Genomic DNA, 144,179 nt, shown 5'->3' on the forward strand with positions numbered 1-144,179 from the left:
TGATCGCTGCTGCGTGTCAAACTGAACGATATCGCTATCCAGGACGCTGCAACGTCACGGATCGCTAGCGATATCGTTCAGTGTGATGGTACCTTTAGACAGATGTGTGCACTTACAAATCAAGTCCTATCAGTTTAATTAAACACAGCTAGACTCCAATGAAGTAGAACCATCTCAAGGAGGATCACAAGGAAATGGACAGCATGTGACTTAAATATGAGTTTCTGAGCAATGGGTCTGAATACTTATGACCATGTGATATTTCAGTTTTTCTTTTTTTTAAATTAGCAAAAATTCTACATTTCTGTTTTTTCAGTCAAGATGGGGTGCAGAGTGTACATTAATGTAAGAAAAATAACTTTTTTGAATCTACCAGATGGCTGCAAAGAAACAAAAAGGTAAACATTTAAAGGGGTATGAATAATTTCCGTACCCACTGTAATGTATGCATATTTCCCCCCCAGTACAGTCACTGCCAGCTCCACAATAACAAACGGTAACCATTAGCTGACACTACGAGCGCTTTATACAGATCAATTGGTCACCCGTTACAGGTAGCATATGGCTTTGGGGGGGGGGGGGGGGGGTTGGGGTGTTTACAGAGCAAGAGGAACAGAGCTATTCAATTTTATATATTTAGTCCAAAAAGGTAGGCAGTGTTTATAGAAAATGTATCAAGATTCTACAAAATGGGAACAAAATAATACAGTATATACAATCATACTATAAAAGTATAAAAGGAATAACAACCTGATGTCATGGAAATGGCTCAGAGCTTAGCAGAGTGAGGTACTCCTTAGGAAACAGACAAACCACAGCAAGCTGTAACTTCCAGTACTAACAAATGACCAAATCCAAATTCTGCTTTTTAGAAAATCAAGGTTAGCATGGTGGCTCAGTGGATAGCACTGCAGCCTTGCAGCGCTGGGGTTTGGGGTTCAAATCCCACCAAGGACAACATCTGCAAGGAGTTTGTATGTTCGTTCCGTGGGGGTTCTCCGGTTTCTTCCCACATTCCAAAAACATTCTGTTAGAAAATCTAGATTGTGAGCCCCATTGGGAACAGTGATGATAATTAGTGCTGAGCGAATATACTAGTTGCTCGGGGGTTCCCGAGCATGCTCAGGTGACCTCCGAGTATTTATGACTGCTCTGAGATTTAGTTTTCATATCTGTTGTGAATTCCGCTCTTGGGCTCTCTCCGGTGGTTGTAAATGGCACTTTTGTGAGTTCTGCTCTTGGGCTCCCTCCTGTGGTTTCAAGTGGTATGGCTGCTCCTTGGAGTTAGCTGTCATCAGCTGCCTCCACTTATCGTCTCTTCTGCTCGGCTATTTAGGCCTGACTGTTCCTTCAGCCAGTGCCACTTGTAAATGGTTCCTGGTTGGATTCACATCTCTTTGGATTTCCCTGTTATCCTGACCAGTTCAGCAAAGCTACGTTTTTGCTTGCGCTTTTCTGTTCACAGATTGTGGACTTATCCATTCAGTGCTTTCTATGTTTGTCCAGCGTTATCAGTATGAATTAATTCTGTCTTGCTGGAAGCTCTGGGAAGCAGATTTACCCTCCACACCTTTAGTCAGGTGTGGAGATTTTTTTGTAAACTCTGCGTGGATTTTTGTAGTGTTTTATACTGACCGCACAGCATTCCATCCTGTCCTATCTATCAAGCTAGACTGGCCTCCTGTGCTCATCCTGGTTTAATTCTGTGTATGTCTTTTTCCTCTCCACTCACAGTCATTATTTGTGGGGGGCTAATCTATCCTTTGGGGATTTTCTCTGAGGCAAGATAGTTTTCCTGCTTCTGTCTTTAGGGGTAGTTAGCTCTTAGGCTGTGACGAGATGCCTAGGGAGAGTTAGGAGCATTCCACGGCTGCTTCTAGTGTTGTGTTGAGCTTAGGGACTGCGGTCAGTACAGTTACCACTTCCTTCAGAGCTCATTCCATGTTGCTCCTAGACCACCGCATCATAACAGTACAAGTGGCCAAAAATGAATTAAATGCATCTCAAAAGAAGGAAAAGAAAGTTCTGAACCATTTTTTTTCTGTGCTCTGGTTTGTCTTTTTTTTCCTCTTGATATTTGGGTGGTTCAGGATATATGCTTTGGCATGGATGTTCAGGGTTTGTTTTCTCGTGTGGATCAACTTGCTGCAAGAGTACAGAGTATCCAGGACTATGTTGTCCAGACTCCGGCTTTAGAACCTAGAATTCCTACTCCTGATTTGTTTTTTGGGGACAGATCCAAGCTTTTGAACTTTAAAAATAACTGCAAATTGTTTTTTGCTTTGAAACCCCGTTCTTCTGGTGATCCTATTCAGCAAGTAAAAATCATCATATCCTTGCTGCGTGGTGACCCTCAAGACTGGGCTTTTTCTCTTGAAACAGGGGATCCGGCATTATTGAATGTTGATGCATTTTTTCAAGCGCTCGGATTATTGTATGACGAACCTAATTCTGTGGATCATGCAGAAAAAACCCTGTTGGCCTTGTGTCAAGGTCAGGAAGCGGCAGAGTTATACTGCCAGAAATTTAGAAAATGGTCTGTGCTCACTAAATGGAATGAAGAGGCTCTGGCTGCTATTTTCAGAAAAGGTCTTTCTGAAGCCCTTAAAGATGTTATGGTGGGCTTCCTACGCCTGCCGGTTTGAGCGAATCTATGTCTCTAGCCATTCAGATCGATCGGCGTCTGCGCGAGCGCAAAGCTGTGCACCATATGGCAGTATCCTCTGAGCAGAGTCAAGAACCTATGCAATGTGATAGGATTTTGACTAGAACAGAACGGCAGGAATTCAGACGTCAGAATAGGCTGTGTTTTTACTGTGGTGATTCTGCTCATGTTATCTCTGATTGCCCTAAGCGTACTAAGAGAGTCGCTAGGTCTGTTACCATTAGTACTATACAGCCTAAATTTCTCTTATCTGTGACCCTGATTTGCTCATTGTCGTCCTTTTCTGTCATGGCATTTGTGGATTTAGGCGCTGCCCTGAACTTAATGGACTTGGAATTCGCCAGGCGCTGTGGTTTTTCCTTGCAGCCTTTGCAGAGCCCTATTCCTTTGAGGGGTATTGATGCTACACCCTTGGCCAAGGATAAACCTCAGTACTGGACACAGATGACTATGTACATGGCTCCAGCACATCAGGAAGATTGCCGTTTTCTGGTGTTGCATAACCTGCATGATGTTGTTGTACTGGGTTTTCCATGGATACAGGAACATAATCCGGTGCTGGATTGGAAAACTATGTCGGTGACTAGTTGGGGTTGTCAAGGGGTACATAGTGACGTTCCTTTGATGTCAATTTCCTCTTCCCCCTCTTCTGAGGTCCCTGAGTTTTTGTCGGATTTCCAGGATGTATTTGATGAGCCCAAGTCCAGTTCCCTTCCTCCGCACAGGGACTGTGATTGTGCTATTAACTTGATTCCTGGTTGCAAGTTCCCTAAGGGCCGACTTTTCAATCTGTCTGTGCCAGAGCATGCCGCCATGCGGAGCTATGTTAAGGAATCTTTGAAGAAGGGGCATATTCGGCCCTCTTCGTCACCATTGGGAGCGGGTTTCTTTTTTGATGCTAAGAAGGATGGCTCCTTGAGACCCTGTATTGATTATCGTCTTCTTAATAAGATCACGGTCAAATTCCAATACCCCTTGCCTTTGCTTACTGATTTGTTTGCTCAGATTAAGGGGGCTAGTTGGTTTACTAAGATTGACCTCCGAGGGGCATATAATCTTGTTCGTATTAAACAGGGTGATGAATGGAAAACTGCATTTAATACGCCCGAAGGCCATTTTGAATATCTTGTGATGCCATTTGGGCTCTCTAATGCTCCATCTGTGTTCCAGTCTTTCATGCATGATATTTTCCACAATTATCTTGATAAATTCATGGTCGTATATTTGGATGATATTTTGATTTTTCCGATGATTGGGAGTCTCATGTGAAGCAGGTCAGGATGGTGTTCCAGATCCTTCGTGATAATGCTATGTTTGTGAAGGGGTCTAAGTGCCTATTCGGAGTTCAGAAGGTCTCTTTTTTGGGTTTTATTTTTTCTCCCTCGTCTATAGAAATGGATCCTGTTAATGTCCAAGCTATTCATGACTGGATCCAACCCACATCTGTGAAGGGCCTTCAAAAATTTTTGGGCTTTGCTAATTTCTATCGCCGTTTCATTGCCAACTTTTCCAGTGTGGTTAAGCCCCTTACTGATTTGACGAAGAAAGGCGCTGATGTGACAAATTGGTCCTCTGAGGCTGTTGAGGCATTTCAGGAGCTTAAACGCCGATTTACTTCTGCCCCTGTGTTGCGTCAGCCGGTTGTTTCTCTTCCTTTTCAAGTTGAGGTCGACGCTTCTGAGATTGGGGCAGGGGCCGTTTTTTCTCAGAGGGAGTCTGATGGTTCTTTGATGAAACCGTGTGCTTTTTTTTCCAGAAAGTTTTCGCCTGCGGAACGCAATTATGATGTCGGCAATCGTGAGTTGTTGGCTATGAAGTGGGCGTTTGAGGAGTGGCGACATTGGCTTGAGGGAGCTAAACACCGCGTTGTGGTCCTGACCGATCATAAGAATCTGATTTACCTCGAGTCGGCCAAGGGGCTGAATCCTAGACAGGCTCGATGGTCCCTGTTTTTCTCCCGTTTTGATTTTGTGGTCTCGTATCTTCCGGGATCTAAGAATGTTAAGGCTGATGCCTTCTCTAGGAGTTTTTTGCCTGATTCTCCTGGAGTCCTTGAGCCGGTTGGCATTCTTAAGGAGGGGGTGATTCTTTCCGCTATCTCCCCTGATTTGCGGCGGGTGCTTCAGGAATTTCAGGCTGATAGGCCTGACCGCTGTCCAGTGGGGAAGCTGTTTGTTCCTGATAGATGGACAAGTAAGGTTATTTCTGAGGTTCATTGTTCAGTGTTGGCTGGTCATCCTGGGATTTTTCGTACCAGAGATTTGGTTGCTAGGTCCTTTTGGTGGCCTTCCTTGTCGCGCGATGTGCGTGCTTTTGTGCAGTCCAGTGGGACTTGCGCCCGGGCCAAGCCTTGCTGTTCCCACGCTAGTGGGTTGCTTTTGCCTTTGCCGGTCCCTGAGAGGCCCTGGACGCATATTTCCATGGATTTTATTTCGGATCTTCCTGTTTCCCAGAAGATGTCTGTTATCTGGGTTGTTTGTGACCGGTTCTCTAAAATGGTCCATCTGGTACCTTTGCCTAAGTTGCCTTCCTCCTCAGATCTGGTTCCATTATTTTTTCAGCATGTGGTTCGTTTGCATGGCATTCCGGAGAATATTGTCTCTGACAGAGGTTCTCAGTTTGTCTCTAGATTTTGGCGGGCCTTTTGTGCTAGGATGGGCATTGATTTGTCTTTTTCTTCGGCGTTTCATCCTCAGACAAATGGCCAAACTGAGCGAACTAATCAGACCTTGGAGACCTATTTGAGATGCTTTGTGTCTGCTGATCAGGATGATTGGGTGTCTTTCTTGCCGTTGGCCGAGTTTGCCCTTAATAATCGGGCTAGTTCGGCTACTTTGGTTTCACCTTTCTTTTGTAATTTTGGTTTTCATCCTCGTTTTTCTTCTGGGCAGGTTGAGCCTTCTGATTGTCCTGGTGTTGATTGTGGTGGACAGGCTGCAGCAGATTTGAACTCATGTGGTGGACAATTTGACGTTGTCTCAGGAAAGGGCTCAACGTTTTGCTAACCGCCATCGGTGTGTTGGTCCCCGGCTTCGTGTGGAGGATTTGGTTGTCTTCTCGTCATGTTCCTATGAAGGTTTCTTCCCCTAAGTTTAAGCCTCGGTTTATTGGTCCTTATAAAATTTCTGAAATTATTAATCCGGTGTCTTTTCATTTGGCTCTTCCAGCCTCTTTTGCCATTCATAATGTTTTCCATAGATCTTTGTTGCGGAGATATGTGGTGCCCGTTGTTCCCTCGGTTGACCCTCCTGCCCCGGTGTTGGTTGAGGGAGAGTTGGAATATGAGGGTGAGAAGATTTTGGATTCTTGTTTTTCGAGGCGGAGGCTTCAGTATCTTGTCAAGTGGAAGGGTTATGGCCAGGAGGATAATTCTTGGGTTGTTGCCTCCGATGTCCATGCCACCGATTTGGTTCGTGCTTTTCATTTGGCTCGTCCTGATCGGCCTGGGGGCTCTGGTGAGGGTTCGGTGACCCCTCCTCAAGGGGGGGGGTACTGTTGTGAATTCCGCTCTTGGGCTCCCTCCAGTGGTTGTAAGTGGCACTTTTGTGAGTTCTGCTCTTGGGCTCCCTCTTGTGGTTTCAAGTGGTATGGCTGCTCCTTGGAGTTAGCTGTCATCAGCTGCCTCCACTTATCGTCTCTTCTGCTCGGCTATTTAGGCCTGGCTGTTCCTTCAGCCAGTGCCACTTGTAAATGGTTCCTGGTTGGATTCACATCTCTTTGGATTTCCCTGTTATCCTGACCAGTTCAGCAAAGCTACGTTTTTGCTTGCGCTTTTCTGTTCACAGATTGTGGACTTATCCGTTCAGTGCTTTCTATGTTTGTCCAGCGTTATCAGTATGAATTAATTCTGTCTTGCTGGAAGCTCTGGGAAGCAGATTTACCCTCCACACCTTTAGTCAGGTGTGGAGATTTTTTTGTAAACTCTGCGTGGATTTTTGTAGTGTTTTATACTGACCGCACAGCATTCCATCCTGTCCTATCAAGCTAGACTGGCCTCCTGTGCTCATCCTGGTTTCATTCTGTGTATGTCTTTTTCCTCTCCACTCACAGTCATTATTTGTGGGGGGCTAATCTATCCTTTGGGGATTTTCTCTGAGGCAAGATAGTTTTCCTGCTTCTGTCTTTAGGGGTAGTTAGCTCTTAGGCTGTGACGAGATGCCTAGGGAGAGTTAGGAGCATTCCACGGCTACTTCTAGTGTTGTGTTGAGCTTAGGGACTGCGGTCAGTACAGTTACCACTTCCTTCAGAGCTCGTTCCATGTTGCTCCTAGACCACCGCATCATAACACATAGCGGCAGCTGAATGATTTACAGCTACGGCCCAACTTGAATACATGTGGGGATTCCCTAGCAACCAGGTAACCCCCATATGTACTCAGGCTGGCTTGTAGCTGTAAATCATTCAGCTGTGTCAACAAAAACTAAATCTCCGAACACTAAAATTCTCGGAGACCACCCGAGCATGCTCAGGAAAACCCGAGCAACGAGTACACTCGCTCATCACTAATGATAATGTGTACAAACTGTAAAGCGCTGCGGAATATGTTAGCTCTATATAAAAATAAAGATTATTATGCCCACATACCTCCCCTTGGTGAGCTCATGACACGCCTGTGTTAACAGATACGGAAAAGTTGTTAATGACCCAAGGACTGGACACCAGTGTTTATCCCTATTCTGAAGAAGCGTGATGCTATCGACTGTGGAAACTATCGGATGATTGTGTTCATACCTTATGACAGCATAATACTTCTGAAGATCCTACAAAGAAGGTTACAGCCTTACTTTGACAAAGAGCTTCAAGAGGAACAAGCAGGATTCAGAAAGGGCAGGGGAACAAGGGATGTAATTGTTAACGTCAGATGGATAATGGAAAAGCCAAAAAATACAAGATCTATTTTTGCTTCATCAAGTACAGCAAAGCCTTTGACTGTTGATCGCCAGAAACTTTGGAATACCATGAAGGATATGGGTGTGCGGATTCATCTGACCAGCCTCATTAGGAACCTTTACATTGACCAAGTAGCAAAAGTCTGAACAGAACACAGCAACATGGCATGGATCAAACTAGAGCTAGACGAGGCTGCATCCTTAAAGGCACTTAGAGATGCTTCAAATGTGATTTAATGTCATTACTTCATATGCATTGGTTACATTGCGGTAAGTACAGTATTAAGTTAACATTTCGGGTGAAGATCCTTCATCAGACGTTAACATAATACTGTACTTACCACGGTGTAACTAATTAATGTGAAATACTGACAATACATCCTATTTGAAGTATTTCCAAGTGCCTTTAGGTGTGCAGTTCCTTCGCTCCGTCTACTATTGGTCTACAGGAGTGGAGTGGTTGGCTCCAGAGGAATTAGCACCCTTCCCAACCTTACTCTAGGTCACAGGATGTGTCATCTACTTGTTTGATTTAGGCTGCATCCTGTCACCACTTCTTTTCAATTTATACGCGTAAGCTATTTTTAGGAAGGCTGGACTTGCCGAAAAGAAGGAGCCAAAATTGCTGAACAAATCATCAATCTTAAATACACAGACAATACAACATTGATAGCAACAAGCTTCGATGGAATGAAGGACTTAATATGGAGTGTCAAGATGGAAAATTTGAACATGGGACTGTTACGCAACACAAGACTAACAGAAGACAAAGGTTTTGACTACTGCCAAGTACCACCGGGACACATTTAAGATGGATAGAGACTATTCGGATTGATGATCACTCAAGATGCAGCAACGACACTGCAAGTAAATAGAAGAATAGCTATGGGCAAATGAACAATGAAATCAGGTCTTCAAATTGAGGAACAGTTCACTGTCAATGAAAACAGCTCATACATAGTTTGGTCTTTTCTGTGGTAACATAAAGATGTGAAACCTGGACAATAAAAAACAAGACAGAACAATCGACGCCTTTGAAATGTGGTGCTGGAGAAGGATGGTATTAATACCATGGATTGCAAGAAGGACAAACAAATCAATTTTGGAACAAATCAAGCTAAACAAGTCACTCAAAGCAAGGATCACTAAGCTATGACTTGACTACTTTGTATACATCATACAAAGAAATCACTAGAGAAGGACATTATGGTCAGAAGAATAGAAGGAACAAGGTAAAGAGGAAGACCAGCTACCTGATGGCTTGATACTATCAAGCCAACGGCAGAGAAGACGCTGGTGAACCTAGCTAGGTTTGCACAAGATCGATTTTCCTATAGATATTTCATACATCAAGTAGCAATGGCTTGAGATCGAGCCAAAGGTCATTAAAAACAAACTCTAATTTTCAGATATCTCTGATATAGTGGAGACTAGATGCTATGATGTCTCCTGTACACAAACATGAGAAATTCCTACTATTTTGTCACTATGTAGCAGATGCTCAGAAGCAGCAAGGAGGACATTATACATAAGTATGAAGCAGCATAGTTGCAAATCCAACACTACTATACCAAGTTGAATAATTTCTAAAGATCAACACTCTCCGTGTATGTGTGTGTGCGCACAACTCTTTCCTCCTTCCTTCATCAGCTTCAAGAGGTAGCTGCAATCTCATATCTTAGCGAGCCTGCAGTCCAAGTGTTTGACCAAGATGGATTGTATCTGTTTGTGAGTGTGAATGCTTAGTTCAAGATTATAGGGACAGAGAATGGTGGAGAAAATAAAGTGTTATTGCAGCGGTGTATGTTTTACTCTTAAAACAATGCAGCATTTTAGGGAAAACCTATTTTGAAAATCCATTCAAGGGAACTATGGATCTCAGATGACTAGACTAAGAAGTTGGTCCCCAACGGCTTGTACCACACCTATTTCCCTACACTGACAGTTCTCTGTGTATATTGGGGTATCTGTAAATTTCGGGGGGGGAGGGGGTAGGGGGTGTTACAAGAAGAATCTGCCAGAGACAGCCTCTTGAACTAGTCATCCAAAAAGCATAGTCCTGGAAAGCCGCTCACAGTATGCCTGCTCTGAAGTACTTTTAGCAAAAAAAAAAACATACACTGCTGCATTAAAGTAACCATTGTATGACTTATGTCGTCATGGTTTTTGCAGCATGAATCTACTGCCAGGCTCCCTTCAAGATTCTAGTGTCCACTGTTAACAGTAGGTGTCAATATTAACTAAGGACTTGGAACATGAGTATGGCGGACCAAATGGCTGGCTGAAGTGCCCTGTACTGAGGGGTTCAGATAAGAGCACTTCCGCTCGGAGGTAGGGGTCAGGTCCTATAATAGAGGCTGAGGGTCCTAAGAGTAGTTGGAGACCTGTTTAAGTGTCAGGCATGTGGAAGCTTCCGAGTAAGCTAAATAGGGCCTAAGCTGCGTGAATGGGGAATTTGCCTTGCAGCATGGGTGCTGTGGAGCCCTTAGGTTGCTCTCCCTGCTGGTGCGGTACACCTAACAAGTTTTGGACCCACTAGGAGGTTTTCTGTGACCTGCAATAGTCTTTATATATTCTGATCACAATGTGTTCAGTTTTACAAATTTGCTCAGTAGGTCCATGTATAAGATTTGGATGTGGGGTCCATGTCTTTTTTTCAACAGCTATAGCAATGTCTTTGAGTTACCACTAGAGATTCTTTGTATCATAGATGAGTAACACAGTTCTGATCTCACGGGGGTGTCCTTATTCCTTGTGTTGCAAGAAAAGCCGGATTACGTACCGGTAATGCTCTTTTAATGAGTCCACGACAGCACCCCACATGAGAGAGAGGGATCCGCCCATAGGAACAGGAAACCTACAGAATAAAAGGAGGCGGTCCCCTCTCCTCCTCAGTTTAGTTACAGAGTATAAAAAGGGGAACCGCAAAAGTGTTAGTATTCATTCTTATTCAGTCACATAAATTTCTTAACTCTATACAACCATTATTTGTGACCTTAAAGGAAAGAGCTGTGCATAATTTAGGGAGGGTAATACATGGGTGCTGTCGTGGACTCATTAAAAGAGCATTACCGGTACGTAATCCGGCTTTTTACCCTTCGCCACGACAGCACCCCACATGAGAGATTTTCAGAGAGTCATTATTTGGGTGGGATTACTGTATTAAGAACAGCTCTACCAAAGGTCAGATCAGAAGACGTGGACAGATCAAGTCTATAATGGTTGTAGAAGGTAGAAGGTGTAGACCAAGTTGCAGCCTTACATATTAAATGGATCGGTACATCTGCTTGTTCCGCCCAGGAGGAAGCCATGGCTCGTGTTGAGTGCGCTTTTATACCCACTGGAGGAATCTCGCCTTTTGACGTATAGGCCAAGCAGATAGCCTCTCTGATCCACCGAGATATGGTAGCTCTCGTGACCCCATGTCCTTTCTTGTGGCCCTGAAAGGAGATAAACAGAGCCCTACTCTCCCTCCATGTCTGACACCTTTCTATATAAGTCAGGATGGCTCTTCTGACATCTAAGGTGTGGAACTTATGATGTTCTGGAGTTACAGGTGAATCAAAAAAGGAAGGGAGAAATATTTCTTGTGACCTGTGGTAGGTGGACGCTACCTTAGGGAGGTATGAGGGGTCTGGTTTCAGGACTATCCGATCATGAAATATCAGTAAGAAAGGTGGGTCTACTGATAGGGCCTGGATGTCACTAACCCGTCTAGCTGAGGTTAGGGCTACTAGTAAGGCTACTTTATATGTTAGGATTTTTAAAGGTATTGAATCTAATGGTTCAAATGGAGAGCTTGTTAAGGCCTCTAATACTAGATTTAAATCCCACGGAGGTAGACGGGGAATATGGACCGGTTTACTACGTTCACAAGATTTTATGAATCTGGAGATCCACCTATTAGCTGCTATATTGCATCCATATAGGGCTCCTAATGCCGAGACCTGAACTCTTAAGGTATTTACAGATAGTCCTAACTCTCGGCCTTTTTGCAAGAACTCTAGGATAGGTGTGAGTGGAACTTGCTTAGTGAACGGTACCGTGTAAAAGTCTAAAAATTTATTCCATACCCTACTATATATTAGGGTGGTAGATCTTTTCCTGCTCAATAAGAGGGTGTTTACTAGTTCTGTTGAGAACCCTCTGGAACTTAATAGTTGCCTCTCAAATTCCACGCCGTCAAGTGAAGACCTTTCACTTGCGGGTGGAAAAAGGGGCCTTGGTACAGCAGCTCCTTGTCTGATGGGAGGATCCAAGGATCGCATAGGCACATGGTCTGGAGACAAGAGAACCATGGTCTTTTCGGCCAGAATGGTGCAATGAGGATTACTCTTGCCTGTTCCCTCCTGATCTTTCTGATCACTAGAGGAATCAGAGACATTGGAGGAAAGGCATATGCCAGTCTGAACCGCCAAGGATGGTGGAGAGAGTCCAACATATCTGGGTGATCCCTGGTGTTCAGGGAAGCGAACCTTTGTACTTGCCGGTTGTCTCTTGTGGCAAATAGGTCGATTTGTGGTATCCCCCATGCTTCTGTTATCCTTCTGAATATGGATTTGTTTAAGGTCCATTCTCCTTGACGCAACTCGTTTCTGCTGAGGTAGTCTGCCCTGATGTTCTCTACACCTTTGATGTGCAGGGCTGTTAAGGATGTTAGATGAGCCTCTGCCAGCTGAAAGATGTTTGCAGCTATGGTCATCAGACTTCCTGACTTTGTACCACCCTGACGGTTCAAGTATGCCACTGCGGTGGAATTGTCTGAGTAAATTCTTACATTTGTTCCATGAATCTGCGGAAGAAAATGATATAAGGCACATTCTATTGCTTTTAACTCCTTCCAGTTGGAGGAACATATTAATTCTGTCTGATCCCAAGTATTTTGGGCCAGATTGTCTTCCATATGTGCTCCCCACCCAATAGGGCTGGCGTCGGTGGTAATTATTTTAGACGGGTCTATTATCCATGGCACACCCCGTGATAGGTGGTCCATGTCTAGCCACCAGGATAGCGATTCTAAGACATTACTGGAAAGAGTTATTCTACTTTCTAAATAACCGTCTTTCCCCTGAGCCGACAATACTTCGTACTGCAATTGACGGGTATGGAATTGTGCCCAAGGTACAGCAGGGATACATGATGATAATGACCCCAGTAAGGACATGGCCTTTCTTAGTGTCATGTAGGGTTTGCGTATTGCGTCTGATACCTTTGATTGTATAGTCAACCTCTTTGACTGAGGAAGAAAGCATTTCTGACTTACGGAGTCTAGCTGGATTCCTAGAAATGTCTGAACGGTTTCTGGATTCAGCCGAGATTTTTCGAAGTTGACGATCCAACCTAACTCCTGTAGGGACGAGATCGTATTAGATAAACGAGTTTTACATTGAAGTGCAGAGCTTCCTACCACTAGAAAGTCATCTAGGTAGGGTATTATCAAGGTATCTCGTTGGCGTAGATGAGCCATCACTTCTAGTATCACCTTAGTGAAGACGCGGGGAGCCATAGAAAGCCCAAATGGCATTGCAACATATTGAAAGTGACGAACCTTTCCCTCCAGGGTGACTGCTACCCTTAGGTACTGCTGATGTTCGGCATGTATGGGAAGATGGTAATAGGCGTCCTTTAAGTCTATTCCGGCCATGACACACCTAGGGAATAAGAGTTTTATGGTAGAACTAATGGATTCCATTTTGAAGGTATGATTACGCAGGAAAGAATTTAATTTTTTAAGATTTATGATGGTTCTAAATGAACCATCTGGTTTATTAATCAGGAATAAAGGGGAGTAGAACCCTTTCCCTTTTTGATCCTGGGGAACTTCAATCAGGACTTTCTTAGATAGAAGAGATAGGATCTCTATTTCTAGAGCCCTCTGTTGGTCCTGACCTTTTGGAGATGTTATTATGAAGGAATCCCAAGGGATTCGATCAAATTCTAATTTAAGGCCGTATTGCACAATGTCCAGAATCCACTGGCTGGATGTTATCTGTCCCCATTGGGGAAGAAAAAATTTTAATCTGCCGCCTACTTCCTGGTTAGCGGTATTTACGTCTCGGATTATGGGACCCGCTAAAAAAGGCACCTTTTTGCTTTGGGTCCTTCGACTCCCATCGCTCTCTTTGTTCAAGCGGCTTGTTCCTAGTAAAGGGGCGTCTCCTGAAGGCTCTCCTGTAGGATGGAAGATACTGGTTAGGGAAGCCTTTCTTCCTTTCACCTGCTTTATTCAGGAGTTCATCCAGCGTCTTCCCAAAAAGGAACTCACCCTGACAGGGAATCGCACAAAGTTTCGCTTTAGCTTGTGCGTCCCCCTTCCAATTCTTTAGCCAGAGTGCACGCCGGGCTGTGTTGACTAGGCCGGCTGACCTGGCTGCAAGACGTAGCGAGTCCACTGAGGCATCAGCTAGGAATGCTACTGCTTCTTTAATTTGAGGCAATTTCAGCAGGATAGATTCCCTCGAAGTTTTGCCTCTAATCTGTTCCTCCAATTGCTCCGTCCATACTAGTAGAGATCTTGCAGTACAGGTACTAGATATGGCGGGCCTGAACGCCCCCGTATTGACTTCCCATGACCTCTTTAGTAAAGCTTCTGCTTTACGGTCCAGCGGGTCTGTTAGGACCCCTGAATCCTCCACTGGTAGGACCGACTGTTTGGTTGTGGAGGCTACCGCAGCATCAACTTTTGGCACCTTTGACCAGGTGTTTAGGTCTTCATCGCTGAAGGGATAGCGCCTTTTAGAGGATGATGGTAAAAACCCTCTATTCTGCTTGTCCCACTCCTTTTTGACAATATCTTTGATGGTTTGTATGACGGGGAAGGACCTACGTTTCTTCTGTCCTAACCCCGCAAACATTATGTCCTGTGCTGATTTCTTTTCTTTCCCATCTGGGCACCCCATCGTGCTCCTGACAGATTTTATTAAATTGTCCACATTACTGTTGGGAAGACAAAGTCCCCCTTCAGTCTCGGATGAGCTCGGCTGAGATCCCTCTTCGTCTGAAGAAATACATACACCCTCTGACTCCGAACTAACCGGAGACCGGGACCTGCTAGGCTGACGGGTACTGGCGCTACTTGTCTGCGCCAAACCCTGCATCTCTTCTCGGATAATAGCTCTGACATCTGAGGGAGTCATGATATTTTCCTGCCGTAGAGTTTGCATGATACACTCTGCACACAGTTTTTTGGCATAATCATCCGGGAGGGGCTGCGTACATAAAGCACACTCTTTATGCTTAGATTTGTGTGTCCTTTTCTTAGTCTAGAGGAAGGATACAGGAGGAACATATATCAGCATATAGGAAGAGACTCTTTCAAAAACTCACCCAGTGAAGCTGACAGGTACCGGTTCTGGAGGCGGAATTCGTTTGGTGGTAGAACTCTTCTCTGGAGGTCGGCCACCACTCTTTGTGCTGCTCCTCGTGCTTCTCTCCCTGCTGGGAGAGCGCTGTTGCACTGCGGGCAGGTGCGCTTCGTCGGCCGGTGAAGCCATTTCACACACACCGGCCCGACGCTAGCGCTGCATTTTTAAACTTGCCGCCCATTCTCCTGCCTCCCCGGACCAACCCGGAAGTGCTCCCGCGACTTCCGGGTTAGACGCGCCGCTCTCACCACCATGCGGCCGCCAGAGGCTATTAAGCCGGCCGCTGCAGCGCGCGCGTCCTCACAGTGCCGGCCGGACCTACGGTGACCGGACCCGGACCGTGGATGTTTGGCCAGACGAGGGGGGAGGCTGCAAGCAGGGGCTCCCCCGCCGCTGCTTCTGGTACCGCAGCCCCTGCCGTTCCCACAGAAACCGGCGCAGGCGGGTGCATGGCCCAGGGATCCTCTTCATCTGTAGGTAAGCCGGGTCCCTGTAGGAACAGGAAACCTAAACTGAGGAGGAGAGGGGACCGCCTCCTTTTATTCTGTAGGTTTCCTGTTCCTATGGGCGGATCCCTCTCTCTCATGTGGGGTGCTGTCGTGGCGAAGGGTAAAATAAAGCTCAACCTGAGCCTTCACTGTTTCTTTAAGCTCCATTTTGTAAACTTTAAACCATTTTGTCAGCCTTAAAATGCTTTACCACCAAGGTTTGTGACCCTTATTGGTGAAAAATTTGATTGGCGTTTGGATGCACCAGGACTTAGTGTGAGTTTTTGTGCCACTCTTTTGTTGGATACTATTGGTACCCTGAAGCCTTAATTCTGACCTTCAAACAAGTTGTTACATTCATAATTAAAGTTTGTATGTTATAGTATGTTCCATCAGCAGCAGATGTACATTAATTGTAATGTGAACACTTATTCAATTTGTGTACCAACTTCTCAAACCATAAAAAATGGGCTTTCACAAACTAATTGTACAAAAGTATACAAATCAGGAAATTTGTTACATTTCAAATTGGATGTAAACCCCCCCCCCAAAAAAAAAAAGGTAATACTGGGGACAACACTACTTATGCTGTGAAATAACAGACCAAGCAGTACTTGGCTACTTGAGTCTCTGCCACTCCAGTGCCGCCTCTCTGCTAATCCAAGTTGTCAGACAGCGTTGCATTTGTCATGTCAAGTCTACACTAAATGACTGCTACAGCCAATCAGTTGGACCAGTAGGTGAATTCTACTTTAAAAAAAAAAAAAAAAAATGCATAATTCATTTTTAAGGAAACCGTGCAACCGCTTTAACGCAAGTTCTGAAAAACAATTTTCACCAATAAATTTACAGGCGTGTTTAAAAAAAAAAAAAAAAAATACATGACTCCAGAAAAGGCAATTTTTCTTGCTGTTGAGGATTTTATTTGTTTCTACTTGTACAGCTATTGTTACATTGCAGTAATGCAGTTTTAGAAACAGCCCAAAACCCTGTCTCCCGGCAGTTTATTATTAACACAAGCAGGACAAAGCATCATGAAATCAACATAAGGAAAACAAAAAAATATATATATAATAAAATAATGACTGACCTTTCCTAAAGATTAGTGACTAGCTTTAGGATGTACCTTTAAAAAGGGATTAGGTTCGAAACATTCATTAACCCCTTTAATGCCAGTGGGACTGGCAACATGTTGCCGTTCCCCCTGGCGCCAATGAGGTTAAAAGGCACCAAAGACAAAATATACATATTTACAAACATACAATAAGAACAAAAGTTACATAATCCTTCGACAGGGTGTCTAAGTTTTTAAACTTACTGTAAACCTTCACTTCCAAAGAAAGAAAAAAACTTAAGAAATAAAAATACAAACAGACTGTTGCGTTTAGACAAAATAACTTTTCACGTACACTGGTGCAATACATTAAAATATCTTGTAAGTGCTCTATCACAATAAAACATCTCAGATTGGTTTCTGCCCGCAGATACAATCTACATTTTTGCTTTTTTTTACATAATTTCTTTATAGAGCGTTTTTTAAACCTTTATTTTTTTACTCTTCATAATATAGGTATATTTATATATATATTTAGATATATATATACATTTACAACTCTTCCATAAATTCCTTTTCCTTTGGTTAAAACTATAACAAAAGTTAAAGCCCTCTTAAAAAGCATACACAATTCTTTGTTCTATTTTCCCCTTATGAGTGCACAATTTGCATACCATAAATTAAATACTTTGTAAATGTTTCAAGGGTGCAAGAAAGTTAGCGACTAGAAAAATAGCTGATTTAGGTGCCTCCAAATGCTGGTATAATATTGCAGCTTTAGCAAAAAGGTACCTTCTGGGGTCATATTAGCCTAATCTAAAAGGCAAGGTTATCACTGGCCAAATGACTCAAGAATGCCTTATTGCTTTATAAAGAAGGGGAACTAAGGCGGGTGAAGTGCTAAACTCTGCCAAGGCAGAAAGGAGCAGTATATCATTTCGCATTCAAACAAAGATAGTCAGTTACCTCTGCCATGACAGTCTTGTGTTGGACCACCACATGGTGCATTGCTAGGTCCTGTAGCAGCCAACAGATTTACATAGACTTAAGTGTCCCTCACATTAGTATGTCAAACATCTAGACCTGACAAATCATCAAGTCCAACTTATTTACATGGCTAAACACTGCTCCCTTTGAACCAAACACCCTCCATGTGTGCATATGTTATATATATGCAACTATACATTAATGTGATTTATTTAAAAGTAAAAGGGTTTTGCCAACTTTGATACTGATGACCTTTCCTTAGCGTAGGTTATCCGTATCAGATCGGTGAGAAGAGTCAGAAACCACTACTGAACACCAGCTGTTTTCAGAACCAGCAGAGGCCAGAAAACGGTGCATGGAGCAGAATGCCACCGCTCCGCCACACTGAGGATACTACGGATTAGTTCCTATTCAAATAGGAACTGATCTGCAATATCCAGCAGCAACCACTAACAATTGATAGAGTTGTGTAGATCAGTTTGTCAACTGTTTGCATACATCCACCACTGAATCTGAGAACAACTGATCGGTATGGGTTCCATGTGTCCGACCCTTCAAATCTGACATTAATAACCGATCTTAAGGTTAGGTCATCAATATTATAGTAGCGAAACACCCCTTTAACTGTAATTAGAGGTGGAAGGTGCTTCTTTTAAGTGCTTGTGTTCCGTTGCATCCATAGAATGCCAGATGGCACCTAAGTCGGAGATAATTCAACTTCGCAACAGATTGCGGTTCCCCACTTTGTACTTGGCTTCTTTACAGTCACTAAAACATGGCTGTTGATATTATTCTACTAAGCTAGACACTGTTAGCCCCTGAAGAAAAAATAAACTCTTATAAGGTGCTTTCTTGTATGTCATCTTGGCAAATATTAACGAAAGGAGAATTGGATTATCACAATAATGCCTAAAAGCAGGCATAAGAACCAGGAAATCTTAGACATATGGATCTTTTGGGTGATGAACTACCTACCAAAGAATGGTGGTGCAAAAACTGGATTCATAAAAAGAAGCTAACTCTGGCTATTATTACTAAGAGGCAACGTGAAGTCACTCCCCCCCCCAAAAAAAAAAACATACTAGCATAACCACCGTTTCTTATATAGCTGGTGCTTTAAAAGCTATACTTCACTCCTCATGGGAGTGCCAGTGCATTGTTGGCTGGATCCACACAGCAAGGTGCAACAGGCTTTGCATGCCCAATTAAACTCTTCAATCAGTCTTTTCCTCAACATTCTGATTCTCTCAGGCTGAGAATTACAACGCTGAAATGATAAAGAGCGCATGGTCACTATGCCACACAGATTTAGATATATATCTGTGTGGCATAGTGACCATGCACTCTATATAATTTTATTATTTACAATTAAGGGCGCACATTTCACATGACCAGGACAAATAAAAAAAAACAACAACAAAAAAAGACCCGTTTTGTTTTGCCCATATGCGCTTAAAGGTCAAAGAGAGGCACTCCAGTATCACTGGGCAGGACTCAGCAAGATTTTGGGAGATCAGCAGGGAGCTCTGCTTGAGACACACGGTACTGGACTTTTGTGTTGGTGATTGCACCATGTTTTTGACGCAGATGAAGTCTTAGTTGGCTCTTGTGACGGAAATGGAGATTGCATTTTTCGCACTAGAAAAGAAATAAGATAAAAGAAATTAATATTACATTTAACATGAAACGGTGATTGCAGACTATGTAAATGTTCCCAAAAATCAATACATAAATTGTGACTGAAGCTTGAACATTTACATGCATCACATATCTGTCCATGTAGGGTGCTGAGGCACTTTTACACGGATTCTGAATCTGTGCCACTAAACAAGATTTTGCTGCATAAGAAATTGTAGAAATCACTATGTAAAAGGGCATGTTGACAAAGAAACAGATGGTTGCAGAAATTTGTGCAACCTAAGACAAATCTATTTTGTACATTGGATTCTGTACCATGACTATAAACCTCCAACATAGTTAGAGACATATCTGCAGCAAACATACCATGTGTGAATACAGTCAATCAGGTGTATATCACCTGTTCTGTATGTGCAGAGCTTGTGAAAAATTCAGCTATGCTTTTGAACTAATGCATAAATACAAATGATTGGTGACAGAAAATGATGCGGTCTTCCACAAGAAACCAACTAGTATAACGTTCATATGACACATTTTAGATGATGGACCTACATGATAAGGTTTTTCTCCAGTGTGGATACGTAGATGGCTCTTCAATGTTTGCAAGTGTCTAAACCTGGTCCCACAGATCTCACATGGATATGGTTTTTCTCCGGTGTGTATGAGTACATGAGCCCGGAGATGAGCAACCTAAAGATTAAAAAAACAGAAATTAATTAAGAGCATGAAGTCTCAAATAAAGCTGTAAACTCTAAACAAGTGAATATTATTTCAATCCTATTTGCAAGATTGTAATACTGGTTATTGCAAATGCGTTGGACCCGACCAACAGTGCATATAAGATGTACGTATTTTACGGACTACAAGACGCACTTTTTCCCCCCCAAAAAAGGGGGGAAAATGGGGGGTGCGTCTAATAGTCGCAATGCAGGCTTACCGTGGCGGCAGAGGTGCGGTGGCAGAGGTGCAGCGGCAGAGGAGGCGCAGTAAGCGAGGTCCCTTTCTCCGGTGAGGTGATGCAGCAGCCCGGTATGCAGCAGAGCCGGGTGAATCCTGTTGTTATCGGTGGTGGCGGCCATTTTCTTGAGGCCGCGCATGCACAGATGGAGCGCTCTGCTTCCCGGGGCTTCAGGAAAATGGCCGCCGCGATCTCCATCTGCGCACGCGCGGCCTCCCGCGGCCATTTTCCTGAAGTCCCGGGAAGCAGAGCGCTTCATCTGCACACGCGCGGCCTCAGGAAGATGGCCGCGCCCACCGTTAACAGGATTCACCCGGCTCTGCTGCTTACCGGGCTGCTGCATCACCATACCGGGGAAAGGGACCCCGCTTACTGCGCCTCCTCTGCCGCCGCACCTCTGCCACCACGGTAAGCCTGCATTGCCTGCACGGTAAGCCTGGGACCCCTCTCACTGCACCTCCTCATCCCAGCACCTCCTCATCCCAGCATCACCCCACCTCTGCCGACACCTTGCCTCCTGTGACCCTGCTCTGCCACCGCCAGCCCTTAGGTAAGATACTGTAAATTCGGACAATAAGACGGACCCCCATCTTATAAAAAAAAAATCTTTTTTTCTGCAATTTTCACCCCAAATTTGGGGTGCGTCTTATGGTCCGGTGCGTCTTATAGTCCGAAAAATACGTTTGTGTGGTCAAAAAATGCCTTTTTCAACACCAACAACATTATCCTTTGCCTAGTGAAATATGTAAGGCAACATTGTCGTTGAGAGGACAATGACACTGACTGGTAAAACTAATACAAGACTTTATTTTGACATTTACCTGTACGAAGCGGGCACCACATGTCTCACACTTATACGGCTTTTCTCCGGAGTGAATTCTGGTGTGTGTCTTTAGATTTGCAGGCCGATTGAACTGTGCACCACAAATACTACAGCGATATGGTTTCTCCCCTAATGATAAAATAAAAAGATTAAATGCAATAATTGCATTAACTTTTCTGAACAGTAACCAAGTAGGAAAAAAGGGAAATGAAGGATATTAGGAATATAAAAATTAGAGCAGCTGTGACACAGAGGTTACAATTCTACCGATACAAAGTGAGTGCCAAATTCTACGTTTAGATGGACTAAAGCTGTAGCGCTCATTTAAAGTTTTACATGTCGGAAATTCCACTAGTATTAAAATAGGACCCAATTCATCACTCTAACAAAATGTCAATAAAGTTTGCAACCCTTGAGTATTTTAACAACTCACCGGTGTGTACGGTCTTGTGGCTAGCAAGGTTTCCTTTGTAGCGGAATGAAGCTTGGCAGCGATCGCACTTATAGGGCTTATCACTGTGCATCTGCAGAGTGTGTCTTTTTAAAGAGCCCTCTTCGGAGAAACGAGAGTCGCATTCATTGCAAAAGAAAGTGCCATTTTCTGTGAAGAAAACAAAGATCTGTAAGAGATTATAGAAACTAAATTCTATTTTTAATAATGTCACCTTATAAAATGGAGCCACAGATTAATGTCCCAACAGAATAAGATCTGCATGGAGTCAACATGGATTGTTTCATTTGGACACTTCATTTTCCACTAACACTCAAAAATCTTGATTAGGTTATTTGGCTTCCGAACAAATAGTCTCAACTGTATACCCATGACCGTGAAACATAGGAAAAAAGTTTGCTGTATTTAAACATCTGTTCCTTTTGTTCTCAGGGGCAGTAAATCACCTCCAGACGTATCAGGTAGAGCTTGCACCCTTCTCCCCATTGAAAACACATGTAGGCTTGGACAAACTGACCATTGGGGGAAAAGTTGTTTGCCAAAGAACTATTTGCACCCCAGCTAACTGTAATGGGCATTGTGGGGGAATACGTAAAACTCAATACGGCTCTTCATATTATGTAAAACCTACAAAAATAACTGCTTTGAATGGTCCTTTGTGGAAAAGAACTGAAATGGAAATATTGCAGCAGTTATCGATGGACCAAGACATAGAATTGATACAATTTATTGTCAAACTTCCCAAGTAGAGGGCTATAGAAAAAAAAAGTAAACCATATAATGATGCTAAAAAAGATTATATAAAAATGTCTAGCAAAGTTTACATAATGGAAACTTACCACAGCTTGAGTCTGAAAACTCTGATTGTGTCTCAGCTATCTCTTCTCCAAAGTTAGAACCAGGGGTGTGAGGACACATTTCTGGAGGGGATTGTGAAGAAAACATGCTGAATTTGGTTGTGTGGATGTAAAGAGGCGAATGTCCTTCACTACTCATAGGAGACCCCTCCATACTCCTGTGAAAGCAAAAAGAAACAAATCAGTCTGTTCCAATATGATCACAAGGATGGATTAAAAAAAAAAAAAAAAAAAAAAAAATTATATATATATATATATATATATATATATATATATATATATATATATATATATATATATACACATATATATATATATACACACACAAATAAAAGCCAACCAAATAAAACATTTGGGATTCCATTCAACTATACATGACTAGTGGCAAAAGCATTGTGTTACACAGTTTCAGGGCTTACCTATTTACAATGCTGTTCAGTTTGCTAGCCTGGGGCACGGCAGAGTCTTCAGGGCTCCCATTAAGTTTAGCTAAAGTCTGAATGTCCATATTCTCTGACTTGACTGGCTGCTGACACGATGCCTGAGAAGTGTAAAATGGCGGGGACAGGTTGACGATTTCACTTTGGTTGGCGCACACTTCTTTGTCACTCTGGTTCAGGGAATTCAGCAATTTATACTTTTTCCAGTTACAAGCCTTTGGGTCTGTAGATTTCGACATAGGAGAACTAGATCCTTGTGAAATTCGAGCATTTTTACTGCTGCTGGACTCTGTTGGAGAGTTTGGTTGGCAGTCTGACTTTTGTGGACTTTGAGGGCTAACAAGACCTTTGCGGTTGACAGGAGAGTTTGAAGGTTTAAAGTGTATTATTTCATCTTCCGAAGAGGTTCTTTCCTCTTTCCCTTTGTCACAATTATAAAAAGGGCTGCTTCTCACTGATGGACCAGCAGACCGGGAGCCTGCAAGCACATTGTATTGAGAGTCACAAAGGGGGTCTTCAAATGCAGCTTCCTTAGGAGAGAAGACGTTGCTGTGGCATACATTGACAGACAAGTCAGTAACCGCTTTCCTGTAATCTCCTAGCACAGTCCTTGAATTTTCTCCAGGTAACACATTTTCCTTAGGATATCTATTGGATCTTTGGATGTCAGCCATCTGCACATCTCTTACTTCATCCTCGGGAAACAGAAACCCGTGGATTGGAATGTGACTGTACAGAGGGTATGAAGATGGAGAGCCATTGTACAAGTTGGGTATGTAAGACCTTCCATCGCAGATGGCTGTATTACGCAGAGGTACAGTATTTTCTGATAGTTCACAGTTTCTGTAGGCCATAACATCAGGAGGCAACATTAACCTGCCTTGTAGAAAATCATCACCTCTAGATGTTTTCACAGAACTCACAATATCTTCACTAAAAAACAAACAAAACAAAAAAAACAAATAAAATATTATACTCACAACATAAACTAAGCTATTAAATTGTCTAAATCACTGTAAAAGCATGGGAAATAGGCAGGGTACATTATGATATGCTACCTGGACTTGAGAAACCTCTGGCAGGTGTCCACAACATGCTCCATCTGTAAGTAAAGTGCAGTGCTCATGACCGCCATAATGCTGCTCTCTCTTAAGCTTAGCCGAGATGTGTACATGAAATCCAAAAGAACCCGAAAGCCCTCTGCGCTGATTTCTGGATCCAGATTGATGATGTTCATGTTGCATTTCATTTGGTCAGTGAAGATGGTATAGAATAATCCACTACAAAAACAAACATATATAAAATCATGTAAGAGGTTCTTATGCAACAAACATAAAGTTCTCACTTACGAAAAATACAAATAACGAGAACACTAGACAATCAGTAAAGTCATTATAGCCCCGCCACAAAGTATACAAAACGACACCGAAATGCCAATATGTACCAATACGAAATAAGTACAGAATGCATTATGTTCAACTGCACTCACCTGCAAGCCATAAGGACTGTCTTGTGAGCACGGAAGTGTTCCCTGTTCACAACGATGATCACATCTGTGAGGATGTCTCGACTTCGAAGACGATTGAGGTTCAGGAGGACATCGCTGGCATGCCGCGTGAACTGGATGCAGCTGTCAGTTGCAGATGTCATTGTGGCCCCTATCCTAAAGGACAGAAGACAGAACTTTACTACATGTAGAGAACCTAACCTTAGCTGTTCGAGACAATAGCTGCCCTGAATTACATTACAAACAAGTTTCAACTTCTACTTTTGGTGGTTTGTGTTATTTATGGATCAGCGAATCTTCAACAGTTATGAAAGTGGAGTGACATGCAGGTGCGTAACCAAAATGTGAATGTACACACAATTGAAATTAAAAAACACGCAAGAGCCAAATAATAGCATGATAGTGAACGGAAAACACGATAAAAGTGAAAATCACACAAGTACTTACCCAAAGTTTCTATTTAAAATCCAAACTGCTCTTTGAATACTGTAAAATAAATAAAAAAAATAGCAGAAGTGAATATGCATGTTGGATGAGAAGGGTTTATTTTACAAACTATAGGAATGTACGGTCAGATATTAGAGGACATTTATATTGACGGTAGCTACTAAGGAACAACATTTGGAATGTGCCTGGACATGGCAGAACTTCCTGCCGCATATCAAAGACTAGATCGCTTTCCTTTACATAGATTTGATTAACAACTCAAGATACAAATGTAATACAATATTGCAGCAACATTTGAGGTCCTGCAGTACGTATCACAACCACTGGGTGGCCTCACAGATGTACAAATATACCATAGACATCTAACAGAGTATTGCAAAATCATTAAAAATAAAAATGTGGATGTCTTACACTGTAGATCTTGGGATATGTAAAGTCACCACCATACTTGGTCCTATACTAGAATCCCGCATGGGCCATGTCTTAATGGAGCATTTATGTTCATTCCATCCTTACTAGGTTTTTAATTCTAATTCAACACAACACTTCTCATGAAAATGACTTGTGCTAATATAGGAAGATGATACTGTGAGCCACTATGGAGACAGTAAATGTATACCCTACAATGTGGATGTCAGAGAATTGAAGTATTGTTTATTTCCATACACTAAAGTGCAACTGGCTCATATATTAGTCTAAGCACCTTTCACATCCCCGCAAGTAAAAAGCAGAAGTTTTAGGATTAGACAGTTGGTCCAACAGATAACCCAACAGGTACTGAATGGTTAGAGCTAAAAACACAGTGCTTGATTCCTCTTCCTTTTTCAAGGAACCTTGAAACTAGGCATTTCCCGCACTCGGTAGTTTCTCTACCCTTTTTGTACGTTCCCATCCAAACAGAAAGAGTAGCTTCCAGAAACGACTAAAGAAAACCACTGATTGTTGGATTACATCAAAAGAAAACAAAGTCTCAGTAACTCACAAGAAGCTCAAGTGTAATAAATCCGTAAAATGCTGCATCACACTAAAGTGTCCAAGATACACTGAAATAGTAGAAGCCATTACCTTACACTCCGAGCCCAGAAGAGCCGTATGCATACATAGCTTTGGAAGTGGAATATTAACAGATACCCATCCTGTGTCATCATCACCTGCTGTACGTTGTTTTCCTTTACACAGAGGCATAGGGGTGGACACTGCAGCCATATCATACTGGAACGTATTGGACTCAGACTGGGATTACTCCACCAAATGAACTCTACTACAATTTGCTTTCCTGGAAAGCCGTCCCAGGACATAGCCTAACAGCGTGCTTTCCCTTCTAGGCTTCCCTAACACGAGACACATTTTGGTTGTCAAAATTATAAAAAAAAAAAAAAATCATGCATCAGAGTATACAAGAAACAATAAAAGCACAATTACTGTTAATCTCATTGTAGTAACTGTAAAATAGACATGTGCACAGAACAGAGACATTTTGCTCTGGGGTACTGGAACGGTAAAATTCATGAACATTCGGAAGCAGACATAGACAGACAGCGATCTTCCTAATCTAATGCTAACTGCGGCCTGTTTGCTGTCATTACATTACACCGTCTGCCACCAGGTGGCGATAAATAACAGGGTTCTGTCCTTTTGTCTGCTTTTGGCTGCAGGTAGGGAGCAGTTTAGATTAATAAGTGACCAAGATGTGACAAATTGTCATTGGCTACAGTCCTTTTTAGTAAATCAGCCAGCAGCTATACAAAGTACTCCGGATGCTTGGCACCATGATGCAGCCAGGCAATCAAATGAGTAGCAAGATAAAACTATACAAATACATCAGTACTGTGACTGCAACAAGTGGAAATGCTTATATTTTGGGTTCTATTCACTCAAAAGGGACAGACAGGCTCTATCTTGGCTTTTGCGAAATGTCCTTAGTCTTTAATACCTTCCCACTGATACTATGATGACTACATAGAAGCCTAAAATGTCGTTCTGTATGACCAGGAGGATGAATGATCAATTGAAAGTCACAATGCATAGTCCCCTCCATGACAAACAGACCCAGAAAAGGTGAAGTCTCAGTGCCTTGATATAGCCTCATCTGGGAAAGCAAGGGTCATGGCAGCAGTGGTATTGTGCCCGGCCATGGCATAGCCGCCCTACATTTCACATGTTTGCAGACAGTCGTGGCATGACAAATTATGTCACATGCCATGAACTAAATCTGCTGTAAGAAATATACATTATTTGACCATTTAATTGCAGCCAATGTACTCATAACTAAAAAAATCAAGTTGTGCGGCCCTATACTATGGGAGAAAGGAGAAATTCGGCTGTAATGCTCTAATGCCACTCATACGACTCCGCAAATGTGTCAAGGGAGGGCAACGGTTGGCTTAATCCAAGTCTGCCCAATTAAAAAGAGATGCACTTTTATTCTATTCCTCATAGGAAAAAGGATATGAGGGGCAATGCTCCCAGTTTTGCTTTCCAGCAGAGAATCACTTTCAAGTTCATTGGATTAATTATTTAAAAATACACAAGTCGCCTGGGATTTGTGACTGGCAGCGAGCTCTCCCTGCAATGTTACTCATTCCTTATTTAACCAACAGCTTGTAACGGTATCAGAGAAGAGCAGCTTCCAAGAGGCAGCGCGAGGGAACACTGGCCAGGGCACAATGGGTTAACACTACGAGCTGAGCAGTCGTCCTGTATATTGGCAAATGGAAAAAAAAAAAAATCAAGGAAGCCAAAAAGGTATGTACCAAACAGTAAGTGCACAGGGAAGAGTGGCAGCTCTGGCATTGTAGGACAAATCATCTAGGGTAACATATGCCAAAGCAGGAAAAGTAATGGAAATGGAATGCCCCCAATGCCGTCACTACAAGGTACAGAGGGGCATCTCAGATCCACAGCACTAATAATGAACTAAAGCTCGTCCAATCTTTTTGGTTGCTGTTCGTACCTGCCACAAAAACTTATCCTATTGTATCAAAAAAAGTTCAAGCAATAATAAAAAAAAAAAAAATTTATGAAGTATGGGATTATACATAAATTCCTATATTGCAATTTGGATCTATAATTTTATATAGCAAATAGCTTATCTGCGGCATATTGAATATTAATCATGCCCTTTAAATGATAAATCTTCTGCCTAACAAATACAGAGGTCGGCAGTGTGATCGGTGCACCACTAGATGGCACCACTGCCCCTCTTTTCACATCTTGGCAGGCAGATTCCATTATGTCCCCAAGAAAAGTTGTTTTTGGATAAACACACACACGTTTGTTCTGATGTTTTGCCCTTTTCTCGCTTAAAAAAAGAAACATTTTATGGAGTTTTGAATCCTGACTCGACATGTGATTTTTCTTTCCACCAAGTCACCCAGGCTCCAGAAGCCTGGCCATGAAATAACAGTGTTGAAGTCTATGGCTTTGGAGAGCTGGCTTGGAATGCGCTGGTTAGCAGCGGTGCACAGAGGCACCTCCTTTGTAAAATAACCTGAGCAGTATTAGTGACAGGGCCAGCGACATTCCTGCCCTCCCAAACCTGACACCAGCACATAGCTTCTATTATGGAGCCTATACTTTGGCGCTTTTCTGTGGCCGATGCCACCCAACCTGCTGACGCGTGCCAACTCTATGGATCAGGGCTGAATAAGGCCCATGGTAGTCTAGTGTTACTAAGTAGCAGGTGCGTTGTACCAGGGCTACATATAGACAGCACTGGCATTACAGTGCCAGCTCATGCCACAGTGCCAACAATGCAGGAACGCTAAGGGCGGGCACAGAGTTCACAAACTAGCACAAATAACAACCGTAAGACCCCCCATGGCAAAGCATAGTCTCAAAACAATAAAACTACGACACTTTTGTCATGAAAAATTGTGCTAAATTTGTCCATTCAGAGAAATAAGTTATATTTAGTTCATTTCCTATGGAAAAATCAGAAATAAGCCTCGCCAAGTGACAAGCTCAGCTCTGCCACACACACAGTCAGAATGCCACCATCTTCCCACAGTCAGGAGAGCTGCCCTAGAGGGGCCTCAGCAGTGACGGGTGCAGGGCTGCCTGGCAGCCAGGGCAGAGGAATGCCAGACCTCTAGATACCCTCTGGAGCATGCACCATTTAACCCCTTGTCTAGGCCTCCAAGTATCGGTAGAAAACACCATTTGGGCGGTGAGGTGACTGCAGCTCCCCTCAGAGTGAGCGCGGAGCCCCAGCGGCTGCAGCACCTCTCTAAATTTAGCGCGTCGCTGGGGAATTTTATCAAAGAGCCATTCGGAGTGTGAGCGGCAGGGGGCGCTGCAGCCCCAGACACGGCGCAGACATATGTTATTTACCACTTGTGTGGACGGCGCTGGCGGCTCCAACGTAGACTGTCATTATCTATCGCCGTGTAGTGCACAGCAACCGGCGGGACATACTTATACACCGTGCATATTACAGTATGTGCAGCGGGCACCCGCGCCGTCACCCGCGACACCCGCGCCGTGCCCCGCGACACCCGCGCCGTCACCCGCGACACCCGCGCCGTCAACCGCGCCGTCACCCGCGACACAGGGTGCTCCTCTCCTATGGAGTCATGCACAACAAATACACGGGCGTCCGCCAAAACCTGAGGTACAGCCCGCGACCCCCCCTTCTGCCAGACACAAACATGAAGTCCGCTACCTGCAAGAGGAAGGGAGCCCCCATACTTAAGTGTGGTGGTCTTTATCGGTAACTGGCAGGTGAGCGGAGGAGACCCCATATTTCTGGCGGTCACCTGTCAGAGAGTAGGAGACGCCACATTTGTACATAGTGTACCCCTAGAAGAGGGGATCCCCATACTTGTACGTGTGGGGGTCCCTGGGCGCTACCGCCAGGAACAGCGTGTGGAGCCGCGCCAGCCCCACTTCACTGGGCGAAGCTGATGGCGCCCTGCTGTGCCAAGAGGCTGCATAGTAAACAGCGAGCAGACAGGCTGCAAATGGAGGAGCACATCCTGCACAGAGCCCCCTATATACAGAGCCCCCTATATACAGCGCCCCCCTATATACAGTGCCCCTATATACAGAATGCATCACTATATACAGAATGCAACCCTATATACAGTGCCCCCTATATACAGTGCACCTATATACAGAATGCATCACTATATACAGACTGCATCACTATAAACAGTGCCCCCCTATATATAGAGCCCCCTATATACAGAGCGCATCACAGCATGCAGTGCACCTATATACAGTGCCCATCACTATATGCAAATTCTGTATACCATGCACCTCTATATATGTCTAAGTGTCTATATATACAGTTCCTCTAAATATCACCTCTATAGAGAGCTCCATCTATATGCCAAGTGCCCCTCTACATTCCAACTATCCCCCTGTATACAGTGCCCCTCTATATGCCAGGCATCCCCCTATATACAGTGCCCCTCTATATGCCAGGCATCCCCCTATATACAGTGCCCCTCTATATGCCAGGCATCCCCCTATATACAGTGCCCCTCTATATGCCAGGCATCCCCCTATATACAGTCCCCCTCTATATGCCAAGTGCCCCTCTATATGCCAGGCATCCCCCTATATACAGTCCCCCTCTATATGCCAACCATCCCCCTATATGCTGTGCCCCTCTATATGCCAACCATCCCCTATATACAGTGCCCTTCTATATGCCAAGCATCCCCCTATATACAGTGCCCCTCTATATGCCAGTCATCCCCCTATATACAGTGCCCCTCTATATGCCAGGCATCCCCCTATATACAGTGCCCCTCTATATGCCAGGCATCCCCCTATATACAGTGCCCCTCTATATGCCAACCATCCCCCTATATGCTGTGCCCCTCTATATGCCAACCATCCCCTATACAGTCCCCCTCTATATGCCAACCATCCCCCTATATGCTGTGCCCCTCTATATGCCAGGCATCCCCTATATACAGTGCCCCTCTAAATAAAGTGCCCTTCCATATACTGTGCCCCTCTCTATGCCAGGCATCCCCTCAGCACACAGGGCGGGCACGGCTCCCATCCTCCCGGAGTTGTGCCCGCAGCGGTCGGCCAGCAGTAAGGTGCGGGCACAGGTGCACAGGAGCAGACAGGCGCTGGCACACGGAGGGCACTGCACGGAGGGCACGGAGCACAGCACTGTCAGCACTGGGGAAAGTCAGCAGAAACACCGGGGGAGCGGAGAGAAGGAGGAGAGGAGCTGCAGCCCCAGCAACTGGCAAGTAATGAAAAAAGAATGAAAGAGAAGCAATCACCTGGTTGGGCTTTCCTAGAAAATCCTTGCATCACCACTTCTAAGAACCCCCAGTTCTAAGAATCAACAGGGCTCAATTCTCGGAATTTGAGCTTCTGATCCTACCATTATATGAAGGCAGGGGAGGCCTGCGAGTCTCCCAGCCTGCCCCTTTCATCGCCCTCCTGCCTATCGTCGCCGGCTGCGGGCACTCAGCGTCTTTCCAGGCACTTTGCCCGACCAGAAAAAAATGCCTTTTACACAGGTTCATCTTTGTTGAGGGTCTTAATCCGGTATCTGGCATATAGGGTTACCGTCCCCCCCCGGGTGACTTGGTTTCGCCCGGCTGGAGGCGTCACGTGGTATGTCTTTGGCCGTGACGTAGGCTTTCAACTTGGAAGGCCAGCCCTGAAATTCTGAGAACTCATTTGCTATTCTGTGACATAAGAGAGGGGTCCGGCCGCCGCCTGCGCCGTCTGCACACTCTCCGCCGTACACTGCGCACCGGGCACACTAATAAAGCTTCACCGCGTCCCGGGCAGGGCAGGGCGGCCCGGTGTCGGGACTAGGAGCCCCCAGTGTCGGGACTAGGAGCCCCCAGTGTCGGGACTAGGAGCCCGCGTCCTGCAGCGCGGACAGTCACCTGTGGTGGTCAGAAGGGGTATGGTATGCTGGCATCTGCTGCCCATTCTTCTGCCGTCATGTCGTGCCTGTGTGTTGTGGGCACGCTGGTGCCAGGCTGCGGTGTGATGGTCTGAGGAGAGGGTTAATCCGCTGCGCACGGTGAGAGTGGCACATTGGGCACGGGTGTATGGGGCAGCCTGTGGCAGCTTTAATGGGCCAGTGACCCTTCTGGAGATGGAGCAGGGCTGAAGGTGTCTGCGGCTCCCCTGTAACCCTGTGTGTGCCGTATACACTGTGACCAGCTCTGCTCTGCTACATGTGCAGGCGTCTGGGGCTGTCATGGATTCTGCTGCTGTGTTTTTGGTTTGCCATCCTCCTGGTCCCCAGATGTAAGATGTCTCCTCACCCCAGGTGACAGTAGTGAGGATGTAGAAGGTCCTAGTCCTCCCCCTGTCAGTGGTTGGGTCTCCTGCTATCTGTAGTTCTCCATGGACGGTGCAGTCTGTAGCTAGGCCCCTGTGCACACTCACATAGGTGCAGCTGTTGTGTTGATGTTGTGATGTTTTTGGCCCACCACCACCTCTTCCTTTTTTTGGACCACCACCACCACCTCTTCCTTTTTTTTTTTCCAGTGACCTACTTTTTAACAAGCGGGCACGATGGGCTCAAGTTGTTAATGGACTGAAATCCAGTGGGTGTTTGGGCATCCTGCACATTGGGATATTTCTTCTTCAGCTGAAAAACAAGACTAGCTAAGTGTCAGAATATTTAACCTTGTCTGCGCCAGGTGACCTAATTTCTCTAAACCTTGAGGAAGATATGTAAACTATGAAGTCAGAGGGAAGATCCACCCTGTTCTCACTGTTGAGCACATTAACACTAACCTGTCAGTTCTGGGCAGAGTTATGCAATTCTGCATGTCTCTTGGGATGTGCACTGTGATTATTATGCAACGCTGCCTGGAACCCTCTGGCATGGGTAGACTCAATGTAAGGTCCTATCTGCCTTTTCTGAATTAAAGGGGCTGCACTGGAGGGGTATATGGGAGGGCTGCAGTGTAACTTCTTTCCGAAGCCTCCGTGCTGTCAATACTAGTGCAGCAGATCTGAGCGGTTTCTCATCCTGTCCCCAAGTACAATATAATAGACAAGCACTGGTACTTTTCCATTGAGAAGATCTGCTGCCTGGTCCATGCATGAAGACACTTTTGCATTACACTCCAGTCATGGCTGCATTCCCCTGGGTCCTGAGCCATAATAAAGTCTCCAGCCAAAATCTGCCTTTACTGCGTTCAGTCCGCTCCATTACGAAATAGCAGATTGTTAGTCCTGGTTAATCAATAACTGAGGTCCCTTACACACAAGTCACCTTACAAGGGGCAAAGTCTGGACGGTAGACCATTTATTTAGCTGTCAAACTATAGGCCCTATTCATTCACAAAGTTCTGCAGTTTCTTTGCGAAGCATTGTATTGTTACCAGAAAAGGGAAAGTGGGTATCACAATGTGAACTATTAGAATACCACTTTCAGCTTCACATTATGTGGTCTGTTTACTATGACGGCAAAACCAGCTGCCTAGACAGACCATGTAAGTTGAGGCTACAATGCCAAATCATGGCTTAGATTACTACCCCACATTAAACTTCAGCATTTGCCTTTGTTTTGCTCCAAAATATTACTAGTATTTATTTAATTGTTTATTTATTTATTTGATTGTTTATTTATTTTCAAAGTACAGTCAACCTGTTCAGGAAAATCTGATGAGTTCGAAAACTGCCAGCATCATCGTATTACATCACTTCTGTCCTAGAAGTGATGTCATATGAAAGCCATTCATCTCTGTTATGTGTAGCATGACGCACTTTCCCTACAATAATAATAACAAATTATATTCTTGTTTGCGATACACTCTCGTCACTTCTCAGTATAAGAGTTGATGTTTCCTTAAAAGATAGCAGCCGAATACACAATATTGCGAACTGCAGCATAAAATAGCATAGCTGAGTTTTTTTCCCTTAACTACTTGGGGCTGCGATTATTTGCCCTTCGTGATAACTGTTAACTCTTCCTGTAATCTTGCCCTAACTATAGCAGTGATGTCACAATGTGCGATGACAAATTTCATTAAGGACGTGGATTTCTAAGAACCGAGTATAAATAAAACAATTTCAAAGGCTAATTTGCTATAGTACATTTTACTATTGGAAGAAATAGACTAGAGCTAAGTGCAATTGTAATGAGGATCCAATCAATATAAACATAATAAATAGATTTATAGCATTACACACCTAACTGAATCCCCTGATTTACAAGTGAAATTTACATTCGGCCGTAGACTTATTGTTAGTGAAAATAGATGCTATAAATGAACACAAACATAATCTCATTCCACAACAAATACGGATTAACATGCTTTTTATGTGAACTATGTAGTGTAATAAAATTATGTTTCCAAGCTTGAAGATTGCTGGAAACTGTTGCTTAGAGGAAAACATGTGGAATGGCTTATTTCTTGCCTTAGAGAGCTGAAGCAACTAAAGAGTTAGAGGACAAGTACCGTTAACCCCTAACATCGTTCTTTATATTTGTACATTCTGTGACTTTACAGAGAACTTTAGACTAAAATAAATAATAGGCATCATGTATGATTTACTTGCAATTAAATTGTAATAAGGACGATATCAACGGAAGCCACAATCAGCATCCAAGCTGCTACGATTACCCTTTATGGCCACTTTATATGAACAATGTTAGCACCAGTATCTGGTACAGTTTCATGTTGTAGAAAAAAGCAGAATCAATTTAAGTGTGCTATATAAAAGCAGTAGTGTCCTGGTGGATCAGTGGTTAAGACTCCTGCTCTACAGCATTTTTGAGCTCGCTCTGTCTGCGTTTGTGTATTTCCTCCCGCAGTACGAAACGTACTGATAATAATCATCAGGCTTCCTAGGAAATGATGTGTGCACGTGTCTGGCTCTGTGCAGACTGTGAATAAATACCTTCTCTGATCAGAGCTACAGTATATGTTGCAGCCATATAAGTCACCTGTACAACTAGACTCACTGAACATATGTCTGGTCCACATTGAAGAAAACGTGAACTATGCTAAGTGTTATTTAATTGATCATTAGTACAGATAGTAAATGAGTAACCGGTTACATTGTTACATCAATTCTATGACCATTTGTGTTTAATGAGATGAGTTGGAAAAAAATACCCTTTCTTCTAAACATATGTCCTGTACACTGAGTAAAATTTCAACACTTATTTTTAATTATATTTTAAGAAGTAAATACCACATAGTTACATAAGACCGGGACCAATTGGTTTATTGAATGTTTTTTTACAGTATTTTTATTTTTTAAATTTGTTATTTTGTTGTTTGATTTGTTTTTAGAATTGGAAATTAAAATCTTTGATAATAAATAGATCCTCCTCTCTTATTTCATGTCAACTGAAATCCACTTGCTCCTTATTTATCCATCATATCAGCTGGCAAGCATTCCTGGCATGTAGTACACTTTCAGTAAGAGAATACCTTCCAATGTTATTCCTGCTGTCCGCACACTCCAGCTTCTCCCTGGCACTTGGTTCAGGTTCTACATCCTGGAGAGTACAGTTCATTATATTTTGTAATGTTTTACTATTTCCATAATTGACCTCCTTTCCTTCTTTCTCAAGGTCACATATTAAATGCTATTTATTAGGGTAAGTTATCAATATTAGACAGGTTAAGGGTCCAGCACCTGGCATTACCACTGATCAGCTATTTGCTGCGCTAAGACGGCCCGATGGACAACGTGTTGTAACAGACAGGACAGCACAGCTCCGTACACTGTGTAGTAGCCATTCTCTAGTTCTGCAGCTAAGCTCCTATTCACATGAACCGAGCAGCAGCCATATATTGTTTACATCCAGCCATCTCAGGAACAACAAACAGCTGATTGCTTAGGTGTCAGACCCCAACCATTCTCGTACTGATGACCCTCATTGAACATAGGTCATTAATATCGTACGCCTGGAAAAGCACCTTAACCTTCTTCAGGCTACATAATTTTACCTTAGGCTGCAGAGGTACAATTGTACCTTCATATATACCTCCACTGTGGTATTTGGCCAATATATTCTGGACCAAAACTGCAGAGATGTCACGAAATTTCAGCCCTCTACGGCTTTTCGAAAAAAAGTTATTGCAATTTTAAAAAACGGAAAAGTTACAATTGTACCTAGTCAGCCGGACAAGGGTTAAGCTTCCCAAGTCATTCCTGCCATGTCAGTCATTTTTATCAGCTGTGTTTGGGCCTTGATGTATTACCAATACATTCCTGTATAGTAAGTCTATAGAATTAGGCAAAGTATTCCAATTACAGTCTAATTACAGTTCTACATGTTAGAAACACAACATTTCTTTAATATTACTGTTGCAGTGTTTCATCACAATCATCTAAATGTTCCGGTAAAATCTGTATCGTGGTGTCAGTGGTGACAGTTACCAATGGTGTAAATGGACCCCTTTAAAGGGAACCTGTCACCCCGTTTTTTGAGATTGAGCTATAAATACTGTTAAATAGGGCCTGCGCTGTGTGTTACTATAGTGTATGTAGTGTACCCTGATTCCCCATGTATGCTGAGAAATACATTACCAAAGTCGCCGTTTTCGCCTGTCAATCAGGCTGGTCTGGTCAGGTGGGCGTGTTCACAGCGCTCTTTTCTTCCCCAGCTTTCCGTTGGTGGCGTAGTGGTGTGCGCATGTCCAGAGTTCCGACTTCCCTGCGCCCACGTGAAGACACAGCGCGCGATCTGCACTGTAATCCCTTGCATCGGTGGGGGCGGCCATCTTCCTGGGGCCGCGCGTGCGCAGATGGAGTGCTCTGCTGCACGGGGCTTCAGGAAAATGGCCGCGGGATGCCGTACGTGCGCATTAGAGATCGCGGCGGCCATTTTCCCAAAGCCGAGTTTGCATCTCGGCTTTGGGAAAATGGCCGCCGCGATCTCTAATGCGCACGCGCGGCATCCCACGGCCATTTTCCTGAAGCCCCGTGCAGCAGAGCACTCCATCTGCGCACGCGCGGCCCCAGGAAGATGGCCGCCCCCACCGATGCAAGGGATTACAGCGCAGATCGCGCGCTGTGTCTTCACGTGGGCGCAGGGAAGTCGGAACTCTGGACATGCGCACACCACTACGCCACCAACGGAAAGCTGGGGAAGAAAAGAGCGCTGTGAACACGCCCACCTGACCAGACCAGCCTGATTGACAGGCGAAAAAGGCGACTTTGGTAATGTATTTCTCAGCATACATGGGGAATTAGGGTACACTACATACACTATAGTAACGCACAGCGCAGGCCCTATTTAACAGTATTTATAGCTCAATCTCAAAAAACGGGGTGACAGGTTCCCTTTAACTTTTCGCTGCAGTGTTTAAGTAGTGCAATTTTTCCTGTAAAATGTGATGAAATCTGCGTTGAAGACTACTCTGATGTCTTCAGTAATCGCCTGTGATAAATTAACATTCTAATGATAAGAAATATATGATTGATAAAGAAGCATAGTGAATGCACAATGGCCTCGATTTTATAGTATACTCCAATGCTGGGTTGCTGACTTTCCATAAATTATTGAACATCCCTTAAAGGGAATTTGTTACCTGCCAATGTGGGGTGAATCTGCAGGTAAGTAGGGTTACAATGCTCCCTCCCTGGCTCACTAAAAGTGGGGCTTGTGGGTGAAAATACATTTATTTCCTTCTGGGCCCTGCCAGCTTTCAGTCATGGGTGTGTGCATGGAGCGGCTTCAGTCACGGCACTCGTCACTTTACTGTGAGCGGTGACTGTACATAGTGTCCGGCACTTTGTTAGTTTAGTCTGCACAGATACACTGCTTACAGCCACTAGTAACAGTGTTGTGAGGGCGTGAAGTCACTCTGTGCATGCTCCTATGACTGAAAGTCGGCAGCTCTCGAGAACAAATATGTTAATTTTTAAATGATTATAGGGCTTCAGGCAATGAAATGTAACGCGAGTTACTCTAAAGGGGTCTCATTTTATGCATCATAATAACGTGAATTCAACAGTAGGGCTATACAGCCTGCATGTTACTGAACAATATGAGCCAGGTTGTTTTTGTAGCTAATCATTAAGGACTTTCATAGCATTAGTAGGCAAAAAGATAAAGTTTAGTTGCTTGCAAAAATGGTATAGTCACATTGCCTGCGTGACTCCAAGGATTCGTGCAGCCCAAGACAATGTAGTCATTGTTAAAAGTGATAGCTTTGTGAGATACTGTTCTTCTATTTTTTGCTGTTTTCCATTTCATTGTTGAATATGTGAAATTTTCAGTAAGCCGCTGCTGATCGAGCTCTCAGGCTAAATACCTACAATGAGTATTTGGTGCATTTTTGAGGCTTCATATTTTAATTGCAAAAAAGCGTAGTGAATTACAGTTCCAGCAAATCGCAGTGAAACGAATGAGATTTGTAAAAAACCTCATACCCACTGTGCTTTTTTTTTAGTGCAGCATAAACTGAACTTCAGTGCATTTTTTTAAATCCCCAATATATCAATTACTATTTCAGTAAATATGCATTGTGGATTTTTCCCATTGACTTGAATAAGTTGAGTAACATAAAAAATTTTTGAATGTGCACACACGCGATAAAGAAATCAAGCAACAGCTAACAAACTTGTTGGTTTCTGTGATGAAACAGAGTGAAACTGAAAAAAAATATAATATAACAAAAATGGAATGAAGATATATGCAAATATCATTATCCTGACATAACATCCTGCACTAGCACAGTGAATACTGTAGATATCCCAAGCTTATGTGATATATTCCCATATTATACAGTGTTTTTTGTCCGCATTGCTGACTTGAAGCAACCATGAGTTTATTGGATGAGTTCTACTCTTCCCAAAACATTAGACAAGTGAGATCCATCAGATGCATCATAATAAAAGAAAACTAGTCATTGGACACAGACAATTCCACTTATAATGGCACAAAGCATCTCCAAAACATGTAATACTGCAAAAAGGAGAACACAGGAGCTATAAGATTAAATGTAACAATTTAGAGATACATATAATATAGAATACAAAAAATACATAACACTCAAAAAGATGGAAAGACAATAAATAACCTCGCAGCCGTGTTGTCATCCATGTGTAATGCGTTTGCAATGCGATTTTCTCGCACCTATGTATCCATATGATATCCGTATGGCTTTACATTTCTCACTGTTTTTCAAAATTGAATTTAATGCTCAATGGGCTGAAATGAGGAAAATGGTTGCGTATTTCTCGCAAGCTAGACGAATGGTCCGTGTGGTGTCCGATTTTTTTCTTGCACCCGTAGACTTGCATTGGCGAGACTCGAGCGATATACACATACAATTGCAGCATGCTGCGATTTCACTCGCATGCTGAATACACCCGAGAAAAAAATGGTTATGTGAGCTGCACCATAGATTACCAGTGGTCCGAGTGCTATGCGATGTTTTCTCGCATAGCACTCGTCCATATTCTACGCTAGTGTAACCCCGACCTAATAGACATAATGGTCGGGAGTAAGTATGAAAACATATACCGTAAGTGTCATAATAAGCATATACAGTCATGGTCAAAAGTATTGACACCCCTGCAATTCTGTCAGATAATACTCAGTTTCTTCCTGAAAATGATTGCAAACACAAATTCTTTGGTATTATTATCTTCATTTAATTTGTCTTAAATGAAAAAACACATATCCAATTTGTCTTTAGGACAATTCTTTTTAATTCCACACCAAACATAAAAAAGGGGTGGACAAAAGTATTGGCACTGTTTGAAAAATCATGTGATGCTTCTCTAATTTGTGTAATTAACAGCATCTGTAACTTACCCGCGGCACCTAACAGGTGTTGGCAATAACAAAATCACACTTGCAGCCAGTTGACATGGATTAAAGTTGACTCAACCTCTGCCCTGTGTCCTTGTGTGTACCACATTGAGCATGGAGAAAAGAAAGAAGACCAAAGAACTGTCTGAGGACTTGAGAAACCAAACTGTGAGGAAGCATGAGCAATCTCAAGGCTACAAGTCCATCTCCAAAGACCTGAATGTTCCTGTGTCTACCGTGCGCAGTGTCATCACGAAGTTTAAAGCCCATGGCACTGTGGCTAACCTCCCTAGATGTGGACGGAAAAGAAAAATTGACAAGAGATTTCAACGCAAGATTGTGCGGATGTTGGATAAAGAACCTCGACTAACATCGAAACAAGTTCAAGCTGCCCTGCAGTCCGAGGGTACAACAGTGTCAACCCATACTATCCGTCAGCATCTGAATGAAAAGGGACTGTATGGTAGGAGACCCAGGAAGACCCCACTTCTTACCCGAGACATAAAAAAGCCAGGCTGGAGTTTGCCAACACTTACCTGAAAAAGCTTAAAACGTTTTGGAAGAATGTTCTCTGGTCAAATGAGACAAAAGTAGAGCTTTTTGGGCAAAGGCACAAACATAGAGTTTACAGGAGAAAAAAAGCGGCATTCAAAGAAAAGAACACGTCCCTACAGTCAAACATGGCGGAGGTTCCCTGATGTTTTGGGGTTGCTTTGCTGCCTCTGGCACTGGACTGCTTGACCGTGTGCATGGTATTATGAAGTCTGAAGACTACCAACAAATTTTTCAGCATAATGTAGGGCCCAGTGTAAGAAAGCTGGGTCTCCCTCAGAGGTCATGGGTCTTCCAGCAGGACAATGACCCAAAACACACTTCAAAAAGCACTAGAAAATGGTTTGAGAGAAAGCACTGGAGACTTCTAAGGTGGCCAGCAATGAGTCCAGACCTGAATCCCATAGAACACCTGTGGAGAAATCTAAAAATGGCAGATTGGAGAAGGCAACCTTCAAATATCAGGGACCTGGAGCAGTTTGCCAAAGAAAAATGGTCTAAAATTCCAGCAGAGCATTGTAAGAAACTCATTGATGGTTACCGGATGTGGTAGGTCGCAGTTATTTTGGCTAAAGGTTGGTCAACCAAGTATTAGGCTGAGGGTGCCAATACGCTTGTCTGGCCCATTTTTGGAGTTTTGTGAAAAATGATCAATGTTTTGCTTTTTGCTTCATTCTCTTTTTGTGTTTTTTCATTTAAGACAAATTAAATAATAATACCAAAGAATTTGTGATTGCAATAATTTTCAGCAAGAAACTGAGTATTATCTGACAGAATTGCAGGGGTGTCAATACTTTTGACCACAACTGTATATACAGCATTCTGTAATGCTGTAGATAAGCCACCAATCTGACCTGCAAGAGAAGAAAAATAAGTTTTGTTATACTCACCTGCAGGGCGGTCCAGTCCGAGGGGTGTCACTGGTCTTGTTCCGGCGCCTCCCATCTTCTTTTTATGCCGCCCTCCTGCTTGCTTCATGGCTCCCCATCGCTCTCCGGCGCAGGCGTACTTACCTGCCCTGTTGAGGACAGAACAAAGCGCTGCGGTGCGCAGGTGCTGGGAAAGGTCAGAGAGGCCCTGCGCAATGCAGGAATTTGATCTGCCCTCAACAGGACAGATAAATATGCCTGCGCAGGACAGCGATGTCGGGAAGCCATGAAGCAAGCAGGAGGGCAGCATCGCAAGAAGATAGGAGGCACCAGACCATGACCTGCGACACCCCTCAGACCTGACCACCCTTCAGGTGAGTATATTAAATGTTATTTTTGTTCTTTTACAGGTCGAATCATGGGCTTATCTACAGCATTTTAGAATGCTGTAGGTAAGCCCTGATAGGCAGTGTCCGTAATTCGTATCAACCAAACCTGGTGACAGGTTCCCTTTAAGCGTCACCTTATTCACCTTTTATCAATGCCACCTGTGGCCACAACTTCTGACCGACCTAAAGTCAGAAGTAACAGTCACAAGCTTTCAATGTAAGCCTATGAAAGCCATAATGAGGATGTTATAGACTTGTATAGAAAAGTGACCTCTGGCTCGTTCCAGCAAACGAGAGCAATCCAGCAGCTCACATCCTGCTGCAGACTGACCGAAGTGGCACTGATAGAAGTTATTTTTATATAGCGCTAGCATATTCCGCAGTGCTTTACAGACATTATCATCGCTGTCCCCAATGGGGCTCACAATCTAAATTTCCTATCAGTATGTCTTTGGAGAGTGGGAGGAAACCCACGCAAACACGGAGAGAACATACAAACTCTTTGCAGTGCTAACCACTAAGCCACTGTGCTCCCCAAGTTGAAGTTGAAGATGATGGAGGGTAAGTATAAGACTAGGTGCATGGCCCTTAGGTGAGAAGCACCAAGCAGTAAGTTTAGAGTGACTGTCCTGCTGCAGAATAAATTTGTATGCAATAAGATAACTCCCAAGGGTATTGCTTTATGGCTAAGTATCTTAACATGGAGGACACCACTAATTTTGACGAAATCCCCAGCTCCATTTGCTGAAATGCAGCCCCAATTTTGTCAAAGTGTACTTTCAGATCTTGAAAAAGTTTTCATACCCCATGAACTTTTCCACAGTTTGTCACATTACACCCACAAAAATTTATTTTATTGGGATTTTATGTGCTATACCAGAATAAAATAGAAAATATAATTGTAAATTAAAATATACGTTTTTCTAATTATTTAAAAAATATAAATCTGAAAATTGTGATGTGCACTTGTATCCAGCCCCCTGTAATCAGATACTCATAAATAAAATTCTGAATGACCAAATGCTTCTTGACATTACGTACAGTAATTAGTAAATTTAATCCACCTGTGTGTAACTAATTCTCATTATAACTACAGCTGTTCTTTGAAGGCCTCAGAGGTTTGTTTGAGAACATTAGGTATCAAACATCATCATGAAAACCAAGGAACACACCAGACAGGTCAGGTATAAAATGTAGAGAAGAGTTAAGCTGGGTTAAGTCATTTAAAAAAGTAGCCCAAGCTCTGAACATCTCACAAAGCAGTGTTATGTCCATCATCCAAAATAGAAGTATGGCACAACAGCAAACCTACCAAGTCCACTTAAACTTAAATCGCAAGAAAGGAGAGCATTAATTAGAATAGCAGCCAAGAGGCACATGGTCACTCTGAAGGAACTGCAGAGATCCACAGCTCAGGTCATAAAATCTGTCCACTGGACAAATAAAAGTCATATGCTCTACAAAGCTGACCTTTATGGAACAGTGGACAGAAGAAAGCAATTTTTAAAAGCAAGCCATAAGAAGTCTTGTTTGTTTGCGAATAGCCATGCAGGGTATACAGCTAGCATGTCGAAGATGATGCTCTGGACAGATAAGACTAAAGTAGAACTTTTTGGGCTGAATGCAAATTGCTATGTGTGGCGGAAAACTAACACTGCACATCACTCTGAAAACACCATCCCCGTCAAACATGGAGGTGGCAGCATCATGCTTTAGGGATGCTTTTCTTTAGCAGGGACTGGGAAGCTGGTTAAAGTTGATGGGAAGATGGGTGGAGTTAAATGCAAGGTAATCCTGGAAAAAACCTACTTCCAAAGACTTCTAGCAGGTCAACAACCCTAAACATGCTGCCAAAGATACAATGGATGATTTAGATCCAAGCAAATTCATGTGTTTGAATGGCTCAGTAAAAGCCCAGAGTTAGATCCCATTGAAAATCTGTAACAAGACATGAAAATTGCTATTCAAAGACATTCACCATCCAATATAACTGAGCTAAAACTACTTTGTAAAGAAGACACTGCAAAAATTACAGCCTCTAGGTGTTCAAAGCTTTCAGAGACCTACCTTAGTGAAAGGAAGTTCACCTCTGTGCAATCTAAGTGTCACATGGTCTGTCAGTATACACACCTTTTCTGAAAGGCCACAGAGGCTGCAACACCATTAAGCTAGGGGCATCATTAACCAAGCAACACTATGAAGACCAAGGAGGTCTCCAAACAAGTCAGGGACAAAGTTGTTGAAAAGTACAAGTTAGGGTTGGTTATGTAAAAATATCCCAATCTCTGATGATCCCCTGAGTCCCATCAAATCCATTATCAAATTTTAAGAACATGGTACCACAACAATTCTGCCAAGAGAGGGTCACCAAAACTCTCAGCCCGACAAGGGAGGGCATTAATCAGAGAGGCAGCACAAAGGCAAAAGGTAACTCAGAAGGAGCTGGGTACCCAAGCAGAGACTTGAGTATACATCCATATGACCACAATAAGCCGTACACTCCATGGAGGTTGCCTTTATGGAAGAGTGAGCAGAATAAAGCATTTACTTACAGTGGGGAAAAAAAGTATTTAGTCAGCGATCAATTGTGCAAGTTCTCCCACTTAAAAAGATGAGAGAGGCCTGTAATTGACATCATAGGTAGACCACAACTATGAGGGTCAAAATGAGAAAACAAATCCAGAAAATCACCTTGTCTGATTCGGCAAGGTTTATTTTGCAAATTATGGTGGAAAAGAAGTATTTGGACATTTAAAAAAGTTCATCTCAATATTTTGTTATATATCCTTTGTTGGCAATGACAGTGTTCAAACATTTTCTGTAAGTCTTCACAAGGTTGGCACACACTGTTGGTGGTCTGTTGGCCCATTCCTCCATGCAGATCTCATCTAGAGCACTGATGTTTTGGGCCTGTCTGAGCAACACCTACTTTCAACTCCCTCCAAAGGTTTTCTATAGGGTTGAGATCTGGAGACCGGCTAGGCCACTCCAGGACCTTCATATGCTTCTTACGAAGCCACTCCTTCATTGCCCTGATGGTGTGCTTGGAATCATTATCTGAAAGACCCATCCATGTTTCATCTTCAATGCCCTTGCTGATAGAAGGAGGTTTGCTCTCAAAATCTCACAATACATGGCTCCATTCATTCATTCATGTACACGGATCAGTCGTCCTGGTCCTTTTGCAGAGAAACAGCCCAAAAGCATGATGTTGCCACCCCCATGCTTCACAGTAGGTATGGTGTTCTTTGGATGCAACTCAGCATTCTGTCTCCTCCAAACACGACGAGTTTTGTTTCTACCAAACAGTTTTACGTAGGATTTATCAGGCCATATAACTTTCTCCCAATACTCTTCTGGATAATCCAAATGCTCTCTAGCAAACTTCAGATAGGCCTGGACATGTACTGGCTTAAGCAGGGGGATACGGCTGGCACTGCAGGATCTGAGTCCCTGGCGGTGTAGTGTGTTACTGATAGTAGCTTTTTTTTAGAAATACCCTGGTTTAGGGAAAGAGGGGGAAAAAAAAAAAAAAAGAGACAAGTGCGGCGCTTCCTCTGAGCGTAATACGTTTTTACCAACAAGTTAAAAACATTTCTTTTATTTGTAGTTATGCTCACCTTCTATCGGTAAGAAATGCACGTTGAGATTCTCAAGGAATCAATTCTTTAGGCAACTCTTCTTCGTATGTTGTATAATCCAATAAGGTGTGCAGCTCACTTTGGAGAACTATGTGTTGATCCTGCTTCAGATCCACATAGGTGGCAATTTCAAAGAGAAAAAAAAAAAAACTCCAAGTAAATGTGGCGCTATAAAGTGCTTATTGTATTGTTTGTTCTTTTTGTTTTTTTACTACCTGATGAAGGCTGCACTGTAAAAATAGCAGCCGAAACGCGTTGTACTGTTTTTTAAAAAAATTTACAAATATATTTTATTTTGAGAAAATAAATGAATTTTTTAACATTTTTCACTTGAAGTGGATGAATTCAAAAAATCCGTAGGTGCTTAGCGCCACATTTACTTGGAGTTTTTTTTTTTTTTTTTCTCTTTGATAGTAGCTTTTGTTATGGTGGTCCCAGCTCAATGCACATCATTCACTAGGTCCCCCCGTGTGGTTCTGGGATTTTTGCTCACCGTTCTTGTGATCATTTTGACCCCACGGGGTGAGATCTTGGGTGGAGCCCCAGATCGAGGGAGATTATTGGTGGTCTTGTATGTTTTCTATTTTCTTATTATTGCTCCCACAGTTGATTTAGCCACACCAAGCCGCTTGCCTTTTGCAGATTTAGTCTTCCCAGCCTCATGCAGGGCTGCAATTTTGTTTCTGGTGTCCTTCGACAACCCTTTGGTCTTCACCATAGTGGAATTTGGAGTGTGACTGTTTGAGATTGTGAACAGGTGTGTTTTATTATGATAACAAGTTCAAACAGGCGCCATTACTAGAGGTTACGAGTGGAGGATAGAGGAGCTTCTTAAAGAAGAAGTTACAGGTCTGGGAGAGCCAGAAATCTTGCATGTTTTTAGTTGACCAAATACTTATTTTCCACCATATTTTGCAAAATAAATCTTGCCAAATGAGACAAGGTAATTTACTGAATTTGTTTTCTCATTTTGACTCTCATAGTTGTGGTCTACTTATGATGTCAATTACAGGCTTCTCTCATCGTTTTAAGTGGGAGAACTTGCACAATTGGTCGCTGGCTAAATAATTTTTCCCCACTGTGCACACAAAAATTGTAAGGTTCATTTTGAGTTTGCCAAAAGACATGTGGCAGAATCCCCAGATATAAGGAGGAAGGTGCTGTGGTCAGATGAGACCAAAATTGAACTTTTTGGCCACCAAGGTAAACGCTATATCTGGCATCAAACCAACACAATTAATCTTCCCAAGAACACCATCCCCACAGGGAAACATGGTGGTGGCAGCATTATGCTGTGGGGATGTTTTTTTATAACAGGGACAGGAAAAATGGTCTAAGTCAAGGGGAAGATGCATGGTGCGAAATATAAAGATATGCTTGAGCAAAACAAGTTTCAGTCTGTCAGTGATTTTAGACTGGGATGGAGATTTACCTTCCAACAAGACAGTGACCCAAAGCATACTGCTAAAGCAATACTAGAGTGGTTTAAGGTTAAACATGCAAATGTTTTAGAGTAGCCGAGTAGCCTAGTTAAAACCCAGACCTTAATCCAATTGATAATCTGTGATCAGACTTGGAAATTGCTGTTCAGCAGAGGAAACCATCTAACTCGAGAGAGCTGCAGAAGCTTTGCCTTGAGGGATGGGCAAAAATCCCAGTGCCAAGATGTGGAAAGCTCATAGAGTTTTATCCAAAGCGACTTGCTGCTGCAAATGCTGCAAAAGGAGGCTCTACAAAATGCTGACTTTAGGGGGGTGAATAGCTATGCACACTGAAGTTTTCAGTTATTTTGTCCTATTTGTTGTTTGCTTCACAATTAGTGTTGAGCATTCCGATACCGCAAGTATCGGCCAATACTTGCGGTATCGGAATTCCGATACCGAGTTCCGATACTTTTGTGGTATCGGGAATCTGTATCGGATCCATAGTGATGTGTAAAATAAAGAATTTAAATAAAAAATATTGATATATTCACCTCTCCGGCGGCCCCTGGACATCACCGCTGGTAAACGGCAGGCTTCTTTGTTTAAAATGAGCGCGTTTAGGACCTGAGAATGACGTCGCGGCTTCTGATTGGTCGCGTGCCGCTCATGTGACCTCCACGCGACCAAACACAAGCCACGACGTCATTCTCAGGCACTAAACTCCTCATTCTAGGAATTTAGGACCTGCGAATGACGTCGCGGCTTCTGATTGGTCGCGTGGCGGTCACATGAGCGGCACGCGACCAATCAGAAGCCGCGACATCATTCTCAGGTCCTAAACGCGCTCATTTTAAACAAAGAAGCCTACCGGTTACCCGCGGTGATGTCCAGGGGCCGCCGGAGAGGTGAATATATCAATATTTTTTATTTTAATTCTTTATTTTACACATTAATATGGATCCCAGGGCCTGAAGGAGAGTTTCCTCTCCTTCAGACCCTGGGAACCATCAGGATACCTTCCGATACTTGGTGTCCCATTGACTTGTATTGGTATCGGATATCGGTATCGGCGATATCCGATACTTTTCGGGTATCGGCCGATACTATCCGATACCGATACTTTCAAGTATCGGACGGTATCGCTCAACACTATTCACAATAAAAAGAAAACCAAATGTTCACAGTTGTAGGCATGTTCTTTACATGAACTGATGCAAACCCTCAAAAAAACAGACAAGTTCCAGGTTGTGTGGTGGCAAACATGAAAAATGCCAAGGGGTGTAAATCCTTTCGCAAGCCTCAGTATCCCGAAAAACCTGTAGCAGTGGTTGCAACTAATGGTTTAGATTTCTGTTTTCTTCATTCACTTTGTATTTAGTTGATCGATAAAAATAAACTATTAGCATAGCTAAAAATGACACAACGTGCACAATAGGGCATCACCTTGGCAATAATCGTTATAGATAGCATGGTATTGCCCACCTGGCTGAGTTGTGTCAGGCACAACTCCTATGCAGGTATAGATACCACCCGCTGTGACTCTGTTGTTCCGTGTGCTGGAATAAAGCCAGCAGTAAATGCAGTAGTAGAAGGGGATATATAGATAATTCTGCTGCACTGCTGGTCAAGAAGATATCAATTGTGTTTTTTATCCTGATGAAGAGGTTTGTTTAACTCTAAATAAACTGCTCTTTGCTCAACAACATCATCTCTATTGAACACTTTCCTGACCAGCAGCGCAACATAATTATCCATATATCCCGTGTAAGCTATTAACACTTCTATTTTTTTAACGCATTCTTACTTTGTAGCATTTTTTTCTACACCTTTTTAAAACCTTTGCACAGTACTATATATAGTAAAGCAGGATCCACCATTCACAACAATTCATTGTTACAACTCACCTCTTCCCCTTTTCAATACAATTACCTATGCACAGATCACAAAGCATACCTAAATATCTATCCTATAGAGTCAGATCATCTTTCGCTGCATAGGGTGGCTGCTGTAAGGCATTTCTCTAAATGGAATTAGCATCTCAGATAAGAAAAATATTATTTTTCTATCTACTGGCTAACACGGTACCAAGATATATATCTTTCCTGCATCTCAGATAAGACACTCTCTCCCCATCACCCTCATAATCATGTATAGAAAATAGAATTTAAAAAAAAATCTGCCATCAAAACATAAGAGCAGATTAGAAAAAATATGTACCGCTATCTGGTTTTAATGGAAAAAAATAATAAAACAATTAAAGTGTTGCAGCTATATATAAGCAATAATTGTCAGAAGTAGATATTGAAGTTCCAATACAACAGGCTCCTTTAGAACGCTACTTTTAATCACTTGTCGGGTAAATCAAGGTTTTTTTGGTTGCCTCAATTAAGGCACAGGGAAAGGTAATGTAAAAAAATAATGACATAAATTTAAAAATCATGCTTTTCCAAATATACAGTCAAAGCGAGAAACATTAACAGCGTAAAAAATGATTGAAAATTTGCAAAACATATTTCAAGATGGACTGGGACGTAGAACAATAACAATGAGTGCATGATGCTTATGAGAAACATCACTACTATCAAAGCCACAAGGACAAATTCTGCCATCCAATGAACAGACTACAGAAACACATGCCAAGGTTACCATGTTGCATATTTCAGTGTCTGTACTAATCCCATCTGATCTGCGCTGCTGATCCATATCAGATTGGCTAATCCTTCTGGCCTCACTAACATAGGGTTGTAATTCCCTCTGTAAATCAGCTAATATGTGATACGTTAATTAAACTTTTCAGTTTTATTCAAAATAATCAGAACCTGAGAAGATGGTCCAGATAAGATAACTAAGTGTAACAATTCATTCACTTCTGGGCCGGTGAAGATAGTAGTATTATTGGGAGAACATGACGTTTGGATGTATTATCTGCATTACGTAGCTTTATGGGTCACGCTGTTTATCCAATGAGTTCCTCGTGTTGTGTTTCACTTCCTAAAGTACAAAGAGGTGTTCGTATACGTTCTGTATCAATAATGACTAAATAAATTAGTAACTATGAACTCCAGTCCAATATAGGCAGTTGATCAGTTCCCTAAGGACTAAATAAGGGACATCATTATTGGACTGAAGCGTATTTGAAAATGTCCACATGCCATTGGTCACTTTAAAAGCTAGCACCGTAATTCCTAGTTCTACTTTTTTCATTGACATAAACATATTTTTCTGGAAAAAAGTTGTAGATTTGAATAACTCTATTCATTCTACCATTTATTATACTGAAAAATGAGGATGGGGTGGATGAAATGTTGAAAAAAAGCGCAATTCTAAAATTTTACTGCGTTTACCGTACAGTATTATTACCTGGGAAAGTTAACCTTCAGGTTATTGCAAATACAGCGATGGCCCACTTTTAGTTTTTTTCTTCATATTTTAGTGATTAAGATGTTCAGAATTTGTTTTTCGATTTTACGAGTCCCATAACTTCATTATTGTTCCGACATTTATGTATTTTACCTTTTTAAAATATTTTGGAATCTTTTTATTTTTTGTTCAATTTATGTATTTTTTAGTACTCTTAGGGGACTTAAATCTGTGATCATTTGATTGCTTATACTATATATTCCAATACTCTGTATTGCAGTAGGCTAAAGAAATTACTATCTCCTATTGAAGTACAAATATGGTGACAACAAGGTCTTCAGTAAGACCCTGGGTGCCATGATAATACATCAGCACCAATATTAAAAGCAAGATCTCAAAAAGAGGAATTAATATTCCCCCAAAGTTTTGCTGTGTTAATACATCTGCACCCAAAAATTGGATAACAACTATCGTAATGTTAAATAGCAGAGATCATATCTGGCTCCTGTCACCGCAGTTAGAGATTAGTGCCAATTGTATAACACTGCCAGAACCTGCTCCATAAACCATCATCTGACATAGGACGATTATGTCCTACATAGAGTTAGAATAATCCGAAGTATATCACCTTTGTATTTCTAATAGTATTAAATAGGTTGTCCACTACTTTTTCACTGATGACCTCATCAGCTGGGGTCCGACACCCAGCACCCCCACCAATCAGCTGTTATCGGTGTTGGCAGCCCCACCGCTGGCTGAGAGTACTCACTTGCTGCAGTATTGATATTAATAGGAGGCAGATGTGTAGTACTCTGCCTTGGCCACTACCAGAAGATGGCCATGTCTTCAAATAAGTTTTTTCGGGTGTCGCCAACATCGATAACAGCCGATCGAAGCATTTCCGGCGGTCGCCAACATCGATAACAGCCGATCGGCAGGGGTGCAGAGTGCTGGAAGTGGAAAACCTCTTTAATTAATATTTTATGAAATTTGTCACCTGCAGGATCTGAATGTGTCAAGCAATGTACAGATGCTCAATTTGTGTTGTGTGAGTTTTATTATCTGTATAGCTTTAACATTATGGATAACTAGTTCAGGTATTGGAGTTGCCCATTTTCCTTATAACTTAGCGAATAAGTTGGGTGCATGATTTTATAAATGCTAATATATAAGTATTCTGGGTTTTCCCACACTTATTAGTGCAGCCTTCCTTCTCATTCTTTTTGTGTTGGAGAACTTGCACAATTGGTTGTTGACTAAATACTTTTTTCCCACTGCATATCACTCTCCCTATACTTCATTTACTTCATTCCCACTGATGGGCATGCCAGAGGCAAAGGAGGGCAATGGTTATCTTTATGCTACTACTACTACTATTGCTAGTGTCAGCAGTGCCACTGTTGTTTCTATTGTTAGCGACTCCGATTATTTTAGCTGTAGTTTGTGTTCTTTCCTGCTAACATTGCCATGTCTATTGCCAAGACTTATTTTTTGTGTACCATTGGACACAATTATAAATTTTACAAAAAAGTTTAAAAACCTTGCGAAGTGAGTCAGAAATGCTTGGAAAGATGCTCATGACAGCTAAAAAGCCTAATACAGCAGCTCATCCAAAGTAAAGGTGTGTATGGTGTCTACTTGTCTCCAATTGGCAAATGTAACCAGTTGTGCTAAAACAGACCTGCACAGTGTAGTGTCTAGATTTGCTGTATTAATGTGTCTTTTGAGTTTTTGATAAGCTAATCTAATCCTACATGCCAAAGAGGACAGTGTACCAACACATTGCAGAGACTAATATTCATAATTTGTATGTTCTTTAGAACTGCAGTAGTACACTATGCTTTCATTTAGGCTATTCTGACCTTTTATCCATAACCCTTCAAAGCCAATAAAGGTCCACTGATTTCCCTTGACTCATCTTTTAGTGCATGTGCACACAATGGGCCTGATACATCAAAGCTGTAAAATTTAGAAGTTGAGAAGCTGCACTTAAATTTTGTAACTTTTGCTGTCTTCAGGCCAGTTACTCACAGCTCCAACAAATATGACCAGACCTTTCTGTTAGCATCCTTCAACTGAAAAATAAGGGGCAAGATGTTTTTCAATTGGAGGAGGCTGATTGACACGTCTAATCACATGCTCCTCCATCAGCAGCCATTTTGAGAACGAGAGCTGCGCAGTCAACCCGGAATACTTAGGCAGCCCGTTCAGCACATATGCTAATGGGCTGCTGTTAACGCAAGTGCCGACGTTTACATCGCGCTAGCTCGATCTGCGCTAGCAGTGACGGACCCGGAAACGCTGCAGCCCGCGTCTCAGGGTCCGTCACTCAGTGACGGCACATCCCTAGCGCACGCCCATTGTGGGCGTGCGCTAGCGATGCATCCGACATTGCAGTCAATGGTGGCCTTAACGGACTACGTTACACCGCGTTTATGCTGCGGTGTAACGTAGTCCGTCTAATGGACTGCCAGGACGCAATGTGAACCCAGCCTTATATATTAGTAAATGCCACAAATTCATGCACACAACATATTTTTTAATGTAAAGATAAAGTTGACAATATCTTTCAACTATAACAGGAAGAAAAGTATTAGTGTCTTAAATGATGCTATTAATAAAGACACAGCAAGAAATCCCCATGGTAAATATTACATGTATTAAAACTCAAGTGCTAGCCAACATTATTATTCTCACCCTCAATACTCTCTATGAAATACACAATTTTCAATTTGATGACATTGTTAATCATTAGTGCATGATATAACTTTAAGTGTTCGCTATCACAACCATGTGTGTCATTAATTTTATTTAGAAACCTCCGTTTTGGATTTTTGCCTATCCTTATGTACTGACTTATGTCTCTATGGTAAAAGACGACAAGCAAATTCTGTGTAGTCAAATCTTGCGGTAATACTCCCTTCCATCTTGTGTCCTCCTTTATGTGTAATAGTTAAAAATCAAGCAATAAGAAAGAGATAGAAGGGATTATGAATATTGCTTTCATTTTTCACTTTTGATGCATTGGAACAATTAAAAAATAAAGGTCGCCAAAATGATCCATTAATTTTGGTGGTTAACGGAAACCTAGCCAAAAGATTTTGCGAGAAAATGAACTTTATTCCCCCTGCAGCATTCCGGTTTCAGTCACGAGGTGGCACTGCTGTGGGTTCAGTCACCACTCTAAGTATACCGAGTGGCAGCTGTAACGGCACCCCTGGCACTGACTGACCCTGGCTCTGCATTGGGGCCGGCTGTCAGTCAGGGCCGGGGCGCTGTTATAGCTGCCGCTCTGTATTATCAGAGCCCATATCAGCAGGTTAATAGCGTTTTTTCTGGTGACAGGTTTCATTTAAAATCATGGAAAATTAAGTAAGAGTGATGTTCTGTACATCGTATATTTATTATTTTTGAGCTCTAATTATCAAAATAACTTGTATTATATGAATAATAACTTTCTAAGAAGTTTTCTTTATTTGCAACAGGTAAAAACTTTCTGTATATCAAATTCCAGTCAAGAAATATATATAAAAAAACAATTGCAGACAGTGTTCTACCGCACGGCAAACTTTTGCTTCCTTTCTATTCTGTATTAATAAAACTCTTATTTGTGGCCAGCAGTTCTACACTTACCTAGCTTCCAGCCATTGTGGTAACAACTGTCCAGAAGAAGAGCAGTGTAGCAAGTCTATATTGTCAGTCTATGAAAGCCATCAACTCTTCATTGCTGAACCCCTGCAAGTTGCATCTGTCTGTGACAAAATGTCTTCTATTTATGAACATCTGAGGGATGTTCTTTGAGGGTTATGGCAGTGGACGGTGCGTGCATAATCCAATAACATCCCTACGAACCACAATTTGGATACAGCATCCTACCACCTCGATTCAGCAATACCGAGAGGGCTGAGATGGTAAATTTGTGAGAGCAGGCTACAGCCAATTCCCCTGACAGTGCCCCACCCAGCTAACCTATTCAGTATGTTTCCAGAAATTGTGCAACTCCTTCCAGGGTGGCCCAGGGACATGTATCAGCCACATCTTAACACTTTATGGATAGTTTTCAAATGTCCCTAGTTTAGTTAATGTCATTTTTTTCATTGCTATATTACTTTCATTTTATCATATTTTTGCACAAAAAAGAACCGTGCAAAAATCCGGTTATCAACATAGTTTTGCTTCTTGGCTACACAAATTGAGATTCATTTAGTGGTCAGTACGTTGGATAATCTGTGAATAGGGTTAAATGGGTTAAATGACCGCTGGTCACAAAATACAAGTTGGTTTACCAAACCTCCGGATGAAATTTACTGGTACGTCTGTAAAAGTTTTAAGACGCCTCTCAGAATATTTCGGGTACAAGTAGATAGTGTTAATTTAATAGAAATGTTAATAAAATAATGGGGAAAAATAGGAAATAACTAATTCTCTACATAGGTGTGAGATATATATGTATATATACTATATCTATATATATTTATGCATATATGTATATTTTTATATATATATATATATATATATATATGTACTGAATTATGATGAAGTCAATGTGTACTTTGTATCTCAGAGTTTGTTGTGATAACTATAATTAATAGCAAATAAAACTATGCTAGAAATGGCCTTTGTCATTTGCCATGGAATAAATGGCAAATAATAATAATAATTTGTAATTCCAGATTTCCATGCTGCAGTTAATAACAAGTCTACAGATGAGGAAAGTTTATTATAGATTTTTCACATTAGTATTCATTTATTTATATTTTTGCTTACAAAGAATGCATTCCCGGAAAAAAAGGAAAAAGTAAACAGCTAAAATTAGCAATCCTAGTAAGCAAAAGGTTAACACAGTGAAACTGGGATTGCTAAATGTGTGCATTTGTCAATCTGACACCAGTCTTTGTATTGCATATTAAAAGTTTAGTTGTCTAGTCTCCTGCATTGTAAAGCTAAGATTATATTCTGCTATAAGGCTAATCTACATCTGCGCTCGTTCATACAGTTTCTTGTAGAACTTTGAAAGCAGCATTGGTCTCCTGGAACCATTCCACTTACATGCTCTGTGTCCAACTATGCATAAAAGATTTTGACATTGGTTATTATTGTGTCCCTTTTGCTGGAAAATAGTTGCTTACTTTAGAAATTCTCATCTGCTTGTCATAAAAGCTTATGTAGAATTCATGTGTTCCTTTCACATACAATGCTCTTAGCCTATCTATAGTTGCAGTAGTGACACAACCACTGGCACACTCATAGCAGTATCTCCAGTGTTTTATAATAACCCCCCGATCAGACATGCAGTGTTAGTAAACAGGATTTCATGTATAATGCTACTATTCACATTTTTGCACTAGTGAGTGCTACTACTTTGTGGTGGTGTTAAGCCAGCCATACACACTAGATGGCTGTCAGCGAACTGTGCTTTAGCCAATTGGTCGGCCGACGACTATCTTGGCTTGCTCTCCCATACACAGAAGTACTTGTTCAGCCAAGTGCTCCTGGGTTCTCTATGAGAGAGCTATCACCAGAGATGTCTGGCAGTAGCTAATCTTCAGTTGTCCAGGGTTCCCGCACACAGACTGTTGGCCGAACCCATTGACATTGGTGGGATCGGCCAACATAAGTCTTCAACCGTTTGTAAGAAAAAATGTTTTGCTTTGTTTTTGTTTAAATTCCTATTAGTTGTTTGCACCCTACTGTATTTAATTCTATTGCATGGTAAAAAATGACAACATTGGACCTTGAACCCATAGAAACAAAGTATTTAATACCACATTACTGACCCTTGATATCTTAAAGGGAACCTGTTACTTCCAAAATAATCTGCACATAAATAGCTCTTTAACCATCTGTTGCTGTGTTACTGGAAGTGCTGCTACAGGTGGAAAGAAAAATGTATATTCTCCCTGCAGCCAGTCGCTTCCAGTCATCAGCGCAGTGCAGGGAGTGTAACGCTCTGTTATCGTTCTCACTTCACCTTGACTGACAGCCTGCACACTCATGCTGCACAAATACTGCAGAGCAGGCTGTCAGTCAAGGTGCAGGAGGAGTAATAACAGCAGGCTGATGAGCGGTGACTTTCCCTGGAAGGGAGCAGCTGCAGGGTGAATATAAAGTCATTTTCTTCTTGTAGCTGTGCTTCCAGTATTACAGCAAAACATGGTTCAAATGTCGTTTCTCTGCAGATTGCCACTATATCTCCAGGCAAATTAATATTTTGAAGGTGTCAGGTTCCCTTTTAAGGGGCTTCCCAGTTTTTTAAAATTGATAACTTGTCTTCAGAATTGGCCATCAATATTTGATCAATGGAGGTTTGAATCTCAGTCGGCACAGCACCTACTAAGAGGGATGTAAATGATGGGGACACCGCTAGTAGGAGTGGAGTGGACCCTCACCAACCTAACAGTAGGACATAAGTTCAAAACAACTGGAGCCCCCTACCACTCAAGTCCCAGATGCATATATTCTCCCTCTCTGTATGATTTTTTTTTCTTTTATTCAATCTACGGGTAAGTCCCTGTATTTGAGAACATCAAAGAAAAATTCTTTATTGATTTTTACTTTGTAGTTAGGCTTGAATTTAGTTTATGCCTTTTGTGTCATGTGAAATATAAATATATGTCTAAAAATATTTTCTTAAATGTGACAAGCAAGATTTTTTTGGGAGGTCAATTATATATATACGGTATATATATATATATATACATATATATATATATATATATACCGTATATATATATATATAAACATACATATGCATACATATGTTTATCTGTGACAGTGTGGCAAGTAAGATTTTTTATTAGGTTGATTTTAGTTTTTTGGGAAAACAGTACAGAATTTATCATCCCAAGTTACTAATAAATTCCATTAACTGAAGTTTTCTTCTTTAAACACAAATCACATACCATGCCGGCATATAATATTCATGTAACGGTCAGGATTAACTGGCTTTTTTTTAACTGTTTTGATTTTTTTTATGTCTGCAAAAATTAGTGACTTTATAAACTATCAGTATGATTCAGATTTAATGAATTCTGAAGTCCAGAATAGAAAATTATTCATTTTCCAAAAACATGAATAGTTAATTTGTTAAGGTTTTCATGTAATTCAAAATATAGTTATTGCAAGTGAAAAGCACATTTTATGTGTTTAAGAAAGCTGAATGTTGAATTATCTTTTTTAATATAAGTATTTTCAGCAACTTATATTACTGAACAGTTTCTCTTCTCTTTTTTTTTCTATTTTCTTATAAATGTTTATGTAGCCAAAATTAAAAAAAAAAATTAACACAATCTTTCTACATTCATTTGTAATAGAGATTATTTGCTTTTGGATTCCAATACTCTTTTAGTGGTGGTTAACAATTAATGAATCAAACTAAATAGTACAAATTGTAATAGATACTGGCCATACTAGTTATTTAAGGATCGGCCTTGATGTAACTCAGCAAGTATTACAGCATAATCACCACAGAATAACCAGATATATTTTTACATAACTAATCTGATGCATTTTCATTTATTGGCAGAGTAATTTGGAATACCGTAATCTTCAGAAACTGTCCTTGTTGCAAAACAGATTATTTTTAAAGAATACTTCAGATGTGTTTCTGTTACCGTATTTTAGTCGATCTCTTATATTTAACAGCCCGTCACTAGTTACTTTTAGAAAAATAGTCTTTTATTACTGACTGCACAAATGTCAAATACATTTCTGTTAATAGTTATAACATGGGTTAACTAAGTATGATTTTTTAATGGGTGGGCCTACCACGTTGCTCCTGTTTTTGAAGTTCTCCAAGTGCTTATGTGAGTTTCTCTGGATGCAGGGTTTTTTTTTTTTTTTAGACATTGCGAAAATAATCTAGTAGGTTCCGAAATAGAAAAGGTTATCTTGATTCAGATAACACAGCACTGAGATATCATAGCACAAAAAAGTGCAATTCGATGGTTGGTGCAATGTTATCTTAATCCTCTTATTTGACAACTTATCAGAATGGTTTGCCAGCAGTCATGGTAACTTTTGCTACATCTGTAAATTGAAATTGAGCCTAATCTGCATATGTATAATGGGAAAAACAGATTATAATCCCATTTGGCACGGGGAACGATGTTGAATATGTTATGCATACAATACTGCTAATTATGTTGGTGCTATAAAAGTAGCAAGAATAGATAACTGTAAAGGAGTTTTCCCATGCAGGAAAACAATACAAATGTTATGCCTTTTTTAAATCTGACATTATTGGGCATATATGAATAAGGTTTGTTTTCCTTCACTACGTCTATTTGTGGGGAATATCTGTTGCTTCAAGGTCATTCTGAAACTACAGATCCTGAAATTCAGTAGTATCTGTGCAGTCCTGCAGTTATGCATCTGTCCTCTACCCCTAATGCAGGAAAGCATGCATGCTTGTGTCAAGGAGTGAATCTAGGCACCCAATCGGGAATCATTAATTATGTGTTGTATTATCAATGCGATCTTTATGGCACTGTGATTTTTCTGGCACTATAATGCAACACTTCCTCTATATGCAACACTTCCTCTACAGTCAACACTTCCTCTACGAGCAACACTTCCTCTACATGTAACACTTCCTCTACAAGCAACACTTCCTCTACAAGCAGCACTTCCTCTACAAACAGCACTTCCTCTACAAGCAACACTTCCTCTACATGTAACATTTCCTCTACAAGCAACACTTCCTCTACAATCAACACTTCCTCTACATGTAACACTTCCTCTACAAGCAACACTTCCTCTACATGCAACACTTTCTCTACATGTAACACTTCCTCTACAAGCAACACTTCCTCTACATGTAACACTTCCTCTATATGTAACACTTCCTCTACAATCAACACTTCCTCTACGAGCAACACTTCCTCTACATGTAATACTTCCTCTACAATCAACACTTCCTCTACATGCAACACTTTCTCTACATGTAACACTTCCTCTACAAGCAACACTTCCTCTACATGTAACACTTCCTCTATATGTAACACTTCCTCTACAATCAACACTTCCTCTACGAGCAATACTTCCTCTACATGTAATACTTCCTCTACAATCAACACTTCCTCTACAAGCAACACTTCCTCTACATGTAACACTTCCTCTATATGTAACACTTCCTCTACAAGCAACACTTTCTCTACGAGCAACACTTCCTCTACATGTAATACTTCCTCTACAATCAACACTTCCTCTACAAGCAACACTTCCTCTACATGTAACACTTCCTCTATATGTAACACTTCCTCTACAAGCAACACTTTCTCTACATGTAATACTTCCTCTACATGTAACACTTCCTCTAAAAACACAGTGCCGAAGAGAAGCAGATGATTTCTCACAAAATGTAGATTGCTATATTGATGTCCATGCTGCAGAATGTATTTCTGTCCTAACATTATATAGTATACCTCTTAATGTTCTTTATAGCAATTATTCTCAAACTGTGAGATTAGCCTCAACTGTGATGCCCCTCCTTTTCTAATCATTGGTGAGGTGCTTCGAGGTAAATTGGAAACATTTTTAATTTTACCATAAACGTACATTAGAGATGATGAGGTCCAGGCCCATCTGATGAGGCTTCAGAACAGTTTTATAATCCCTGCATATAGTAACATGAATGTATCTATTTATCGTATTGGTATTTTATAATGCATTGTATGCAGTATTGGTATTATAAAAGGCATTGTTTGCCGTAGTGGTGTTATATAATACAGTTATATTTAATAAATGACAGACATTTAACATTATTATCTGGGCAAAAAGTAGTTAAGAAAGAACGAAACTAAAGTTGTTTGCAACCTGAATTTCTTTTTGGGAGCTGAACGGAAAACCATTCAACAACCTTAATGCCGTGCTAAAACTGTAAAATCGAAAGCTCTTCACTACACATCAACTGTTTGGAAACCTCTGCACCAGTATTTTAGAATTATTTGAATAAAATCAAATTATTTTATGTCTTGTTTCTTTTCCTTAAATAAAATATTTCAAGAATATTTTTATGTCTCTGAAATGTTTTGATACGGATGTCTATGCCAGAGCCACATGTTGGTCAGTAATACTTTTATATTATCTGAGTACGTGACAGCAATTTATGAAAATATCAATTAACTTATTGGCTCAAAATAAAAACATATTGAATACTACTTGTCTTATTCTTCCATTTCTTAGTTGCTAAACGGCATTATGGTATTTACAGCACCAATATTGCAACAAAAATAATACATCTAACATCTGTTCTATCAAATACACGCACTTATATATAATTACGTTCACACACACACACATATATATAAATATATGTATACTGTATATATATATGTATATATATATATATATGCAGTATATATACACAACTTAATACAGATTTTGGAAATATTAGACACTAGATTAAATGTTTATCAACTGTTCCGGCTCTGTAAAGGATAATTGGACACTACATGGTGTGAAACCCAATTCGGTGATAACAAGCAGTAAAGGGTTAATGAGCTTACTCTTAAGCCAAAGCCCACAGGAATGCCAAAGGGAATATTATTTAATCAAAAGTGCAAATAAACTCTGCATGATCAGGGTTGTAAAACAGCAAGAGAAATAAAAGGAGAGCTCTGTGATACTCTGAAGATCCATACCCAATGTGCTACTGTAGAGATTTCTAAAACACTTGAAGGTCTTCTACATCATGGGAGGGGGGTGATTGCTTATTGTTTTGTTTTGTTTTTCTTTCTTTTTTTTTTATTAATGCTAAATACCAACCATTAAACTATGATAAAGAGTAAAGCAAAACAGAACCCATTTATTCTGTAATGCTGCTACTAAGACTAGACGATGTAATGTATACGACATCATTTCTTTCTATCTACCATAAACAAATGAAACAATGATAATTTAGTTTGCATATATCAAATAATAAGTAGTGCCAAGAATATATTCAGTTTCTCCTCTAAGCATGCAGGTGAGTACCCAGACCCAAAGTGTTATACCCCTCTTCATCGGCCTACCTTAGGAAGTATCAACAGGACCACAGTTGACATTTCAGCATTGGAACAACATCCATATTTTGATTTCCTTCTATCAAAGGTGAGTGTTTTAGGCCGGTGTCACACTTGCGAGTGCAATGAGAGAAACTTGAGCATCAATACCCGGCACTGCCGCCGGCACTCAAGACCGGAGAGTGCAGCTGCATAAAATACATGCAGCCGCACGCTCCGGTCCGAGTGCCGGCGGAAGTGCTGGGTATTGATGGGCGAGGCTCACGCAAGTTTCTTACGTTGCACTCGCAAGTGTGACACTGGCCTTACAGATGTATACATATATATTGATGATATATCTATTTATATATACACACGGTATATGCAAATATACACACACATACATAATGTATATATATATATATATATACACACATATACACTACATATATATATTACGCACATGTTTTTATATTTGCTAATTCAGTTATAAAAAGAGATATATCACATATATATAGTACATAGTATTTAAAGCCATACATGGCAATATACAGTTGAAACCAGAAGTTTGCATACACTATATAAAAAGACACATATGCATGTTTTTCTCAATATCTGACATGAAATCAGAATAAACCTTTTAGATCAATTAGGATTGCCATAATAATTAATATTTGCCAAATGCCAGAATAATGAGAGAGAGAATGTTTTAAGACATTTTATTATGTACTGCAAAGTCAAAAGTTTACATACATTTCATTATTATTTGTTAGCATTGACCTTAAACTGAATGACTTGGGTCAAACGTTTGGGATATCCTTCTACAAGCTTCTCACAATAGTTAGTTGGAATTTTTGCCCATTCCTCCTGACAAAACTGGTGTAACTGGTCTAGGTTGGTAAGTCGCATAGCTCGCACCTGCCTTTTCAGCTTTGCCCATAAATTTTCAATATTATTGAGATCAGGGCTTTGTGAATGCCACTCCAAAACATTGACTTTGTTATCCTTAAGCCTCTCTGTTACCATTTTGGCAGAATGCTTCAGGTCATTGTTCATTTGGAAGATCCATTTCCACCCCAGGTTTAACTTCATGGCTGATATCTTGACATGCTGCTTCAGTATTCCCACATAATCTTTTCTTATGATGCCATATATTTTCTGAAGAGCACCAGTTCATCCTGCAGTAAAACAACCCCACAACATGATGCTGCCACCCCTGTATTTCACAGTTGGGATGGTGTTCTTTGGTTTCCAAGCATCTCCCTTTTTCCTCCAAATGTATTGATGGTCATTATGCCCAAAAAGTTAAATTTTAGTTTCATCAGACCACAGGACGTTTCCAAAAATTAAGGTCTTTGTGTCTGTGTGCACTTGTAAGCATTAATCTGGCTTTTTTATGTTTCTTTTGGCGTAAATACTTTTTCCTGGCAGAGTGGCTTTTCTGCCCATGTTTTTGCAGTACTCATTTCACCGTGGACACAATCCTACCAGCTTCCGCCATTATCTTCACAAGGTCTTTTGCTTGTGTCCTTGGATTCCTATGCACATGTCGGACCAAAACACCTTAATCTCTGGGACACAGAACCCGTCTCCTTTCTGAGCGGTATGACGCCTGGACATTCCCATCTTGTTTGTACTTGCAAATAATTGTTTGTACAGATGAATGAGGCACCTTCATGTGTCTTGAAATTGTACCCAAGGATGAGCCAGACTTGTGCAAGTCACAATTCTCTTCCTGATATCTTGCCTGATTTCTTTTGACTTACCCATGATGCTACACAAGGAAGCTGTGTGTTTCAGGTGTGCATTAAAATACACCCACAGAAGCTTCCAAACACATGACATCATCATATGGGCAGTCCAAAACTGTTTTTAAGGCATAGTAATCTTTGTGTATGTAAACTTTTGACTTTGCAGTAAGTAATACAAATGCCTTAAAACATTCTCTCATTATTCTGGCATTTGGCAAATATTAATAGTTCTGATAATCTTAATTGACCTAAAACGGGAAATGTTTATTCTGATTTCATGTGAGATACTGAGGAAAAAACATGCACTTTTTTATATAGTGTATGTAAACTTCTGGTTTCAACTGTATGTACACTGAACAAAAATATAAATCCAACACTTTTATTTTTGCTCCCATTTTTCATGAGCTGAGCTCGAAGATATAAGACTTTTTCTATGCACACAAAAGGCCTCTTTCTCTCAAATATTGTTCACAAATTTCTCTAAATCTGTGTTAGTGACCCCTTCTCCTTTGCCGAGATAATCCATCCACCTCACTGGTGAGGCATATCAAGATGTTTATTAGACAACATGATTATTGTACACTAGATGGTGGTCCGATTCTAACGCATCGGGTATTCTAGAATATGTATGTAGTTTATTTATGAAGATTTCAGAATAATGCAATGAATACACAGGATTCGGCCGGCCGCGACCAATTAGCGAAGCGTGGTTCAAATCCCTCGCCAATTGGTGGCCAGACTGCGTCTGTCGCTGATTGTTCGCGGCCGGCCGGGCGCAACCAATCAGTGAAGCCAGGGCCGGCTCCAGGTTTTTGAGAGCCCCGGGCAAAAGAGTCTCACAGCCCATGTAGCATATAACACTGCCCATGTAGTATATAGCACAGCCATGTATATAGCACAGCCACGTATTATATAGCACAGCTACGTAGTATATAACACAGCCACGTAGTATATAGCACAGCCACATAGCATATAACACAGCCACGTAGTATATTGCACAGCCACGTAGTATATAGCACAGCCCATATAGTATATTGCACAATCACATAGTATATTGTACAGCCACGTAGTATATAGCACAGCCATGTAGTATATTGCACAGCCACGTAGTATATTGCACAGCCACGTAGTATATTGCACAGCCACATAGTATATAGCACAGCGCACATAGTATATAGCACAGCCCACGCAGTATATAACACAGCCCACACAGTATATAACACAGCCCACTTAGTATACAGGTCCTTCTCCAAAAATTAGCATATAGTGTTAAATTTGATTATTTACCATAATGTAATGATTACAATTAAACTTTCATATATTATAGATTCATTATCCACCAACTGAAATTTGTCAGGTCTTTTATTGTTTTAATACTGATGATTTTGGCATACAACTCCTGATAACCCAAAAAACCTGTCTCAATAAATTAGCATATCAAGAAAAGGTTCTCTAAACGACCTATTACCCTAATCTTCTGAATCAACTAATTAACTCTAAACACATGCAAAAGATACCTGAGGCTTTTATAAACTCCCTGCCTGGTTCATTACTCAAAACCCCCATCATGGGTAAGACTAGCGACCTGATAGATGTCAAGAAGGCCATCATTGACACCCTCAAGCAAGAGGGTAAGACCCAGAAAGAAATTTCTCAACAAATAGGCTGTTCCCAGAGTGCTGTATCAAGGCACCTCAATGGTAAGTCTGTTGGAAGGAAACAATGTGGCAGAAAACGCTGTACAACGAGAAGAGGAGACCGGACCCTGAGGAAGATTGTGGAGAAGGACCGATTCCAGACCTTGGGGAACCTGAGGAAGCAGTGGACTGAGTCTGGTGTGGAAACATCCAGAGCCACCATGCACAGGCGTGTGCAGGAAATGGGCTACAGGTGCCGCATTCCCCAGGTAAAGCCACTTTTGAACCATAAACAGCGGCAGAGGCGCCTGACCTGGGCTACAGAGAAGCAGCACTGGACTGTTGCTAAGTGGTCCCAAGTACTTTTTTCTGATGAAAGCAAATTTTGCATGTCATTCGGAAATCAAGGTGCCAGAGTCTGGAGGAAGACTGGGGAGAAGGAAATGCCAAAATGCCTGAAGTCCAGTGTCAAGTCCCCACAGTCAGTGATGGTGTTGGGTGCCATGTCAGCTGCTGGTGTTGGTCCACTGTGTTTCATCAAGGGCAGGGTCAATGCAGCTAGCTATCAGGAGATTTTGGAGCACTTCATGCTTCCATTGGCTGAAATGCTTTATGGAGATGAAGATTTCATTTTTCAGCACGACCTGGCACCTGCTCACAGTGCCAAAACCACTGGTAAATGGTTTACTGACCATGGTATTACTGTGCTCAATTGGCCTGCCAACTCTCCTGACCTGAACCCCATAGAGAATCTGTGGGATATTGTGAAGAGAAAGTTGAGAGACGCAAGACCCAACACTCTGGATGAGCTTAAGGCCGCTATTGAAGCATCCTGGGCCTCCATAACATCTCAGCAGTGTCACAGGCTGATTGCCTCCATGCCACGCCGCATTGAAGCAGTCATTTCTGCCAAAGGATTCCCGACCAAGTATTGAGTGCATAACTGAACATTATTATTTGTTGGTTTTTTTGTTTGTTATTAAAAAACACTTTTATTTGATTGGATGGGTGAAATATGCTAATTTATTGAGACAGGTTTTTTGGGTTATCAGGAGTTGTATGCCAAAATCATCAGTATTAAAACAATAAAAGATCTGACAAATTTCAGTTGGTGGATAATGAATCTATAATATATGAAAGTTTAATTGTAATCATTACATTATGGTAAATAATGAAATTTAACACTATATGCTAATTTTTTGAGAAGGACCTGTATAGCATAGCCCATGCAGTATATAACAGCCCACATAGTATATAGCGCAGCCCACGCAGTATATAACAGCCCACGTAGTATGCAGCACAGCCATGTAGTATATTGCACAGCCACGTATATAGCACAGCTCACATAGTATATAGCACAGCAACTTAGTATATAACACAGCCCATGCAGTATATAACAGCCCACACAGTATATAACACAGGCCACGTAGTATATAACACAGCCCACAAAGTATATAGCAATGTGGGCACTATATCCCTGTTAGAAAAAGAATTAAAATAAAAAATAGTTGTATACTCACCTTCCGGCGGCCCCCAGATCCATCCCAGGCATTTAGCAATGCTCCTCGTGACGCTTCGTTCCCAGTAATGCCTTGCAGCAATAACACGTGATGATGTAGCGGTCTTGCGAGACCGCTACGTCATCTGGAGTCATTGCCGCAATGCATTCTTGGAACCGGAGCGTCGCAAGGAGCGGGAAAGGCTGCCGTGGACGCCGGAAGGTGAGAATATAATGATTATTTTTTTTAATTATTTTTAACATTATATGTTTTTACTATTGATGCTGCATAGGCAGCATCAATAGTAAAAAGTTGGTCACATTTACAGGGGTAATGGCAGCATTATCGGACGCGTTACACCGCGTTATGCCGCGGTGTAACGCAGTCCATTTAACTGACTGCTAACGCTATGTGGGCGCTGACTGTAGGAGACTATGGAGGGGGCACTGACTGGAGGGGAGTAGGGAGGGGCCAATTCGCGGCCGGACTGTGCTTGTTGCTGACTGGTCACGCCCAGCCGTCTGCAACCAATCAGCGATGCCCGATTTCCGTGACAGACAGACAGACAAACAGACAGAAGTGGACCTTAGACAATTATATATATATAGAAGTGTGACTTAGGCTGGCCACAATAAAAGGTCACTCTAGAATGTGCAGTTTTACAGTACTGGGGGAGTCCGGGGAGTTCAGAGAAACAGTCAGTATCTGGTGTGACCAGCATTTTCCTCATGCAGTGCAACACATCTCCTTTGTATAAAGTTGATCAGGTTATTGATTGTGGCCTGTGGAATGTTGGTCCTCTTCAATGGCTGTGCGAAGTTGCTGGATATTGGCAGGAACTTGAACATGCTGTCAAATGCCCCAATTCAGAGTATCCAACACATGCTCAATGATTGACATGTCCAGTGAGTATATTGGCCATGCAAGACCTTGGATGTCTTCCAGGAATTGTGTACAGTTCCTTGCAACATGGGGCTGTGCATTATCATGCTGCAACATGAGGTGATGGTCGTGGATGAATGGCACAACAATGGGCCTCAGGATCTCGTCACAATATATCTGTGCATTCAAAAGGGCATCAATAAAATACCCCTGTGCTTATTGTCCAGATAATATGCCTGCCCATACCATAATCCCACCATCACCATGGGCCAATTGATTCACAATGTTGAAATCAGCAAACTGCTCACCCACACAACGCCATACATGCAGTCTGCCAATTTCCCTGTACAGTGAAAATTGGTATTCATTAATGAAGAACACAAATTCCAATGTGGCAGACGTCATCAAATGCAAGTATGTGCCCACTCAAGTCAGTTACAACAACGAACTACAGTCCGGCTGGCTGGTCTCAAAAGATCTTGAAGGTGAAGATGCTGGATGTTGAGGTCCTAGGCGGGTGTAGTTACACGTGGTCTGCAGTTGGTCTGCTAAATTATCTGAAATGCCTCTGGAGATGACTTATGGTAGACAAATGAACATTCAATTAACGAGCAACAGATCTCGTAGACATTCCTGCAGTCAGCATGTCAACTACACGCTGCTTCAAAACTTGTGGCATCTGTGGCATTGTGCTATGTGATCAAACTGCAAATTTTAGAGTGGTCTTTTATTGTGGCCACCTAGGGCATACCTGTGCAATAATCATGCTGTCCAATCAGCATCTTTAGATACCTCACTTGTCAGGTGGATGGATTATCTCAGCAAAGGAGAAGTGTTCACTAAGGTCGGAGTCACACTACCGTAGAATTCGGCCGAGTGCTATGTGAGAAAACATCGCATAGCACTCGTACCAGTGTTAATCTATGGGACAGCTCACATCACCATTTATTTTCTCAGGCGTATTTGACACAAGTATAAAATTGCAGCATGCTGCGATTGTCACCGAGACTCAGCCTAAGCTCGCCAATGCAATACTATGGGTTCGAGAGAAAAAATTGCACAGTGAGTGCTGTCCAATTTTTATGCACCGGTGTCCTTTGAAAAGTTGGCAATTCATCTGCCAAGTACAGTTAAATCACAGAGTGACAGGTTAGAATAGAATAGATATATACACATAGAATACATAGCTATGTTAATGTCAGTGACACACACATATATATACGTATATATATTACATAGATAGAAGAAAAGCCGGTAGTGTAAAATCACAGCAGAAAATGACAGGATAGAATAAATGGATTATATACAGTAAATACACATAGAATTGGTAGATATACAGATGTCTGTGATAAATACAATTAGTACAGTGTGTATTCACCTTACTGTACATGTATTTAATAAAAGATAATTTTTCTGAAAAAAATGGCGTATGCTCCCGCATAATTTTTGCAACTAGCTAAGGAAAAGCCGATGGCTGGGGGCCAATGTTTACAGCCTGGGAAGGGGGTAATACCCATGGAGCTTCCCAAGCTATTAATATCAGATCACAACTGTATACTTAGCCTTTATTAGCTATTAAAATGGACCCTTAAAAAAATGACGTAGAGTCCCCCTATAATTAATAACCAGCAAAGGCTATGCAGACAGGTGCGGGCTGATATCAATAGCCTAGGAAGGGGCCATGGATACTGCCCCCTCAGGCATGATCAGCTCTCAGCCACCCCAGAAAAGGCACATCTCTAGGATGTGCCAATTCTGGCACTTAGCCTTGTCTTCCCACTTGTCCTGTAGCAGTGGCAAGTGGTGTGAAAGTTGGGGGTGTTGATGTCAACTTTGTATTGTCAGGTGACATCAAGCCCGAGGTTAGTAGTGGAGAGGCATCAATAAGACACCCCCATTACTAACCCAATAGTCACATTGTATGAAAACAAACACCCAGAATAAAGTCCTAAAATTGAAAGAATGACACAGACTCCTTTAATAAACCTTAATTAAACCATACTTACGACCTCGCCTATTCCACTGACGCCCTTATCATCTTCAAAAGAGTTAAAAATAAAAAACAACAATATTCCTCACCTTTCCACAGAGATTCTGCTAATCCATTTGTCCCACGGTGGGTATAGCTCTGCTACATCTAGATGGCAGGCTGCATGGTTGCATGATGCGACCATGCAGCTTGTCATCCAGCAAAGACAGTGAGCACCGCGTGCGCAGTGTCTCCCTGTGAACCCCTATTCCCTGTCTGAGGGCACCATGAGCGTGAGAAAGTTCTCCTGCTCGTGGTGCCGTCAGATAGGTCCTGGGAGTTCACAGCCAATTAACTCACTTCACCTTTCTGACATCAGTGCGAGCGCAGTGTGAAAAATCACATTATACTCGCATGACACTTGCACGGACCTATTTTTCATACGTTTAGTGTGACTCCGGCCTTACACAGATTTGCACAAATTTGTGAACACTATTTCAAAGAAAAAGACCTTTTGTGCACATAGAAAAAGTCTTAGATGTTTGAGTTCAGGTTCGGAAAAATGAGAGCACAAACAAAAGTGTTGGGTTTATATTTTTGTTCAGTGTATGTATACATATGTGAATTGAAATGCAAAATGTGCAGCATAAGAAAGACCTGTACACAGCTTATACCTATCGTTAATATGCCACAAGAGCAAAGATTAACTGCGTTTACATAGCATATAAATGATCATTCATACTTATCAGGCATTTTTTATCCACACATTACCTTTAATATTCTTTAAGTGTGTTTACCACCAAATTAATCCCACACTGTTTTGTTTTTGTTGTTCCTTACCATTGGATAACTCGACTACCTCATTAGTCATTCTCTGCACTCTTTGAGCTGTCAACTTGGAACAGTTTAATTTGCTTTTACTGGAATAAAGCCTGGAACTCAAAAACGCTTGTGGTAGTTTCTCTACTTAAAAATACATGTTCACTTGTGCAGGGTATAAATATTTCCCTTAATGACAGAGAATGTACTATTTGTGATTTTAATATATTAGAAAAAGTCACATTCTCTAATAAAAGATAGATTAAACTTATGTTAAACTGAGCACAACGTTGGTGAATCGGTACAATTGTTACTGGGGCACAAGAGAATCCTCTGCTTTGGTCTGAACATATTATTATGAATAAAATCATTGTGTTATGAAATGAATGTATTAACTACCTCCTTCTACATCTGCAGATGCGTAAAAGTGGACAGATATGATGAATTAAAGGGTGATATTGTTTGGAAACTGCATTGATTTTGCATGTTTTCACTTTCTATTATGACCAATAGTCTTCGTTTGTTATTTCTTCCACTTATTGCATATCGCATCTCTTGCATATATCATCACGTAAATGTGAAATCCCCAAACAAAGCTATTCTAAGAACACCAGGGCCGGACTGGCCATCTGGCAATTCTGGCAAATGTCAGAAGGGCCTGTCTGTTTGTAGGCCACCTTGTCTGCTTTCCTCCATCCAGGGTATTATTAGTAATACTGCATATCCCATCTGGTGCTTGGGGAAGAAGACAGCATGGGCCTGTGTGATTTCAAATGCCAGGGCTGAATTTCAGCCCCAGTCCGTACCTGAAGAACACCTATACAAGTGACGAGACAGCCCTGCATTAGTGGCCTCCTCTTCATCGACACTGGCTGCAAGACTGGGACCAATTCAAAATATAGTGGCATGTAAAACCTGATTTTATTTGACCTATCCTGTGCATAGGCCAAAAATATTTTGGGATGGGAATACCACTTTAATATTTCGTTGCACCCATCAATACAATTTGACTGTACCACAGTGTTTGTAAAGTGACACAACCCAAGGGAATCAACCAGCATGACGTGCCTTTGTTATGAACCCACAGCCTTACATTAGTTATTCCTATACTATTAAGTAATGACATATCATTGGAAAATGCGATCACTTTCTGATCTGTAGGGGTCCAACCTCTGGGATACTCATCAATCCTGAATATTAAGGGGCTCCACCCATTCGAGTAAATGGCACTATCTAGCTGGATGGCAATGTGCTGTGCTGGTAAAGATTTGGTAGTATACACAGTTTTGCTCTTGAGAATCGGTGGTGGTCACAGAGGTTGTACACCCACTAATCATAAAGTGATGATGACACATCTTAGCAATTTGCCGTCACTTCATGGTCAGATTTTTGCTGGTCAAGTGCTGCTAAGTGGTGAAATGGGACAGAACCCTTATTAAACACCCATGCACGGGCATTTAGATAGTACATGTTCAACCAAAAGACACAAATCCTTCAAGTTCAACCTTTCTTTTTGAATTTTACATGATCTTTCCTTAGATTATTTATAATTCACAATGTCACTTGCTGTAAGAAAGGAATCCATCCCTTTTATAAATGCTGTTATAGTATCTGCCATCACCATCTGTTGTGGTTGGTATTCCACAGTGACTGCTCCATCCGTAAAGAACCCTTTCTTATTTGGTGCCAAAATCACGTTTCGTCCACACAAAATGAATGTCCCCTGGTCCTTTGTATGGTCATTGTAAGGAATAAGTCACGTGCCAGTGTTTTGTAATAACAACACATGCATTCAGACATACAAATGAGATCGCATTTGAGATACTCTTTTACTAGGCTAAACAAACCCAATTTTTCTATCTTTTTACTGCAAGACAGACCTTTCATCTTATGTAGAAATCTAGCTTTTAATATATCTTTTAGAAGGTAGGGCCAAAAACTGGATCCCTTATTCAAGATGTGGCCTTACAAGTGATTTACCGAGGGATAATCATACATTTGAATCACAGGATTTTATCTTATTTATATACCCAAAAATCATGCTTTCCTTAGCTGCTGCTTCCTGACATTGAGTACTACAGCTCAGCTTACATGTAACCAGAATGCCCAGGTCCTTCTCCTGTTCTGTAGTCCCGAGTATACTTCCATTTAATGTATATACAGCAATACAATTATTCAGGCCTAGGTGCCCTACATTAAACTTCATCTGCCAAGTGTTTACCCATGCAGCCATCTTATCTAGATGAAGAAATTCAGCACACATTCATGAACACAGAAATATAAATACATTTAGGTGGCTATTTCATACAGAAAAAAAGATTTATTATAGACGTAACATTTTAAAATGATGCCTACATGACAGCAACGCCTGACAGGTCACGGCCACTGCATCCCTCTTAAAGCCTTCAGACATGGACACAGGGGATCTACAGGAGGATTCTCCCTTGTGTTATCCTTTGCAAACACTTGGGCTGCTAATACTAATACTGGACTAATACTATATACTTGGTGTTTTGCTATCTTTCCAAAGCATTACAGAATACTAGCAGCAATAACTGTGCAGAGAGAGACCCTTTAAACATGAAAAATAGTTTCTGAAAAATCATACGCCTATACTTTTCCGAAACTACTTTGCAATCTTAAAAGGGTCTTTCTTTTTTTAAAGGGGTTGTGTGGCCCAGATCGGTAAGTCTGCAGCCATTCTGCGTTACTGCAGACTAAAGAATCCCTCCAGTGCACTCATTGCGTGCTGCGACAATTCACTGGTTTCTGAGCCAGTATGTATGCGTTATACATACTCCTGGTCAATGTCCGACTAGTATTGAATGAGACCATGCCCCAACTAGTGATGCGGCTTCCAGTGGGTGTGGCTGACAAGAGGGCACAGTGGCATTGCTCCATACAAATACATAGGGGTCGTGACCACTTGGCAGGCTCTGGCCGGGAGTATGTATAACGCATACATACCCTCTGGTCCCAGCAAAGAAACAGGAGAATCCCCGCAGCTTACATTGTGTGCATTTGGGGGGATTCATAAGTCTGCAGTCACACAGAGTGACTGCAGACTTATCGATTTGGACTTGACAACCCCTTTAATTATTGCTGCCAGTACAGCAGATAGCGAATCAGTGAACTTGGTATATATATCTACTATATAATTGTCTAAGAGTCACTTCCGTCTTTCTGTCTGTCTGTCCTTCTGTCTGTCTGTCCTTCTGTCTGTCACGGATATTCATTGGTCGCGGCCTCTGTCTGTCATGAAATCCAAGTCGCTGATTGGTCTCGCCAGCTGCCTGTCATGGCTGCCGCGACCAATCAGCGACGGCCACAGTCCAATTAGTCCCTCCCTACTCCCCTGCAGTCAGCGCCCGGCGCCCGCTCCATACTCCCCGCAGTCACCGCTCACACAGGGTTAATGCCAGTGGTAACAGACCGCGTTATGCCGCGGGTAACTCACTCCGTTACCGCTGCTATTAACCCTGTGTGCCTATGCAGTGTCAATAGTAAAAAGATCTAATGTTAAAAAAAAAAAAATCATCATATACTTTCCCTCTGGCGCCTTTCCCGCGCCTATGCGAGAAGGACCTGTCATGACGTCACGGTCATGTGACGCCCTGGGACCGGAAGCTGGCGACAGAACTACAAGGGGCCCTCGGGTCGGAAGGTGAGTATATGTTTATTTTTTATTTTTTAACCTGTGACATACGTGCCTAGGCAATATACTACGTAGCTGGGCAATATACTACGTGACTGGCCAACATACTACGTGACTGGGCAATATACTACGTGACTCTGTGCTGTATACTACGTCGCTGTGCAATATACTACGTGGCTCTGTGCTGTATACTACGTCGCTGTGCAATATACTACGTGGCTCTGTGCTGTATACTACGTCGCTGTGCAATATACTACGTGGCTCTGTGCTGTATACTACGTCACTGTGCAATATACTACATAACTGTGCAATATGCTGCGTAACTGGGCAATATACTACGTGGCTGGGTAATATGATCTGTGCTGTATAATACGTGGCTGGGCAATATACTACGTGACTGGGCAATATACTACGTGACTGGGCAATATACTACGTGACTGGGCAATATACTACGTGGCTGGGCAGTATGCTCTGTGCTGTATACTACGTCGCTGGGCAATATACTACGTGGCTGGGCAATATACTACGTTGCCTGTGCAATATACTACGTGACTGGGCAATATACTACATGACTGGACAATATACTACGTGGCCTGTGCAATATACTACGTGACTGGGCAATATACTACGTGGCTGGGCAATATACTACGTGGCCTGTGCAATATACTACGTGACTGGGCAATATACTACGTGGCCTGTGCAATATACTACGTGACTGGGCAATATACTACGTGACTGGGCAATATACTATGTGATTGGGCAATATATTACATGGAAGGGAAGATAGGAACCAGGAATAAGAAAAAACATCTTTAGACTGGGGAGAACTGGCAACTATGAAGGTAGTTACCATCTCATAATGTATGCTACAAAGAACAAAGACGGCCCATCACCTCCTAACAGAGGGAAGCAAATGTTTATTAGTGTATATGCACTGGAAAGGTAATAGTACATTGAAAATGTGATTACTTGTATTTACACTTGCCAGTTTATGACACTTTACACTTTCTCCATAGACAACTGTTAAAAAAATGTCATATACTGTAGAAAACCTATAAAGAATATGATACTGTAGATTTTTGTCATAGTCAATAACATTTCTGCCTGTAGCATTTCTTTGATGTAACAATTATTTTCTGCTTCTGAAATAAATTAATATTTATTTAAAAGCAGCCAGATTGCATAATATTATAGGAAAATTGGCAAAAAGATACTTCCAGAGTAAATGGCAATTTCCGCTGATACTCAGAACTTTTAAATGCTCAACTTTACTTATTAACTACCTTTCAAGATCCTTTTAGATATGTACAAATCTTTGAAAAACCATTTCCACACTTGTGTCTAACAGTGTTATTCTTTATTGCCTATGTATCAATTGTTTCTCTACTTACAGATGTGCACTGACTTAACTTCTTTCTAAACATGACATTTTCTGTGCAAGTGTCTTAATCAGATATGTGAAGAAATAAATGTGGTGGGAGATTGATATAAAAGAATATTAATATCCAGAGTTTTGGCAATGAGCATCTGTTCTGAATACAATTAAAGATTTCAGTTTTTGACCAAACTTATGGAGCTCTACCTGCCTCCAATACTTCATCTAAGCACAGAATTGTTTGGAGACTCCCAGCTGTCCTCCACTAGGCCACAAATGAATCTTTGAATCTTTGCTAATGGAGTGGCACTGTCATGACCCTTCTCAGAGTAAACATAAGAAATAATCCAACCTTAGGCTCTCGCACGGGGGATTTGGTCATGTATAAGAAACTCAAACATCCTCTCAAACAGGAACTCATCAGTCAGTGGCTTCATTAAAAAATGTATTAATAAAGTCATATTGTACTAGAGCTATACAGCCTAATCAATGTTGCCACACTGAACACTAAAAAATGCTGCAACGCTGAACACTAAACAATGCTGCCACACTGAGCACTGAAAAATGCTGCCACACTGAACACGAAACAATGCTGCCACACTGAACACTAAAAAATGCTGCCACACTAAACACTAAAAAATGCTGCCACACTGAACACTAAAAAATGCTGCCACACTGAACACTGAAAAATGCTGCCACACTGAACACTGAAAAATGCTGCCACATTGAACACTAAAAAATGCTGCCACACTAAACACTAAAAAATGCTGCCACACTGAACACTAAACAATGCTGCCACACTGAGCGCTGAAAAATGCTGCCACACTGAACACTAAACAATGCTGCCACAGTGAACACTAAAAAATACTGCCACACTGAATACTAAAAAATGCTGCCACACTGAACACTAAAAAAAATGCTGCCACAATTAATACTAAAAAATGCTGCCACATTGAACACTAAACAATGCTGCCATACTGAATACTAAACAATGCTGCCACACTGAACACTAAAAAATGCTGACACACTGAACACTAAAAATGCTGCCACACTGAGCACTAAAAATGCTGCCGCACTGAACACTGAAAAATGCTGCCAAACAGAACACTGAAAAATGCTGCCACACTGAACACTTAGAAATGCTGCCACATTGAACACTAAAAACTGCTGCTACACTGAACACTAAAAAATGCTGCCACATTGAACACTAAAAAATACTGCCACACTGAACACTAAACAATGCTGCCACACTGAACACTGAAAAATGCTGCCACACTGAACACTGAAAAATGCTGCCACACTGAACAATAAACAATGCTGCCACATTGAACACTGAAAATGCTGCCACATTGAACACTAAACAATGCTGCCACACTGAACTCTGAAAAATGCTGCCACACTGAACATGAAACAATGCTGCCACACTGAACACTGAAAAATGCTGCCACACTGAACACTAAACAATGCTGCCACACTGAACACTGAAAAATGCTGCCACACTGAACAATAAACAATGCTGCCACATTGAACACTGAAAAATGCTGCCACACTGGATACTAAACAATGCTGCCACACTGAAAACAGAAAAATGCTGCCACACTGAACAATAAACAATGCTGCCACATTGAACACTGAAAAATGCTGCCACACTGAACACTAAACAATGCTGCCACACTGAACTCTGAAAAATGCTGCCACACTGAACTCTGAAAAATTCTGCCGCACTGAACACTAAAAAATGCTGCTACACTGAACACTAAAAAATGCTGCCACATTGAACACTAAGCAATGCTGCCACACTGAACACTAAAAAATGCTGCCACACTGAACACTAAATATTGCTGCCACACTGAACACTAAAAAATGCTGCCACACTGAACACTAAAAATGGATCTGGATAAGTTGGAAACTTGGGCTGAAAGGTGGCAGATGAGGTTTAACAATGATAAATGTAAGGTTATACACATGGGAAGAGGGAATCAATATCACCATTACACACTGAACGGGAAACCACTGGGTAAATCTGACAGGGAGAAGGACTTGGGGATCCTAGTTAATGATAAACTTACCTGGAGCAGCCAGTGCCAGGCAGCAGCTGCCAAGGCAAACAGGATCATGGGGTGCATTAAAAGAGGTCTGGATACACATGATGAGAGCATTATACTGCCTCTGTACAAATCCCTAGTTAGACCGCACATGGAGTACTGTGTCCAGTTTTGGGCACCGGTGCTCAGGAAGGATATAATGGAACTAGAGAGAGTACAAAGGAGGGCAACAAAATTAATAAAGGGGATGGGAGAACTACAATACCCAGATAGATTAGCGAAATTAGGATTATTTAGTCTAGAAAAAAGACGACTGAGGGGCGATCTAATAACCATGTATAAGTATATAAGGGGAAAATACAAATATCTCGCTGAGGATCTGTTTATACCAAGGAAGGTGACGGGCACAAGGGGGCATTCTTTGCGTCTGGAGGAGAGAAGGTTTTTCCACCAACATAGAAGAGGATTCTTTACTGTTAGGGCAGTGAGAATCTGGAATTGCTTGCCTGAGGAGGTGGTGATGGCGAACTCAGTCGAGGGGTTCAAGAGAGGCCTGGATGTCTTCCTGGAGCAGAACAATATTGTATCATACAATTATTAGGTTCTGTAGAAGGACGTAGATCTGGGTATTTATTATGATGGAATATAGGCTGAACTGGATGGACAAATGTCTTTTTTCGGCCTTACTAACTATGTTACTATGTTACTATGTTAAAAATGCTGCCACACTGAACACTTAAAAATGCTGCCACACTGAACACTGAAAAATGCTGCCACACTGAACACTAAACAATGCTGCCACACTGAACAGTAAACAATGCTGCCACACTGAACACTGAAAAATGCTGCCACACTGAACACTAAACAATGCTGCCACATTGAACACTAAAAAATACTGCCACACTGAACACTAAACTGCTGCCATGCTGAACACTGAAAAATGCTGCTACACTGAACACTAAAAATGCCACATTGAACACTAAAAAATGCTGCCACACTGAACACAAAAAATGCTGCCACACTGAACACTAATCAATGCTGCTACACTGAACACTACAAAATGCTGCTACACTGAACACCAAAAAATGCTGCCACACTGAACACTAAACAATGCTGCCACACTGAACAGTAAACAATGCTGCCACACTGAACACTGAAAAATGCTGCCACACTGAACACTAAACAATGCTGCCACATTGAACACTAAAAATTACTGCCACATTGAACACTAAACAATGCTGCCACACTGAACACTGTAAAATGCTACCACACTGAACACTAAATATTGCTGCCACACTGAACACTAAAAAATGCTGCCACACTGAACACTAAAAATGCTGCCACACTGAACACTTAAAAATGCTGCCACACTGAACACTGAAAAATGCTGCCACACTGAACACTAAACAATGCTGCCACACTGAACAGTAAACAATGCTGCCACACTGAACACTGAAAAATGCTGCCACACTGAACACTAAACAATGCTGCCACATTGAACACTAAAAAATACTGCCACATTGAACACTAAACAATGCTGCCACACTGAACACTGTAAAATGCTGCCACACTGAACACTAAACTGCTGCCATGCTGAACACTGAAAAATGCTGCTACACTGAACACTAAAAATGCTGCCACATTGAACACTAAAAAATGCTGCCACACTGAACACAAAAAATGCTGCCACACTGAACACTAAACAATGCTGCTACATTGAACACTACAAAATGCTGCTACACTGAACACCAAAAAATGCTGCCACACTGAACACTAAAAAATGCTGCCACACTGAACACAAAAAATGCTGCCACACTGAACAATAAACAATGCTGTCACATTGAACACTGAAAAATGCTGCCACACTGAACACAAAAAATGCTGCCATACTGAACACAAAAAATGCTGCCACACTGAACACTAAACAATGCTGCCAACCTGCATAGCTAAACATTACTACCAAAATGCACAAAACCAATGCCAGGATATTACAAACATAAGCTAAATACTGCCATATTCTATGATTTAAACATGCCATCATATGGTACACTATCCTGGTATACTTAAAGGGGTTGTCCAGTACGAGGACACACCATTCTTAAACTAATTGTTTGGCCCAGTAAAAATAATAAAGCCTTAACTCACCCCGGTGCTGGCTCCGTTCCAGTAGTGTCAGCACTCGCGGTACCGGGACTGTGATGCGGTGGAATGACACGTGATGCCCGGCACCCAATCAGAGCTGACTTCACATGAAGAGAACGTCTGGGATGAGCTGCAGGCCTGGCTTTCTCTTCACTTCATATGAAGGCGGGGGGGACAGTGATGCCAGCGCTGATTGGGTGCCAGTGTCACAACAAAGCACGAGAGTGCAGGGGAGAGTGAGTGCTGACACCGCAGAAACGGCATCGGAACGGGAGCTGAGGATAGGCTTTATTATTTTATCGGGGCCAAACATTTAGTTTAAGAAGTGGTTGTCCATATAGTGGATAACCCCTTTAAATAATAACCCAAAATGAAGCCTTAGAGGATGATCAAACATTTGTCATTCAAATTTGCCCGTTTCACCAAAAATTTGATTTGCAGCAAATCTCAGTACTGTAACTTCCTTGGGACTGTGTGGATAGTTTTCGGGGAAGGAGTGAGACCAAATGTTTGTATTGCAGGAAGGATGAGGGCCCTGCCGCTTCGACCTGCCATATCTTTCTCTCCCTCTTGATGCCGCTGAATATTCATCAACAATAGTGCCTTTTTCTGACCCTATGTGGAATGACGTGCGCCCTCTGACCTCTATACCGTCTCTGTAAAAGCATAAAATGCTGCTGCTTGTCCGACGCTCATCTTTCCTACTGGCTGTGATAGTGGCCATGATTGACCACACTGGACCATGTGATGTGATAGCTGCTCAGCATTATGGCTAAGCCCGCTTGGCCGCCCCTGTCATTATTATCTCGGACTATGATTTTTCAGCAATGTATGAAATGGTGCCTGACATTTTTTTTTCAGCTGATTTATGCAAATTGAATTGCAAACTGTTGGAATTCATGGGGACCTGTGAATTTTAGGAAATTTGACTTTCATTTGATAAGCCACAGATTGATCGGATAATTTCCATTGACCAGTAACAGTAGCCCTAAAAATAATGCTATCTACAGACACAAAGACAAGCAAACACACCCTAAGGCTACTTTCACACTAGCGTCGGATTCGGCCCGTGGCATTGCGTCGGGCCAAGATTCCGACGCTAGCGTTTGATGCGCCGCACAACGGGTGCAGCGGATGCATTTCTCCGGCGCATCTGCTGCCCCATTGTGAGGTGCGGGGAGGTGGGGGCGGAGTTCCGGCTGCACATGCGCGGTTGGAAAAAGCGGTCCGTCGGCAGCAAAAAACGTTACATTTAACGTTTTTTGCTCCTGGCGGTCCGCCACAACACGGCGCAACCGTCGCACGACGGTTGCGACGTGTGTCAATACGTCGCAATGCGTCGGTAATGTTACTCTATGGGTCAAAAACGCATCCTGCAAACAACTTTGCAGGATGCGTTTTTTTCCCTAAACGACGCATTGCGACATATTAAAAAAAAACGCCAGTGTGAAAGTAGCCTAAGTCACTATATACACACACATGCACACTATGTGTAGGTTCGCACAAACCACAATAATAAATAATAACAAATACGGGGGTAAGCATAAATGCAATTTTTACATAGCACACTCTTTATATGGATAGGCACACATTCACAATCAATTCATACATGGATTAACCTTCTCATTACATGCATTGTCCCACATATGCACACGATCATTAAATGCCTTTGTGCACACATGCATTTACATATTCACTAATATGTGGATATGTTCTAGGGATAAGTCATTAATCTTCTCTTTTAATGATATTAACACAGTGGAACTAAGCCCAAGAAAAAGGGAATAAAACGTATAGTGTTATATTTGAATACAGTTCATAAATGAAGACAACGATTATCATCATCAACATAAAGTAAAGCTTGTAAAAGATGATTAATGCTCCTGCGCCATCATCACAGGCAATCACACAGATTGCACAAATAAAGACAAAGGTCACTCGCTGGCGGTTGTTGTAATAAAATAAAAGACGATCAGTATTGTGACATTATGCCGAAAAGATACAATGTGGGAATGATAGAGGGATCATAACATCATTAAACAGTCTGTGGGCAAAAGCAAAATGTATTGTGGCATCATCACCATAGAATAAATATAATAACTACTTTCACAGTAAAGCACAGTATGGCTCAGTTCACACCTATGTTTTTTCATTCAATTTCTCTGTTCTATTCTAGGACAGATCCATTGCATGACGGATGTAATCGGCACCAAAAGGAGCACACCGGCTATAATAGGGACTTACTGGTTTCCATTATAATGACTGTTCTATTACCAGAGCGAGAATTGCAGAATGCCAACTGAGATCACCACAATAAAACACACATAGGCTTGGAATGCTGCATAAGAGGATATAACGACAGCACTACTGTAACATACCCACAATGGAAGGTAGATGCGCTATTCCAAAGAGAAACATTAATATGACATCATCTCAATAAAGCACAGCTTAAAGGTAGCCAGCCAGCCGTAAAGCAGAGCACAGCGGTGACGTCACCACTCTGTTCTACGGCCGGCCGGCGCTTACACAGTGCAGGGAAGCTGAAGGCGAGGGACGGGACAGACACCGGAATGAAAGTATGTGGTGTTTTTTTTTTTACATTTACAATGGTAACCAGGGTAAACATCGGGTTACTAAGCGTTGCCCTGCGCTTAGTAACCCGATGTTTACCCTGGTTACCAGGGGACTTCGGCATCGTTGGTCGCTGGAGAGCTGTCTGTGTGACAGCTCTCCAGCGACCACACAACGACGAAACATCGACGCTGCAGCGATCGGCATCGTTGTCTATATCGCTGCAGCGTCGCTTAATGTGACGGTACCTTAAGGCTATGTTCAGATTGCGATTTACTCTCACGTCTGGCTCCGTCAGGGTTTACGCCTCATCCGAAACCCTGGAAAATAGAATTTGGTTTTGCGCACTGACAATGCAGTTGACTTTACCGATTAGATGGAGTCACCGTGGGATCTCTCGGACTTCATTTTCAGTCGTATGCTCTATTTGAGGCATGCTCCAAGACATGTTTTTTGCACCTTGAAACCTGCCTAAAATAGGCAGATACAGTTGAAAATGATGTCCGACAGAGTACATAGTGACTCTGTCTGCATCATTACAGTCAATGGACCTGTCAGCACAAACGACCAAATCCCATTTTCTAGGACTTCAGGCATAAGCCCCAACTAACGTGAGCATAAAAAGTAATATGAACGTACTGTAAGACTCATGCTGGTGTGGTAGTTGGAGGCAGGTATATCTCGCCCAGGTGTTTGTCCTATGTGAATTAGGCCACTCAGTATCTTCAGGGTGCTAATGGGTTAATGATTGCAGGAATAAAAGATGACCAGCTGGGGGTTTCCAGCGTCTGCCTGGGGCACACAGATTGCCTGCCTGTGTGAGACAAACGTGAGTGAAGAGCTGTGCTCAAGATCTGTGTGATGTTAGCTGGGTGGGAGAAGCCCCCCCAGTTGTTGAGATAGCAACGTATTTGTTTAGTTAGTGCCGGACAGGCTAGGATTTATTTTTATGTTTTGTTTTGTTCATGTTGCTTTCACGTTAATAAATCTGACCTGAGGTCAGCCTGCTCAGAAACCTGCTGTACGCCTCAGATTCAATGCACAAACCACGTGACCTTTGACCCCAGCAAAGGCGATCCCAGAGTGTTTTGTCACATTGTGGTGGAGAACGCGGGCATACCGTGGCACAGGCGACAGCATGGAAGACGTGGTGAAAGCCTTAGTACAGTCCACTGCCGTACAGCAGCAGGCCACTGCCGCACAGCACGAAGCTAATCGCTTGATGGCCGCACAGCTGAAGGAGTTAGTGGACATGACGGTTGCAGACCGCCAACTTCTCCAACAGGTGGCACAGCGCCTGGTGAGCATGCCTGACGCTGACCCGGAAGCAGAGTCCAGAAGGATCCATGTGAGACGATACTGGCAAAAGCTGACTGCAGAAGATGACGTCGAGGCATACCTGACAATGTTTGAGCGGACGGCGTTGAGAGAGAAGTGGCCGAAGGCACGATGGGCCGATTTGATTGCCCCGTTTCTCTCCGGCGAGGCCCAAAAAGCTTACCATGATTTGGACCCGGAGGTCGCTCAGGACTTTGAGAAACTGAAAGCTGAGATCCTGGCCCGGCTGGGTGTGACGACGGCTGTCCGGGCACAGAGGGTACATCAGTGGACATACCAGCAAGATAAACCGGCGCGGTCTCAGATGTTCGACCTGATCTACTTAAAGAAATGGCTGCAACCCGAGGTACTGACAATACCCGAAATAATCCAGTGGGTTGTCCTGGACAAGTACCTGAGAGTACTACCCCCAGCGCTGAAAGGTGGGTAAGCCAAGGAAATCCCACGACAGCGGATCAACTTGTGGAGTTGGTCGAGCGTTATTCCGTGGCAGAAGCACTTCCCGACGACACCGCCAACCCCCGGTCTGTGCCTCCTCCTCGTGGAACCGGTAAGACTGTTCCAGGGACCACGGGTGAAGGAAAATCGCTTAAAACTGTGTGGGAGGAGTCCGGGACTGCTCGCACTCCGAGACCAAGAGTATTGGACGGTGGTCTCAGTAGGGGACCTGTTAGGTGTTTCCGCTGCCATGAGAAGGGTCATGTTTCTGCGAACTGTCCTGTTACCGCTGAACCCATGCAGTGCGACGTTATAGACTCTAGAAAACGCATGTCTTTGGTTACACAGCTAGTGAGTGTGAATGCGGGTCAAAATGATACAGTGAAACACCTGTGTGAATTATCTGTTGATGGGAAAAATGTTGTGGCATTACTAGACTCTGGAAGTGTGGTGACTCTGGTGAAAGCTAGTCTGGTGGCACTTCCGTCTGGTCCGTCTGACAAGTTTCCTGTGACATGTGTGCATGGTGACACCCGCTCGTACTTAACAGCGGTCATATGGATTTCTACTCACTATGGGTCAGTGCAGCACAAAGTGGGACTCGTTCCCGCATTGTTACAGGATGTAATCCTGGGCAGGGATTTTCCCTATTTCTGGCAGTTGTGGGAGAATCAGTTGCTCCTTCACGGTAGCTGTACCCGTGAATCTTCTCCCATGCCATCTGGAGGTCCCGAGTCCCTAGAGGAGACCCCACAGGAAGATGTTGCTGGGGAGGTTAGTGAATCTAACCTTCAGTACCCCTTCTCCGTCATGGCGGGGGAAACGGAGGAAACTGAGGAACCTCAGCGAGAGGAGGAGGCAGACAGCCATCCGGCACCCTGCCTGCCAGATTTGGGAGTCCAGGTGGATTTCTTCCACAGCGAGCAAATGAAAGATCCTACCCTGAATCCGGCTAGGAAAAATGTAAAAATGATAGATGGGGTACCCGTAGAACCTGACACTAGGCTAGCGTACCCGTATATGGTTCTTGAAAATGATTGGCTCTACCAGGTAGAAAAAAAAGGGGAAGACACAGTGCAACGGTTAGTGGTACCCAAACCTTATCGGTGGAAGGTACTGGATTTGGCCCACGGACATATAATGGGGGGACATCTGGGGGTACAGAAAACCACAGAAAGGATATTGCATTGTTTTGTGTGGCCTGGAATACATTATGATGTGCGTAACTATTGTGAGTCCTGTCCAGAGTGCCAAATCGCGGCCCCTAAATCTCAGTTCCGTAGCCCTTTGGTACCCCTTCCTATCATCAGGGTCCCTTTTGAGAGAATTGGGATGGATTTGGTTGGGCCCCTTCCCCGATCCGCACGTGGGCACCAACATATCCTCGTCATCGTGGACTATGCCACTCATTACCCGGAAGCCATCCCTTTGCGTAACACAGCTACCAAGACGATCGCCAAGGAATTGGTACAAGTGTTTAGTCGGGTGGGAATTCCAAAACAGATACTCACCGACCAGGGGACTCCCTTTATGTCGAGGGTAATGAAGGAGCTCTGCAGGCTCTTACAAATAGACCCGTTGCGTACGTCTGTCTATCACCCTCAAACAGATGGCCTGGTTGAGCGCTTCAACAAAACCTTAAAACAGATGCTCCGGAAGGCGATAGACAAAGATGGGAAGAACTGGGATTACTTGTTACCCTATTTGCTGTTTGCCATTAGGGAAGTTCCCCAGTCTTCCACAGGGTTTTCGCCTTTCGAACTGTTGTACGCCCGTCGTCCCCAGGGACTGCTGGACGTCGCAAAAGAAACCTGGGAAGGTCAAGTCACTCCCTTTAAAACGGTGATCGACCATGTAACACAAATGCAGGATCGTATTGCCGCTGTCATGCCCATTGTTAGGGACCATATGTTACAGGCCCAGGGAGCCCAGAGGCAAAGTTATGATAGAGGCGCTAAGGTCCGTACATTTGCACCCGGCGATAGGGTGTTGGTCCTAATCCCTACGGTGGATAGTAAATTCCTGGCGAAATGGCAGGGCCCATTTGAGGTCCGAGAAAGAGTTGGTGAAGTGAACTATAAAGTGTACCAGCCGGGTAAGAGAAAACCGGAACAGATTTATCATGTGAATCTGATAAAATCCTGGAAAGACAGCTCTGCCCTAACGGCGGATCTGCCCCGTCCGGTTTGTTCACCTACTGTACCGGAGGTGCAGGTTGCCGAGACTCTCTCAGAACGACAAAAATCTGAGGTTAAGCAATTTTTGTTACAGAACCGACAGTTTTTCTCCGAAAAACCTGGCCGGACTAAGTTGGTGAAACATGAGATTGTCACAGAGCCTGGCGTCACTGTTCATGTGAAGCCCTACCGGATTCCGGAAGCCCGCCGTGAAGCCGTCTCCCGGGAAGTGATGGCAATGTTGGACTTAGGAGTCATTGAGGAGTCGCACAGCGCCTGGTCCAGTCCAATTGTGTTGATACCTAAACCGGATGGCTCCATCTGGTTTTGTAATGACTTTAGGAAACTGAATGCAGTTTCTAAATTTGATGCGTACCCTATGCCCCGGGTCGATGAGTTGATCGACCGGCTTGGTAAAGCCCGATACATTACGACCCCGGATTTAACAAAGGGGTACTGGCAGATTCTTCTGGCCGAGGCGGCCAGAGAGAAGACGGCATTTGCTACACCGGAAGGTCTGTTCCAGTATGTCTATATGCCGTTTGGACTTCACGGAGCTCCCGCAACGTTCCAGAGATTGATGGATCGAGTCTTGAGGCCTCACAGACAGTACGCTTCTGCCTACCTGGATGACATCATAATTTACAGCATGGACTGGGAAACTCATCTCCAGAAGGTACAAGCGGTGATTGATACATCGGGCTTGAAGAAGCCCGATACTTGGGCTACGTGATTGGCCGAGGAGTGGTTAAACCCCAGATCGACAAAATACAGGCAATTCAGGGCTGGCCACAACCAGTGAACAAAAAACAAGTACAGGATTTCCTGGGGATTGCCAGCTATTATCGCCGGTTCATACCCAATTTTGCAGCCATGGCTACTCCCTTGACGGATCTTACCAAGGGGAAGGGTTCCGTCATGGTAAAATGGACCTCAGCTGCTGAAGAGGCCTTCCACAGCCTGAAACGGGCTTTGTGCTCTCAGCCCGTACTAGTGACTCCTGATTTCAGCAGCGAGTTTGTGGTACAAACTGATGCCTCTGATACTGGTGTCGGAGCTGTACTTTCCCAGGTGAGGGACGGAGTCGAACACCCGGTCCTCTATCTCAGTCGGAAACTGAATGTACATGAGCAGAGGTATGCGGTGGTTGAAAAAGAGTGCCTAGCCATTAAATGGGCTCTCGACTCCCTCAAGTATTACCTGGCCGGTAGGAAGTTTAGGCTGGTCACAGACCATGCCCCTCTCAAGTGGATGCACCTCCACAAAGACCGTAATAGTTGGGTAACCCGGTGGTTCCTTGCCCTGCAGGCTTACTCTTTTACGGTGGAGCACCGACCTGGGGTGCAGATGGGGAACGCCGATGCCCTATCCCGAGTGCACTGTTTCAAAAGTGTTCTTGCTCGACCGGAGTGGTCTGAGCAAGGGGGGGGGGATATGTAAGACTCATGCTGGTGTGGTAGTTGGAGGCAGGTATATCTCGCCCAGGTGTTTGTCCTATGTGAATTAGGCCACTCAGTATCTTCAGGGTGCTAATGGGTTAATGATTGCAGGAATAAAAGATGACCAGCTGGGGGTTTCCAGCGTCTGCCTGGGGCACACAGATTGCCTGCCTGTGTGAGACAAACGTGAGTGAAGAGCTGTGCTCAAGATCTGTGTGATGTTAGCTGGGTGGGAGAAGCCCCCCCAGTTGTTGAGATAGCAACGTATTTGTTTAGTTAGTGCCGGACAGGCTAGGATTTATTTTTATGTTTTGTTTTGTTCATGTTGCTTTCACGTTAATAAATCTGACCTGAGGTCAGCCTGCTCAGAAACCTGCTGTACGCCTCAGATTCAATGAACAAACCACGTGACCTTTGACCCCAGCAAAGGCGATCCCAGAGTGTTTTGTCACAGTACCCTAAGAATAGAGACAAAAACTATATTGAAATACAGTGAATAAATAACTCATTGCACTGCGACATCAACAAAACAGAACACAGCATATAAAGAGATACAGAGCATCGTAGTATAATTTCAATAACACCTAAAATTATCCACTTTATTGCCATCATTAGAGCCAACAAAATAAAGATAAACTATATTCTTACATTATACAAAAGAACACTGCAGAGATTCAAAGACGAATACTTTTATGACATCTTTACAGTAAGGCCGGGATCACACATACGTGAGATATGGCAGAGTCTCGCAGGTGAAAACCGAGCTCTGGTGCCGGCACGTGGGAGCGGAGCGTGCAGCTCCATGTATTGCTGGGCGGCTGCACGCTCCGTTCCGGAGTGTCGGCACCAGAGGAGGGATTTCTATTATGATGCAGTGGTTTAGGAGCAACATGGAATGAGCTCTGAAGGAAGTGGTATCTGTACTGACCGCAGTCCCTAAGCTCAACACAACACTAGAAGTAGCCGTGGGGTGCTCCTAACTCTCCCTAGGCACCTCGTCACCGCCTAAGAGCTAACTACCCCTAAAGATAGAAGCAGGAAAACTATCTTGCCTCAGAGAAAATCCCCAAAGGATAGATTAGCCCCCCACAAATAATGACTGTGAGTGGAGAGGGAAAAGACATACACAGAATGAAACCAGGATGAGCACAGGAGGCCAGTCTAACTTGATAGATAGGACAGGATGGAATACTGTGCGGTCAGTATAAAACACTACAAAAATCCACGCAGAGTTTACTAAAAATCTCCACACCTGACTAAAGGTGTGGAGGGTAAATCTGCTTCCCAGAGCTTCCAGCAAGACAGAATCAATTCATACTGATAACGCTGGACAAACATAGAAGCACAGAACGGATAAGTCCACAATCTGTGAACAGAAAAGAGCAAGAAAAAACTTAGCTTTGCTGAACTGGTCAGGATAACAGGGAACTCCAAAGAGATATGAATCCAACCAGGAACCATTTACAAGTGGCATTGGCAGAAGGACAGAGCAGGCATAAATAGCCGAGCAGAAAAGACGATCAGTGGAAGCAGCTGAAGACAGCTAACTCCAAGGAGCAGCCATACCACTTGAAACCACAAGAGGGAGCCCAAGAGCAGAACTCACAAAAGTGCCACTCACAACCACCGGAGGGAGCCCAAGAGCGGAATTCACAACAGTACCCACCCTTGAGGAGGGGTCACCGAACCCTCACCAGAGCCCCCAGGCCGATCAGGACAAGCCAAGTGAAAAGCACGAACCAAATTGGTGGCATGGACATTGGAGGCAACAACCCAAGAATTATCCTCCTGACCATAACCCTTCCACTTGACAAGATACTGAAGCCCCCGCCTCGAAAAACGAGAATCCAAAATCTTCTCAACCTCATATTCCAACTCTCCCTCAACCAACACCGGGGCAGGAGGATCAACCGAGGGAACAACGGGCACCACATATCTCCGCAACAAAGATCTATGGAAAACATTATGAATGGCAAAAGAGGCTGGAAGAGCCAAACGAAAAGACACCGGATTAATAATTTCAGAAATTTTATAAGGACCAATAAACCAAGGCTTAAACTTAGGGGACGAAACCTTCATAGGAACATGACGTGAAGACAACCAAACCAAATCCCTCACACGAAGCCGGGGACCAACACACCGACGGCGGTTAGCAAAACGTTGAGCCCTTTCCTGAGACGTCAAATTGTCCACCACATGAGTCCAAATCTGCTGCAGCCTGTCCACCACAGAGTCAACACCAGGACAATCAGAAGGCTCCACCTGCCCAGAAGAAAAGCGAGGATGAAAAACAAAATTACACAAGAAAGGTGAAACCAAAGTAGCCGAACTAGCCCGATTATTAAGGGCAAACTCAGCCAACGGCAAGAAAGACACCCAATCATCCTGATCAGCAGACACAAAGCATCTCAAATAGGTCTCCAAGGTCTGATTAGTTCGCTCAGTTTGGCCATTAGTCTGAGGATGAAATGCCGAAGAAAAAGACAAATCAATGCCCATCCTAGCACAAAAGGCCCGCCAAAATCTAGAGACAAACTGAGAACCTCTGTCAGACACAATATTCTCCGGAATGCTGAAAAAACAATGGAACCAGATCTGAGGAGGAAGGCAACTTAGGCAAAGGTACCAGATGGACCATTTTAGAGAACCGGTCACAAACAACCCAGATAACAGACATCTTCTGGGAAACAGGAAGATCCGAAATAAAATCCATGGAAATATGCGTCCAGGGCCTCTCAGGGATCGACAAAGGCAAAAGCAACCCACTAGCGCGGGAACAGCAAGGCTTGGCTCGGGCGCAAGTCCCACAGGACTGCACAAAAGCACGGACATCGCGTGACAAGGAAGGCCACCAAAAGGACCTAGCAACCAAATCTCTGGTACCAAAAATCCCAAGATGACCAGCCAACACTGAACAATGAACCTCAGAAATCACCTTACTCGTCCATCTATCAGGAACAAACAGCTTCCCCACAGGACAGCGGTCAGGCCTATCAGCCTAAAATTCCTGAAGCACCCGCCGCAAATCAGGGGAGATGGCAGAAAGAATCACCCCTTCCTTAAGAATGCCAACCGGCTCAAGGACTCCAGGAGAATCAGGCGAAAAACTCCTAGAGAGGGCATCAGCCTTATCATTCTTATATCCCGGAAGATACGAGACCATAAAATCAAAACGGGAGAAAAACAGAGACCATCGAGCCTGTCTAGGATTCAGCCGCTTGGCCGACTCGAGGTAAACCAGATTCTTATGATCAGTCAAGACCACAACGCGGTGCTTAGCTCCCTCAAGCCAATGTCGCCACTCCTCAAACGCCCACTTTATAGCCAACAACTCCCGATTGCTGACATCATAATTGCGTTCCGCAGGCGAAAACTTTCTGGAAAAAAAGGCACACGGTTTCATCAAAGAACCATCAGACTCCCTCTGGGACAAAATGGCCCCTGCCCCAATCTCAGAAGCGTCGACCTCCACCTGAAAAGGAAGAGAAACATCCGGCTGACGCAACACAGGGGCAGAAGTAAATCGGCGTTTAAGCTCCTGAAAGGCCTCAAAAGCCGCAGAGGACCAATTCGTCACATCAGCGCCTTTCTTCGTCAAATCAGTTAAGGGGCTTAACCACACTGGAAAAGTTGGCAATGAAACGGCGATAGAAATTAGCAAAGCCCAAAAATTTTTGAAGGCCCTTCACAGATGTGGGTTGAATCCAGTCATGAATAGCTTGAACCTTAACATGATCCATTTCTATAGACGAGGGAGAAAAAATAAAACCCAAAAAAGAGATCTTCTGAACTCCGAATAGGCAGTTAGACCCCTTCACAAACAAAGCATTATCACGAAGGATCTGGAACACCATCCTGACCTGCTTCACATGAGACTCCCAATCATCGGAAAAAATCAAAATATCATCCAAATATACGACCATGAATTTATCAAGATAATTGCGGAAAATATCATGCATGAAAGACTGGAACACAGATGGAGCATTAGAGAGCCCAAATGGCATCACAAGGTATTCAAAATGGCCTTCGGGCGTATTAAATGCAGTTTTCCATTCGTCACCCTGTTTAATACGAACAAGATTATATGCCCCTCGGAGGTCAATCTTAGTAAACCAACTAGACCCCTTAATCTGAGCAAACAAATCAGTAAGCAGAGGCAAGGGGTATTGGAATTTAACCGTGATCTTATTAAGAAGACGATAATCAATACAGGGTCTCAAGGAGCCATCCTTCTTAGCAACAAAAAAGATACCCGCTCCCAATGGTGACGAAGAAAGCCGAACATGCCCCTTCTCCAAAGACTCCTTAACATAACTCCGCATGGCAGCATGCTCTGGCACAGACAGATTGAAAAGTCGGCCCTTAGGGAACTTGCAACCAGGAATCAAGTTAATAGCACAATCACAGTCCCTGTGTGGTGGAAGGGAACTGGACTTGGGCTCATCAAATACCTCCTGGAAATCCGACAAAAACTCAGGGACCTCAGAAGAGGGGGAAGAGGAAATTGACATCAAAGGAACGTCACTATGTACCCCTTGACAACCCCAACTAGTCACAGTCATAGTTTTCCAATCCAGCACCGGACTATGTTCCTGTAACCATGGAAAACCCAGTACAACAACATCATGCAGGTTATGCAACACCAGAAAACGGCAATCTTCCTGATGTGCTGGGGCCATGTACATAGTCATCTGTGTCCAGTACTGAGGTTTATCCTTGGCCAAGGGTGTAGCATCAATACCCCTCAAAGTAATAGGGCTCTGCAAAGGCTGCAAGGAAAAACCACAGCGCCTGGCGAATTCTAAGTCCATTAAGTTCAGGGCAGCGCCTGAATCCACAAATGCCATGACAGAAAAGGACGACAATGAGCAAATCAGGGTCACAGATAAGAGAAATTTAGGCTGTATAGTACTAATGGTAACAGACCTAGCGACTCTCTTAGTATGCTTAGGGCAATCAGAGATAACATGAGTAGAATCACCACAGTAAAAACACAGCCTATTCTGACGTCTGAATTCCTGCCGTTCTGTTCTAGTCAAAATCCTATCACATTGCATAGGTTCAGGACTCTGCTTCGAGGACACTGCCATATGGTGCACAGCTTTGCGCTCGCGCTGATGCCGATCAATCTGAATAGCTAGAGACATAGATTCGCTCAAACCGGCAGGCGTAGGAAAGCCCACCATAACATCTTTAAGGGCTTCAGAAAGACCTTTTCTGAAAATAGCAGCCAGAGCCTCCTCATTCCATTTAGTGAGCACAGACCATTTTCTAAATTTCTGGCAGTATAATTCTGCCGCTTCCTGACCTTAACACAAGGCCAACAGGGCTTTTTCTGCATGATCCACAGAATTAGGTTCGTCATACAATAATCCGAGCGCTTGAAAAAATGCGTCTACATTCAATAATGCCGGATCCCCTGTTTCGAGAGAAAAGGCCCAGTCTTGAGGGTCACCACGCAGCAAGGATATGATGATTTTCACTTGCTGAATGGGATCAACTGAAGAACGGGGTTTCAAAGCAAAAAACAATTTGCAGTTATTTTTAAAGTTCAAAAACTTGGATCTGTCCCCAAAAATTCAAATCCGGAGTAAGAATTCTAGGCTCTAAAGCCGGAGTCTGGACAACGTAGTCCTGGATACTCTGTACTCTTGCAGCAAGTTGATCCACACGAGAAAACAAACCCTGAACATCCATGCCAGAGCATATATCCTGAACCACCCAGATATCAAGAGGAAAAAAAAGACAAACCAGAGCACAGAAAAAAAATGGTTCAGAACTTTCTTTTCCTTCTTTTGAGATGCATTTAATTCATTTTTGGGCCACTTGTACAGTTATGATGCGGTGGTTTAGGAGCAACATGGAACGAGCTCTGAAGGAAGTGGTATCTGTACTGACCGCAGTCCCTAAGCTCAACACAACACTAGAAGTAGCCGTGGGGTGCTCCTAACTCTCCCTAGGCACCTCGTCACCGCCTAAGAGCTAACTACCCCTAAAGATAGAAGCAGGAAAACTATCTTGCCTCAGAGAAAATCCCCAAAGGATAGATTAGCCCCCCACAAATAATGACTGTGAGTGGAGAGGGAAAAGACATACACAGAATGAAACCAGGATGAGCACAGGAGGCCAGTCTAACTTGATAGATAGGACAGGATGGAACACTGTGCGGTCAGTCTAAAACACTACAATAATCCACGCAGAGTTTACTAAAAATCTCCACACCTGACTAAAGGTGTGGAGGGTAAATCTGCTTCCCAGAGCTTCCAGCAAGACAGAATCAATTCATACTGATAACGCTGGACAAACATAGAAGCACAGAACGGATAAGTCCACAATCTGTGAACAGAAAAGAGCAAGCAAAAACAGCTTTGCTGAACTGGTCAGGATAACAGGGAACTCCAAAGAGATGTGAATCCAACCAGGAACCATTTACAAGTGGCACTGGCAGAAGGACAGAGCAGGCATAAATAGCTGAGCAGAAAAGACGATCAGTGGAAGCAGCTGAAGACAGCTAACTCCAAGGAGCAGCCATACCACTTGAAACCACAAGAGGGAGCCCAAGAGCAGAACTCACAAAAGTGCCACTCACAACCACCGGAGGGAGCCCAAGAGCGGAATTCACAACAGATTTCACCTGCGAGACTCGGCCGAATCTCGCGTCTGTGTGATCCCGGCCTTACACAAGGTCTAGGACTAAAGACGATCAAAACTAAGAAAATGTCACAATAGAAAATACAGTATTTTATAGGGAAGGAAGACGCAGTTGTGACAGTAAAACAGTTTAGAACCAATAGCAAACATCATTGTAACACCAACACAATAGTTTGCAACAAAGCCAAATAATATACAAGGCCATCCTCACGCACAATGATCACTGTTTATAACTATGTAGAGATTTCAAACGCACTGTTAAAAGCACTGGAGCACTGATAAGAGATTCCTTATATTTTGTGGGCACAATTATTAGGCAGTTTCTTGTTTTGATGATTAAATTTATTATTGCACAACTACAGGGATGTCAGTCAATCTAAAAGGTTAATAAACCTGACATTTTAAAGAAGTAAAAGTGAGGTTTTGTCTTTCATAAGAGAATATCTGTGTGTGCAGAATTATTGAGCAATTATTAGTGTGCACAATTTTTATGTAACTAAATGAAAAATGTAAAATGTAATTTTTCTCATCTCAGGTGTGTACGGTCATCTGTTAAAGTGAGAATAATAACCAAACAGCTCAAATATGCAAAAAAAACATTTCTGACATGTCAAAAAAACCTATCAGTGAACAATATAGCCGCCCTTCTGTTCAATACCAGCCGTAATCCTTCCATCCATAGAATCTGTCTGTTTCTTAATTTTGTTGACAATCAACTTTTTGGGCAGCACGGACCAGGCACTGCTCAGAGACCTGTACTGTATTTCTTTATCGTAAATCTCCCACTTAAGAATGACTCAACAGTTTTCAAGAGGATTTAGGTCAGGTGATGAAGAGGACCATGTCATTATTCTTTCATTTTTAAGGCCTTTACTGTTTTTCCTGTCCTACTGCTTGAAGAAAGTGTCTGCTAAAATATTTTGATAGTTTTAGAAGTTAATTTTGAGTCTATATTCATCCCCAAAAGGTCCAACTAGCTCATGTCTAGTACCTTGCTAGCATGTGAGTCGGAGTGGATGTCTGTGCCCATGCATCTGTTCTGTCAAGTGTCAGTCTCATCTCATCAGTCCATAAAACCTTTAAAAAATCTGTGTTCAGATATTTTTTGGCCCAGTCTTGAGTTATGTGTCTTGTTCACTGGAGGTCGGATTTCAGCCTTCCCTACCTTGGCCATGTCTCTGAGCTCTGAGCAACTTGTTCTTCTGGACAATCCAGGGAAGTTTCAGTTCTGGAAAATGACAGCACTGAAGGATAATGGGTTCCTGGTCACTTTACATTTGATTCTTCTCAAAACTTCGGCATTTTTTTCTGCAACACTTTTTTTGCCACCCTATTGACTTTTTGAAACAAAACTTTTGATGGTTCTGTGATCACGTCCCAATATCTTAGCAATTTCAAGAGTGCTGTATCCATCTGTAAGACTTAACAATTTTTTCTTTTCAGAGATGGTTAAATCTTTTTTTGACTATTTTTGTCTGAGGAAAACAAGCTGCCTAATAATTCTGCACACCATCATAAAGGGTGCTCATATCCTTAGACTACAGTCGTCCCCCATTACACAAATACACATCAGCTGAAATGCTTTATCCAATTCACGTTTATACAAATTAGGGTTGGAAAATCTGCATAAAAATGATGATATGGTCAAAATACTCACTTGCCTAATTGTGCGCAGAGTATAAATGGGAACTGTTACTACAGCTATATCAAAGAAATTGATCTCCAGTGCTAACTACTCAGTTCACAGAACCACTTGTTTAAAACATCCTTGTCATTGTTCCCCTGATATTCTGAATGTTATAATGTACAGTTGTGCTCAAAAGTTTACATACCACATCAGAATTTTTGCTTTCTTGGCCTTTTTTCAGAGAATATGAATGATAACACCAAAACTTTTTCTTCACTCATGGTTAGTTTTTGGGTGAAGCCATTTATTGTCAAACTACTGTGTTTTCTATTTTTAAATCATAATGACAACCCAAAACATCCAAATGACCCTGATCAAAAGTTTACATTACCTGGTGATTTTAGCCTGATAACATGCACAGAAGTTGACACAAATAGGTTTCAATGGCTACTAAAGGTAACATCCTCACCTGTGACCTGTTTGCTTGTAATCAGTGTGTGTGCATAAAAGCTCAGTGAGTTTCTGGGATCCAAACAGACTCTTGCATCTTTCATCCAGCCACTGACATTTCTGGATTGTGAGTCAGGGTGAAATAAAAAGAATTGTCAACAGATCTTTAGGAAAAGGTAACTGAACTGTATAAAACAGGAAAGGGATACTAAAGGATATCCAAGGAATTGATAATGCCAGTCAGCAGCAATCAAATTGTGATTAACAAATGGAAAATTAGGGGCTCTGTAAAAGCAAAACCACGGTCAGGTAGACCAACAATAATGTTGTCCACAACTGCCAGGAAAATTGTTTAGGATGCAAAGAAAAACCCACAAATAAGATCAGCTGAAATACAGGACTCTCTGAAAACTAGCAGTGTGGCTGTTTCAAGATGCACAATAAGTAGGCACTTGACGAAAATTGGGCTGCATGGTTGAGTCACCAGAAGAAAGCCATTACTGCACAAATGCCACAAAGTATCTCGCCTACAATACTCAAAACAGCACAGGAAAAAGCTTCAGATCTTCTGGAACAAGGTAATTTGGAGAGATGAGACCAAAATTGAAAGTTTTGGCAGCAACCATAAATGTTACATTTAGAGAGAGGTCAACAAGGCCTATGAGGCCTTTGACTTGGTCAAAGTTGAAGGAAAGATGAATCCAGCACGTTACCAGCAAATGCTGGAAGCAAATTTGCACTCATCAGAATCTGTGCATGGCCAAGTTGACATCTCATTGACTACAGCAGAACAAATTGAATGTTCTAGAGTGGCCATCTCAGTCTCCTGACCTCAATATCATTGAGCCACTCTTGGGAGACCTCAAGCGCAAAGTTCATGCTAGAAAGTCTAGGAATTTACAGAACCTGGATTATTTTTGCCAAGAAGAGTGGGCAGCTTTACCATCTGAGAAAATAAAGAACATCATAAAGGAAATAAAGAACCTCATCCACAACTACCACAAAATACTTCAAGCTGTCACTCATGATAGAGGGGGCAGTACACGGTATTAAGAAATGGGGTATGTGAACTTTTGATCAGGGTCATTTGGATGTTTTCGGTTGTCATTATGATTTAAAAAGAGAAACCACAGTAGTTTGACAATAAATGGCTTCACCCAACCACTAACCACGAGTGGAGAAAAGGTTTTGGTGTTATCATTCATATTCTCTGAAAAAAGGCCAAGAAAGCAAAAATTCTGTCAGGGTATGTAAACTTTTGAGCTTAACTGTATATTGTAGGATCCTTCATGGGCAAAATCCTATTAGATTACTTCACTTTCAAATTAATTAAAAGTTAGGATTTATGCCTTTGCACAGTTCTACAGTATATAAACTGATAACTAGTGCAGTAAGTTATCATATTATTTTGCCTTAGCAAATTGGTGGGTAGGAATTATTTCCCCAGTACTTACTGGGATGGTTATTTTTTTTTTTTAATAATTGTATTATAACACAGGCTTGGAGTGCAGACATCCTTGTAACAGTATCACAATAGTAACATGTTAAGAATGATGGCAAATAATCATTTTTATGACATCACTGCTATAGAACATAAGCAAAACCTAAGATATGAGCCGGAAGACATGTTGATATAAGAGCAATGTGTCGGTGCACATTCACACTGCGTCCATTTACAGACTAGGATAAAGCAATATAAGCAAAATCCCCTGCAGTACGTAAATAGCAATAGTACATGTAAAAAACATAATATTATTAGCAAAAAAGCGTAAAAGCCATCCCACTGCGACAAAGTGTACCTTATCTTATTTACATGTGCTATTGCTATTTATTTACCTATTGCAGGGTGTGCCAACTCTGTTTTAATCCCAGGTACCATGGAACAGAATAAAGCATGGGAAAAAAGAAAAATATTATTTTGACATCATCTCAATACAGCCTACAAACATTATACAAATGTTATTGTTATGTCATGATAATAGAACACAGCCTAGAAATAGAGACACACCTGTTGTGTTAAAGTAAATGGGTGTGAAAGTTTACCATCTATTTTGAACATGTGCTTGTCCAATTTTGGTCATGTCTTCAATAAGGTCTAGCAAATATTTTGTAAATAATCTTGGTAGATCCTGGCGGCAACTAATTTGCAAATTCACCTTGAAATGAGGCTAACTTATGAGGGCCTTTCTTGATCGCTAATTTAAGTGTTAAACTTAGTGGTGTAAAAAATGACTAAAAAAATAAATACTACTTTCATTAATACCCGGAGGGGAACGTCACATGACTGCTGCAGTCTTTATATTTTGTCAAAGAAGAGAGATGCCTATTACTGTTCACAGTGGTCAGAGGATGCCCCTGCCGAATGTCACAAGACTGGCAGTGGAGCCAGTACCACGTGAACAGAAGTGGTGCAAGGTCGGAAGGTGAACATACATTTTTTAATTCTTACTCCACCCTGGGACCATTTAGTTTAATTTTTAAGGTAACGGACAACCCCTTTAATACTATGTTAAACTGGTATTCAGGACACTCAGATATTGATCAGAGGGGTTAGCCCCCCCCCCCCCCCCTGTATTTTCTACATCTACTGAAAGCTGGCATAAATGCTGTACAGAGATTATCCCGTTGTGTCTAAAGCATAGATATATGGCATGAGTGGCAATGCTGGAAGCCGTTCAAATGTTTCTATGCTGAGGATATACGACAATATCAAGTCACAGGGAACCCAATGATAAAGTTTTGTAGTTTTATTGTAAATACAATGCCCAGTACAGGGGAATATTGAATATATAGTGTCACATTTTTAGTAACAACTTATAGTGTTGGGTCCTGAAGTCTATCTAATTAGGTATATACACTATATACAAGTATTTCTATGAGTATGCATGAGATTTATTTTGTCTTCTACTCATTAGTACCATAGCAATGTTTTATTGGCTTGTTAATTGTAACAAAGTGCAATATTCTACCTACCTCCAAAAATTTTGCTTAGTAGTTGATACGGCCCCCCGAGGAAGCCAACTACGCGAAACGCGCGTCGGGGCTTTATATTCAGCCTGCCGAGGTCTCTCCTTCCCACATGGGTAAGCTAATGCTGTGTCTGGGCTAATGAGCGAGGGTATTTCAGTTACATTGGGAACGGCTGTTGCCGGCATGGGCTCCCTATACAACTAATGTGGATAGAGGGATGCCTATTCTATAAATTTAAACTTACTCTTAGCGCCAACAAACATGAAGGAACCTTTTCTGGCTGTTTTTGGTTTTTATTCTTGTGTTCTCTCCCCTATCTTCTCGTCATGTTTTTTGTACTTTAGCTTTCAGCCGATATTTATTTTGAATGAGCTTTGTATAATAAACATTTGTTTTTGATATTGCAAATTAATGAGTTGGGCTCTATCTCTATATCTATACCCATGAGAGTACACTCCTGGTTCTCTGTAGGTTCAATTCATTAGTACCATAGCAATGTTTTATTGGCTTGTTAATTGTAACAAAGTGCAATATTCTACCTACCTCCAAAAATTTTGCTTAGTAGTTGAAAATATAATGCTGATATGGTTCAAAAACAACAAGAAACAAGATTCTTACTGTGAGGTGATGTCATGTAACAGGGTCACGAGAAAGCCCTTAGAAAGACTGGAGGACACGAAATAGACTTTGAAGTTACTTCTAACATAAATATCACTTGCTGAGTAAGGTTGGTGTAAAAGCAAAAAATTACAGAATTTTCAATCCTAAAATTTTCAAAATTGCTCATAATCCCTAATAAAATGATTCCTTTTCTCTGAATTGAAGGGGTAATTTTTAAAACAAAATACGTTTTGGAAGCATGCGTAACCAAATTTGTTACAATCGTGTTCTTAGTAATTATAGGTTAGTAAGCCAGGGCCCTAGTACAAATCTACCAAATAACACAATGCATCCTTGTTGTAATTTTGATTTGCATGTGTCTATTATTTAATAATGTCTAATAAATTATTCAATAACGTACTTGTATGTTTTGCCATTTTTCAATTACTCCTCCATTCTATTTTTTTTATTTCATATTTATTATTAATGAAACGTTATAGTTTAAAGATTCATACTATGCATATTTTAATCGGCAGCAGCATTGACAGCACATCGGCATGGGTGGCGAGTTGTTTTATGCACCCATCAGTCACCCAGCAACATGATTGCAGGGTGACAATGAGTTGCATTGACAGCTGAGGGGCTGTTGAAGATCTATGTCCTTTCCAATGCAGAGCTCTATCGAAACCCAAAACCCAAGATTAAAAAAAAATGAGCATAGACCATACAACAAGTAAATGAGTAAATAGTAATGGTACATGTAAATAACATAGGGTACTTAGAGCTCTTTTGATCAAAAAAAGCATTAAAGTCAACCCACCATGTCATGGTATACCCAATGGTCCTAACCTGTGTAGTATTAAAAACCTTACCATGTGTCATACGACGTCAATGTAAATAAGGGCAGAGACAGTAAAGAACCCCAAATAAGACACCCATCAATGGGAAGTTATGCAGATGGAATACCATAATTAGGTCAGAAAAGGTGGCAATGCCCCATGTTTGTACAGAGTGCAAAATTTTATAGCAAAATTAAAACCTGAGCCGGACTATAAACTGGTGTATGCGCGAGGTGTAAAAGCATGTTTGCACTATGGCCATTTCACAGACAAAGCCCAATAAAAAAACAAAATGAGAATAGGCCCTACAACAAGTAAATGAGGAAATAGTAATGACACATGTAAAAAACATAATGTACCGTACTTAGTTAACGCTATTTTGATCAAAAAAGCATAAAAGCCATCCCACCATGTCATGATGTTCCCAACAAGCTTCAAAGGAGACATGACATGATTTTTACTATATCCAGCAGTATAGCAGAAGCAATTGGATGATCACAGGTTCAAGTCTCATGAGCGGATTATCAAATCCAAAAAAGTGTAACAAAATAATATTTTTTTAAAGAAAGGGAAAATTAATTTAACTAACAATTCCAATCACCCCACTTTCTCACCAGTCCTCCAACCACTAAAATTAAGGATATTAAGAGAATTTAAAAAAAAATGATAAACACATATTTGGTATCGCCACATCCATAAAAGTTCAATTTATCATATGAAATTAATCATACTAATATGAAATCATCATAAACAGAAATAAATTGAAAACACCAAAACTGCGATTTTTTTTGTTTTGGTCAGGGCAATGCTGCAACAAAATGCTGTAGAATGACCAAAATGTCATATCTATCTCAAAATGGTATCAATAAAAATGGTGGTAAACCCTGTAACAAATTAACCCTCATACATCTCTAATGAATGAAAAATGGAAACATTACGGATCTCTGCAATGGTGACACAATTTGAATTTTTTTTTTTTTTTTACAAATTTCTGATTTTTTTCACCAATAAAATAATTTAAAAAAATGGACAGGTTTGGTATATTAGGCCTGCCTCATTACACTCTATTGAAACTGCCATCACTAAAGTCTCTAATGATCTACTAACAGCTAAATCTAATGGTCACTACTCCATGTTAATTCTCCTGGATCTCTCTGCAGCATTCAACACTGTGGATCACCAACTCCTAGTCAGTATGCTCCTCTCTATCTGCCTCAAGGACACTGTTTTCTCCTGGTTCTCCTCCTACCTCTCTGGTCACTTATTCACTGTATCTTTTGTTGACTCCTAATCCTCCTCCTCCTCTCCTTTTCCCCTTACTGTTGGGATTCCTCAAGGATCAGTCCTAAGCCCCCTCCTATTATCCTTGTACACCATGTTCTACATTATTATTCAAATTGGATTTAAGTGTCATAAAGATTTAATTGTTTTGTTTTTCAAATAAACTCGTGGATGGTATTGTCTCAGGGATTAATGAATCACTGAAATCAATCTTAAACACATGTTATAACTAGTTTTCCAGGTGATTCTAATTAAAGGAAAACTACTTAAAAATGATATTCCACATTATTAAGCAGGTCACAGGTTTCAAGCAATATGAGAAATAAAAAGCATCTCTCTGCTGCTGAAAAGCGTTAAATAGTGCAATGCCTTGGACAAAGTATGAAAACATTAGATATTTCACGAAACCTTAAGAGTGATCATCATACTGTGAAGAGATTTGTGACTGAAACAGAGCACAGACAGGGTTCATGCAGATAAAGGCATAATGAGGAAGGTTTCTGCCAGACAAATTCATTTTCATTGGATTAAGAGAGCAAATGCCAAAATACCATTACAAAGCAGCAAACAGTTATTTGAAGCTGCTGGTGCCTCTGGGGTCCCTCGAACCTCAAGGTGTAGGATCCTTCAAAGGCTTGCTGTGGTGCATAAACCTACTATTCGGCCACCCCTAAACAGTGTTCACGAGCAGAAACAATTGCAGTGGGCCCAGACAAACAGTCTTGTTTACTGATGAGTGTCGAGCAACCCTGGATGGTCCAGATGGATGGAGTAGTGGATGGTTGGTGGATGGCCACCATGTCCCAACAAGGCTGCGACATCAGCAAGGAGATGGAGGAGTCATGTTTTGGACCGGAATCATGGAGAAACAGCTGGTAGGGCCCTTTAAGGTTCCTGAAGGTGTAAAAGTGACCTCTGCAAAGTATATAGAGTTTCTGACTGACAACTTTCCACCATGTTATAAAAAGCAGAAATGTGCCTTCAGGAGCAAAATCATCTTCATACATGACAATGCACCATCTTATGCTGCAAAGAATACCTCTGACTCATTGGCTGCTATGGGCATAAAAGGAGATAAACTCATGGTGTTTCCACAATCTTCCCCTGATCTCAACCCTATAGAGAACCTTTGGAGTATCATCAAGCAAAAGATCTATGAGGGTGGGAGGTAGATAACATCAAAACAGCAGCTTTGGGAGGTTATTCTGACTCAATGCAAAGAAATACAAGCAGAAACTCTCCAAAACTCACAAGTTCAATGGATGCAATATTTGTGAAGGTGATATCAAAGAAGGGGTCTTATGTTAACATGTAACTTGGCCTGTTAGGATGTTTTGGAGTTAAATAGCTTTTTTGTTCATTAAATGTGACCTCCTAATGCTGCAAATTCCACAAATGAGCATTTTCAGTTCTTTAAAGCATATCAAATGTTTAGAAATTCTACTGTGCCTAATAATTTGGAACAGTGCATTTTGAGTTTTTATTAATTTTGGAGATTATACTGTTATCATTGGGAGGTTTCTTCAATAAAAGTCGATGTATGCTCTAATGGGTGATGACTTTTATTAGACTGACTGTCATTTGCACTGACTATTTAGGAAAATCCGAGAAAAATATAATTTGCATAATAATTTGGAATATGGTGTATACTGCTCCTATTGGACAAACAATCGGTAGATTTGGTTTGCACTACCATCTCTAAGTTGATGACACTCAATTATGCACCTCTACCCATGACATCTCACCTGCATTATTACAAAACACCAGCGATTGTCTTACCGCTGTCTCTAACATCAAGTCCTCCCTTTATCTGAAACTGAACCTGTCAAAAACTGAACTTCTTTTGTGTCCTCCCTACACCAATCTAACTATGTCCAACATTGCCGTTTCTGTGTGTGGTTCTACCATTACTCCCCAGCAACATGCCCACTGTCTTGGGGTCATACTTGATTCAGATCTTTCATTCATTCCCCACATCACTGGCTTGCTCTTGTCATCTACACCTCAAAAACATTTCTAGAATTTGACCTTTTCTTTCTTTTGACTCTGCAAAAACTCTTACTGTAGCTTTGATTCATTCTCATCTGGACTATTGTAACTCTTTCCTAATTGGTCTCCATCTTACTAAACTCTCCCCTCTCCAATCTGTCCTGAATGTAGCAGCCAGGATCATATTCCTCACCAACCGTTACACCGATGCCTCTACCTTGTGCCAGTCATTGCACTGGTTACCCATCCACTACACAATTCAATATAAACTTATCACTCTCCACCCTAGATCTCCTCCCTCGTCTCAGTCTAGCACCCTTCCTGTGCCCTCCGTTCTGATAATGGCCTAAGGTTAACATCCTCAAAAATCTGAACCTCCCACTCCCGTCACCAAGACTTCTTGAGTGCTGCGCCAACTCTTTAGAATGAACTACCAAGGACAATTTGATTAATCCCCAATACCCAAAAATTTAAGTGTGCCCTGAAAACGCATTTCCTCAGGTTGGCCTACCGCCTCAAAATATTTATCTACGGTAACTATCCCTCTTTTGCCCATGTAAAATTTTCTTCAAAACTAGGACCCTTGTATCATCTGTTCTCACTCCTTTAATGCATTTAAGAGCCCTCTGTTTCTGTACTTTTACACACATTGGTTGCTTACTGGTTCAGGCTGCATTATGTGAACACCTTATTTATTACATTGATGACTGGACAATACAAGGCAATTGCAAGTGATTATTATCCACCTTTTGTGCCTCCCCTATTTCCTCATAGATTGCGAGCAGGGGCCTCACTCCTCTTGATATCTGTTGATTTATGCGATTATTGTTATTCGGAATATGGAGCAGCTATTGAGCACATATTGTGTCAGCTCCCTCCACTAGGCCACCAACGCTGGCTCCTACCACCAGGATCCCAGTAACCGCTGTGCCACCAACGGATCTATATCCTTCAGATTTCTCCTGGCAATCAACCGCATACAGCAATGTTACTCTAATTGTTATCCACCTGGACCTAGCTAGTTCAACATTTTGTTGCAACCTACTTCTGGCTTTACACTGCACATGCACCTACCCTGGTGGCTTGAATTTGAACGTCTGTGCATACTTTCCCCTATGTGGACCATATTGTGATCAAGGCCACTGGTTGGCTGAAATGTTTTTTGCCTATCGCTCCACTTCATCACCTTTAAATAAACTATTCACTTTAAGCAACTATCCTCCATTGTACGAGTGCAGTGATTGTATATTCTACTATTGATGGAACTACTGGCTCCGTTCACTAGCACCGTCACGTTCACACCAGTCGAGAGCTAGCTTTCTACTTCTTCGACACACTGATCCCAAACACTGATGACACACTAATGACACACTGATACCAATAACTGAGGAAACACTGATCCAAAACACTGACGAAACACTGATCCAAAACACTGATGACACACTAATGGCACACTGATCCCAAACACGGGTGACATACTGATCCCAAACCCGGATGACACACTAATGGTACACTGATCCCAAACACAGATGACACACTAATGGCACACTGATCCCAAACACTGATGACACACTAATGGCACACTGATCCCAAACACGGGTGACATACTGATCCCAAACCCGGATGACACACTAATGGCACACTGATCCCAAACACTGATGACACACTAATGGCACACTGATCCCAAACACTGATGACACACTAATGGCACACTGATCCCAAACACGGATGACACACTAATGGCACACTGATCCCAAACACGGATGACACACTAATGGCACACTGATCCCAAACACGGATGACACACTAATGGCACACTGATCCCAAACACGGATGACACACTAATGGCACACTGATCCCAAACCCGGATGACACACTAATGGCACACTGATCCCAAACACGGATGACACACTAATGGTACACTGATCCCAAACACTGATGACACACTAATGGCACACTGATCCCAAACACGGATGACACACTAATGGCACACTGATCCCAAATACGGATGACACACTAATGGTACACTGATCCCAAACACGGATGACACACTAATGGCACACTGATCCCAAACACGGATGACACACTAATGGCACACTGATCCCAAACACGGATGACACACTAATGGCACACTGATCCCAAATACAGATGACACACTAATGGTACACTGATCCCAAACACGGATGACACACTAATGGCACACTGATCCCAAACACAGATGACACACTAATGGCACACTGATCCCAAACACGGATGACACACTAATGGCACACTGATCCCAAATACGGATGACACACTAATGGCACACTGATCCCAAACACGGATGACACACTAATGGCACACTGATCCCAAACACGGATGACACACTAATGGCACACTGATCCCAAACACGGATGACACACTAATGGCACACTGATCCCAAACACGGATGACACATTAATGGCACACTGATCCCAAATACGGATGACACACTAATGGTACACTGATCCCAAACACAGATGACACACTAATGGCACACTGATCCCAAACACGGATGACACACTAATGGTACACTGATCCCAAACACGGATGACACACTAATGGTACACTGATCCCAAACATGGATGACACACTAATGGCACACTGATCCCAAACACTGATGACACACTAATGGCACACTGATCCCAAACACTGATGACACACTAATGGCACACTGATCCCAAACACGGATGACACACTAATGGTACACTGATCCCAAACACGGATGATACACTAATGGCACACTGATCCCAAACACGGATGACACACTAATGGCACACTGATCCCAAACACGGATGACACACTAATGGCACACTGATCCCAAACCCGGATGACACACTAATGGCACACTGATCCCAAACACGGATGACACACTAATGGTACACTGATCCCAAACACTGATGACACACTAATGGCACACTGATCCCAAACACGGATGACACACTAATGGCACACTGATCCCAAATACGGATGACACACTAATGGTACACTGATCCCAAACACGGATGACACACTAATGGCACACTGATCCCAAACACGGATGACACACTAATGGCACACTGATCCCAAACACGGATGACACACTAATGGCACACTGATCCCAAATACGGATGACACACTAATGGCACACTGATCCCAAACACGGATGACACACTAATGGCACACTGATCCCAAACACGGATGACACACTAATGGCACACTGATCCCAAACACGGATGACACACTAATGGCACACTGATCCCAAACACGGATGACACACTAATGGCACACTGATCCCAAACACGGATGACACACTAATGGTACACTGATCCCAAACACGGATGACACACTAATGGTACACTGATCCCAAACATGGATGACACACTAATGGCACACTGATCCCAAACACAGATGACACACTAATGGCACACTGATCCCAAACACTGATGACACACTAATGACACACTGATCCCAAACACAGATGACACACTAATGGCACACTGATCCCAAACACTGATGACACAATCATCCAAAACACTGATGACACAATCATCCAAAACACTGATGACACAATGATATGAAACACTGATGACACTGGTACCATTTTTTGCGTACATATTGAAACATGGACGTGTGAATGAGGCCTCATACTGAGGGGAATTATGATGGCGTAATTCAAACGTGCAACTTGTACTGCAAAAAATAAACCTTCGTCCATCTATATGGATGGAAAAATAAGAAATGGCTTTTGAAATAAGAGGGAAAAAAAACTAAAACGAAAAAATGGAAATTGGCCATGTCGAGAGTGGGCTAAATTCTTTTTTCATTATATACCATCTAAATAAAAGTTTTAAAATCTATGGAGAAAAATACCACAAAAAGTAGCACGCCTGGACCCACAAACCACTCTATTGTGCTTCTTGCCCATTAACCAGCACTCAGCTGACTTATCTTTACTGCTGTGAAACATGAAATCTCCATTGTGATTTGTTCCTATGAGCAAGAAGGTCAGTACGGTACTAGCTATTAGGCCCAATGTAGGTAGGGGTATTTATCAATACCTGTACATATAAAGCAAATATCTGGCTGCTGTATTTTGCTTTTTTTAAAAGTGAGCCAATAAAGTGAAGCAAAAAACGCACTGCGTGTGTATCATAAGAAAGATATAGAAGTATAATGAAGACCTGATTTTAGATGTAATGATCCTGAGTGAGTCATATAATACTTTGTTTGTTGTGAATACAAGTACGGTACTTGTTTGTGGAGCTTTTCTCAGTCCTATAACTGGGTCATCTTGAAACTATATTTAAAGTGAACTTGACATCTGATACATGCTGCCCAATCCACGGACAGCATGTATAAGGCAATGACTGTATGATCTCAGTCAGGTATGCCGACTGTGAAACGCTGCAGCATTTCATAGAAAAACATACTCTACAAAAGAAGCTGCCAGGGACTGAGACCAAGCTGTAAACTAGTTGGACAGGCAGCTTCTCCCCACCGCTGCCCTAGATTGACATGTAGGCAGAAGCATATCGATCCAGGGCAGCAGGTGGGGAGAATCCGCCAGGTACTTGCCTGTCCAACTAGTCTATGGTCAGGCCCCCAGCAGCTCCTTATTTGCTTCTCTAAATACTGCAATGTTTTAGAATCAAATATACCTGGCTGGGGTTATACCGCCAGTGCCGGATACATGCTGCCCCTGGATCCGGCTGCATATATCAGCTGTCAGGTTCTCTTTAAGGTAAACTCATCCCAAGTCTCACTTCTTGTCATTAATTCTTCTGAATTATTCAATATTCATCTTTATGGATCACATTAAAAGGGTTGCTGGGTGCTAGTAATTCCAATTCAACAAACATGAACCCTCTAGATAACAACCCAGTAATACCTATCCGTTACCACTCAGTTTTCACTTGACTGTAACAGGATGTACACTGGGCCGGGCTTATTCAAATGTACATAATATAGGAGTGATGTTTCGTGTACTTTACTTTGAGAGGTCCATCCCTCTGCAGCCAGATTTTATTTTTTTCTAGCCCATTCTCTAAGAGACCTACATTTTCTTATTTTTTGTCATCATGGCCATATGGGGGCTTGTTTTTTGTAGGACGAGTTGTAGTTTTGAATAACAACATTCATTTTACAATACAATGTATTCAAAACAGGAAAAATAGCTCCAAATAGGTTAAATGGTGAAAAAAATATATTACCATCATTGCTCTTTTTGCGTTGTTTTTATGGCTTTCTTATTTTGGTATAAATGACCCCGACACATGATTCTCCAGATTAGTACGATTACGGTGATACCAAACATGGCAGTTTTTTTTATTTAAGTGGTGAAAAAAAATCTGAAGTTTGCGATTAAGGTTTTATTTTTTGGGAGATGAATGAGGGCTTGATTTTTGTTTGGTGAGATGATGGTTTTACTTATATCAATTTGGATTACTGTGGCCAAACAAACATCAGTTCTGACATTTTTATATTTTTCTGTTTACAGTAATTACCATATTGGTTAATTCATTTTGTATTTTGATAGACTGGATTTTTTTTTTTCACTTTTCTTTATTTTTAATGGGGGAAAACATTTTTATAATTTCTTTTATAGACCTGCAATTAACTGATCACTTATCCTACATTTATCAAAGCGATCCAACAGAGAGCCTTGGTGCTGATGACAACCAATGTAGAAGCCTGGAAGATAGAAGATAGGGTGGCACTCTTTAATTCCTTAAAAAGCTTATTTATTTTCATCATTAAAACATTGATGCAGGTGAGCGGGTCCTCATCGGGGCTACTGCCGACAGACACTTCAAGGTACCTGAAAATAAAGAAGATTTTTTTAAGGAATTCCAGAGCGCCACCCTTTCTTCTATCTTCCTGACTTCAAAAGACTTGTCTCTCTGGAACATACAGTGGGGCAAAAAAGTATTTAGTCAGTCAGCAATAGTGCAAGTTCCACCACTTAAAAAGATGAGAGGCGTCTGTAATTTACATCATAGGTAGACCTCAACTATGGGAGACAAACTGAGAAAAAAAAATCCAGAAAATCACATTGTCTGTTTTTTTATCATTTTTTTTGCATATTATGGTGGAAAATAAGTATTTGGTCAGAAACAAACAATCAAGATTTCTGGCTCTCACAGACCTGTAACTTCTTCTTTAAGAGTCTCCTCTTTCCTCCACTCATTACCTGTAGTAATGGCACCTGTTTAAACTTGTTATCAGTATAAAAAGAACCTGTGCACACCCTCAAACAGTCTGACTCCAAACTCCACTATGGTGAAGACCAAAGAGCTGTCAAAGGACACCAGAAACAAAATTGTAGCCCTGCACCAGGCTGGGAAGACTGAATCTGCAATAGCCAACCAGCTTGGAGTGAAGAAATCAACAGTGGGAGCAATAATTAGAAAATGGAAGACATACAAGACCACTGATAATCTCCCTCGATCTGGGGCTCCACGCAAAATCCCACCCCGTGGGGTCAGAATGATCACAAGAACGGTGAGCAAAAATCCCAGAACCACGCGGGTGGACCTAGTGAGTGAACTGCAGAGAGCTGGGACCAATGTAACAAGGCCTACCATAAGTAACACACTACGCCACCATGGACTCAGATCCTGCAGTGCCAGACATGTCCCACTGCTTAAGCCAGTACATGTCCGGGCCCGTCTGAAGTTTGCTAGAGAGCATTTGGATGGTCCAGAGGAGTTTTGGGAGAATGTCCTATGGTCTGATGAAACCAAACTGGAACTGTTTGGTAGAAACACAACTTGTCGTGTTTGGAGGAAAAAGAATACTGAGTTGCATCCATCAAACACCATACCCACTGTAAAGCATGGTGGTGGAAACATCATGCTTTGGGGCTGTTTCTCTGCAAAGGGGCCAGGACGACTGATCCGGGTACATGAAAGAATGAATGGGGCCATGTATCGTGAGATTTTGAGTGCAAACCTCCTTCCATCAGCAAGGGCATTGAAGATGAAACGTGGCTGGGTCTTTCAACATGACAATGATCCAAAGCACACCGCCTGGGCAACGAAGGAGTGGCTTCGTAAGAACCATTTCAAGGTCCTGGAGTGGCCTAGCCAGTCTCCAGATCTCAACCCTATAGAAAACCTTTGTAGGGAGTTGAAAGTCCGTGTTGCCAAGCGAAAAGCCAAAAACATCACTGCTCTAGAGGAGATCTGCATGGAGGAATGGGCCAACATACCAACAACAGTGTGTGGCAACCTTGTGAAGACTTACAGAAAACGTTTGACCTCTGTCATTGCCAACAAAGGATATATTACAAAATATTGAGATGAAATTTTGTTTCTGACCAAATACTTATTTTCCACCATAATATGCAAATAAAATGTTAAAAAAACAGACAATGTGATTTTCTGGATTTTTTTTTCTCAGTTTGTCTCCCATAGTTGAGGTCTACCTATGATGTAAATTACAGACGCCTCTCATCTTTTTAAGTGGTGGAACTTGCACTATTGCTGACTGACTAAATACTTTTTTGCCCCACTGTATCACTCCTAGGAACACCAGAAACAGCTCATTCAATACAAATAGCTATCAATTCACCACTTTTGCGGGCTGAAACAGCCCCGATAAAAATTAGCTTATTGGTGAATATGGTTGAATATGGTTGTTACATAACTGCTAACAGCAAAAAATGTAGATTCTTCAGCAAAACCTCCTCAATGAGTGAATGTGCTCGGGTGTTATCTGAGTATCTTGGGCATGCTCACATATATTATGTTCGAGTCCCTGTGGCTGCATGATTTGCGGCTGTTAGACAGACACAACACATGTGGTAATTGCCTGTTTGTTAGAGAATCCCCCCATGTGTTCAGGCTAACAGCCGCAAATCATGCAGCTGCAGGGACTCAAAAATAATATATGAGCGCTACAAAATACTCAGATAACACCCTAGCATGCTCAGATAAGGCTACTTTCACACGTCGGTACGGGGCCGTCGCCATGTGATGGCCCGACGTACCGACGCAAACTGTGAAGAAAATGAACAACCGGGGCAGCGGATGCAGTTTTACAACGCATCCGCTGCCCCATTGTAAGGTCCGGGGAGGAGGGGGCGGAGTTCCGGCTGCGCATGCGTGGTCGGAAAAAGCGGAACCGACGGACAAAAAAAACGTTGCATGCAACTTTTTTTTGTCCCGATGGACTGCAAAAACACGACACATCCATCGCACGACGGATGCAACGTGTGGCAATCCGTCGCAATGCGTCACTAATGAAAGTCTATGGAGATAAAATGCATCCTGCGGGCAACTTTGCAAGATGCGTTTTTTCTCCAAAACGACGCATTGCGACAGAGGCCAAACGACGCTAGTGTGAAAGTAGCCTAAGACGTTATCTGAGCACATTCGCTCATCACTAGTTCTCTGGTAAGTAAAACTTGAGGTTTAGTTCACAAAAACCTTAAAACCAGGAATGATAGAACACAGTAGACTAGACTACAGAGAAATGAATCCATGACCTACTAGTTTCAGCATACAGCCTTAATCTTGACCATGATAATAGTATGCAATCATACTGCATTTTTTTTTCATTAACGTTCTACAAGTGGGCACTCACTTAATGCTGATTTTATTGCACTGTCCAAACAATGGATATTTACATTGTATTTTATGAAAACAAAAATAATATTGCACTCAGCAATGTAAAATTTGCAGGCCTTCCTCGTCCATGATTTACATCACTAATAGCAGCTGCCCAAGTTGGGAAGTTTTTACATATGAAAGTGGAATGGATCATGACACACCTGTTCCTGGAAATCTTCCCTAGATGCAATAAATGTGCTGCCGGCAATGATCTACAAATATGACTAAAATAAATAAAAGTGAATTATAAATGTATCATCATAGGAGAAGATATGCATAGATGCAATCATTCTTATATAATCCTGTAACACGTATGTATTGTATGTGTAAAATTATAGACCGTGTATATGTCGTATTATTCTGTGCTTTTCTAGACTAATCGGCAGGGAAGAACAATGTGTGCACCATTAAAAGTATTGTGTACTTTGCTGGCAAAGGGGTATAGCAGGTAAACACAGCTTACTAGGACTATGATCACATCTGAACACATTTTACACAAGATATAAACTAAAAGGTGTAAACACTGAGAGTTCAGTAACCTTCTAATTACATTGCTTTACCTTCCTTGAACTCAGAGGCTTAAAAAAGTTTCGAATAAAATTTATTTTTACTTAAATGTATGCAATAGGGGCAAAAAAATATTTTTTTTTTGCAATTCAGTTTCATTAAAAAAATTTAATCGTTTACCTTCTATAGCCTCTGTGTGGCACCATCTAATTCCTGGAGGCAGAATCAGTGAACTGAGAATCTGTCAGCTTGCTATGATTGGTCCGTCAAAGAGTTTAAAACTCTTTTGTTCTGATCTTTTCTCAGCTGATCACAGATCCGATCAAAGTTAAATGTGCAAATCCAAAGGCTAAATGGTGCAAAATGTGCAATGAAACCCAATTGTAAAAATGATTTTCAGCCCCAAATACATTAGTTGAAAAAAATGAAATTGTCCCCAAAAACTAACAACCTCACTAAATTTGTTTCTGAATGGAGTGACAGAGCTCTGTTTTCACTATAGATGTAGGTTCCTGGAGTGAGATCCTCATCTACATTCATCCTATGGCTAGGCCATAAATGTACGAGATGTAAAAAAATGTGGTTCTGTATTGTGAATAATCCAAACATTAACTTTTTTAATTCATTAAGTCATTATTTTATTAAGAAAAGAAAGCTCCCATAACTACTTTTTTCTTCCTACACCAAATGCTGGCAAATAACTAAATCACCTCTACGGAGTGAGGACTCCAAAAAACAACTCACCAATTTCCAGCGTCCTGTATCCCGTTTTGTATGACTGACTTTGGGGACGTGGAGAAATATTTGGGTGAACTGCAGTCACAGATGGAAAAATGTATCACTGACTCAGATACTCAAGTACTCTGCGAGTTAAATGAACATCCTTTGTTAGAACACCTTTTGGTGCCAGAAATGGATTTAGTGTATTTGCATATGCCGAACAGGATTACACAAGTTCATGAATAGTGTAAAACTAATGCAGTTCATAAAAGTACAGACATGGAAGGTTGTGTCTTATGTTGTGCGATTGTGTCTTGCGTTATGCAATGATTAGCACTTTGCAGAGGAAACAGATACATTTTTACTAGGAATAAGAATAAACATGTCAATAATCCATTCTTTCAATTTCTGGCTCTAAGGGGTGAAATTTAAAGCTACTTACTGAAAACGTCTTCGGAAGCTCCAACATCTTCCGTAAGAGAGTCAGTCCATTGTGTCAGGTCAGTTATTCCTCCGCAGCAGAATTTTATCAGCACAGTTCTCCAGTCTTGGTTACACCATTAGCTCTTTCTCTGTGATGATAAAGCAATGATTTTACATACTGATTTGTAAACTGATTTTCTATACCCAGGGCTAATGCAGTTCCAGGAAGTTTAAGCTCAGCCATTATGTAGACTGAAGATGCAGCAGAGAACAGGCAAGTCAAGTAAGTGCTTAGTTCAGTAGGAGAAGCCTAACAAACCTGAATTAATCATGTATTATTTGCCGCACGTTGAGTCACATAGAAATAGAAATGTAGATTACTTCTATCAATCCGATGCTTTGCCACACATAAGCGTCACCCATTAGTAATGCCTTGGGAGACTGGTATAAAGGGCGGCACCGCTTCATAGTTGTGGATCCTTTCCAAGGTATATAATCGTTCTGCTGGCAAGCAACCGTCTTCTCTTCCCAGGAAGCACTGTCGCTGAAAAGCAAACTTGTGCACTTATCTAAGATCTGAATAAGAAAAGAAACAAGACCACCTGTCCTGTGAGCTGTAGAGATGTTACCCTGATATAACATAATTATATATTTTTTTCATGACGGAAATTGATTGATGGCATATTGATGGGAAACGTCATTACGTTCTGATTCTTCAAAGTTCAACCGATGGGACCATGTTGGCGCTTTAGTCAGATCAGGTATCTTGCAGCACCGTCTGCCCTGCCAAATAATTAATTCAGAATTATAGTGATTGGGTAATTGGTATTGAATGGGTTAATGGAAACATTTCTGGGTCAAGTATTTAGTGTCCCGTGGTTTATTCACCTCATCCCAACCCTCTGTGCCCAAATCAGTGCTCCACAACTTGGTTGGAAGCAGCTTAGAGTGCAGGGAACCTGTCATAAAGACTGCCAGGGCAGATGTGCAGTCACTTAGGCTGGGTTCACATAGTTTTTTCTCCTACATTTAGTGGCTCCACCGGGTCTTCCATCCAATCTCTCCATAAAACTGCATTTGGGTGTATGCGCTGACAGGGCCATTGACCGTAATGATGCAGACGGAGTCACAGTGTGTTTTGTCGTGCATTATTTTTGGCCATATACGTCTATTGGAGGTGGACACCAAGACGTAGTCTACTAGGTCTTGGTGCTTGCCTAAACTAGGCATATACGGCTAAAAATGATGCACAACAGAGCACACCGTGACTCCATCTGAATCATTCCAGTCAATGGCCTTGTCGGTACATTCGCCTAGATCCCGTTTTGTGGGGGTTTGGACAGAAATGCCATGTGAACCCAGCTTTAGGTGAGATTCCCACTGTCGGCTTCATTTGCTCTGAAGTTATGAGCTGGACTGTGGCTACAGTCAGGATGTATACTGGGACCCATACAGAATGGTATACTTTTCTTTGGATTTCGCTCTGTATAAGAATGCATAGTCAGCTGAGTTGTCTTATATACATTAACGGTATGCAGATGAATACCTGCCACATGAAGGCCGAAAAACCACATTTTTATCCTCTGTCTGGTGAAATGGAGCATATGACAACGTTAAAATGTACACTGAGAAAACCATATACTGTACTGCAGGCTAGTTGCACAGTCGCAGTGCGCACCTAGTCTTACACTCACATGGATAGTCATGTCAATCAGAGGCAATCTTATGTACATGCACGTAAACTCAAGCACAAACCAATCTTACATTCTTTGGATTGGTGACATAAGGGAGATTCTGAGAAGTACTCAGATAAGCGAGGCACTGAATGAATTTTTTTGTATTTATTTGCCAATTTACATAGGTAGTGCTCCAAACACTAATAACCTAATGCATTTCAATCCCAAAGTAGTGCATATCATGACTCCATCATACAACAAAATTATTAGATAGGATTACAGAATTAGGCAGCATACTAAATTTAGACTCCAAACTCTCTATATATATATATATATATATATATATATACAGTCATGGCCAAAAGTATTAACACCCCTGCAATTCTGTCAGATAATACTCAGTTTCTTCCTGAAAATGATTGCAATCACAAATTATTTGGTATTATTATCTTCATTTAATTTGTCTTCAATGAAAAAACACAAAAAAGAATTAAGCAAAAAGCAAAACATTGATCATTTCACACAAAACTCCAAAAATGGGCCAGACAAAAATATTGGCACCCTCAGCCTAATACTTGGTTGCACAACCTTTAGCCAAAATAACTGCGACCAACCGCTTCCGGTAACCATCAAAGAGTTTCTTACAATGCTCTGCTGGAATTTTAGACCATTCTCTTTGGCAAACTGGTCCAGGTCCCTGATATTTGAAGGGTGCCTTGTCCAAACTGCCATTTTTAGATCTCTCCACAGGTGTTCTATGGGATTCAGGTCTGGACTCATTGCTGGCCACCTTAGAAGTCTCCAGTGCTTTCTCTCAAACCATTTTCTAGTGCTTTTTGAAGTGTGTTTTGGGTCATTGTCCTGCTGGAAGACCCATGACCTCTGAGGGAGACCCAGCTTTCTCACACTGGGCCCTACATTATGCTGTAAAATTTGTTGGTAGTCTTCAGACTTCATAATGCCATGCACACGGTCAAGCAGTCCAATGCCAGAGGCAGCAAAGCAACCCCAAAACATCAGGGAACCTCTGCCATGTTTGACTGTAGGGACTGTGTTCTTTTCTTTGAATGCCTCTTTTTTCTCCTGTAAACTCTATGTTGATGCCTTTGCCCAAAAGGCTCTACTTTTGTCTCATCTGACCAGAGAACATTCTTCCAAAATGTTTTAAGCTTTTTCAGGTTAGTTTTGGCAAACTCCAGCCAGGCTTTTTTATGTCTCGGGGTAAGAAGTAGTGTCTTCCTGGGTCTCCTACCATACAGTCCCTTTTCATTCAGATGCCGACGGATAGTACGGGTTGACACTCTTGTATCCTTGTACTGCAGGGCAACTTGAACTTGTTTGGATGTTAGTCTAGGTTCTTTATCCAACATCCACACAATCTTGCGTTGAAATCTCTTGTCAATTTTTCTTTTCCATCCACATCTAGGGAGGTTAGCCACAGTGCCATGGGCTTTAAACTTCTTGATGACACTGCGCACGGTAGACACAGGAACATTCAGGTCTTTGGAGATGGACTTGTAGCCTTGAGATTGCTCATGCTTCCTCACAATTTGGTTTCTCAAGTCCTCAGACAGTTCTTTGGTCTTCTTTCTTTTCTCCGTGCTCAATGTGGTACACACAAGGACACAGGACAGAGGTTGAGTCAACTTTAATCCATGTCAACTGGCTGCAAGTGTGATTTAGTTATTGCCAACACCTGTTAGGTGCCACAGGTAAGTTATAGGTGCTGTTAATTACACAAATTAGGGAAGCGTCACATGATTTTTCGAACGGTGCCAATACTTTTGTCCACCCCCTTTTTTATGTTTGGTGTGGAATTATATCCAATTTGGCTTTAGGACAATTCTTTTTGTGTTTTTTTCATTTAAGACAAATTAAATGAAGATAATAATACCAAAGAATTTGTGATTGCAATCATTTTCAGGAAGAAACTGAGTATTATCGGACAGAATTGCAGTGGTGTTAATACTTTTGGCCATGACTGTATATATATAGGCCACTGAATGTAAAATGATTAGAGATCCTTTAGCACAAAGATTCCCTAGTAACCTAAAAGTACAAACCCCAGTCTAGACCCCAGAATATCAGAATATATTCAAACTACATAATGAATTCAAATTTCATACCAGCTGGAAAACAGACCACAACAGATCATGAACTATAAAGCCCTTAAAAAGATTTAGACCCTAGACTAGAAACCATAAACTTATACAGACCTCAGACCAGCCATCTTAAATTTAAAGCCCCAATCCCCCTCTATAATGTAAAGTGCTGCAGAATATGTTGGCGCTATATAAATAATTTTTTTTATTATTATTATTATTATATATCAGACTCCCTGAGATAACGCAAAAATCCAGTAGAGACACACTATATAATATGAAATACTGACCAAACTCCTTAATCTCTTCCTGACATACCATATGTCAGGTGGAGGGATATGAAGATGGTTCGGGAGGTGAGCCCGCGCTATACTTGGTGTCTTTCACAGTCTCATCCATCTCTAACAAAAGTGACTAGAGCTAGCTCCAATCACTGCTGTTTACCCCTATTATTGCCGCTGCCAGTCTTCGACAACAGTATTTAATTGGCATGATCATGGTGGCACAGATAGTCAGGTGATTATTACAGCCAGGGTCCTACTTAAGGCTTCAAAGACTTTGTTTTGCTTAGACTTTGTGTTGTTCAAAAATCTTTGTGTTGCTATAAAGCCCAGAGATATAAAAATTTGAAATACCTGCTTTTTCCCCCCGTTAAAAATAAAAAATAAAATAAAAAACAAATACATTTTGTATCACCATATCTGCAATAGCCATCTACCAAAAATAAAGGTAATTAACTCAACCTAAACATTGTAAGGAGATCGAAATTGAAACTCCAGAAATGGCTTTTTGTATCACCACACTTCCTCCAAGAAATACAACAAAAAGCGATTAAAACATTGTATGATCATCCAAATTTTATTAATAAAAATGTCAGTTCACCTTGAAAAAAAACAGCCCTCACACAGCTCCATTGATGGAAAAATAAAAAAAGTTACTGCTCTCAAAAAAGGGTGACGCAAAGAAATTTGTAAAAAAGAAAAATGGTGCCATTCAAAACCACAACTCATCCCACAAAAACAAGCCTTGTCATGGGAAAAATTATGAACCTTGGAAGAAAGAGAAAAAAAACAAAAGTGCAAAAGCTAAAATTAGCCATGCTGAGAAGGGGTTAGACTAATAAATTCTGGGTGTTGGGTGTCAGTCAAGTTCCTGCCGCTGCACAGGGGGAATCTCAAACCATGTCCGCTGCAGTCTCCCATTCTTCTCCAGCCACAGTGGAACCTGCTCAGCAGTGACATCGGTCCCAGCACCTGACTCGGACAGATACTGCACGTTTGGTTACTGCTGCCCTTCCAGGTTCAGCCATTATAACCAGTACTGTTCGGTGGCGAGCAGGCGCTCCTGGGACTAAGTCCTGCTTGTCTCCTTCTGAGCATGCCAAAGGGAAGACCTCTCATTGGAAGTCGGGGTCACATGCTCAGGTCCTGTAGCAGCTCCCATTGGTCCACTAGGAAGGTCCTGAAGAGCTACAACTATAAAAGGTTTGCATGGTCACATGGCCATGCGCTAGTATCATTTGTGTTTGGCTGTTGCCGGTGAATACTCAACCACTCTGTCTATATGTGGTGTGAGTCTGTTTAGCTTTAGGGCTGTACACTCAGGCAGGCAGCTAGCGTCAGTGGGGTCAATTAGCCTTGGCTTAGCATCTGCTCCTTCATGTGTGCGGTTAGCACAAAAGAGTTCCAGAGCAAGCACAACCCAAGTTAGGATATTATTTTCAGTGTACAGCGCGACTCTGTGAGGCAACAGAGCTCGCTTCCATTTCACACGGGGTGAAGTTTAACCCACGTGTGAGCTCAGTGTCCATCCACCATTACCTTGCAGCAGGTATCTCTGAACGGTGGACCCCGGGCTGCCAACGCACGTCGTATCAATCTCTCTATTACTTTGTGCGTTCTGCTAGCCCTAACACCGGGTCCCCTAAATATAGACCCCAACACTGTCAAGATCTGTGAAGCTTATATTTCAGTAAAACTGCAGCCTTGGTGCCTTAGAATCATCATTTATTCAACATATTGCAGTAAGCAACGTTGTATAAGACGGTTCTTTTGTGCCTAAAGTGCATGTGAATTTATCGGTTGAATAAAATTACAGACCTGTTTTTGTTTGCTTTTGGAAGCATTGCTTTGTCCTAAATTCTATAATATTTGGTTTTTACTTAAAGGGGTGGTCCGGTTTAAAATGAAAAGTCTGCAGTCCCTCTGAGTGACTGCAGATATATGAATCCCCCAAGTGCACGCACTGTGTGTTGTGAGGATAAGGATTCACAGGTTTCTAAGATTGGAACAGCAGTGATGTATGGTGATGTATAAGTGTATGGCGTGAGGGAACAATGGCATAGTTGGCGCAGCTGTCTAGTGGGAGCCACCTCATTCCATACACTTTTATGGCGCTACATCGTGCCCACTAGACAGATTGTGCCTGGGAGTATGCATATCGCATACATCGCTGCGCTCCCTGGCTCAAAAAATGGTGGCTCCTCACAGAACACAGTGTGTGGACTTGGAGGGGGATTAAAAAGTCTGCAGTCACACAGGCAACCTCTTTAAATAGATTGCCCAGGACTTCTATAAAGCAACTAATTTCCATGTCGATGTGAAATGGTAAATATTGCATCATTTTGTGAGGCTAAAAAAGTCCTTCAATGAAGGTGATACAGATGGCATAGTTGTCCATATAATATCTTATAGGGTTGTCCAGTTCTCTTATATTTATGATCTAACCTGACCTCAGCACACATCATCAATATCAGATCTGTGGAGATCCAACACCCTGCACCCCCACCGCCATCAGCTGTTATCACCTCCAGCTGGATGTAAACAGTGTATGGAGCAGGGGCAGCTCAGCTTCTTGCACTTTGTAGTGGTTATGCTCAACGTCACCAAATAGTGTATAAAGGCATGCTGTTCCTGCTCTGTACACTATATGCAAACAGCCAAAGTGGAGCTACAATGATTGGTGGGGGTGCCAGGTTTCGGATTTCCAGTCCATATTGATTACCTTTCTTGAAGCTTCCCATATACAGTACAGACCAAAATTTTGGACACACCTCATTTAAAGATTTTTCTGTATTTTCATGACTATGAAAATTGTACATTCACACTAAAGGCATCAACACTATGAATTAACACATGTGGAATTATATACTTAACAAAAAGTGTGAAACAACTGAAAATATGTCTTATACTCTAGGTTCTTCAAAGTAGCCACCTTTTGCTTTGATGACTGCTTTGCACACTCTTGGCATTCTCTTCATGAACTTCAAGAGGTAGTCACTGGGAATGGTCTTCCAACAATCTTGAAGGAGTTCCCAGAGATGCTTAGCACTTGTTGGCCCTGTTGACTTCACTCTGTGGTCCAGCTTACCCCAAACGATCTCAATTGGGTTCAGGTCTGGTGACTGTGGAAGCCAGGTCATCTGGCGTAGCACCCCATCACTCTCCTTCTTGGTCAAATAGCCCTTACACAGCCTGGAGGTGAGTTTGGGGTCATTGTCCTGTTGAAAAATAAATGATGGTCCAACTAAATGCAAACCGGATGGAATAGCATGCAAGATGCTGTGGTAGCCATGCTGGTTCAGTATGCCTTCAATTTTGAATAAATCCCCAATAGTGTCACCAGCAAAGCACCCCCACACCATCACACCTTCTCCTCCATGCTTCACGGTGGGAACCAGGCATGTAGAATCCATCCGTTCACCTTTTCTGCATCGCACAAAGACACGGTGGTTTGAACTAAAGATCTCAAATTTGGACTCATCAGACCAAAGCACAGATTTCCACTGGTCAAAAGTCCATTCCTTGTGTTCTTTAACCCAAAACAAGTCTCTTCTGCTTGTTGCCTGTCCTTAGCAGTGGTTTCCTAGCAGCTATTTTACCATGAAGGCCTGCTGCACAAAGTCTCCTCTTAACAGTTGTTGTAGAGATGTGTCTGCTGCTAGAACTCTGTGTGGCATTGACCTGGTCTCTAATCTGAGCTGCTGTTAACCTGCGATTTCTGAGGCTGATGACTCGGATAAACTTATCCTCAGAAGCAGAGGTGACCCTTGGTCTTCCTTTCCTGGGGCGATCCTCATGTGAGCCAGTTTCTTTGTAGCGCTTGATGGTTTTTGCCACTGCACTTGGGGGCACTTTCAAAGTTTTCCCAATTTTTTAGACTGACTGACCTTCATTTCTTAAAGTAATGATGGCCACTCGTTTTTCTTTACTTAGCTGCTTTTTTCTTGCCATAATACAAATTCTAACAGTCTATTCAGGACTATGAGCTGTGTATCCACCAGACTTTTGCACAACACAACTGATGGTCCCAACCCCATTTATAAAGCAAGAAGTCCCACTTATTAAACCTGACAGGGCACACGTGTGAAGTGAAAACCATTCCCGGTGACTACCTCTTGAAGCTCATCAAGAGAATGCCAAGAGTGTGTAAAGCAGTCATCAAAGCAAAAGTTGGCTTCTTTGAAGAACCTAGAATATAAGACATAATTTCAGTTGTTTCAAACTTTTTGTTAAGTATATAATTCCACATGTGTTAATTCATTGTTTTGATGCATTCAGTGTGAATGTACAATTTTCATAGTCATGAAAATACAGAAAAATTAGAAGTCATACGATCCTTTAGCACACAGCTACCTCTATCCCTTCATATACAGTATATAGGAACCCTCAGCTCAGCCAAGCGGCATTAGGTTCTCTTTGAAATTTGCTGCCTGACTCCTGTAGACCAGAACAACAGCGAATGTGAGTGCTGGAACATAGGATGTGTAAGAATATGTGCACATAACATCTTTTTAAGGTGGGTCCGCTCTGAAACCCGACAAAAAAAGCACTAAGAAAACACTCAAAAGAATGAATATACAGTATGTATTTCAATGTAAAAACAGCCTCGTGTGCATGTACTTTTGAGCATCTTTTAATAGCTCAAAGTTTCAATAGACGCCAAGAAGTGAGCTAGTCATTCTTTTTGTGTTTTTCACTCTGAATAAGCTCAATTCTTACCATACAAGTCAACAAGACGGCTCAAAAGATGCCCGGGCATGTTTTTGAGCGTTTTCCCAGCATTTTCACTTCAGTAACATCCATTGGAAAAATAATGACAGGAAAAAAAAGTACAAAAGACGACCCAGATGATGGAAAAATAAAATACCCAAAAACAATGATGGCAATAAAAAATGACTAAAATGCACTCAAGAAGCGACCAAACTGATGCAAAAAAAGGGCAAAAAGTGACATGTCTTCCTCTTGGAAAGCTCATCTGGTTCACTGCTTGTAAAATACATCTTGTGCATGTGCTCTAAGGGTATGTACCCATAATCAGGAAATTTGATGCTGCGTACTTATGCAGCGACAAACCCACAGTGGGCAGATGTTACAGCAGAGTGGATGGGATTTCTAGACATCCCATGTCCACCATGTGTTTGTGTGCACCTGAGGATCACCCGTGGAGATGGACATGCAGTGCGTCTTTCAGAACCACAGCATGTCTGTTTATCTTGCAAAAATGCTAGTCTGCCCAAGAGAAATTCCACCCATAGAATGTATTGGACGTTGTGAATCCACACAGTTCAGTGAACACATCCGGATTTACATGCATTCAGTCGAATGCAGCATTTTGGACTCGGCGAAAATACGCTGCGTCAAAAGCGCTGCTACTTTCTGATTGTGGTATCAGCTATCATTGTAATTTTATAGGCACAAGACCCTATGGGAAAATTATATTTTAAGCCAGACACCCCTTTAATAAAACTCTTTGAGGGTATGTGCACATGCTGTGGATTTTGCTGCGGATCTGCAGCGTATTGGCCATTGCGGATTCGCAGCAGTTTTCCCTAAGTTTACAGTACCATGCAAACCTATGGAAAACAAAATCCACAGTGCACATGCTGCGGAAAACACAGCTCGGAAATATAGTGTTGTTTATTCCAAAAAATTGCTGTAAATCTGCGGTAATTCCACAGGAAATCTGTAGTGCAGTTTACCTGCGGATTTACCAAAATCAGTCCGGAAAAATACACAGAGTAATCCGCAGCGTGTGCACATACCCTGACACATTTTGGTTGCTTAAAGTAAATTAAAGAAAAATGAAAATGCAGTTTATTTTTTTCAGATACTAGTGGATAAAAACAGCTTAGCTTTTGTACTTATAACATCTTACATTACCATAAATACTTAGGAAATGTTGAGAAGCAACATTTCTTTAAAATGATTTAATTCAAAAAATAAATAAATAGAATTAATGTACAAGTTACTTGACTGCAACCAGTATAGATTCTTACTCAACATTGCACTTCACTACAGGTTAGCAAGAGGACAAATAAAAAGTATGTAATGAGCGAGCCCTGGGCCAGACTGTGCGCTCAGCTCTGCGCATCTACAGACATTCCCCGGCTGCTACATTTCCCTCGATGAATCCTGGTGGTTCCCAAGGCAAACATCTTAATGATATGCTATTTTCTCCATTTAAGTTTCAGAGATTAAAACCTAAGATTGCGAATTTTACAAATGCAAAAAAAAATAATAATAATCTGTACTTAATGTTATACTATATAACCTACAATGCCGTTCAAAAGTTTAGGGTCACTTAGAAATTTCCTTATTTTTGAAAGAAAAGCACAGTTTTTTCCAATGAAGCGAACATTAAATGATTCACAAATAAAGTATATACCTTGTTAATGTGGTCAATGACTATTCTAGCTACAAACGTCTGGTTTGTAATGCAATATCTTTATAGGTGTATAGAGGCCCATTTCTAACAACCAACAATCCAGTGTTCTTATGGTACTTTGTGTTTGCTAACTGTGTAAGAAAGCTAATGGATGGTTAGAATACCCTTGAAAACCCTTGTGCAAGTATATTAGCACAGCTGAAAGCAGTTTGGCTGTTTAGAGAACCTATAAACCTCACCTTCCTTTGAGCTAGTTGAGAATCTGGAGCATTACTTTTGTTGGTTCCATTAAACTCTCAAAATGGTCAGAAAAAAAGAACTTTCATGTGAAACTCGAAAGTCTATTCTTGTTCTTAGAAATGAAGGCTATTCCATGCGAGAAATTACCAGGAAACTGAAGATTTCCTACAATGATGTGCACTACTCCCGTCAGAGGAGAGCACAAACAGGCTCTAACCAGAGTAGAAAGAGAAGTGGGAGACGCTGCTGCACAACTGAGCAACAAGACAAGTACATTAGAGTCTGTAGTTTGAGAAATCAATGTCTCACAGGACCTCAACTGGCAGCTTCATTAAATAGTACACGCAAAATGCCAGTGCCAATGTCTACAGTGAAGAGGCAACTCTGATGCTGGCCTTCAGGGCAGAGGGGCAAAGATAAAGCCATATCTGAGAGTGACTAAAGAAAGGAAAAGATGAATATGGGCAAAAGAACACAGAAGTTGGACAGATGAAGATTGGAAAAAAGTGTTATGGACAGACAAATCCAAGTTTGAGGTGTTTGGATCACACAGCAGAACATTTGTGAGATGCAGAACAATTGAAAAGATGCTGGAAGAGTGCCTGACGCAATCTGTCAAGCATGGTGGAGGTAATGTGATGGTCTGGGGTTGCTTTGGTGCTGGTAAAGTGGGAGATTTGTACAAGGTAAAAGGGATTTTGAATAAGGAAGGCTATCACTCCATTTTGCAACGCAATGCCATACCCTGTGGACAGAGCTTGATTGGAGCCAATTTCATCCTACAACAGGACAATGACCCAAAGCACACCTCCAAATTATGCAAGAACTATTTAGGCAAGAAGCAGGCATCTGGTATTCTATCTGTAGTGGAGTGGCCAGCACAGTCACCAGATCTCAACTCCATTGAGCTGTTGTGGGAGCAGCTTGACCGTATGGTACATCAAAAGTGCCCATCAAGCCAAACCATCTTGTGGGAGGGACTTCTGGAAGCATGGGGTGAAATTTCTACATATTACCTCAGCAAATTAACTGTTAGAATGCCAAAGGTCTGCAATGCTATAATTGAGGCAAAGGGAGCATTATTTGACGAAAGCAAAGTTTGAAGGAGAAAATGATTATTTCAAATAAAAATCTTTTTTTCGAACCTTGTCAATGTCTGGACTAGATTTTCAATTCATTTGGCAACTCATTTGATTAATAAAAGTATGAGTTTTCCTGGAAAACACAAAATTGTCTGGGTGACCCTAAACTTTTGAACGCTAGTATACATAGTTTGAAAGGAAACACAAAGGGACTGATTCTTTATTGCTTTTGTTCCTTTTCTGTCTAGATTTGTAGCTTTGTGCCTGTTTTTTGTTTGCACCATATTTATCTTTTTATTTGCTCTTTTTTTTTAATTTTAAAGTCACTTTTTTATGTGTTCGTCTGAATCTTTTTTATTTCGCCATTGTGGTTGGGTTTTAGCTTTACAGATGTTTTTGGCTGATTTCTCTATTGTGACTTTTCAAAACGTTGTTAGGACTGGCGGAACGCACCAAGAGAGATGTAATGGATGCGTTCGCAGTCCGGGGTCCACCGTGCAGGTGAAACCTGCTGCTAGGACATGACAGACGATATGGCGGTACTCATAAGTATACACGCGTGGGTTAAACCTCACCCAGCGTGAAGAAAGCGATCCTGTTGCGTCACAGGATCGCGGTACCGCACATAGAGCGCGAGCAAGTGGTCAGCGAACTAGACCCCAACAGGGATAGTAGTCCGATTAGACCCTTGCTGGCACTACACCACAACTGGGTGTGAAAAGTATATACAATAGAGGCACCGAAGTGCAAACTGTGCCGTGCTGGCAGGCACCACTAAGTACCCAGACATGGGTCAGGAAGCGCACACAGGCGCGTGGCGCCGCACTGGCGGTCACAGCAGAGGACGCTGACACGTGTGTGACACGTTGAGTGTTAAGTCGGGTGCTAGATAGCAGCCATACACCATACGCGAACAATCATACAGTAGGGTAGGGGTATTTAAAGGACGACTTGCACTCACAACAAACACATGTATAAAGTTGTACACTAGCGCATGGCCGTGCGGTCATGCGCAGTTTATATAGCTGCAGGACAGGAAGCGGCCACAGAGACTTTGCCCTTCCAAGACCTGCCAAGAGGACCAATAGAATGCGCTGCAGAGTCTGAGCACATGACCCTCGATCTCCAACGGGAGATCTTGCCCTGGGCATGCTCAGTGTGCGCAGACAAGGACTTAGTCCCAGAAAAGTCCACTCGCTGCTGACCAGTATCGGCTCCAAAGGCAGAAGCTGGAGAAGCAGCAGTAACTCTTCTCACAGAGTCAGACTGAGCGAGACGCTGGGATCGACGTCCCTGCTGAGCAGGCTCCACTGCGGCTGGAGGAGAATGGGAGACCGCAGCGGAGACGGATCGAGATTCCCCCTGTGCAGCAGAGGAAACTCGACTCCTAACATTACCCCCCCTCCTAGGGCCCCCCCCTCCTTGGGCCTCGCTACGTTCGAAGGCAGAAATGAGCTGTGGGGCCCGAATGTTTTCAGCAGGCTCCCATGACCTGTTCTCTGGACCATAACCCTTCCAATCCACCAGATAGAACTTTTGCCGCGTACCACCTTACACCCCAAAATAGCGTTCACCTCGTAATCGTCCATAGACGAACCCGATGTCCCGGCAGATGACTCGGAAAACCGGGACATGTATACGGGTTTCAAGAGGGACACATGAAAGGTGTCGGTGATACCCAAGCGTGGAGGAAGAGCCAGGCGGTAGACCACAGGATTAACCTGTTCGAGAACCTTGAAGGGACCCAAGTAGCGAGGAGCAAACTTAGTGGACTCAACTCGCAGCCTGATGTTACGGGCGGAGAGCCACACCAAGTCGCCAGGGACAAAAGTCGGAGCAGGGCGCCGATGAACATCGGCGGAGGACCTCATTCTCTCCTTGGAGGCCCGAATGGCATCCTGCGTGCGATCCCAAATGTCCCGTGCCTCCACAGCCCAGTCTGCCACCCTGGGATCAGCGGAAGACACAGGCATGGGCACTGGAACACGCGGATGCTGGCCGTAATTTAAGAGGAATGGAGTCTGACCGGTGGAGTCAGCTACGGCATTGTTAAGTGCAAACTCTGCCCACGGTAGCAAGGATGCCCAGTCATCCTGTCTGGCAGAAACAAAATGTCGCAGATATGTGACCAAGGTCTGGTTGGCCCTTTCTACCAACCCATTCGTCTCGGGATGATATGCCGAAGAGAGATTTAACTCAATACTGAGTAAACGACATAGCTCCCTCCAGAATCGAGACGCAAACTGGGGACCCCGGTCACTAACAATTTTGTCTGGCATACCGTGTAAGCGAAAGATATGCTTGATAAACAAGACAGCCAACGCCCGTGCAGATGGTAGCCGTGGAAGAGGCACCAAATGCACCATTTTGGAGAAATGGTCGGTGATCACCCAGATAATGGTGCAATTACGAGATTTGGGTAAGCCCACCACAAAGTCCATCCCGACCATCTCCCAGGGCCTGTCAGCCACGGGCAGAGGGTAAAGCAAACCAGCTGGCCGTTGTCGAGGAGTCTTGTTCCTGGCGCAAGAGACACACGCCCGAACGTACTCCGCGACATCACGAGCCATATGCGGCCACCAGTATGTCCTCGCCAGTAACTCAGATGTCCTTTTAGTACCAAAATGTCCACCCACCCTGGACGAGTGCGCCCAAGAGAGAACCTCCGGCCGCAAACTAGATGGAACAAAAGTCTTGCCCGGGGGCACAGACTCCAGTGAAACCGGGGCCACGGTTCTCAAACTCTCGGTGGGGACAATAAGCCGAGGCTCCTCCTCCTCCTCCGCAGATGACACAACGGAGCGAGAGAGAGCATCGGCCCGAATGTTCTTCTCCCCAGAAAGGAAATGGAGGGTGAAATGAAACCGGGAGAAGAACAAGGACCATCTGGCCTGGCGAGAATTCAACCGCTGAGCTGTCTGCAGATACACCAAATTTTTGTGATCTGTGAAGACTTGGAAGGGAAAACGTGCTCCCTCCAAGAGATGTCTCCACTCCGAGAAAGCCAACTTCATGGCTAGCAACTCCCTGTCCCCGATGGAATAATTCCTCTCTGCTGGTGCGAAGGTCTTGGAGAAAAAGAAGCAACGATGCTTCAGACCTTGAGCATCCTTTTGGAAGAGGACTGCTCCAGCACCAACAGAAGAGGCATCCACCTCCATGATAAATGGCTTATCAACATCGGGGCGATGAAGTATGGGAGCGCTAGCGAAGTGTGACTTTATAGAGATAAAGGCCTTGGAGACCTCCTCAGACCACAATTTAGGATTTGCCCCCTTCTTGGTGAGGGCAACCAAGGGAGCTACCAAAGTTGAGAAATGCGGGATGAACTGGCGATAATAATTGATGAACCCCATAAAGCGCTGCACCGCTTTAAGAGAATGAGGTTCCTGCCAGTCCATCACAGCCTGTAGTTTGGCAGGATCCATAGCCAATCCCTGGGCTGAGATGATGTAGCCTAGGAAAGGTAAGGACTGCTGCTCAAACATGCACTTCTCCAACTTGGCATAGAGGGAGTTTGCCCGTAGGAGGTCGAAGACTTTGCAAACATCTCTCCGGTGGGAGTCAATATCTGGAGAGTAGATGAGAATATCATCCAGATAGACTACGACCGAGGTGGAAAGCATATCCCGGAAGATATCGTTCACAAAGTCTTGGAAAACGGCTGGGGCATTAGAGAGCCCAAAGGGCATCACCAGATATTCATAGTGCCCATCCCTGGTGTTAAAAGCCGTCTTCCATTCGTCCCCCTCACGGATGCGAATCAGGTTGTAAGCACCCCGCAGATCTAATTTAGTAAATACCCTTGCTCCCCGAAGCCTATCGAACAGTTCAGATATGAAAGGCAAAGGGTATTTATTCTTAACGGTGATGGCGTTAAGACCCCTGTAGTCTATGCATGGACGCAATTCCCCACTCTTCTTCTGCACGAAGAAGAATCCTGCCCCAGCAGGTGACACTGACTTCCTGATGAACCCTCTTGCCAGATTTTCCTGTATGTACTGTGACATTGCCTCCGTCTCCGGGAGAGATAGCGGATAGACTCGACCCCGGGGAGGCTCAGCACCAGGCAAGAGGTCAATAGGACAGTCATAGGGGCGATGGGGCGGAAGGGTCTCCGCCGCCTTTTTGGAGAATACGTCTGCATATGACCAATACTGCTTGGGGAGAGAGGATAGATCTGCGGATACCTCAGTAGTAGCAACCTGAACGCACTCCCTCTGACACCTACCCCCACAAGATTCACCCCAACCCAGAATTCTGCCTGAGGACCACTCGATATGAGGAGAGTGGTACCGTAGCCAAGGTATTCCCAACAGGATCTCATCAATTCCTTCCGGAATGACGAGCAGAGAAATTATCTCCTGATGAGATGGCGACATGGACAGAGTAAAAGGGATGGTCTGGTGTGTTATCTGTGAGGGCAATGTCGACCCATTCACCACTCGCACCGTTACTGGTTGAGCAAGCATAACCAAGGGTATTGCGTGACGTTGGGCGAAGGCAGAAGACATAAAGTTGCCCTCCGCCCCAGAATCCACACAGAGCTCTACCGAGTGGGAAAATGAGCCAATAGTAATTGTCCCCTTAAAGGACAACTTAGAGGCAAACGTCGCCGTGTCTAGTGTACCTCCACCAACTACCACTAGACGCTGACGTTTCCTCGACCGCTGAGGACATCTGGTGGCTAGATGTCCTGACTGCTGGCAAACATGACAGACCCTGAGTGCACAAGCGGTCCGGGACTTAGATCCTGCTTGTGACACCTCCCTGGCCTCATGTGACTCAGGAACCAGGACTGGAAATTCAAGAGGTTTGGCAAAAGTAGGAGCCAGCCGAAACCTCTGCCTACACTGGGCTCGCTCTAACCTCCGCTCGTTAAAACGGAGGTCAATTCGAGTGGAGACAGTTATTAACTCCTCCAGTGTGGCAGGAATCTCCCTAGTGGCCAGAGCGTCCTTTACGTGGTCAGCCAAGCCCCTCCAAAATATGGGGATAAGAGCTTTATCCGACCAATCCAGCTCAGATGCTAAGGTGCGGAATTGGACGGCAAAATGGCTGACCAAGGACTCACCCTGAGTTAATGCCAGCAATTGGAGCGCAGTATCATGGGTGACTTGAGGTCCTAAAAAGACCTGTTTCAGAGCGCTCAGAAACAGCGGAGCACTCTGCACCACATGATCGCCACGCTCCCACAGCGGCGTAGCCCATTCCAACGCCCTGTCCGACAATAGAGACAAAATAAATCCCACCTTAGCCCGCTCTGTGGGAAAACGTGTAGCCAGGAGCTCGAGATGAATAGAGCACTGACTCACAAATCCCCTACAAAACTTGCTATCACCAGAAAATTTTTCTGGCAGCGGGAGGTGAGATAATGTCGGAACAGGGGTGGCAATGGACATAGTAGCTGCAGCCACGCTGGCAGCCTGTACAGCTACTGCAGTAACATCCACAGCTGAGGTCGCGCTCTCGAGAGCCGCCAACCTACCCTCCAGCTGCTGGATATGCCGCAGAGATTGCTGTATGTCTGTCATCACTAGCCAGACCCTGGCGCTAGTGTAATGTTAGGACTGGCGGAACGCACCAAGAGAGATGTAATGGATGCGTTTGCAGTCCGGGGTCCACCGTGCAGGTGAAACCTGCTGCTAGGACATGACAGACGATATGGCGGTACTCATAAGTATACACGCGTGGGTTAAACCTCACCCAGCGTGAAGAAAGCGATCCTGTTGCGTCACAGGATCGCGGTACCGCACATAGAGCGCGAGCAAGTGGTCAGCGAACTAGACCCCAACAGGGATAGTAGTCCGATTAGACCCTTGCTGGCACTACACCACAACTGGGTGTGAAAAGTATATACAATAGAGGCACCAAAGTGCAAACTGTGCCGTGCTGGCAGGCACCACTAAGTACCCAGACATGGGTCAGGAAGCGCACACAGGCGCGTGGCGCCGCACTGGCGGTCACAGCAGAGGACGCTGACACGTGTGTGACACGTTGAGTGTTAAGTCGGGCGCTAGATAGCAGCCATACACCATACGCGAACAATCATACAGTAGGGTAGGGGTATTTAAAGGACGACTTGCACTCACAACAAACACACGTATAAAGTTGTACACTAGCGCATGGCCGTGCGGTCATGCGCAGTTTATATAGCTGCAGGACAGGAAGCGGCCACAGAAACTTTGCCCTTCCAAGACCTGCCAAGAGGACCAATAGAATGCGCTGCAGAGTCTGAGCACATGACCCTCGATCTCCAACGGGAGATCTTGCCCTGGGCATGCTCAGTGTGCGCAGACAAGGACTTAGTCCCAGAGAAGTCCACTCGCTGCTGACCAGTATCGGCTCCAAAGGCAGAAGCTGGAGAAGCAGCAGTAACTCTTCTCACAGAGTCAGACTGAGCGAGACGCTGGGATCGACGTCCCTGCTGAGCAGGCTCCACTGCGGCTGGAGGAGAATGGGAGACCGCAGCGGAGACGGATCGAGATTCCCCCTGTGCAGCAGAGGAAACTCGACTCCTAACAAACGTCTCGTAGAAAAATGTACTGCAGTGATTTTATGTGCGATAGAATTCAATGCTCCACCAACTTTTTTTGAACATTTTGACAAAAATTTACTTTGGCTTAAAAGTCACAAAAAAGGTTCTAGAAAAAATAAAGTAAATTTCACGAACTGTATGCGCCATTTTGAAAAATTTAGTGCAAAAAGACGGCTACAAATTCCACAAGTTAAAAAAGAAAATGGACTTAAAAAATGAGAATAATGAATCAGGGAAATAATTCTTAAGGCAAGGGCAATCTATTTGACCCACATTGCTGACCACTGACCAGGAGTTGGGTATACTTGTTCTCTACCTTGACAGCTAAAAGGAAAAATAAACTCAATTAATATAATTTCATGGTAAAAGAAAATCCTTTAAATCAAAGTCTAGTACGGTATATAGTTATCAAGAATAAACAAGTTTATTGCCAATAAAGAGAAGTCCTAGATAACTAACTGCAATACAATACAAAAATAACATTTATAAGATAATATAAACTTTATAAACGTGATAATAGTGTGTAGAAATGATATCAGACAGATCAGAGTTTTGTTATAAAATAATTTGGACTAAAATATCTACACTGGAACTTGTTTGTACGTACTAAAATCAAGACCAGATCAATATTGGAGTATGCCCCTGGACAAAACATTGGGTGGCGACTCATCTCCTCTATTTTAGAGATGGCAACCTTCCATCCCTTTTACAAAATCAGGCTAAATGCCATTTACATGGGCCGATTTATGCTCAGAAATATTCTACAAGTCAATCGGCAATCATTTAATTACCATTTCACATGGGCCAATGAAAATTAGCTGGGGACACCACGTTACTTAATAAGATCATTTTGTGATTGATTTTCATGTCGACATAAACAATCCCATTTGCCATCGATCAAACATTTTGCTCTTTAGTTGGCTGATTGGAGTCATGCGTACCAAGGCCAATGATTGAGAACCAAGACCAATGGTTCTCAAGTACCCCAGATTGCTAAAGTTTAGCTCATGTAATTGGGAATTAACAAAGGCCAAGGTGGACCTGTTGTGGTTAGCTGCTCCTCTGAATGAATGAATGAATGGCCAAGCCAAGCTAAGACTGCTTTAATTGATAAGTTCAGATAGTTGAACAAGTGTTAGCGACACCCTCCTCCTTTTTCACTAATATTATATCAAAGCATTGATTATCTTGGGCCCTTTGATTTTTTCGTTTATGAGTTATCAACTTCAGTGCTTAGATTTTAGCTACTCATATTCTTTATGGTTTAGCTTAGGAGTGTTGTGTCATTGTTCACCTAGTTGTGTTATTTTATGTCTGATTTTTTATGTCTATTAACCCCTTCACAACATGCGCCGTACTAGTGAAGCGATGGCCGGGGGACCACCACGGTGCAAGAAGACTACTGTACACAAGATGAGGTGCAAACAACAAAGGATAGATTTATTGGGAGACAGGGAATGGAAGGGACAAGGAAGGTGCAAACAGGAGTTTACAATAACAAAAGATAATGCACATGAGTTATCTTGTCTGTAAAATAGCACCGTGCTTCAACAATTACAAACCCAGAGTCTGTCTAACAAGCAACTTTACACAACAAAACAAATATCAATGCTACTCTGCATATAACCTCCCTGGCCTTTACTACGCAGGCCACACGGCTACCGTGCTCTAACTACTGAAGCCTGCACTAGGCCCTCACTGGTGCAGCATACAGGAACAAACTCACGGTGATGTTGGGGACACAGGTCCAGTCCCAGGGGGCCCCCGAAGTCCAAAACGGTGGTGCGCACGGATTCCTGTCAGCTCTGCAAAGCGTGGTCTTCTCCTTGCTCCTGGAAACTGTAAGTCCACTTCTCAGTATCTTCGTGGCTTTACAAACTAGCACAGAACAGCCACCCTTTGCTGTAACCGGGAAAGTCTATTTAGCAAACGCAGTTCGTCTCAAGCTGTGTAATCTTTCTTGCAGCCAAAGTTCCTGATTGCGGCAGAACAGCACAAAGTTCTCTCAGTCCTCTCTAGAAACTTCCTCTCTCCACCACGCTGCTCCAGCTCCACCCCCTGCACACAGCACCGACCAGCTCATAACACCCATAAGAGTAGGGGAGAAAAGCAGAACATACCAACACACCAGACAAGGAGATGCAGCCTCTTAAAGTGATAGCGTGTTTCTTATTGTCCATAACAGTACCACCCTCTTACACTAGTATGGGGCTTCTCGTGTCTCCCCCCAGCGCTCCGGCGCTGAGCCCACATCAATGTCGCGACATGTCAGCTGTTTTGTACAGCTGACATGTGCACGCAATAGCGGCAGGAGGAATCGTGATCCACCCACCACTATTATCAAGTTAAATGCCGCTGTCAAACTCCAACAGCGGCATTTAACTACCGTTTCTGGCCACCGGGCCGGAAATGCGCACATCGCCGACCCCGTCATGTGATCGGGGGTCAGCGATGTGTTGGCATGACAACCCGAGGTCTCCTTGAGACCTCTATGGTTGTTGATGCTGGCTTGCTGTGAGCGCCACCCTGTGGAAGGCGCTCATAGCAAGTCTGTAATTCAGCTGCATAGGAGCGATCTGATGATCACTCCTATGTAGTAGAGCCGATCCAGTTGTGCCAGATTCTAGCCTCCCATGGAGGCTATTGAAGCATTGAAAAAGTTTACAAAATGTTTTAAAAAATACAAAAAAAAATTAAAAAATATAAAAGTTTAAATCACCCCCTTTCACCCCATTCAAAATAAAACAATAAAAAAATCAAACATACACATGTTTGGTATCGCCGCGTTCAGAAACGCCCGGTATATCAATTAAAAAAAGGATTAACCTGATCGCAAAACGGCGTAGCGAGAAAAAAATTCAAAATGCCAGAATTACGTTTTTTTGGTCACCGCAACATTGCATTAAAATGCAATACCGGACGATCAAAAGAACGTATCTGCACAAAAGTGGTATCATTAAAAACGTCAGCTCGGCACGTAAAAAATAAGCCATCACCCGATCCAAGATCCCAAATAATGGAAACGCTACGGGTATAAATGACGCAATTTTTTTTTAGCAAAGTTTGGAATTTTCTTTCACCACTTAGATAAAAAATAACCTAGACATGTTTGGTGTCTATGAACTCATAATGACATGGAGAATCACAATGGCAGGTCTGTTTTAGCATTTAGTGAACCTAGCAACAAAGCCAAACAAAAAACACTTGGAATTTTTTTCCCATCTTCTAGTACAAGACACGGTAAAACCAATGATGTCGTTCAAAAGTACAACTCGTCCCACAATACATAAGCCCTCACATGGCCATATTGATGGAAAAATAAATAAGTTATGGCTCTGCGAAGTAGGGGAGCGAAAAACAAAAACGCAAAAACAAAAAAGGGCTGCGTCTTGAAGGGGTTAATTGTTTTTAATCATGCTCAATAATAAAAATATATTTTTACAAATTTCTTATATTTGCACTTTTTTTTACATAGTTATTGATTAATTTCCATGAGCATATAAGCTTAATCCTTAAAGATTAAAATACTAATGCAGGTTAGGTACTTTGATAAATCAAAAGTGTGTTTAGTTCTAGAAGCAGCAGAGCTGAGAGGGTAGTAGTGTATGCATGCTGGATAACACTCAGGAGCAGCTGCACACATCTGTAGAATAGAGAAGTGGGCAGTATGGCTCGACTCCTGGAAATCACAAGCTAGCAGTATGCACTAGTAGCAGAATACTCAGGCGGCCTGCAGCCTCCTGAGCCAGCCTTTGAAGGCCTCAGACGATTATATCAGAGACGCATGGTAACCTGACATGGACTTGCACTGAGGAAGCTGGCCATAGAGAAAGAAGAATGAAAAAAATCTTGGCCCTGAAGACAACCCTATTCATACTGGAAAAATGGTAACAGCAATATATTTGATAAATGTAAGTGGGATTTAAAGATTTCACCAGCTATTTGACAAGATTGTCTTTATTTGATGACACCTACAGTTTTGAAGGACCAAAGATTACATTATAGGGGTAAAAGAATAGAAACAAAAGTAAAAATACTTTAATTAAGCCATAAATATGATCATGTATCTGTGGCACCCCTAGAGGTATTTGCCACAAATATAGTTACTGACACTGAATACAAATACTAAAATAGCAAGACTGCACTACCTCCTCCGGCCAGAAGGGGGAGCTCCAGAGACTCCCCTTGATCCATTCTGGTCTGAGAGAACAACTGGCAGTTGGGCAGTTGGGCTAAGGAGCTGAAAGTGAGAGGTCATACAGCTGAATTTCTAACAGCCCTATGACGGTTTCCAGGCCCAAATCACCGGCCTGAGGAGAAGAGGGATAGAGAAAAAGGAAATTGTGAGAACCGGGTAGCATTAATCACTACCCAGAACAGGCGCAAAGACGGATACCGGATCCGTGGCTGTATTCATTACATATAATACAGCAACCGGAAAAACGTGAGGTGATATCAGCTTCACTAGGGTCGGACGCAGCAACAGACACAGAGTTCAGCGGTACTCCCGGAGGGGGTAAGCCGATAAAAGGACTCGGGTTGCCCGTCGAACCAGGACCCGGAGGGGACAGATTGGGCCGGCAGCCAGTTCACATACAGCAGCAGGGCCACACAGAAATTGCGCACAATAAGAGGCGAAGACCCCGGCAGGGTCAAAGTAACTCAGAGTTCCCATACAGACTCCGGTGACAGGACTGGTTGTAAATCCTTTTTTGTTAAAGTAAACTGGTTAAACGTTTCAGTGCCTCAGTCTTTCATTTGGACAATAGCCATCTATCCAGGATTGGGATCATCACCGCTGGGAGAACCTGCTGCTGATCAAGTAAGTGCCTGTTCCCTCACGATACCTTTTACACTGTGCATTGCCTGAGGCCACAGCACCGGGTCAAGCCACCCGTGACATCCCCCTCAAGAGACAGACCCCATTGGTCCGGTGCTGGGTACCCCGGTCTCTCGGGCATCACAATTGTCGTCACGAACAGGATAGAGCCAGCCCATATACCGGGTATTGTGTGCCGTGATTGGAGCCCAAAACTTTGAAAACTTGGATGAAAAATCGTGAAAATTGACTTTATTAAAGAAAATTCCATTTCCCATTAAAAACTATTGAAAGTGACTTTTCCCCATTGGTTATAATGGAGTAAAGATGGCCGCCATCCCCTGAGGTAATCACCTCATAACCGTTAGGCGCGAGACTGTTAATTGAGCTACGCCATTACCTGAGCCCCAGTCTAACTGAAAAACTTCAGAATCCGCCATTACAGAGCGCGCGGCGGGCGGGAGCAGCAGGGGGCGTGTCATTGTGGGCGGCACCAAGCTGAGCACTCTGACGTCAGAGCAAGGGGAAAACCAATCCTGCTGCACAGCAGAACGAATCTACACTATCCCGACGGAAGCGGAGGACCGGAAGGGTCCGGATTAACTAAGGGGGCACAGTATGTCGCAGCACGGAGACGCCGCAGCACCCGGCGGCGCTAATGCAGCTGAAATACAGAGTGTCGATAGAGCGTCTGGTAGCGCAGCGGTGCAAGGAGTGGCGCCCATCATGCCGGTGCTGATGCCATATACCCCAGGTGGCCCGTGGCTTCCAATGTATGAAGGTGAGCCTAATACCCTTGACGATTTCAGAGAAAAGATGCTGGCCCATTTTAACATGTTCCCCGTGGGTGAAGTTCAGCGTGTTAGTCTCCTGATGATGCAGTTAAGTGGCCATGCTAAGCGAGAAGTCACAGCATGGGCAGCTGATCTAAAAGGCACTGTTGAACGCATATTTGCTGGATTAAAAGCTACATTTGAAACCACTGCCAGCAGCAAAGCTAAAGTACGATTCTTTAATTGCAAACAAAAAGTTAATGAGGGCGTGAGAGACTTTGCCTTAAACCTGCAGGAAGCCCTTAAATCACTTACACTGGCTGACCTCATTTTTAACACCGGAGCGGATAAACTGCTAAGAGATCAATTTATGGAGGGACTCTACACCCCTTCTCACCGGGGGCATGTGAGCATGCTTGTTTTTAAGAACCCTGAATTGACATTTGCTCAATTAAAGGAGAGCGCTATACGTCTCCAGCTGGCAGAGGCACCTCGGGATCAGGATCCTGCGCAACCTATGGCAGAGGCACCTCAACAACAGGGAGTGCCAGTGACATCAGCTATGTCCGGGGCCATTGCTAAGCCTCTGGGGCCCAGTACTAATGAGGCTCTTCAACAAAAGCTTGACTCTTTAACTGATGTTTTTGCTTCAATGGCTAAAACCATGCAGGAGATGAGAGGACCCAAGATAGAGTTCGCAAACCGTAGAGAGGATGTTCCATGGATGAGACCCCGGAGATACCCGACATGGAGAGGACGACCCCGCGACCGCTACCAACCGGATGGACAGCCCATTTGCCGCCGTTGCCAGCAGCCAGGCCACTTTGCACGAGATTGTGATTTAAACGGGAATCCCCTGTGAATGCGGGCCGCTTCGCAGGAATGAACTTTCAAGGCCCAACACCCTGGCACGACAGGTACATCGGAGGATGACCCATTATCCCTATCGTGCTGGACGGAATTCCCCTCAACGCTTTGCTGGACACAGGTTCCCAGATTTCATCTATACCGTATATCCTTTATAAGAGGTACTGGGCTGATGCAGATATTGATAAAGGGCCCTCTGATGTTGAACTAGATATATGGGCCAGTAATGGTAAGTTGGTACCGAAACTAGGATTCAGGGAGATGACCATAAAGATTGGTAAAGTAGAATTGAAGACACAGGGTATAATTGTTGTTGATGTTGACCGGCGGAACTGTGAACCAACTGTATTGATAGGAATGAATGTGTTAGAGAACTGCTTTTCCGAAGTTATTTCTGTCTTACAGCAAATTGCTGAAACTGCCCAATCCTGCCAGCAGAGAGTTCTCCAAAGGGAAATAAAAGTATTGATGTTAAGGCAACAGGTAGAAGTTGCAGGTGGAGAAATCGGCAGTGTGAGGGTAAGTGATCCAACATCTATTGTAATCCCACCAAAAACAGAAATGCTGGTATGGTGTAGAGCAGCCAATGGTACTAAGGGACGAGATTATCAAGCCTTAATAGAACCAGTGTACACCGACAGCAGGCCCACTATACTCACAGCACGAGGGGTAGTCAAGGTACATCGGGGACGAGTGCCGGTACGACTTTTGAACTGTGGAGAGGAAGAGGTCACTTTGCCAAGGTATGCTACAGTGGCAAAACTATATACTGTTGACAACAATGCCATCACAACCATTGAGCCCTTAGAACCAACCTGTCAGGTGGAAGGCAACGGCTCAGACGGAGAATTGGAGGATTGGTGTCAACAGCTACACGTGGGCATAAATTCAACACCTACCCATCAAAAACAAGGGGTGTATAGGCTAGTGACGGAATATGAACAAGTCTTCAGTAAACACCCATTGGACTTCGGACGGATAGAAGGGGTAGAACACACAATCCCCACCAGTGACCATCCCCCAATAAAAGAAAGATATAGACCCATACCGCCCGCTCACTATCAATGTGCAAAAGATATGCTGAGGGAGATGAAACAGGCCGGTGTAATAAGAGACAGCTGTAGCCCCTGGGCAGCCCCTGTAGTGCTTGTCAAAAAAAAGGACGGAACCATGAGAATGTGCGTAGACTACCGGCGGATTAATAACATCCCCCATAAAGACGCCTACCCCTTGCCTAGGATAGAAGAGTCCTTGACTGCTTTGAAATCTGCTAATTATTTTTCCACCTTAGACTTAACAAGCGGGTATTGGCAAGTCCCTGTGGCTGAGAGAGATAAGGAAAAGACGGCATTCACCACACCAATGGGTCTATGTGAATTTAATCGCATGCCATTCGGACTCTGCAACGCATCCGGTACCTTCCAGCGGCTGATGGAATGCTGCCTCGGACACAAGAACTTCGAGACCGTCCTCCTGTACCTAGATGATGTGATCGTCTACTCAAAGACTTACGAACAACACTTAATAGACCTGGCAGAAGTGTTCGAAGCCTTATCCAGGTATGGCATGAAAATCAAGCCATCCAAATGTCACCTTCTCAAGCCAAAGGTACAGTACCTGGGACACATCGTGAGTTCGGAGGGAGTAGCACCGGATCCCGAGAAAATAAGCGCCATAAGGGATTGGCCAAGACCTACCAACGCAAAAGAAGTGAGGCAATTCCTGGGATTGGTGGGTTACTATCGCAGATTTATAAAAGGATTTACCAAATTGGCAGCACCCTTGCAAGACGCCTTGGTAGGGCAGATGAAGAAACCTTCAAACCGAAACCCTCCTTTTCAGTGGAACGATGAAAGGGAAGACTCCTTTGAACAACTAAAGAAGGCACTAACCGGAGAAGAGGTTCTGGCATACCCAGATTACCATCAACCTTTCATCCTCTACACCAATGCCAGTAATGTGGGACTAGGAGCGGTGCTGTCACAAAAGCAAGAAGGTCGGGAGAAAGTCATCGCCTTTGCAAGTAGAAAGCTCCGGCCTACTGAAAGAAATCCAGAAAATTATAGCTCCTTCAAATTGGAACTACTGGCAGTAGTTTGGGCTGTGACTGAACGTTTCAAACACTATCTGGCTGCTGCAGAATTTATTGTCTATACTGACAACAATCCGTTGACCCACCTGGACACAGCCAAATTAGGTGCGTTAGAACAGCGATGGATAGCCCGGTTATCTAATTACAACTTCAAGATCAAGTATCGAGCAGGTCGCAAGAATGGAAATGCCGATGCCCTATCCCGGATGCCACACTTGAGAGATGTAGAAGAGGAAACGGGGGAGCTTGAAGAAATTGAACTACCAGCCTTCCATCATCCCAAGGCAAAACATCATCAGTCAAGTACCTATCAGAAACAACAAGAGGTGAATTTTAATCCGTTAGCACACCATAGATGGGCTGACACCCAAGACAGCAATACGGCTGTGAAGTTGGTGAAGGAACTGTTAACTGAGCAAAGTGCATATCCCGATGAGGATGCCCCAGAAGAGACGCATCAACTCTGGAAAGAGAGAGGCAAAATGTTCCTGTATCAAGGGAAGCTCTGTAGAAGGTACACCAATCCGAAAACACATGAATTGGTTTGGCAGATTATCGTGCCTAAACAAGATGTCAAGATGGTCCTCGAAGCTTACCATAATGGTGCTGGTCACTTCGGTTGGAAAAAGTTAGAAGTACTTCTAAGAGAAAATTTTATTGGGTCGGGATGAGAAAATCAATCGAACAGTGGTGCAGAAATTGTGACCCGTGCAACCTCAGAAGAAACGATCAAAAGAACCAAAGAGCACCACTGCAGCCCATAATCACCAAACAACCACTTGAACTTGTAGCCATGGACCACGTGAAGTTGACACCAAGCCGGTCCGGCTATGTCTATGCCTTGACCATCGTGGACCATTATTCACGCTTCCTGGTAGTAGTACCCGTAAAAGATCTGACAGCAAAAACAGCAGCCAAAGCGTTCCAAACGTACTTTTGTAGACCCCATGGATATCCGGAACAGGTTCTCACCGACCAAGGTACAGCCTTTGAATCAGAGATCTTCAGAGAATTCTGTAATATGTATGGTTGCAAAAAGATCCGGACGGCGGCCTATCATCCACAAACAAACGGCTTATGCGAGAAGATGAACCATATTGTAATAGAACTACTAAAGACTTTACCTGAGGCAGAAAGGAATCAATGGCCAGAGAAATTGCCTGACTTGGTGGATCTGTATAATCATGTCCCGGTGAGTTCCACCAATTGCACCCCAGCTTACCTTATGCGTGCAAGACCCGGCCAATTACCAATCGATCTAGAAATGGGAATTCTGAAACCAGACGCAGAAGTCCAAGACTCCAATTGGGATATCATACGGCAAAAGCAATATCGCCAAGTGCAAGAGAGTGTGGAAAGAAGCCTTCAGCAAACTAGAGAAAGACAAGAGCGAACTTTCAACCAGAATGCTCTAGCGACCCCATTAAGACCAGGTGACCAAGTGCTCAAGAGAAATCGTCGAACCAATAAACTAGACAATCAGTGGGAAGCCGTACCCTACACAGTTTTACCAACAAGAATGGATAATCCTAAAATGTGTCTCATTAGCAAAAACGGGGGCTTATCATCTGTACTAGTGTCAAGAGACAATCTTAAATTATGTCCGGAAGCATTGAAAGAGACAGAAGTTGTCCAGCCAGAACCAGAAGTTATTCAACCCATGCAGGTCCAACCAGTAAAGGAAAAAGAAGAGGAAATGTATCACACCTGTATAGGAGACTTTCCCAAAACCCTACTAACATACCATGGTGCAGTAGTGGTTCCCATGGTGGCCTTTTACCCAACACCGAACCCAATACCAGAAGTCCCAAGACAGGAAGAGGCTGACCCCGTACTACAGGAGATTCCAGGCCAGGAAGAACAGATTCCTGATCAGAGTGATCCCATTCACGGTGGACTTGCCAACTCCATAGTCGTGGAATTATCTTTAGCAGAGCGGGCAGATACTACATCCGCAGTAGACAGTAGTACACCACATGGAGAGATACCGCTGTTACGTAGATCACAGCGTAGTACCCAGGGTCAATTACCGGCCAGGTATGCAGATTACCAACTATAAAACTATAGTCATTGTTATCATTCTGCAACGTTTAAGCCCAGTACCTACAGAGACTTGTCTGTATGAACTTCTTGCATATTCTTGAACTTTTTATCAGCCCGGAGGCACTAAATCAAAGCTCCGGAAAGACTGCTTTTTGAACTTTGCTTTTTGCTCTTTTTGAAATTTCTTTAGACGTTATATTGATAACTCCGTTGGAAAAATGGAACTAAATTCTTGGACACAAAGTGCAGTGCCTTTCCTAGTACCTTCAAGGATAGAACTGTATTAATGGACGCTATTTGAAGTGACTTTTTACAGAACTCTATTTTTGTTTCCTTGAGTGGTTTTTGTAACTTTTCATTTTTAAGACTCTGTACATATTAATTGTTATTTCAAAATGTTATCGTCCCACAGTCCCGGAGTACTGTTCTTAACTAAGGGGGAATGTGGCACCCCTAGAGGTATTTGCCACAAATATAGTTACTGACACTGAATACAAATACTAAAATAGCAAGACTGCACTACCTCCTCCGGCCAGAAGGGGGAGCTCCAGAGACTCCCCTTGATCCATTCTGGTCTGAGAGAAGAACTGGCAGTTGGGCAGTTGGGCTAAGGAGCTGAAAGTGAGAGGTCATACAGCTGAATTTCTAACAGCCCTATGACGGTTTCCAGGCCCAAATCACCGGCCTGAGGAGAAGAGGGATAGAGAAAAAGGACATTGTGAGAACCGGGTAGCATTAATCACTACCCAGAACAGGCGCAAAGACGGATACCGGATCCGTGGCTGTATTCATTACATATAATACAGCAACCGGAAAAACGTGAGGTGATATCAGCTTCACTAGGGTCGGACGCAGCAACAGACACAGAGTTCAGCGGTACTCCCGGAGGGGGTAAGCCGATAAAAGGACTCGGGTTGCCCGTCGAACCAGGACCCGGAGGGGGCAGATTGGGCCAGCAGCCAGTTCACATACAGCAGCAGGGCCACACAGATATTGCGTACAATAAGAGGCGAAGACCCCGGCAGGGTCAAAGTAACTCAGAGTTCCCATACAGACTCCGGTGACAGGACTGGTTGTAAATCCTTTTTTGTTAAAGTAAACTGGTTAAACGTTTCAGTGCCTCAGTCTTTCATTTGGACAATAGCCATCTATCCAGGATTGGGATCATCACCGCTGGGAGAACCTGCTGCTGATCAAGTAAGTGCCTGTTCCCTCACGATACCCTTTACACTGTGCATTGCCTGAGGCCACAGCACCGGGTCAAGCCACCCATGACATCCCCCTCAAGAGACAGACCCCATTGGTCCGGTGCTGGGTACCCCGGTCTCTCGGGCATCACAATTCCAATATAGATTAGATGTTTCCAATATTTTGGTATGCAGTGGCGAAACTTAAAGCTCATGGGCCTCAATGAAAAAACTCAAGTGAGGCCCCCAATTATTGCAAGTCATTAATAGCAATGGTCTTTTCATATAGGTCAAAAGACTTTTGGACACCTTAGACTCCAGGATTCGGGTGCGATTGCAACCCCTGCACCTATTGTAGTTACGCCCCTGTGGGTATGTATCATGCAAGGAGGCATTTAGTCTACATTGTGTAAACCCATTTTATTTCAGAAATACCTAAAATATAGATGCTGTGGCTAAATACCATGCACAATGGAGAATTGAGTTCATAGAGAATCACATGAACAATGCATGATTTAGTATGGTGGAAAGGATTTTTTATGGTATTTAGAGGTGTTATGCATGGAGAGTAATATACCATAGACTAATTATAAAGCAATGATGCAGTTCCACTTTTCCTTCCGATTCCATGTCACATGGCATTTTTTCTCTTTATAATATATTTAAACTTAAATGTTTGAAGAACAGGATATGATAACAATGCTAAGCAAATGGTTAGGAGACATTTGTGGTAAGTGTATATACAGTATTTGAGATATTCTTACTTATGAGTAACTAAAGAAGGGTAAGTGCAGCCTATAGGTCACAGTGCATGTTATTAGGTATCTAAAAAGGACTATCTACAGAGCTATCCATCAGCATCAATTGAAAGTGCTGAGATAATAGACTGAAATAGTAATCATATTACCAAGGCAAGTTATCCAGACAAGGTAATCTATGAACCTACAGACCTAAAATAACTTGTTCAGCAACTGCCTATAGTACAATTCATTATTATGCAATGCTTTAAAGATTATGTCTAAGAAGATGAGTCTACAAATGGACAAGGAATGTCTAATTTTCTAAAGAATTTCATAAATAGTGAAACACACCTTGTAGAATGATTTATGCTTGCATGGAAAGCTATTATATGGTTAAGGAGCTTAGAGCAATACAGCTAACTGTAATAATATATT

General features: G+C 42.6%; 1 protein-coding gene across 5 annotated transcripts; it reads right to left on the bottom strand.

Annotated features, from left to right (window-relative positions):
- Positions 1-16,305: 16,305 nt before the first annotated feature.
- On the bottom strand, positions 16,306-113,353 carry BCL6 (BCL6 transcription repressor). 5 transcript variants are annotated; one of them, XM_069727084.1, is made up of 11 exons: positions 113,239-113,353; positions 112,939-113,068; positions 24,569-24,607; positions 24,104-24,277; positions 23,673-23,894; positions 22,594-23,547; positions 22,157-22,332; positions 21,300-21,467; positions 20,865-20,995; positions 19,638-19,775; positions 16,306-19,085 (listed from the first exon to the last, which is right to left on the bottom strand). In XM_069727084.1, exons 4-11 carry the CDS (start codon positions 24,262-24,264, stop codon positions 18,942-18,944), a joined length of 2,094 nt encoding a protein of 697 aa, XP_069583185.1. In that variant the 5' UTR covers positions 24,265-24,277; positions 24,569-24,607; positions 112,939-113,068; positions 113,239-113,353; the 3' UTR covers positions 16,306-18,941. The 5 variants fall into 5 exon arrangements, with proteins under 5 accessions (XP_069583185.1, XP_069583186.1, XP_069583187.1 ...); XM_069727085.1 differs by lacking the exon at positions 113,239-113,353 and having other exon boundaries at positions 112,939-113,132; XM_069727086.1 differs by lacking the exons at positions 112,939-113,068; positions 113,239-113,353 and adding an exon at positions 112,521-112,543.
- Positions 113,354-144,179: the final 30,826 nt, after the last annotated feature.

Source organism: Ranitomeya imitator, chromosome 5 (genome assembly GCF_032444005.1).
Source record: "Ranitomeya imitator isolate aRanImi1 chromosome 5, aRanImi1.pri, whole genome shotgun sequence".
In the NCBI taxonomy this organism is placed as follows: Eukaryota; Metazoa; Chordata; class Amphibia; order Anura; family Dendrobatidae; genus Ranitomeya; species Ranitomeya imitator.

What these genes read in the sequence shown, in the direction of transcription:
- BCL6 (XM_069727084.1), bottom strand. Translation starts at nt 24,264, where the DNA reads ATGACATCTGCAACTGACAGCTGCATCCAGTTCACGCGGCATGCCAGC. An exon ending in ACAGTCCTTATGGCTTGCAG is followed by an intron (nt 23,895 to 24,103) that starts GTGAGTGCAGTT and finishes TTGTTTTTGTAG; the next exon opens with TGGATTATTCTATACCATCT. An exon ending in CTGGAGAAAAACCTTATCAT is followed by an intron (nt 19,086 to 19,637) that starts GTAGGTCCATCA and finishes TTTCTTTTCTAG; the next exon opens with TGCGAAAAATGCAATCTCCA.